Source organism: Mirounga leonina, unplaced genomic scaffold (assembly GCF_011800145.1).
Source record: "Mirounga leonina isolate KUSES-001 unplaced genomic scaffold, KU_Mleo_1.0 Mir_353, whole genome shotgun sequence".
Classification (NCBI taxonomy): domain Eukaryota; kingdom Metazoa; phylum Chordata; class Mammalia; order Carnivora; family Phocidae; genus Mirounga; species Mirounga leonina.
Window position 1 is genome coordinate 3,418,784 of NW_023270699.1, and position 103,572 is coordinate 3,522,355.

Below are 103,572 nucleotides of genomic sequence, written 5' to 3' on the forward strand. Positions count from 1 at the left end.
CCTGATGGAGACCAACAGGTGCCCCTTCCTGATGGAGACCAACAGGTCACCCTTCCTGATGGAGACCAATGGGTGCCCCTTCCTGATGGAGACCAGTGGGTGCCCCTTTGAAGATTTGGTGACAGTGCCATGAGATGAACTGGATTTCAGCCCCACTCGCCTGTATGGCTGGCACCTTTGTGTGAGGCACAACCCAGCTTGGTCTACACAGCAGGCTTGGTTGTGTTGCATGGAAGGGTGGGTGCATGGGAGGAGGGTGACATCTAGCAATGTATACTTGTATTAAATACAAGGTTGGGATGCCTGGGTGGTGCCCTCGGTTGTGTCTGACTCTTGGTTTTGGTTCAGGTCATGATCAGGGTCATGAGATAGGGCCCTGCATCAGGCTCTGTGCTCAGTGTGGGATCCCAGCTCTGCAGGAGAGAGAGAGAGAAAAGTTTCAGGTTCCTTGCTCTGCAGGTGTCGAAAATATCACTAGGCACCAAATGACTTGGTTAATCTTATGACTGGTATGGGTGTCTGTTTTACACAAAATTTCACCTTATATGTTTGTAGATATGAAAAACAGCCATTTTACTATGTTGTTTTAGAAAAGAAGTAATAGTTTCTCATGTGAAATAAGCTAAATTAGTTTGAGAATTTCAGAAGAAGTCAATATTTTAATTCAAGCAAAGATGGTTTGAGGCATGGCCTCCAGAGACCTGGGAACACGCTGAGTCCATGAGAAGAGAATTTGTTAGCGCTCAGGGTCCTCAGTCTAGGAAAGTTCTTTCAGCACAGTGGGGGCTCTCAACCCTGGATCCCCATGGGTGTCTACTGGGGAGTATTTTAAAATGCTGATGCCCGGGCCCCACTCAAGACCAAAAGAACCAGAATCTCTGAGGGTGGGGCTGAGAATCTGTATTTTAAAAAGAGCACCCTGGGGTGTGTGCTAAAAGCCACTGTGTAGAACTTTCTGATTGCTGCAAAGCCAGAGTCAACTGGGTGCAAGAGTTGGGGTTGAACTGGTGCAGGGTACTGGGTGGGCATTGCCTGTGAGGAGTGGGGGCCCCTCCGTGGCCAAGCTTAGTGGGGAACCCCCATGCTCTTTGCCCCTTGATCAGCATTATCCAGGCTGCTGACGACCACATGAAAGATTGGATGATTGCCCTGCAGGGAGCTTATAAAGTTGACAAACACTTACTGGGTCAATCCCTTCCCCACAGCATCTCAAAAGCAGACAAGCTCTCATTAGTTCCTCTTCAATATGAGTCATTATCCAGCTGCCCCTAAATTAGCCTGTGCATATCCACATGCATTTCAGGGAAGCAGTGACTGACAGCTCGTCCCAAAATGGAAATGCAGATGGCAGAAGCTTAATTAAAATAGAATAATCAGTATTTTTAAGACCGCACATTTTGAGGCTTGCACTGGAAATGAAGCCGATGTGGCCTTGAATCGGAGTGAGTTGAGGTGTAAATTCGTGACTCAGCAGTACCGAGGGAGAGGCGTCGTGGCCTCTGGCCTTGTCTCTGCCGGTGTCCCCGACTCCAATTTTACCCCCTTAGTGGGCTGTACACGCCTCCAGAGCTGGACTACATCTTACCCATCTCCGTAATCTCCATGGCCTCCAGCGTGATGTCAAACTCCTAATAGGAATTCAGTCAGTAATGTCTGGGACGAAGAAGATGGGACCAGCCTCTGTGGGCTAACGGGAGGTACATCTCACTGGATGCTGAAAGTCTCCTGCTGCCCCAGGATGACCAGAGAGAGGGCAAATGCCAGTTGGCATTTTCAACATGGTGGTGATCCATCCTGCACTAAGTTCAGTCACCGGAAAGTAGGACCAAGGGAGTGGAGGGAAGCCACGTCTTCAACTTTGATGGGAGTGAGCGTGTTGCGGTGGCTGAGTCCTGGGTCTAACACCTCTGTGCAATGCCCTTGTGAAGGAGGAGAGCAGGCAGGTGAAGGCTCCATAAGTTCACTCATTCATTCGTTCAGCAGTGTCGTTGGGAAGGCCAGTATGTACTGGGCACTGAGCTGTAACCATAGCCTGCCCTTGTCAAGGTCGTTGTGCAATGTGGGCACAGACTCTGACACAAAAATTCCAACTCCATTCGAGGGATAGAGGTGACACATGAGGGGCATAGGGACTCTGACGAGAAGCACAGACCGAGCCTGGGAAAACGGTGGCCCACAGAGGGCGGACATTACTAATCTGGAGGAATTAGGGCGAGGATGGGAGAGATCTTTCTTCCCTCCAGCATTGTGACCACTTAACATTCTGGCTAAATGGTGTGTTGATTTTAGAAGGCCAGCGGGAGGAAGGCCTGGCGAGGGGTGAGGTGTATGTCTCCAGAGCGTCTAAGTAGAGCTGATATCATAGAACTGTCAAACAAGAATATTGGATTCCTAGTTTATGATGAAGTAGAATAAAATGTCTACTTTCTACTAAACAACTTGGAAATACAGCTAAATCTCTAGTCCTGGGCTTGTCTTGGTTCCCGGCAATCAAGAAGAGTGTAAGCTGGTTGAGGATGGTGAGCGGGTCTCTCGTGACCAATTCAGTCGTGTTTGCTACCTAACCCATGCTTTGTTTACAGTAGGTTCCCAATAAATTCCTGCTGAGCCACAGCTGACTTGTCCAAGCACGCGCGGGCCCTGCACTGGGAGAGTTGCTGTCTCCTTGTTAAATGTCTTTGTGTTTTCATGGTCAATATTTCTTTATTTATAGCTTTTAATTGCAATTCACTGGAGTACTAATACAAAGGAAGATGGTTTAAATTTTTGGATGTGCTCTAACGCATCCATATGGGAGATGGTGTGCCTAGGAACAAATGCTTACATTTATTCCTGAGATCTGTTATTTCTACCAGATTTCTGCTGCCAGACCAGTGTCTCGTAATCTTTTGGAAGTAGGGATGCAGATCAGATTTTTCACCAGCATTATATACACCATGAAAATTAACTAGAAAGAAGACAGGCGATCTGACCCAAAGGGCACAGCTATGTACCCTGGCAACATTTTCAGGGAGGCTTTGGGTTAATTCCTGTCAACTCAAGTGGGCAATTATTCCAATGGGCAATGGCTTATCTTTGCCTTTACACTCCGTTGGACAAAGATAGGGGCTTTCTAGAATATCTGCTTTGAATGAATCACATTCCTGTTGGGCATCTCAAGGCAGGCTGTCCGCTGTGACAACAGGTCAGGTCTGAGCACTGTCCCTATGAGAACAACATTGTCCCCTGCTGGCTACGGGGCCATGCACACATTTTCCCCATTTGAGCAGTCTGAGTCAGTAAATGAGCCCGTTTGAGACTTCTGCTCACGTGCACTCCTAATTCTCCATGGGGTCTTGTCTGCATATGAGACCCTGCCATTTTGAAGACAACCACATAAGATAACTTAAAATGTATGTTTTGCCCAGATCCTCCACAACAAAAAGTGGACAAAGGGGAGAGAAGGCTGCTGTCTGTGGGTTTGGAGGACACCGCACTCCCATGGGAGGGATTCTGCATTCCCTGGAGCCCTTGACAAGTGGTCTCACGGTGGTGGAAAAAACACTGTGATTTGTGTCTCCTTCACAAACATTTTCCAAGAGGTAATGTCTAGTGGCAAAGATGCGAGCCTCTGTACCAGGACACACTCTGAAGGTAATGAGGGGCGAGGGCCGTGGAGGTGGAATATCACGTCATGGCACAGGCAGTGACCTGTGTGGAGGGTAGCTGGGAGCACAGTCTTTCCCCTTTGACAATGGCCGTGTCCTTCTTTCCGATGAGAAAAGTAACCGTAAGAAAACTCCTGTGTGACAAAAATCTCTTTAATAAATCCACTGAAGAATAAAAGATGTGGACCATCGTCTTCCAGTTGGTCTGCAACCCAGAAATAAAGTTAATTACTTCTGCACGTTGGCAGGACTGTATGTCTGTAAAGAATGGTTCAATCAGGATGCCGAAGCAAGGAGGTGTGATAAAGACCACTATTTTTATACTACTATATAAAAATCCCATGACAGGTAGTCAATTAAATGTTAATTGAAAGAATGAATTATAATATTGGGCCATGAACAATTATTTTATTTTATTTTATTTTTATTTTTATTTTTTTAAATTTATTTGCGAGAGAGAGAGTGAGAAACAGAGAGCATGAGAGGGAGGAGGGTCAGAGGGAGAAGCAGACTCCCTGCTGAGCAGGGAGCCCGATGTGGGACTTGATCCCGGAACTCCAGGATCATGACCCGAGCCGAAGGCAGTTGCTTAACCAACTGAGCCACCCAGGTGCCCCGAACAATTATTTTAGATATAAAAATAATCTCCTTTAAACCTGGTCCATGAGATCAGCCCTGTCAAGGTGCTCCCACCACCTGGTGACGCTCTACTCCAGTATTAGTTTAATTCTTTAACAGGCAGACACTGTAGGCTTCTATCTCCTTTTTTCCTGGCTAACAAACCTCAATTTTTAAAAAAGATTTTATTTATTTATTTGAGAGAGAGAGAGCACAAGCAGGAGGAGCGGCAGAGGGAGAAGCAGGCTCCCCGTTGAGCAGGGAGCCCGAGGCGGGGCTCGATCCCAGGACCCCGGGATCATGACCTGAGCCAAAGGCAGATGCTTAACTGACTCAGCCATCTAGACGGCCCTAACAAACCTCAGTTTTATTTTAGTGCAATTTTCCCTAGCCCCGGGATTAAGTATTTTCTGGTCCAAGCCAACCACATCTGTCCTATCCATGTGTCCCAGTGACTATCTCTATAAGGTTGGATGTGACCGACTTCTGGCCAATGAGATGTACAGGGAGTCGGCGGGAGCATTTCTGGGGAATTATTCTCTCCCTGCTAATAAATAAAAGAGAGCTTTGTGAAGATGCAATTGCTTCCCTCCCTTCGCGCCGTGGATGCTGTGTGTGAGAACGTGACGTTGGCTGTTGGTGCGGTGGAAGGCATTTTGTAACGGTGGGCAGGACACACGCTGACCCTCTGGGCATAGCAGGCGGGAGATGCAGGCGGAGCCCGGGCTCTGTGATTCTGGGAGTCCTGACGGCTCGTGTGTGTGTGTGTGTGTGTGTGTGTGTGTGTTCGACGTCAGTGTTAGCTGCTTCCCTGGGAGCTTACAGGTCACAGATTGGCAAGGCCGCCCTGTGTTAGGCTCACTATCTCGAATGAGCGCAGGACGTGGAGACCCCATTAACCACATTTTACAAATCTTTGCACGTTAGGGGAATGTTTTAGTTCCAGCTTTGAAAACAAAATGCCACAGACCGGGCCCGTAAACAAGGCACATGTATGCCTCGCGACTCTGCAGGCCAGACGTCTTTGATCGAGGTGCCGGGAGTTTCGGTTCTCGGCGAGGCCCTGTCCCCGCCTGCTGGGGGCCACCTTCTCGCTGTGCACACGTGACCTCTTCTTTCGTGCGGGGAGGTGAGAATTCTGGTGTCTCTTCCTCTTCTTATAAAAACACGAATCTCATTGTGCGGCTCTGCTTCCAAATGTCATCCACATCGAAGGTTAGAGCTTCACCGATGGATTTGGGGGGCACGCAAACGTTCAGCCAATAACAAGGAGGTGGAAGGAAAGTGTGGCCAGATCCATATACATCCATCCCAATTTCCGGAAAAATAACTCTGTGAGCACTCTGTGTGGTGTCTCAGGCTGCATTTTCGAGAAGCAGCAGAGCCCGAGGTGGGGATTTTTGGGCAGGTGATCTGTTGAGGGCTTGTGCTCAGAAGAAAAGAGAGGGAAGCAGGATGGGCCGGGAGAGCCAGGGGGTCTCAGCTGAGGACTGGCTCCGGCCTGACACCACAGAGGAGCCCAGGAGTGAAAACTGCTCCACAGCCCTCATCCCTCGTTGAGACGGGCCAGCTTTGGAACTGTGGGTCAGCCATGGTCTGTGGCTGCAGGGGCTGGGGAGGGCCTGACACAGGGGTGACGTGGCCCCCTTTCGACTGGCCGTAGTTCTTTGGAGAAGGTCGTACCCTTTGCTGTGCCCCTCGCCCCTCGCCAGCCGCCTTCCCCGCAGCTGTGGGATGTGCACCCTGTCACCCTCTTTCCTACTGTTGCTCGGGAGCCCAGGGCAGAAACAGCAGTGCCCACCGTCAGCCCCATCCTACGGAGGACGTCACCCCTGACTGGTGGGGGGCTCGTGGGTGCATTTCTGCGACACCTAGAAACTGTCACCAACAGCTCCAACAAAAACTTGTCAATATTTGCCGTGTGTGCAACGTAAAGAGCTTTCTCAAGTCAGCACACAAAGTGCAGAGATGGGGCCACGCTGAGGAATAAGAATCTGCCAAGGAGTAAATTCATTAATGAACCTGTGAAAACATTTTCCACCTCACCAGTAATCCCATGCATGAAAATTAAAAGAACAATCCAACACCAGCCTTTATGTTTCAAATTGGCAAAGATTAAAGACAAGTGTATTTTATTTTTTTAAAGATTTTGTTTATTTATTTGACAGAAGAGAGCAAGAGAGCATGAGCAGGGGGAGCAGCAGAGGGAGAGGGAGAAGAAGACTCCGCTGAGCAGGGAGTCCGATGTGGGGCTCGATCCCAGGACCCTGAGATCATGACCTGAGCCGAAGGCAGAGGCTTAACCATCTGAGCCACCCAGGCGCACCTAAAGACAAGTTTAAACGTACTAAATTTGCAGGTTGCTTAAAAGCCTTCGAGAAGATTCCCCAACATCACCCTTCCATGCCCGGTGTCCCTGTTCTGGATCTCCTGACGTCACCCTTCCATGCTGGGTGTCTGTTTCATGGAGCGCTTACTTTTTGCTTCATCTCCATCATTCTGTTCCTTTCATGGCTGCCCTCTTCTGAGCTTTGCCAAGTTGTGTTCAGAAACCAAATTGTCAGGGAGTAAACTCTGCCCAGACCCACAGTGGATTATAAATGTCAGATATCCCCTCATCCCTGTAAAGCCCAGAGAAGTCCCTTTTGGAAAAAATATTACAAAGTTTGTTTGCCCCAAAATAGCCCCTTAGTAAATGTGGTTTTCTACTACAGACACTTTGACCAGACAAACCCTGTAAAACACGAGCACAGAGTTTGAGAGAGAAATGCAGACAATGCCATGGAGCTTAAGGGAAGTGCTGAACTTGGATCAGTAGCTCTGGGCTGGCCAGCTGTGACCTGGAGGGGCTTCTGGCTTCTGCAAGCCTCACTTTCTTTGTCTGTAACGTGGGAAGAGCCACCTGATGGTTCAGGGGGTGGCGAGGGTCGCCCTTGGCTAATAGTAAGGAACTGAGCAGCTCCAAGGGGCTGCAATGATCCTCCACCTCCTTATAACATGCACTCCTGTTGTGGACACAGCCAAACGCGGAAGGTGTTCTGTTCTATGGACAAATTGAGTGCAACGGAATTGTCTACGCATGTAAAGCATAAGCAAGACAATCCTGCCAGGAACGAAAACTTGACTTTGATTTGTTTTTAAAGTGATAGCCAAGAAGGAAAAAGGAAAGCAACAGCACTGTGGCACACAGACATACTTGATTCATCGGAAGCAAGAAACTGAAAAGCACGACTCCAGAGAATTCCAGGGTGCAGATGCACGAGGGAGCCCTGACCTCTGCTCTCTCCCATCTCCTGTCACTGGCCCCCTTTGATACAACACCAACACACTCCACCCTGGAGCCAATGGAAAGATATCCAGGCTCGGAACTTTGAGAGATTCCTAGGAATCAGAATTGAAGGGAGGGAAGGAGCTAGAAAAGCAGAACCCGAAGGAGGGAACCGAATAGTTAATGTGACTCCTCAACGGCCTTCTCCTGTTTTCTCTCTCCCCCAAGTAATTTCACCAAGTCTCCTGCAAGTTTTCTCTCTTTACCTGGCCTGGGATGATAGGTCACTTGTTACAACGGTTGCATCTTTAAAACTTCAAAAACAACAGGCAGGGTGTTAATGTGCACCAAGCAAAGAGGCTTCCTCTGGCCCTCAGCTCTGAACTGACAAGGCCTGCAAAGGACTTTGAAGTTTTGTGATCGGGGAGAACAATGAGGTTAATTGGGAGCATGGAGCACTTAGTGGGGGACAGCATGGATGAGACTCTCTGGTGAGTACTGGGGACCCCAGGAAGGCACAGGGTGCCTGGAGCCTGGGTACTACAACACAAGGTGGGAATGCTTAAGGCAGAACCTATTTAACAGTTTCTCCTTGAGCCTTCCTCCTGCTGGGTAATGCAGGGACATGACGCATCTCTTCCCCTGGTGCTTCTCCTCCTGTCTGCACCCCAGTTTCCACAGTATAGCATTCAGGGCGTAGCTGGGGACTCAGTGGCTCAGCCCTGCCATGGGGCTCTTGAAGGTTGGCCTGTCCCATATGGGAACATCCATTCTGAACTCTAGATAACCTACTTACGAATGAACTTCGGAATGCAACCTATTCAGAGTTTTAGGTCAGCCTGTACTCAAGCTTCTCAACTTTTTAGAGAGTTTGACAGAGTTTTCCCCCATTTGTATTCAGAGTGTAGAACAATACTGTCAGGCTGCCAAAGTGAGCATATTTGAAGCTCTGATCTCCTGGTGTCAGAAGAATGTGTTATTATTGAATTTATGCTGAGAATAACGCATACAGATTTCTGCTTCCGTTAATGGTGAGCTAAGCAATTTGGACCAAAACCCTCCCTCTGAGGACAACTAGACATATTTGAACAAACTATCTGAAAAAGTACTCTTGAATACTGATGAACAAATCAGACAGTGAAAGCCATGGGGACAACTTTAGGGAGAAGGCAGAAATTTGAAAAGATGAGCCCAGCATCTGGGGCATTTGCTACATTGGGAGCATTTGCCAATTATGGAAGAGAGAGCTGAGAGGTGGGGCAGCACCTTGTACCATTCCATGGTGATAGAGGACAAAATTTAGAGTCTAAGTTCCTCCAAGTTTGGGCATCTTAGCAACCCTTCTTCTTTGGTGGGGACCCCAAAGTGTTGTACCTGAAGAAAAAGGTGAACTGGAAATAAACAAGCCCTCACAAAAACTTCAGCCCAGTTTTAAGACACCTGGATGTCCCAGGAAGATCTCTGTCCATAAAATTAGATTAAGAGGATTCCAGATTGCTAATATGCCAGATGCCTGGCAGCCACAAAAATCCCCAGTGAAGATTTTTCTACAATTTTTCCCAAATGCAATGTCCAGCACACAATCTAGAATAAGTAAACACATGAAGAGAAAAGAATGTTGACAAGAACCAGCAGAAAAAAAGGACAATAAAATTAAACCCTCAGGGGCTCTCTCTAGATATTGTAATTAACCAGGTAAAACATTAAAATAGGTGAGAATTGGAAGATATAAAAATGACACAATATATATGAAATATCTGAGTACAAATTTGAGAACTGCAATATATGATCATTGAAATTAAAAACTCAATGGATGGGTAGAAATGATATCAGTTAACAAGAAAATTAATGAATCTGAAAGTGGGCTAAAAGAAAATATCCAGAATAAAGTATGGAAAGAGATATAAGGATGGAGCATACAAAATAGGGGGTAAAAGACATAGAGAATGTTGTGAGAGGTTTCATAAATATTTACTGGAGTCTGAAAAGGAGAGGAAAAAAAGAACTGGGAGAAGCAATATTACAAAGTATATTGGCTAAGAATTTTTTTAATTGAAGAAAAACACTTAAGACTCAACAGTTTTCCTTAAACATTATTTTCCTGCATCCTACAACATTTGACATGTAAGTTTAAAAATTGTTTAAAACAAAATATTGGAGGAACCCCCCCAAATAATAGGGAAAATGCCATGTACACACTCACAAAAAGAAAATTAGTGTAAATATACTAGTATCAGACAAAACTGACTTCAGACATAACATCATTAGAAACACAAACTAGAGACAAAGATGGACACTTTGATTCATCAGGAAGATAGAGCAATTCTAAATTTGTATGCCCTTAATAACATGATACCAAAATATATTTAAAAACATTTGATAGAATGAAAATAAGTAGAAAAATTCACAATTGCAATGATAGTGGGAGATGCTGACACACCTCCTTCATTGCTTGTAGATAACATGCACAAAAATCAGTAATGATACTGAATACTTTAATAAAATCAATAATTGACATAATAGATACATATGTGGAACACTGCACCAAAATCTGCTAGATACCCATTCTTTTCAAGCACCTGTGAAATATTTACCAAAATAGACCATAAAGACAGTCTCAACAAGTTTCACAAGCTAAATCATGCAGCATACGTTCTTTGGCCAGAATGCAACCAAGCCAGGAAGGAACAGCAAAAGAAAAATAGAAACCACCCTCCGTCATGCTTGGAATTTAATTCTTCTAAAAGCTTAAAGTTCAGGAGAGAAATACCAATGAAAACTTTTAAAATATTTTGAATCGAAAGATAACCTTTGGGAAGTAGCTAAATAGTTCTTAAAAACAAATTCATAGCTTGATTAGATACATTAGAAAAGAAGGAAGATGGAAAACTAATGACTAAGAATTTTCTCAAGAAGTTAGAACAAAAAGAAACACAAAGTAGAAAGAAGGAAATAAAAAAGAGAAGGACAAAATAGTTGAATAGACAGCAAATGTAAAACAGAAAAGGCCAACAAAGACAGAAAACATCATTGAAAGATTAATAACATTAACAAAAGTCTGAGACTGATCAAAAGGAAAAGTAATGGCATAACAACCAATGTCAGAAATAAAGAGGACATTGCCACAGACACAGATGTGAAAGAAAAAGAGAAAAGGAAAAAAGAGAAAAGAAATATGGGGCACCTGGGTGGCTCAGTTGGTTAAGTATCTGCCTTTGGCTCAAGGCATGATCTCGGGGGTCCTGGATCGAGCCCCGTGTCAGGCTCCCTGCTCAGCAGAGAGTCTGCTTCTCCCTCTCACTCTCCCTCTGTGTACTCTCTCTCTCTCTCTGTCAAATAAATATTTTTTTTTAAAAAAAGAGAAAAGAAATAAGAGGATTTTATGAACAACGTTATGCCAGTAAACTTGAAAATTTAGATGAAATAGAAACATTTCCAGGAAAATAACTTACCAAAAGTAGCACAATAAGAAATATAAAATGTGAAGTCTTACAACCATTAAAGAAATGGTTAAATCGTCTCAGTAGATGGGGGGGGAGTATGAAAAAATTTCAACATTCACTTGTGATTAGAAAGAAGTAAGTCTGCACAAACCAGACTATGAGGGAACTTCCCAAATCTGATAAAATATATGCCAGAAAACCTCGAGCAAGCATCATAATTACACGCAGCATGTTAAAAGCTCTTCCTTGGAGACTGGAAACAAGACAATGATGGAGGCTCTCATCACTTCTGTGTAGTATTGTACCCCGGAAGTCCTGCCCTGGGCCGGCTCTTTCTGAGAAGCTGGACTCCCTGGGTATTTCCAAGTAACTCCGTTGAATGACTGACCCTGTGGAAGCTGGCTTTGCCCCTCAGACAGGTGCAGCTTCCAGGCCTCTTTGTGGTGGGTGTGGTCACGCAACTGGCCGTGACCCATGAGCTGTGAATCCAGGTGTATCAGAGCTCTTGGTCCCTGTGGTACGGTTCTGCCAGGCTTCAAAGTGCTGCCTATCCCATTAGCTTGGCCCCCAGAGTTGGGAGTTTGGAGAAAGGCCCCCAGAGTGCTGCAAAGGGCATGTAGTGTGAATGAGAAGTAGATCGGTTACTGTAAGTTAGGGAGCACTGCCCTGGGACGGTGGGCTCAGGAGCATCTTGCATGAGCAATTAAATGGTCCAGCAAGATATGATGCATGGCACTTCCACTCGTGACTCTGGGCCATAACTGGTCACATGATCCCACTCAAACAGAAGGAGTTCTGGAAATGTTCTCTGCAGAAATAAACACAGAGATGCACCCTGAGGTCCCATTTAACAGCTTGTTGGCTCAGATGCTGGGAAGGCTGTCAGCAGGCAGTGACTGTCTCAGCCTTTGGGAACCACCAAGACCAAGGAAAAGCCCCCCAGACAGCCCACATTCCATGGTTGATCGTGGCAGGGGCTGCAAAAGCTGACTGTTTGGGCCCCAAATGGGACACAGAGCTTCCCTGGGAGCTGGCCAAGGCTGTCTTTAAGCTCACAGCTTCACAGCAGAAGGACAGAGAAAGCTGAGTCATACCCAGGACTCAGTCATCACAATAGTTGAGTTCCAAAGAAGGTTAGATCCCTGACCCAAGCAAGGTGGGTCTGCTCTGCCAAGGCCAGGGTCCTGGTTGGAAAGAAAGGGGACCCTGGCACATAGAATAGGGACTTTCAGGTTGACTCACCTGAAAATCCTAAATTTCCAACTTCCTTGGAACCCCGAGTCTGCGGAAGTGGGCCATCCCTCCTGTTATAGATGCTAACGCTCCCACTTGCGTGAAGAGAATGTAAGATGTCTCCCTTGCCTTCTCTACCTGGCAAGGACCTAGGAGGAGATGCCCCGACTTTCTACTAGGACGGTCCCCAGAAGCCTGGGAAAGCACAGTCCCCTGTTGAGTACGATGGGGACCCACAGTTGCCATGGCAGATGGTGGACAAAGTAATCCCTTCTCCAAAGCTCAGGAAGTGGGCTTGCTGGAATGAATATACTGCATAAGGCTGAAGGCCTACCAGATGGTTAGATTCCACGGGGAGTCCTGGAGGTGACACACTGACCACAAGCACATGAAGCGCATTGCTGGGGAGAGCACCAGCGTCACTCAGAAGTTAGTGGTGGCCTCCCCTGTAGACCAGGCTCACTGCAGACAGGCCACTGAAACCAGGCCCACCATAGGAAGGGTCCGTGGAACCAGGCTCACTGAGAGCAATGGGAATAAAGAGATCAAAACCACAGGGGCTGGCGTCAGTGCCCAACTGTCAGAAGACAGGGGGTATAATTACTACAGTGAGCAGAGAGGTTGGTGTGGCAGCCTGATCTGAAGTGCTATGAAGATAGTTAAGAGAACACAGTATCCTTAGAGGCAAAACGTGTGCAGTCAACAAGGGTAGCCCTCAGCTCAGACCCCAGAAGCGAGGGTGGATGACCTGGAGGGGGAGACAGGTGCCCCATTAAAGAGTCATGATCCTTTGTCCTGTTTCCAGACCTGAGCCATATTCAGACCTGGGACCTCTTGGCTGAAGAGCAGGTTGGATCCCCAGGGAAAAGGATGACAAAAGAGCCTAGCCAGTGAGCTTGGTAACAATTGTCCTGTTCCTTCCCCAAATGAGACGTGTGGTCATTTACTTGGGTAACTGCACACTGGGGAGGGAGGAATACCCAAACATCTTAAAGCTGCTGGATAGAGGGCTAGAGTTTGCACTGATACCTAAAGACCCAAAGCTTCATCATGACCCCCCATGGAAGTGGGGGTGTATGGAGGCCAGGTAATAATTGTGGTCTTGCCCGAGCACTGATGTACAATGGGTCCACAGGTTCCGTGCCCCTGCCCAAGAGGCCATGTCTCCCATCCCCAAATTATAATTAGGACAGACAAATTTGACAGTGGGTAAAACTCTCTTTAGGTCCTTGGCAGTAAAATCAACTGCCATGGGGGATGACAAATGGCAACCTGAAAATACCCCTGCCCCTGGTCAAGGTAGGAAATACAAGACAATAGCATATGCCCTGGTGAAAAGTGGTGGTGGGAATTAAGTTCTACGCTTAAGGATCTGAAGGGTGCAGGGTGGTGGCCTCTGTCACATCCCTATTTAATGTGCCACTCTGGCCCCTGCAGAAAGAGAAGAATCCTGAGAAAGGACAGGAGGCTTCACAAGCTGCATCAAGAGGTGGCCCCCACTGCCCATTGCCAGAGCAGGTACACGGTTTGCCCCCACTGAGCTGGCCGGTGCCTTCTCTTCTATCTCCACGAGGAAACAGTCTGCATTCACGCAGAATGCATAACAGGGTCTGTGTTTGCTTTGCCTCATGTCCTCTACGTCCTCGTGGAGCCCAAAGAGAGACGGGTGACCCGGGCATCTCGAAGAACATCACATCGGTCTACTACATTGATGGCATCACGCTGGTAGGGTGACAAACAAGGAGCAGCGAACACATCGGAAGTCTTGGTAAGTTGCCTGAGCTCCAGCCGGTGGGAGATAAGCCCTCAGAAGACTGAGAGAGGTACCACATTAATAACGTTCTTGGGGGGTCCCTAACCAGGAGTATGTTGGGACCACCCATCCAGAGTGAAGGGCCAATCATTGCATTTTGCATCTCCCAAAATGCAGAGAGAGACAGACAATGCCTGGGATTGCCTACGGCTGCAGAGAGACAGCCTGAGCCCATATATTGCTGACGGGGAGAGTCACCAGCTTTGGGGAAGCCCAGAGCAGGAAGGGGTTCTGCAGTAGGTCCAGGCTGGTGCAAGCAGCCCTGAGATCCTGCCTGCAGAACCAGATAGACCCCATGTCATCACGGGTGTTGGGGGTGGGGAGAAATGCCGAGCGACGTTTATGGCAAGCCTAAGTCCGAGTCCCAGTGCAGGCCCCTGGGATTTTGGAACAAAGCCATACCATCTGCAGGAGAGAATTCTGTGCCTTTTGAAAAACAGCTGCTGACGTGCTGCTGGGCCCCAAAAGAGGCGGGCGTGTGACCTTGCATCTGGGCCCGCTCAGCGTGAGCTGGATCCTGTCACATCCTCACGTTGTAAGGTTGGGGGCTCAGAAATAACCCGTCTTGTGTGGGAGTGACACCTGAGCAGGGGCAGAGGGCCAGTAGGCTGCATGTCACCTGGCAGCCCCCTGGCTCACACGACGGCCCGATGCAGGAACCCTCCAGCGGCCGGCGGGGGAGGGAGAGCCCCACCTTGGCTGGAGGCGGGTCCCTTCAATCTGTGGGGCCAGCCAAAAGTGCACGGCCACTCCCCTCCAGCCCCACTCAGGTTGTCCATTAAAGAGCGAGAGGAAGGAAAAGTCTCCCAGTGGGCAGAGCTTGGGGTCCACCCGGGCATCCACGTTGTGTGGAAAGAGCAGTAGCCCCAGGGTTAGAAGACATCTGAATCATGAGCGACATGGCCAGGGCACAGAGGACGGGGAGAGGTGTGAAGAGCAGGGACCGCGGGGGGTCTGCGGCTGAGGCATGCAGGGGGGGCATCTAGGAGTGGACAGAAGGTGGGAAGATCTTTGTGAAGCAGGTTAGTGCTCCCAGAGAGCGCCCACCACAAAGAACACTCAACAACCCAGGAGGGAGCGTGGGCTTGGCTGTTTCGGCCAATGCCAGCCAACCCCGTGGGTCGCTTTTGCTCCCGCTCTCTGCGTGGGGGGCCTGAGGCCGCTGTGTGGCCTGCACTGCAGCTCCCCGTCTCCCTGTCCCCCCACTTCCTTTAGCCGTCGATTCCGTCAGCCTGCCTGTGGCAAACCTGCCCGTGACAACTGTTCCCAGAGCGGGAGAACGTGGAGTCCCCGAGAGCCGCCCAGATGCCTGCGCATCCGCCCCTCTGGTCGAGGCTCACGCTCCTCACACGGGACATATATTCTCTCCGTTGGCACCCGACGTTCCCGTTCAGCCCTGCACTGTACTCCCGGGCCCTTGGGGTGGTGTGGGGTGGTCCCTGCACTGGGGATGCCCAGTGGTCCCCATCAGGCCCAGATCGGCCACTTCTTGATTTGTAGATGGATGAGAGGAAAAGACAGGTTACCCCCCACCCGCACTTGCTGCAAAATGATGGAACGGGGGGTGGGGGGTGGGGGTGGGGGGTGTCTGTGACTGCACATTGACTTGGAAAAGGGCAGAATGACAACAGAAGAAGCCAGGGTTTTGAGGCCGTCCTGAAATCCCAGCGGGTGGGACGCGCTCCCCGGGTCGGCCCTGATTCTCCTCCCTGGGACGTGCCCCAGCCCATGTCTCTGGCCCAGAGCCCTGCCCTTTGGGGTTCTTCTCGCCTGGTCCGGGGCTGAGCGTTGTCAGAAGGCCTGCGCTCCTGCAGGAACGGGGCCCCGGAGTGATTTTCAGGTCCTCCCAAAGGGTCCCCAACATGGTCCATCCTCATTATTGTGGATTCTGTATTTTTGAATTCACCTACTTGGGAAGATTTTTTTGTAGCCCCTCATCAACATGGCAGAAACTTAGAGGTCGTTCTCAGACAGGAACGGGGCTGGCCCCAAACCCGTGAGTGGCCGGTCGCGCACCTTCCCAGCTGAGGTGGGAGAGATGCCGCCCCGCCTCCTTGTTTCAGGCCTCGCTGTAAACAAGTGTCCCTTCCGTGGCCTCTGCAGTGTCAGGGAGCGTTTCTCACATTTTTGTGCTTTTTAAAACGGCCCCCGGCAGGGTGGGAAGAGCTGTCTGGCGTGCTAGGACGCGCCTCACGGAGAAAACGCGGGTGTAGATGAGCCTCCTTCAGGGGTGAGTGACGGTGCCGTCGGCCGGGAGGTCGGTGTTGACGCGTCAACGGGAAATGTGAAATACGTGTCTTTAAGCAGAAGCATGCATCCCACCCGGTCGTGTGTTGATTGATGACAGTGTTGTGAGCAGAGGCTTGAAAGAACAGCCTTGTGTTTCCCCCTGGCTGGGGGAGCGAGGGCTCGGCATTTGCTAGCTCAGTGTCCACGCAGACTTTCTAGAACAGAGCTACTGCACAGAATGAGGACTGTTTTCCCGGTTTGCAGTTTCTTGGGGGGCATCTGCCTCTTCAAAACGCAGGTGGCTTCTTGCTGCGGGTATGGGGAGAGATCACGGCTGGTCTCTGGAGCCGAACAAGCTCAGCGGGGAGCCGTACGCTTACTCTGGGTCCCTGTGTCCCTCCCGAAACGGAGCCCGGTCCGCCCACCTGCAGCGCACGGGGTGAGGCTGGGCCTCGCGCTCGAGCCGCTGACTTGGGCGGGCAGCCGCCGCGGGCACTTCCCGATTTTATCGTTTTGCTGTTGGTATGTGAGGAGTAGCTGCTGCCTAATCCCGCAGGTTTCCGGATTTGCTGACTCCCTACTCCCTCTCGTCCCTGCTTACACACCAGATCCGTGTTCTCCGAGCTCATCTTTCTCTTGCCGCACCTGTCCCACGGAATCCGACAGCCAACAGCACACACTCCTAAAATCCAGGTTTGGGCAGCTCCCCCGGAGTGCGGTGTGCTTAGGGGCAAGCTCCGTCCCCAGCTCCGCCGGCTGCCAGGCCCCACTTCCATGGAACGGGCCGCCCCTGCCCAGCCAGGGATTCCCATCTTCCTGCCTCCGGCGGCGGTCTCCTCGCGGCCCTCCCGCCAGCCCTCCGTACACGCTGGGGCCGTGGGCTCTGCTCCACGCCTGAGCCAGACCCAGGAGCCGCCAGCACCGCGGCAGAGGGCGGGAGCTCTGGAGGGACACGCGCGCGCGGGCCATCGCGCGCTCCAGCCTCGAAGGGCCGCGGGCCCCCACTCTCAGGGGACGTCGGCTGAACGAGGCAGGGTGCCGGCGAGACCACTGTTGTGTGCGCTTAGAGGGGGCACGAGTTGGAAATGCTTGGCAGAAAGCACGGAAGGCCGCCACGGAGGACCAAAGAGACCAAGGGAGCTCAAGGGGAGCAGGTCTCTGATATGGTGCCCAGGGCAGGGGCCGAGCCCCACAGCGGGGCGCCACGGCGGTCGGGAGAGAGAACACCGCGTGTTTCATGGTCTGTCCGCTGCTCTGGCTCGTGCCGGATGCACACGGCGGGGTCTGGGAGCCGTGCTCTCAGCTCTCCAGGCCTGCCCAACCCCGGCGCGCACCCCGTCCTTGCCCGAGAGCCCCGAGTGCTCCCTCCGCTGCCTACGCAGGGTCTCCATTCTGGGAACGGGTCCTGGATTTTTGTGCCAGCTGGATTTGGGAGCCCTCGAGGTGCTAAATCTTCCTGCTCCTCACGCTGCATTTGCAAATGCTCCGGGATGCTCTGGAGGAGAGTGGGATCTGCCCTGGAGGGTGTCATTAACACGATCAATGTGTCACTGAATTGAAAGCCCTCCAGTAGTTCCTGGACCTGCTCAGAGCCCACCCCCGGGCTCCTCTGAGTCATTGCCACTTGGATGGTTTTCTTGCATTTCATATAATTTGGAGGCATCGATTTATCATTTCCCCTACTTGGTATTCTAGAGACTTCATTATTCATTTCATACTGCTGTTTCTAAAAATAAAGTTAGCGGTAACTTGAGTTTCTTACTCATTTCTCTTCCCCTCGACAGCAGGCGATTAGATTTATAGAATCCTGCTGCTGAGGAGATGGGTGGGGGACCAAGCCCCCTGGGCTCCTTCCTGGCACGTGTGCCCACCCCTCTGCTTAGGTCCCACTGGCCCGGGCGTGGTCACCTGGGGAGGTGGGACGGCTGGGGGTGGAGGCCCACACCTTCCCCTCCTGGGTTGTGTCACCCGGGAGGACCAGTGCGCCCGAGTGCTCCCCAGACCTACTCCTGGGGGACCTGTCTTGTGAGGTCGCTCCACCTCTGGGGCTTCAGTGATCTCATCTGGACAGTGGGGAAGATCAGGGTGCCTGGTCTTCACTCCCACAGGACAGAGGGCTGAGAAAAATGGGGTTCGGGGCACAATGACATCAGTTCAGAATTTGCTTGAAAACAGACCACATCACAAACAAAACTGAGATGAAGTTACCGCTAACTTTATTTTTAGAAACAGCAGTATGGAATGAATAATGAAGTCTCTAGAATACCAAGTAGGGGAAATGATATTTAGATGAAGCCCATGTAGGTGTCATGGACCCACCACTCCCAAATGGGCCATTTTGGCGTATCGATCCTTTTAAATAGAAGCTCCTTGAGAGCCAGTCTGTGCAGGAGGGACCCTCCGACCCCGCTCTGTCCCCTGAAGGCAGGGGGTAAATCTCCCTTGTGGAAGGCGCCCTCCCTGTCCCAGGAGGAAGGGAAAACGTCCTTGTCACCAGAGGTGGGGCATCAAGAGCCCAGAAGCTGTATCAACAACCCTCGTTACCTTTTTGCTAATTCACTACCCAGCCCAAATTCTGTGTAGGATTCCTTACTACCCGAAGCTCCCCAAGTTACGTCTGCTTGGCGCGGCCAATCCCTTTCTGATGCATTGTCTGTGTCGAAGAAGGCATGAAAACGGCCTGCCTTGCTCGTTTCTTAGCCTCGATTTCATCACTGGGCCTCTGTGCGCATGTAATAAAATTTTGTTTTCTTTCTCCTGTTTGTCTGCCTCAGGTCAGCTTGGTTCTTAGTGCAGGCGAAGACCTGGGACGGAGGGAAGCCCCCACCCCTCCCCAGGGAGCTCAGCCTCTGCTCGTGGGTGAGGCCGGGCACCTGCAGCTCATTACGTGATCTTGTCTATTTTCCTGTGCTCAGGACAGTTCTGGGTGAGAAGTGGACGACCCCTTAAAAGAAAGTCACAGGGAGGCTGGGGCCCTGGAGGCTACCCCTGGCTTCTGCGTGGTAACCTCTCCAGACGGAGTTCCTTCATTCCTCATTAGGAGGAGGGGCGAGGAGCGGCCACACAGGTGCCTGGCTGAGCCTGGTCCGCTCCGCCCTTCCCGCCCGCCTGCAGGCCTTCTGAGCCTTTTGCACGCTGGAAGTGGGACAGGCAGACAGGTGGGCAAACAGCCCACAGCCCAGGGAGGCCCTGGGAGGGGTTTGCTGGGGAGTGGGGCACAGCGGGGACCCCGAACAGGGGCCCGGATACTCCCTGCAGAGGAGCGTCCCGGGGACGTCGGGCTGTCCTTCCCCAGGTCCTTCTGTGAAACAGCGCTGGGGGCCCTCTCGTGGCAGCAAAGGATCTGGGCTGTATTAGGACAAAAGGAAACAAAACCTGGGGCCCAGCCTTTGCGGCAGGAGCAGCCCCACGTGCCTGCCAGCCCCCCAGCGTGGGGCAGCCCCTGGTCCACCGTCAGTGGCCTCGCCCTGGTCATGCCACGTCTGTACCTGCACCAGGGTGCCTGGGCCCGGGTCCCGCTGGCTGCCACCTCCCGAGTGCCCGGCCCGGCCCCTGCACTGCCCTCCATCAGGGTTTCATGCCCAGGGGCCCCCCGCACCCTCTCTGAAGCCAGTGGGCTGTCTCGGCCCTCACACTACCCCCTCCCCTCCCTGCACCCCTCTGCCCCCTCCCCTGGCCCTGCGTGTCCAGAGAACCCCAATCCCAGTTACCTGCCACCTGCCCCGGGTCTGCTCATCACGTCACTGGGCTCTCTGCTCAACTCTCCCCGCTCAAGGAAGGCCATCTGATCTCAGGTAACGCCGTGCCCTCCGCCGTGCCCTCACCCCGGCGAGCTTCTGCTAGAGCCTGGCCTCCCTCAACCGGCGCTGCTGACTTGTTTGCCGGTCGGGGTGTGTTGCCCCCGCCGGGGTGCGGCCCCATGGGTGCACGGCTCAGGCCCCCCCCGCTTGTCGCCGTCCCCACGCTCACTCAGCACTGGGCAGTGGGTGTGTGCTGAGCGAGTGCACGAACGAATGGATGGCACTAGACCACCCGTCAGCTTGAGACCCCGCCGCCAGGCTCCTGGGAGCTGCCGTCAGGGGGCTTGGCTTCAAGGACAAGGCGCTCCCGAGGAGAGCTTGTGGAGCCGGGGCCATCCCGGGTCCCTGAGGGGTGGTGGGCGTGAGCTCCGCCGAGCTGCGGCTGCAGCGCATCTCGGACACACGGACTCCAAACACAGCCGCCCCGGGCAACGACGGCCTGCGGAGCGCGTCTCTCTACTTTCAGCTTCATTACTTCCTCGGGTTCTAAAGGTGAGACACGTCCACGGCCAGACGTGTGGATGATACAGGAAGACGTGTACGTCAGGGTTCCAACAGAGCGACGAGCAGGAGGGGACACGCACACGCCACACACGTACCACGCACTCACACTCTGCGGTCCACAGGCAGGAGCTCTTGTTCCTCAGGGAAACCTCCGTTTTGCTCGGACGGCCTTCGGGCTGATTGCGGCGGCCCCCAGCTCATCAGAGAGAATCTCCGGACTTGGCATCAGCTGCGTGCAGATGCTCACACATCCGCCAGGGGCCTCCCGGCAGCGCCTGCGTTAGCATCTGGCCACCCAGAGAGGCCGCCCGCGCGAGTCTGGACGGCGGTATGCACGTCGGGCAGAGGCCGGAGCACGGGCACAGCTGTGGGGAGCCCGATGGCGCGGGGGGCAGCCCACGTGGCCCACAGACACGCAGAGAGACACTCAACCTTGCTCGCTGAGCTCAATGCAAACCAGGTGCTCAGAATAGGGCTGACTTGTAAGGGCGGGGGGCCCGGGGCTATTTCTGGGGCGCTGGTGACACTCTGTTTCTTGCCCTGGATACTGGCTCCATGGCCAAACAATTTATAATTTGTGACCTGTCCGTGGAGGCTGCGGGGCTCCCAGGGCCGGGCTCTGGCTCTCAGGGCGGGGAGGATGCACTTGTCTGTGGGGTCCAACAAGTTTATGGAGGAAACACCGGCTCCCTCGCCCTTTCAAACAGGCCACCTGCTTCTCGGGCGTCCACCCAAGCCCCGCTGTCTGGTGCAGAGGGCACAAACCCACGCAAGGGTCTCAGTCACAACTGTTGGAGGCATCAGGACGTGTTTTGGCCAGAATGATCTGCCTGTCTCAGGCCATTTGTAGTCTGACTCAGAGTAATAAATCAGGAGTCTAGACCGACCCTCGCTCAATCCTGGTGGCGGTGGGCACGGTGACACACTCACGGCATGTCCCAGCTCTGACTGCGAGCCGTCGGGCGCTACCGGGAGATCACCAATAAATAAAACCCAGTGAGAAGAGGCAGGCAGGGGTGCTTAGGACCACTGTGTCGGGGCCTCGGCCTGGAAGGGGAAGGGGGGCACGTACACACGCACACACCGAGAGGCTGCGTGTGGGCGCCCGCAGCGCTGTTCCTGCGCACTGGCTCTTCCTCGCGGTTCAGCCCGCGGAGCCCACGAGGACCCTTCGGATGGGCCGGAAATCGCCTTCCCGTTGGGCCCCGGAAAGAAGTGAGGTTTGCCGGCTGTGGGTATGGGTGCAGGAAGGATCCGAGGACTTCCGAGTTCACTGAGCTGGTCTAGACGGAGCCGCCTTCCCTTGCTCAGCCCGCGCCTCCACCCGCGACATCCGGGTTCCTACTGAGCCCGGTGGCTCTCCGTGCAGGCCAGGTGCATGCCGAGGTCTGAGTCCTTGCAAGTCCCTGTGCACGGCTCTGGAACGTGCCGGGAAACAGTGCGCTGTGGCCCGGAAACAGAGCATCCCGCTCCCGGGAAGTCAGGGGAAAGTGCGGCCTCCGTGCACGTGTCCCTGCCCCCCGTGTGGGCAGCAGCCCGATGGACGCTTTGCTGCCAGGGGCCGTGGGGCTGTGGGGGAACGAAGCCACGGTGGAGGCTGGTGGGTGTGGAAGGGAGAAGCCAGAGCTGACCCCGTTCGTGGCCCACGCGGGACTCAGTGATGGCTCCGGGGCAGCGACAGCTCGGGGAGGTCTTCCGGGGTCCCCCGCGAGGCTTCTCAGAGGAGCCGGGATAATGTGAGGTGACAGCATGCTTTCATGGATTTCTTCACAATTTTGTTTAACAAGTGAATGAATTAGCACGTAAACAGAGGAAGTGCTAGTTTGCACATTCAGGTGCAAAAGGTGCCCTGGAGCCCATCTACTCGAAAACCCGCATTTTAAATGTGAAGGGCTTGGGGGAGGGGGCCCCGGGTGATGACAAGCTGTGAGACTAGAGAGGTGTGGTCGCACAGCATTAGGCACCCACCGAAAGCCGCCGAGGGACACACGGTTCGCTGTTACGTGAATCTCACCTCAATCTGAAAATATAAAAGTGAAGCGTTTGAGGCAGGTGCGCACGGCGCTCCTTCTGACGGACTCGAAGACGATCAGCGAGTGGCGTGGGCACCACAGCCCGAGCCCCTGGACCTCCTCAGGCCGTGGGCACCTTCAGGGTCTCTGGGCCTCTACTTGAGGCCCCTTTACCCAAAATGCCTTCAGGTACAGGTCAGAGAGCACCTGACTCAGGCCTCAGGTTAGAGCCTCCGACAGGGGCAGGGCCACCTGGGGCGTTAACCAGTCAAGGTGCCGCCCGGCCCCCCCACCCCCGCAGGGACGACTGTGCCCGCCGGCCCTCGCCCCTGCCCGCCCCCTCAGCTGCAGGACGCGGCCCCTCTGCCCGCGGCCTGGCCCGCAGCTGGCTCGGCAGGGACAGGACCCTGCGACGGGGACTCCTGCGGTCCCGAGTGGTGAGTTTGAAGGGGATGCTTCTGCCCTGTCATGGGGCTGTGGCGGTTGGGACTGGGACCAGGACTCACCCGTTTCGTTCGGTCGGGATTCATATGTGACACGCGCGTCAGCTCCCCCGTGTCGTCTGGGGCCTGAGGAGCCCGGCTCTCTCGTCGGGACTGTGTCCCCGGGGAAGGCTTCCGCTGGTCTCAGACCTTTGTTCCCGCAAGGACTCCGTAGTGTCTCTGCGTTAGCTAGCAGCTCTGTACAGTGGCTGTGAAGGGACAGGCCTGGGGACGGGGACGGGGCCAGCGGCAGAGTACGAGCCTCCGAGGGCAGTGACCCCGCACCGGCTGGTGAAAGGGCCATGGAAGGGGACTGACTGGCTGGAGCCTGACAGCCGGGCTTCGGAGGACGAGCTCAGAGCCTGGAGACTAATCTTCAATGGGAGGAGTATTTGGAACATTCTGGAAAAGGAAGCTCACGTGATGGCACAGAACCTGAACTGGCTGCACAGTATGAAGGCGGGACCGCCAGGGGAAGGGGAGACCAAGCGAGCACATCCCCGCCTTCCTGATCCATCGCCGCCCTCGGACACCGGCCCCGGGCGGTCAGAGACCAGGCTAGGACCCACCCACCCCCGTCAGTCTTGCTCTAGGTCGGGGTGGAGTCAGTGGGACCCTGCAGCACACGGGCCCTGCGCTCGGAAGGCCCATGCTCGGGGTTTAACACTCCGCAATCGCGGTGCTGACAGCCTGAATAATGTGATCTCTGCGTTGTGGGTTTAAATTTTTTTTTAGTTTTAATTAATTAATTATTCTTTTGATGTAGTGATCCACGATTCATTGCTTGCGTATAACACCCAGTGCTCCATGCAGAACGTGCCCTCCTCAATACCCACCAATAGGCTAACCCATCCTCCCACCCCCCTCCCCTCTAGAACCCTCAGTTTGTTTCTCAGAGTCCATCGTCTCTCACGGTCCGTCTCCCCCTCCGATGCCTTGCGGTTTCTAACTGAAGTCGGGTGGGACAGTGGCAGGTGCTGGGGGGCTGGAGCTCAGCTGCTCCCCACCCGTCCCCATGATCCCGCCTCCTACTGCCTCCCACCACCTCCGAGAGCAGAAGAAAGGACATTTTCTATTTCAGTACCTTGAACAGCACCTTTTCCTGCGTTTTGAACAAAAGGCCCAGGTTTTCATTCGGCCTTGGGCCCGGGTTGGACAGACCCGCCTGCCGGCTCCGCTGCCCGCAGTCCCCAGCCCGGCAGGCCCAGGGGTGCCCTGGGAGTCGGGCTGCTGCGGCTTCTTGGGGACCCTCTGCGTGACACTCTGTGAGCAATTCACAGCAGCCCTGCACACTGCGCCCGCAGCCCGCTGGACCCCAGCACCCCGGTCAGCACCCGGCAGGGCACCCTGTTGGCTGGGCTCTCCCTGCTCACGCCCGCCCACCAACCGTGAACGTCCGGTACACGGAGACCCGAGCAAGCATTTACAAGTCCCTACAGCAATTGGCACAATGTCTGGCATTAGGACTTGGGTTTTTCCAGTTCATTTTTTCTAGTGATTTGTTTTTATTGGGTCTCATGGGCAGTTGGAGAGATGGTTCTGATTTCTGACTCGGAGGGTGAGCTTCCAGGCGCATTACCTCGGAAGGGCTCTGCTCCTGAGCTCTGCCCTTCACTGCCCCTGTCACAAGCTTGTATTTCAGCTGTCCTGGGCATTCTTTTGGTTTTTTTTCGTATTTGAATAGGAAAACTCATGGAGGGCAGAGTCACATTTCCATGAGAATTCAAGCTTGCATGCATCACAACCAGCTATTAGCAGAAGGAGATCATCTCGGCTTATTGCTCAGGGTGAAATGAAGATCAATTCTTCTATTGAAATCAGATAACTTTTCCTTTAAAAGTGATGACGAGATCTTCCATCCATGGATCTGACATGTGTTTCAGCTAAACTGCTTTACACAGTAGCTGCGTGGACTCCTCCATGCATTCAGATGTCGACTCTGCATCTCAACAGGCATGACTGGGGTTATCCTAGCAGGCTCAGGGGTGCAGAGTGACCTTTCCTCTGTGGGTTGTGGAAGACTGTCTACTACCTCAACCCCCAGAGTCGGGAAGAATAATCACTCCACAGCTTCCTATGGCTGAACCACACCCGATGGTGGGCTGTGCTTTGGGGCAGGGGCAGAAGTGAAGCGGGTCGACTGAAGGCCTTGCCCGGGGAATAGACCGAGTTCAGGCCTCAGGGAGAACCTTCTGGGGGGGCAGGGAGCAGTGGGCTCCAGCATGTCATTAGGAAGGATTCTCTGTGCATCAGAGAACGCACGTTTGTGTTCGCCTCCGCCCTCTCCATGTTGAGTCGATGCTGAAACTGGGTACATGGGGTGAGCGGGAGGCTGCAGGGGGCACAGCGAGCACCTGCCCTGGGGCCAGGTGGGGCCTGGTGCTTAAGCCCAGGACAGGGAGGGAAGGCAAAGAGGAGCGGCCAGAGGCCGGTGGGCTCAAAGCGAAGAGCAAATACAAGATGGAAGGAACCAGAGGGAAAGAGACCCCTGTGAGCAGAGGGAACCTCGTGTAAGGAACGGTACAATCTACTCAGTGCTGCCAGGAATTTTATTCCAGTTACTACTGGGAACTTTTAAATGTCTAAGAGACTTTTTTTGTTACACAAAGCAAGCCTATCTGGTGAGGATGATGGTCACCAGAAGAGCCCTCATCTCTGGCCCTTCTCTGGAGAGCCCAGAGCAGGAGCCTCCATGGGCACGACAGGGAACCGGGCTGGATTCCCGGCCGTGGCCCAGGCACACAGACGGAGAAGGAACCCACTACCTGTGTCTGGGGAGAAGCTCTGAGAGCCTGCCCCACTCCGTGCAATTTCAGGTGCAGCCCTGCTCCTCTCGTGCGTCGAGGACAAATCTCAGGATGTCCCTTAAATCGCATGATTTACAAAATACCCTGACTCTGTTTGCCGGGGCCTGGGCTCAACCTGCCCCTGAGCAGGATGACCCCTGCTTTGCTGAAAACGGCCTCAGCTTCCAGCAGCAGAACTACAGGCTGTGTCCGACCCCGGAAAACCAAGAACATGTAGTGTTCGAAGTTCTCTTTCGTTAACATAATGGAAATGCAAGGAGACGTAATCAACATTCTGCTTGAGCGTTGTTTTAAAAAACCACTTTATTTCAAAGAACAGATGAGTATTTTGCTGGCGACAAGTGGGAAAACAAATGGCCAGAGAACAGTTTGTCTTAATAAATAACAAAATGCCATTTATGTTTCTGAAACGTCTAGAACACATACCACATCTTCAATAAATAAACCCACGCTGGTGCTACCTTGCTAGAGACAGTTCCGGGTGTCTGGCGTGTGGAGGGGTGAAGCACATCAGGGCACCGGGCCCGCCCGCCCCCGCCACGTCCTCCCCGAGACCCGCAGGATGGCAGCGGCGGCCACCTTGGAGCTCGGACCCCAGATGTGTCCAGGGGCTCCCAGGGCCTCTGCCAGGCAGGCCTGGACGGCTTCTCGGCGGCTCACTTCCCGCCGGCGGGTGCTCAGGCCCGTGCAGAGCAGGACGAGGTGCCGGGAAAGTCTTCTGGGTGATGGGACGGCTCTGAGTTCCGTCTTGGTTCTGATCCAGGCGTCAGTTTCCTCCCAGAGGCTGGGCCCTGCGCCGGCTGCATTCTGGCGCCCACCGTGGCATCGGCGCTCACCTGCTCTCCCATTCTAGACTGAGACACCTGAGAGACCCCGGCTCCCCTGAGCGCCACCCGCCTGGCCCCGAGCAGCTGCCGGGGCGCCTGCCTGTCCCGCCGTGTGTCCCAGGCTCCATCGTGGAGACTTCTGGCACCTCCTTGCTGCTGTTGTGAGCGTCACGGCTCGCCTAAAGTAGGACCCGGACTTCTCAGGGTGGCTTTTGTGTCTTTTCCGGGTGTGTGTGCAAAAGGCAAGGGTACATCATTCTTTCCAACACAGGATCCTTTATTTGAACGTTGCCTTGACAGTTTGTGAGGGACGGGCCCAGCCTCCCTCCAGGGGACTCGAGGGGGTCAGTGTTCCTTGAACCTGGAAGAGGATAAAAGAGCCGCTGGCGACATGGCCGGCAATGGTCACAGGCCAGACGCTGCGTGCGGGCGAACGTGCAAACCCTGCCCAGCCAGCTTCTCACCCTTCTGCGGAGGGTCTCCGGAGCCACGTGGAGGGGGCAGCCCCCCACCCACCCCGCAGGCCTGGGGGAGAGAGGATGGAAGGCAGGACGCCAGGCTGGCTCTGGGGCTATTTGTCACAAAGCTGCCGCTCAAAGACAACAAAGAAGGCAATTTCCCTGACATTTTTCTCGGATTTTGAGGAGAGATTATGGCCATCGCAGCCCCACTGAGGCATTTATCAGGAAAAGTGAGCGTGAACGAGCCATGCAATGGCAGGGACAGTGGGTGGGTTCATTAGAGCTGCCCTCTGACCCGGGGGGCGGGGGGCACTTACAGAACTTGGTCCGTGGTCGCAGACCCCGGGCAGCTCAGCTCCTTGTGAATGAGGCGGGTCAGGAACTGTACCCAGAACGAAGAGGAGAGGCGATTACTGATGGCGGCGAGCCTGTCAGGAGAGGCGGCCCCCACGCCGCCCGCTGGGCTGCCCTGGGGGAGCTCCGAGGCTCCTTCAGGACATGAAGGACTCAGAGGCCCACAGGGGAGCGGGAGCCTGAGGCCCGGGCCCCATGGCGGGGCTGTGGGCCTGTGAGTCCCACTGAGGCCACGCTCCTGCAGGTAAGGCTGTTGGGACAAATTTCAGCCTACAATTTCCGGGTCAAGTAACGTTTAAAATGAAATGAGTCCAGTCATAAAATATCCAGATCAGAAAGAGAGAATAAGGACAAGGTGACCCACGACCAGGGAGACACTGGCTGGGGGGCACTGGAGAGCTGCCAGGCGCTGTGAAGGCCAGATGCGCATCTCCTGGGCCCCGGCACCGGGAGGCTGACCAGGCCATCTTTAGAACAGCTGCACTTTACCGGGAAGCTTCTGGGAGAGAAGCTGGCTCCGCCGGGACCCTCGCCCGCAGCCTCTGCAGAGGCTGTGGGACTAAACCCGGGACAGCTCTGCCTCACCTACCACCGTTCCCTCGAGCTCCTTTACCTGCTCACAGGGCTGAGTCGGTTTATAGAGCCAGACTAATGGTGGAACACTGCACCAGTGAGCTGGTTTTGCTCGTCTGTGGCTGTGGACCTGGTCTGCCCGCATGCTGACATCAGCCCCACAGGAGGGCCCCGTGCGCAGGGCAACAGGCTCTGGTTCTGGCGGCCCCCTTACAAGGGCAGCAGGTGTCCCTGGGCTCAGGACGGACCAGTGGGCTGAGAGAGGCCCAGCACGGGTTAAAAACCCACACAGCTCCACAGGACCCAGCTCAGGTCAGAGCTCTAGGAGGCAGGGACACTTATTGTCTTCGACGCTCGAGTTTCAAGCAGGAGCTTGAAGTCCCTCATACGACATGAGTTCAGGCTGAAGCGAACAGGTGTGTCTCCCACAGAGAAAGCGGAGCTGCTTTGCTTGACCCTCAAGCAGCGCGCATGCGGTTAGAGTGGGAAAGCAGGGGGCACGTCAGGTGCTCAGTCCGGGGCTGGCGGCGACGGCAGCGACAGTGACATTTCTGTTGCGCAAGCTGACCCTGGGAATCTGAGCCTCCAGCCCACTAGCATCCGTCTGCTCAGCTGGAGCTGGTACCGATCCATACACATCCCCCCGCCATGTGCAACGTGTGAATGCAAGCAGGAGGAGCCTCTGGTTCCACGGGGCAGATCACGGGAGGGGAAGAGGGAGGAAAATGACAAGAGATTCATGTGGCCTGAAATACAGCGCAGACGGTAGCAACGAATCTGAAGGTCAAAGGTGACTCAGTGCTGTCTGCAGGCGAGACCAGACACCTGGAGCCCCCGTGACGCGTGTCTGCGGGGGTAAGCCTATGCATTTGACAGCATGGCCACCAGGCTTTGGTCACACTCCACAGACAGTCCTGCAGGGCGCCCGGATCTGACCCCTCTGGGTGACCTGCCCGGGGACGCCGAGGTCCCCAGCATCAGACTGGGGAGGTCCCAGAAGAGGTATGGCAGGTGTTTACACCGCCCACTGCGGGGCGGCTCCTCTCCTGACCTCGCATCTCACCCAGCCAGTCCAGCTTCCTTTTGGTTATTATCTGCCTGCGGGTATGTTCACGTTCTCATCTCTGTCCTTCCTGAACCGTGACACGTCAGTCTGCAAACTCTGTGGCTGACCGGCCGGCGCAGGCCGTTCCCAGTCCCGTTCGGACGCGTGTGCTCACCCCGGCTTCTCCGTCAGCTGTTTTGTCTTCCCCTGTGCTCCATCCGGGTCTGAGATCCCTCCCCGGGGCTCGGAGCAGACCACCCGTGTGCGCTCCGTCCTGTACTTGGTCTGCCTCTAGCGCTGGCCCCCGCCTCCCTGTCCGAGCTGCCCCTGGGCTTCCTCTGTCTGCTCCACAAACTCGCGTTCGGTGCTCATGGACGCCGTTCCTTCCCGGACATCTCCCGTAGTGTCTCGTGGGCTTATTGTACGTCCATCTGGTCCTCGTCTTCTTGGACCCACCTGCCAGTGTTGCCGGTAAGCCCCCCACTGGAGCCCAGCCCAACCCCTCATCTCCTCTCCCCGGGGGCAGAACCACCGGCGCCCCCATTCCCGAGTGGACGACTCGCCCTGAGGCTCCAGCCGGGGCCTCAGTACTTGTTTATGCTGCCTTGACGCCGTGGGTCCTGTGGATACCCTGCCTCTCCTCGGGGTTGCTGTGCATCTAGAAGGAAGCGTAAGGTGCATCCCCGACATTGGCGAAGGAGAGCGTTCAGTCTTCAAACAGCCCTCCTGGTGGGAGTCTCACTGCCACTTAGCTGAAATGAGCTGGGGACTTAACCAAAACCCTCAGGCATTGACAAAAACAAATATTCTTAGGAACAGCCTCTTCAAACCTAACAGGCTCCTGAGCTGAAAGCTGACGTTGAATTCTATCTGAAACAGCCCTGGAGTGAAAATACAGAACTTTCATGTGATTGACAGAGCTGAGATTTCCAAATCCTCAGCTCGCTCTTACTGGGATCAACGTCAGGCGTCTTCTGGGGAAGCGAGGGGAGGCACGTGGCTTCAGGTCAGGGACTCCGTGCCCACTAGCCACTCCCAGGGCCGCGCTGCACGCCTCTGACTTGTGCCGGGTCCCGTCTGCCCTGCAGCACACCCAAATCTCAGGGCAGCCACCAGAGAGCAGGGTCGCCAACAGAAGCGCCGGGCGCCTGTCCCCATAGCCTCTGCTCCTTCTTTCCCATCCCTTTGGGTGCTGGGAGTCGGGCTGCTTCCCCAGGGCGCTGCCGGATGCAGGAGGAGCAGGGGGGCAACGGGGATCGCCATGTAGGAGTGGGTTTCGGCTTGCCATCTCCTCCAGTCCCCTCGATAGTCCTGTCTTGGGGTGCTATTATTATGCCCATTTAACCACCGTGGAAGCTGCAGGACAGAGGCTGAGTCATCTGCTCCAGGCGCACACCCGCCGACGGATGACAGGGCTGGGGTCCCACGCCAGGGTACCCCTGCTCTCTGCCTCCCTACCATCCTGCCCAAAGCTGCAGAGCAGGATGGGCTTGCTTCTGCTCTGACGTTTGCTCAGACCAGAAAGAGGAAGGCCTCGGATCATGAGCACTCAGGGAAGTCGGGCTCTGTCACAGGCCAAGCCTCCCTGAGACCCACAGTTCCCCTGGAAGAAGTGTCCCCAGCGTTCGATCAACAATCAGAGAGACTTACCAGTAAGGCACAGGCATCTGCGAACATCAGCATGTAGAACACATTGTTCCATCCAGATGGGGACAGGAGCCCAGCCAGCAAAGGGCCCAGGGCTGCTCCTGGGAGGGGGCAAAGGGACATAGGTGAGCCGTGTGAGGAAGACTCCGGAAGGTGGCTCTGGAATACCCAGGCCCCAGGAGTACACAGCACGGTGCCCAACACCACCTTCATGGTTAACAAAAAACATGTTAAAACAACAAAAACTCATTCTCGCCGCTCAGGCTGGTGGGGATGGAAAGCTCACGAGTACCCAGCACCGTGAGGGTGCGGCCAGCACAACCTCTCTCTGGAAGCAAATCTAAAAACACATATTGACCTTAAAACGTTCATTCTTCGGACCCAACAATCCCAGTGAAAAACTTTATTAAAGAAATCTGAATCTAAAGCACAATCTTAGATATGTTTATGTTATGAGACGTATAATTGGTAAAATACGAGTAAGGTTTGTAGGCACTAAATACTGTATCAGTGCTAACGTCCTCATTCTGATAATTAGGTGCCGTGGTTACATCCTGGGCTTCTCTGTCTTTAGGGAATGCCCACGGAATACATAGCTCCTGGTAAAGGAGCAGCGTGTCTGTAATTTGCCCCTAAGCAGTTCGGGAAAAAATACACATGTGTATATTCTTACGTGTGCGTGTGCATACATGTGTGGGTACAAATGTGTGTGTGCACACGGAGCAGATGAAGCAGATGTAGGATATGTGAATTCTCTGTACTATTTCTGCAACTTTTCTTTAAGTCTAAAATTATGTCAAAACGATTTTTGAGAGACTATGAAAATGAAAGAAAGCAAACATTCCTCAAAATGCCCAAAGATATCCAAGAATGTTGCAGCAGTTTGGGCATTTATTGTCCTAAAAGAGACAGGAATAGATTATGATCTGTGATAGGGTGGGTCATCGTTTCAACACAGTCAAAAGTACGAAGAATCTACATCGAGTTTTCCTGACACTTCGCCCCGAGAGGTAGAGTATGGGGGTCTTTCGCACTTCGTACGTACTAATGTTGTTCCAAGTGTTTACAGGTAGCCTTTACTACCTGTATACCTGAGAAGTGATTACATGTGTGTTAAGTCTCAGGGGAGCTTCCAGGTAAACACGGTAGATTGCTCACGTGTGCTTATGTCTACACCTCCCAACACCACAAAATGCGCCACACGTGAATTTAACAAATTGTAAGCCCACAAAGAGAAGGGCAGATGAGAGAAGGCACCATTCTTAGAGGATGGACTTTCAAGGGCACGACAAGGACATGGGCTCCAGTCTCCTTGCTCGGAGAGTGACGGGTGACGGCCTGAGGACTCCTTGTTCAGAGCCAGGCCCGTCCACGCACACGAGGCAGGGGAGGGTGGAAGGTGAGGGAAGGTAGGCCGTGGGTGAGAATCTTTTATGAAGAATTATTGGATACGTCCCTTCACACTCCTGATGCTCCTTCAGCATCACTCCAGGGACCACCCCCCACCCTCACAAGAGAGCAGCCCCTCAGCCTTTGGAGACTGTGAACCAGAGGCGCTGGGCTTGGGGATTCGCGTGGGGATGGGGCAGTGACTGAGTCAGGGAATGCAGGTAAATCCACCACTTCCACCAAGGAGGCGCCTCCCCACCCCCACGACGGAATGCTGTCTCAAGGCCCACACCCCAGCGGGCACTGGCGGTCTCCTCCAGATTCCAGTCTGATCCGATCACTGTGAAGATCAGCGGTTGATATGCCATCTCATGCAGAAAGGGCTTCCAGTAAGTGCTCAGTGGCTCATTCTTAAATACGAATATATGAAGGGCCGGCCAGATTCATCAGTCTGAGGAAAGTCCCAAACAAGCAGGGAGGAGGGGAACTCGGAGGAAATCAACAAACTGGGGAGGATAAAATGCCCAGAAAGCTGTAATACCCTCAAAGAACTGATAGAAACTTAAGTTGAACCAGACGATATTCTCACATTGATACCTGAAAACCAGGATCAGCAATTTCACGATTCAATCTAACACATGCTGCACCCAAGAAATAAGAACAGGATGCACTAGGCTTCCCCTCCCCCACAGCAGCTCACGCCCTTCCTTTCCAACAGGGCGCCGCACGAGGCTCCCGCAGAGGAGGGTGGTGGGAAGGGCCGTCTGCCATCAACAGCGTAGCGGTCAGAGAACACACCATCAACGTTCACAAGCATGTCCACGGAGTGGGTTGCAAGAGGCATGCCCCTCGGGCACGCAAAAAGATCCGGAAATTCGCGTGAAGGAGCTGGAACTCGGCATGTGCACATTGACACCTGGCTCAACAATGCCGTCTGGGCCAAAGGAAGAAGGGAATGTTCCATACGGTATCTGTGTGCGGTTGTCCAGAAAATGTAACGAGGATGAAGATTCTCAAGCAAGCGCTCTATGTCATTTACCTATGTACTGTCACCACTTCCAAAAATCTACAGTCAATGCGGATGAAAACGAATTGCTGATTGTCAAATAAAGGTACAGAACTGCAAAAAAAAAAAAAAAACAACCCAAAACACCCCCAAAACAAAAAAAAAAAACACAAAAAATGAGATGCACTCAAGGGGCAGAAAAATGTTAATGAATTAGACAACCAAAGTGAAGGTCGGAAAGTAAAGTCAAGAACATCTCTGAGAAAGCAGAGAAAAAAGAAAAAGGAAAGAAGGAAAAAAGAAAGAAGAAAATTGAAGGATTAACCCAGAAAGGTTAACCTCTGACTAATCAGTTTTCCAGGAATTAAAAACAGACAGCAGTAGGGGAAACATGTCAAAGAAAACACAGAGCAGGATTTCGCGGAGAGGAAGGGCATGTGTCTCCAGGCGAGGTGGGCCCCTGGGTGGGGGCCCCGGGCACGGGGGATGAAGAAAGGTGCCCAGAAGTCTTTGGGGGAAGCAGGCAGAGGCAGAAATGAGGGCTGGGACGAAGATAACAATGGACTTCACAACGGAGACCAGGGAAGCTAAAAGACGCTGGAATCCTGAAGAAAACGACTTTTAGCCCGGGACTGGGATTCATACCTACAAGCTAGAGCAGAATCCAGACCGTGCAGACTCCCAACCCTCAAGCTACTACTCAGGAAGCCACTGGAAGTCTCCTCCATCAAAGAGGAGCGGAATTGGCGGCTAGAAGATGGGTGGGCACGTGATGGAAGGGGTCGCAGGAGGCGGGGGAAGAGGCTCTGGGGCGAGGCGCGGGAGCAGCGGGGCCAGGCGGCCCCTCACTGCTGATGGTCGGAAGCAAGGAAGCGAGCACGAGCGATGCTAACATGATGAGGGGTGCTGAGGAGGATGGGGAAGGGGGCTCGGGGGCACAAGAGCCGAGCCCCAGCCTCCTTCCTAGGAGGACAGCAGACAGTGTCAGCCTGAGGAATGGAGGAGCATGTAGACTCGTATGCAAGTCAGGCCAGGGGGACCAGCTGAAATGGCTGCTTCTAGGAGGAGGGAGCTGGGGGCGGGGGGCGCACAAGGACCAACATTTTCCATCGTAATTAGCTTGTAAGGCTATCTGGCCTCGAAAGTGACATCATGTTTTACTTTGACAAGATAAAAATTAGCTGGAAAAAACTCAGGGCTCTACGTAGTTGCTCTGTGTACGACACACAGACACAATGAGCCTCGTGTCCCACGGGAAGGCCACCCCAAGAGCGCTGGGAACACACCAAACGGGTAAACTGCATCACTGGACCCACATGGCCCCAGTGAGCTGCAAGAAGACACGGGCTTATTTACCATGAGCTGAGCTCAGCCTCCGTCGAAACCAGGACTGGCAATATCGAACAAAGGCGTCAAGGTGAACGCTCTGAACGGCGTGCATTTCCACTCGAGCTGTTCTTTCTCCTGTGCGGAGGGGGCAGCACTTACGGCGAGAAACGACAGGCGCCGCTTGCTGCATGGTGGCTGTGGCCCGGCCTGCGGGCTGGGGGCTGGCAGGGCTGCAGGTCAGGGGCCAGGTGGGAGACGGTTACCCTCTGCTGTCCTTCGTGGGGGGGAGGCGCTCCGAGCTGAGCCTTGGTTTCTACTGGCGGCTCACAGACGCGCTCTCCATCCTCAGCCAGGCCCTTCTGCTCCCTCTTGTTTTGAGAAGACTATCAGGAAAGACCTGTTTTTCCACCTGATTCACAATTTCCCTCCTTGTAAACTGCCATCCTCTGCTCGAAAACAGCTATGGGGGCCGCCGGCAGGGTGCAAGTCTGCTTGAAGAAACGGCTTCACGGTGGCAGCTGGGCTGACTCGCCATCTGTCCTCTGGGGACAGAAGGTGGTTCAAAGTCACGAGGCTCATTAGAACCGAGCTCAGCCCAGAAGCGTCCCGACTTCTGACCGATGTGTGTCTCTCCCCAGCAGAGCTACGTGACTGAGCAGAGCCGTGGACCCTGCACGCAGACAGAGCCGTGCTGCCCCCCACACGCCCGCCGCTACCCTCTCTCTGGACGCATCCCCAGGCCCCGAGGGGTGCCTCGAAACGTCAGAGGGTGGCTGCTAACACTGCCCAGCAAATTCAGTCACCTCCCCCCCCGGATCCAAAAATGGGGCAGGTATGACTTTGGAGGAAAATAGGCGCTCAAGCCTGGCCCCCTCGCAACGGCGACTTTACTTAGTGCATCTTGGAACACGCGGGACCTGCCACATGAAGCCAGCTGCCGGAGCCCCCGGGAATGGCAGTCGGAGCACGGACAGGGCTCCTGTGACCCAGAGGTGGGCGGCCCTGTCCCGATGAGTCGTGCGGGCTGCGGCGAGCCCAGGGCCTCGCTGGCCCGGCCCCTCCCCTGTGAACTCAGCGGCCTGGACAGAAGTGGCCTGGGTGTCTCAGAGCACCCAGGCCATTCATTTCACCCTCGTTTACTCAGTGACTACTATGTCCAGGTGCTGTCTCTGTGCTGAGAATTCAGCAGAGATCGGAGCACATAGACTCCACCCAGGTCCACAGAGCTGACAGGCAGAATGTGCTGCGGACAAGAGACTCCAGGGAAGAGGCCCCCTGAGTGCGGGTGACGGGGGTCCGCCTTCCAGACAGGCCGAGAGGTCCCAGAGAGGACCTGTGTGCTCTGTGCCGTACCCAGAGCAACTGCGGAGAGGCTCATTGTGTCTGTATGTCATACACAGAGCAAGTACGTAGAGCCTTGAGTTTTTTCCAGCTGTGATAGCTGAGCCAAGACTCCAAGGGCCCGAGGGCACAGGCACGAGGTCCCCGAAGGGAGCTCCTCGGGCGCAGCACACAGTCCGTGCAAAGGCCCTGCACGGGGACACACTGGTGTTTGCGAGCATCAACAGGGAGGCCACGTGGCTTGGGAGAGCGGTGGGAAGGACTTCAGATTCTCCATTAGTAAGACAGCAGTGGGTGTCCAGGAGTGGATGGTGGCTGTCTCTATCCAGCTAGCACAAAGGGCCTTGGGGACCGCCAAGAGAAAATCTCAGCTTCCCACAGTGGTGCGGAAGGACAGCCCTAGGAGCCAGGCTCAGGTGGAACTGTGCTCTTCCTGAGCCGCCTTTGTCTGGAAAGAGCTTGGTTTTACCGCTGTGAGATCGTCCTAGATGCCCAGGTGTCCCTCCCCATCTAGCTTGCCCTCTCTCTCACGGTCCCCTTCCTGTGGGAGCCTGGGGCAGCAGGTGACACCGGGATGCCACCCAAGGTCTTCCTGGGTAGCCGTGGGCGCCACACCAGCCAACCTCCCGAGCTTCAGCTTCCCACGTCTGGAGAGGGGCAGGTGTAGGACGGCAGGTACCCTGTGCAGGGCAGGGCCCCTGGTAGGGGGTGGTCACAGCACATGTGCTCCTGGCAGGAAGGCTCGAGAAAGGTCAAGAACGTTGCCGTCAGCCTGCTGACTTGTCGGTAAGAACACGCTTGTCATTATATTGGTTCCCACCTGACCATCTCTGAGTGAAGGACTTGCTTATTTTGCCACCTTTCTTTCCTCCAGAATATGCTACTGAATGCTCTTCGAGAACCGTAATGAGGGGCGCCTGGGGGGCTCAGTTGGTTAATGTCTGACTCTTGGTTTCGGCTCAGGTCGTGATCTCATGGGTCGTGGGATCGAGCCCTGTGTTGGGCTCTGGGCTCAGTGGCGAGTCTGCTTCGCCCTCCGCCCACCCCTGCTACTCATGCTCTCTCGCTCTCAAATAAATAAATAAATCTTTAGAAAAATAAAATGAGCCTCTTTAAAAATAAAAAAAGAACCATAACGAGGCTGGTAACACCTGCATCCTGTATGCCTGGGGACCTATTAGTGTTCCTGCTGTTTGTATTGGGTTAAGGGAATGGTTAATTCCCGTCTTGAGTGGGAGTGATAAACAGGGGACCAGTGACCGCAGTCGCAGTTTGCCAACAGCTGGCTTCGTTGAAAACCTGAGCGTGCGTTTTTTCCCACGGAGGGAAAGTACTTGCAACCAGTCCCGTGCCCGTCCTTCCTGTGGAGCCACCCGACCAGGGGACAGACGCCTGCATGCCCATGTACCCCAGATCAGCACATGCTTTTGATCTGATCAATTCTGTAAAAGGCCAAGCTGCCCCTTATTATTTGTCTGTTTGTAAAGTTTATGTGTCTTTTTTTTTTTTTTTTTAAGATTTTATTGATTTATTTGACAGAGAGAGAGAGAGAACACAAGTAGGCAGAGCGGCAGGCAGAGGGAGAGGGAGAAGCACGCTCCCCGCTGAGCAGGGAGCCCGATGCAAGAGTTGATCCCAAGACCCTGGGATCTTGACCTGAGCCAAAGGCAGATGCTTAACCGACTGAGCCACCCAGGCGCCCAGGTTTATGTGTCTTAACTCATTTAATAAGTACACTGTTTATCTGTTTCTGAATGGGGACTGAGCTTTTTGAATACTGAAATTGATCTGAACATCCTAACTTGGAATTACGTTTTCTACTTGAAATTCTAAAAATCTGATTGATGAAAATTCTGTAACATACTGGAAACGCTATGGATGTGTTTGGGTGAGCTGGTGTTCTGCTACACAGGGTCTTGCCCCTAGACTTAACGTGGGGACCCAGTCCTCACCCTTTGCTGCACGCTCCTTGAGTCTGCGTGCGTGCCATGGTTTGGTCTTAGAAAACATCAGTTTTTCACAGTAACAACTGTTAGAGCTTTTTTTTTCATTAAATGATCTAAACTTGTCAATAACAATTATCTGAACTCTGTGGCAACTACACTAATCAAATTGCCCTTAGCTGGTTTTTGTAATAGATGATTAACATACATTAGCAACTCTGCCGAAATACGAATTGAACTTTAAGTGATTATGAATACCATACTTTTTCATCAGTAAAAATTATAATTAAATTATTGAGTGCATGTAAGTACCATATTTATAACATGAGAGATGTTTTCCATTTTGTCAAGTTAGGTTTTATATGTGATTATGTATTAAGATTAAATTTTTAATTAAGTTCCTTTTGTAAAATTACTAAGAAAGGGGAGTTTCTGTCTTTGCTTATTGACATTTTCCTTCCCTGTGTCTGTAAAGAACTGTCGTGTTGCAGGGACTCTTTCTTCTGAACTCTGCCATTTTTAAGGCTCTGGTGCCCAAATCCCATATCAACCTTTATATTTAAATTACAGTGTTGCACTCATTTGTAGACAAAAAAGATACTTTTACTAGCATGATGATACCATCTAACTAAAAAGAATCTTTGATTCTTGAAAAATAATCTTTTTTTTTGGATTTTATTTATTTTTATTTATTTATTTTTAAAGCTTTACGCCCAACGTGGGGCTTGAACTCACAACCCTTGAGATCAAGAGTGGCATGCTCTACTGATGGAGCCAGCCAGGTACCCCAATAATAAGCATTGCAATAATAGTGTAAAGAGTGTTTCATGCAGTTAAAAAAAAAAAAAGTAAAAAAAAAAAAAAAAGGCCAGCCAATCCTAATATTACCAAAGCACCTGGAATCCTTGGCAATTGTTAATTAGGATGTGACAATCCGGTTTCCCCTATGACCACAATTAACCTCTTAGAGTTAAAAATATCCACGCACCTACAGACCCAGTCCCGTCGATGATGGCGGTCACAGTGGCGAGGGCATGGGAGTTTCCCTTGAGACTTTTGTGCGTGCCCTAGAAGAGAGGGGACAGCAAACGTGATGCACATCTGGGCAGCCTCAGTGAGAAACAAGCCTGCCCCTCCTTCAGCAATTTGCCCAAACAACTTTGCAAAGCAATTCAAAACATGGGGTGTTTTCCATCAGAAAATGTAAACTCTACTCCAATCCAAACTCACTTTGGAAAGACATACAAAGTTTAAGGGTTTTCAACAGTAAGAAATCATCAGAAATAACTGTCCAAACATATTCTGGTTTAAAGAACTCTCAGAATTTTTCCTTAAGCAAATATTTACTCAGCACACCCCACCAGCCCATGTGGAAGATAAAGACACGGATGACACTCGTCCCTGTCCCTGAGCTGTGCCAGGATTGATGCCCACTTCCGTGACCCGCGAGGGCCTTTCTGTGACACGTGCCAGATGGCTCTGTAGTACCTAAAAACCCACCCAGTTCTCAGCAAATGCCACGGAGGATGGGGAATGGGGTAGGACCCAAGAAGCCAATGTGGGGGTCACCAAGTCCTAAATGACAAACCCACAGGAGCTCTGGTTTTCAGAAAGCACGACATAGAAGGTTGGGAGAAAGAAACAAACGGAGGACAATAAAAGAAAAAAAAACATTAGGAGAACAGTGCCTGGAAGCCTAAAGCTACACAAATAAACCCAAGATGGCAACAACAGATGCTTGTGTGTGGGTCCACATAAGTATACAAAATAAAGCACACACACGAAGTGATATCCACGTTTTCTGGAGTCTGGAGTCCCTCTTCTGTCCTCTGATCCCATGGGGCAGACGACTGTTAGTGGTCCAGTGTGGACCCTTCCAGAATTTTCTGTGCCCCGTGCAGACAGGAGCACAAAGGTGGGCCTGTTACCGGACTCCCCAGTGCCCCTCCGTCCGCTTCTCTTTGCTGACCTGGCAGGGCAGGGCCTCTGGTTGTCTCGGATGTGGAAGGGCCTGAGGTGCTGAGGACAGCACAGATGTCGCTGGGCAAGGCGCAGTGTCAGGGAGATGCCCGGCCCGGAGAGGAGGATAGGGGGCAGGCGTGGGGTCCGCAGTCGCCCGGGCTTGCCACGGTTTCCAAGCAGGAGAATGAGCGAGGGGCTGGTGAGTTCGGGGTCTGATTCTGGGAGGACTTGAGGGAGGTGCAGAAGAGAAGCAGGGTCCCTGGAGGGGCCGCAAAGTTCCGGGGGCCTCGGGGGCCCGTCGGGGAGGGGAGGCCAGCCATCCGGCCCACAAGACGACGAACCAGCTCTGGGCGACTGCTTAGGAATTTGAATGAGCTTCTAATTTTCGAACAGTCTTAGGTGCCCGGAAATTCTGCACGATCGTACACAGGGCTGTGTGCCCTGCACCCACTTTGTGTCACAGCTGTCACTGTGAGGGGCCCAGCACTGATGGTCAGCATCGCCTAACACGCTGGGTGCTAGCTTCTGTCTACTTTGATCTCCTCTGTCCAGGGCCCCACGTGACGGTCAGCCCGCACGCCTCCTGACGGTTCCTCACGCTTGCTCTGTCCCCCGCCGCCGACAGCCTCGAGTGGATCCCCCCCCAGCTGGGCCGTGTGCGAGGCCTTCCTCGTGAGGAGCCCGGGTGGTGGGTCTGGGGAGGGAGGCCACAGAGGTGCAGTGCCATCCTCGGGTACGTGCCCAGGGTGCAGGCTGTCACACGCCCTGTCACTGTCGGGCTGGCCGCGGCCCCCTGGTGGGCGTGTCTGACCGGTCCCCCCGTAGCCACCCTGTTCCCCCCCTTGGGAGGAATTCGCTGTGTGCAGCCCACACCTAAGAGAGTGAGGCTCCCTGAGGACAGAGCATCCACGGAAAGTCTGTACGGGGCATCTGTCTCCTTTCTCCCCTTTGTGTAGGGCAACGACTTTTTGAAGAGGACTTTGTATCTTGGTGCACTGTTCCCTACAGGTGGGGGCATCTGACGACCGTGTGAAATGTCTCTCATGTCTGGTGGATGAGGGTGGCCCTGCCTCCATGGGGTCCTAGGGGCATGGAGCTCGGGCTCTCCTGATCAGAAGTCCAAGGTCACCTTGTCAGCACCCTCTTCCTGTGGGAAGCGTGGGGCAGCTATTCCTGCGGATCCCAAGGCAGACCCGCAGAGGGCCAGGCACAGAGGGGGCTGGATGAAGGGAGGAGCCGACCCCACTGGGTCTCCGATCTGGGCCCCGAGGCCGGGCTCCGGGGTGCACGGCCACCAGCCCCCGGGGTTAAGCAAGGGCAGCACGGAGGAGTGAGCCAGTGAGCTGGATTCTGACCCCGGGCCTCACACGAGCCCCTTCACCTCGACTCGGCGCCCTTGTGTATGGAACAGGGACAGTATCTCCCCGCATTTGCTTCAGAAGACTCTTAAAAGCATAGGTATCATTCATAGGGAAAAAGCTGCTTCCACAAAGACACGGTTTTACTAAAAGCGACCACCTCTGTCAAGAACGGCCGAGAGGACCGTCCCCTGCCTCTGCTCCGAGCTCAGACGCGTGGCCACTCACCAGGTCGGCGGAGACGGCGGTCGTGATCAGGGCGTACGGCCCGCTGACCAGGGCCCCGCTGAGGAGCAGCATGGCTGTGGGTACCAGAAGCGAGAAGGAGGGATTTAGTGGCAAAACAGTGCCCTCTGGGAGAGCCTCCAGGCCTCAGCCGCCCCGGGGTGAGCAGCCTGGTGTCAGGCACGGGCCTGGCCTGAGCGGAACGCACGCAGGCGGGTGCTGGGAAGGCGGCCCGCACGTCTGGGGCGCGGTGACTGCCGGGCCCAGTGTGGGGAGCATCTTCCTTTAAACCTGCCCGGATGTGTTTGTAAGTCCTCTCACACTCCCCCGAAGGCTCCGGCTGTGTCCAGAGGGCCCGACACTCCCGTTTCCTCGACCCTCAATGGGGGCAGCTGGGGACACCCCAGGAGCGAGCAGAACCCTGGTGCTCCAAGTGTGACCGTGCCCTGGGCGTGCCAGTGTCCCTGTCATCGGTGCTGGCCGGGTGCTAACACCTGCCACGGACTTCTCTGCAGCGGAAAGGGCTCTCTCTCTCTCAGCGCCCACGGCTGCTGCTTCCCTGAGGGGAACCCGGAGACCCAGCGTAGCCGAGCACCCGAGGGCAGCATAACACGCTTATTGCTGAACACACGCTTTCCACACGGTCCTCCAGGCTCACTTTCTCAAGCTAGCCTCTGGTTCACACTCTGTGCAGAAGCTTCTGGACCACCAGGTCACGGGAAACCCCACGGTCCCTCACGTCAGCAACCTGCCTTTTGGATAACTTCTGATGGGATCACACACAGCCTGCTTCCTTCCCGATCCCCACGGCCAGCTTGTTACGACAGAAAGAGTATTTACCAACTGTTAGAGCCATCATCAGATAGCGCTGCCTGCAGGAAGTTAAAAATAGTCCCCCAGTGTCATGCAACTGCTCTCAGGATGGCAGGTGATCGAAGCCAGCTGGAAGCCTGTCCCCTGCCCCGCTCCCGCCCGCCAGGGCTGCAGGCCTCGGGCTTCTCTGGGGACCTCCTCGCGGCCCCGGAGCCGGCGGCCTGCGCTCTCCCACGCCTGCGCTCAGAGCTGCGGACGGGCAGGCCTCCCTCGGGGAGCAGGCGTCCCGCCCAGAGAGGGACACGGGCCTACTGTAGCCACACCAATGCTCCAGCCGTACCAGCCAAATCCGTGCCGATTTTCTACTTTGTCTCAGCAAGCTGTGTGGACAGAACCCGTGCGTGCAAGAAGAAAAGCCTCACGGACTCACCGATCGTGGCTTCGAGGCCCATTTTGCTGATGGTGGAGAATATGTAGAGCTGCCGAGGGTGTAAACACAGGGGAACCGTGGGTTAGCACAGGCAGCCGAACACCGCCCAGGAGCCTGTCTTTCTGAAACGCCAGGCAGGGGCTTCTCAGGCAGCCAGCGGGAGAGGAAGACAGGCGCTCGGGAGTCCCCAACCTCGGCCCCAGCATGCGGGGCCTCACGGTGCCCCCCACTCTGAGCTCCCAGGGCTGCCGGACGCGGCTTGGGGCAGCTCTCCCTGGGCTCCGTGTGACTGTCTCCTCCTCAGCCTGTCCCCCCGAACAGCTGCAGCGGCTGAAGGGGGTCCTGCGGCAGGGGCCACACTGACGCTTGCTCAGTAAAGGTTTTTGGAGGGTCTGTGTTGGCCAGTGTCCCAGGCCCCCAGGTGACCGGCAGCTAGGCCTTGTTCTGGGGACACGGCCTGGCGGACTAGCAGACGGGCAGGTGTGTACAATGCAAGTTGATGAGTAATGGCATTATTCCCCAAACTACCATGAACTGATTTAGAAACCCTCACGTTCCCTCTGGGAGGGGTGCTTCCAGCACCCTCAGTTTTCAGATGAGGAAACAGGCCCGGAGAGGGAGGGTCACCTGCCCGAGGTCATGTGCCACCAAATGCATGAAAAGCAGAATCCAGCACGATGGTGGGCAGGGTCAGCGCTGCCTGGGGAGGTGGGGGACCCTAGAGGCTGAGCAGGAGCCTGTGGGGGAGGGGAGAGGGGCCGGGGAGGGAGCACCCCACAGGGAGCCAGGGATGAAGGAAGAGGTGGGCCGGCAATGTGCAGGGGAGCACGGGAGGCGTCTAGGGGAGTGGGCCTGGCAGGCTGAGGGGCACACTGAGGGGTCCGGAGGTTATAGCCGGCATCCAGAAACCATGAGCCATGAATGGGGCTGAGCCTGGGCGGGACGTGACAGTGTTTACAGGCGGGGAGGGAGCCTGCTTCTGGAGGCTTGGGGCCCGGACAGGGCAGGGGTGCAGTGGGGGGCCGGACTCACCGTCGGGGCCGCTAGCAGCAGCATCAGGCCACAGGTGGAGGCCCTTTTCTCCAGCCGGTCTGAGATCACACCTGCCAGGATCCCACCTGCAACACAGCGGGGTGAGGCCCAGGGTGCTTGGGTCCCCAGGGCAAGAGCCCATCGAGAGGAAGTAGAGTATACAAGAGAACCCGCTCCTTCCCCATGGCCCTGTCCATGTTCACCATCTCAGTGAACAGGCCTCGTGGGACCGTGGGCAGATGTGGGCGCCCCGGGGGCATCTCCCCGTGAGACAGAGGGCAAGTCTTGGGTCTAGTTCCAGGCTGGCCCTGAAGCCCCTTCGCTATTAGGGCACCTAAACCACCAGTCTGAAGCCTGCTACGAGGCGGGCCCCTGCTCCCTGCTTCCGAGGGATCGCCAGTTTGGGCTCGGAGTCAGATGCGGGACAGGAGACCGTCCCCCAGAGGGATGGCCATACGTCCACTCAGGTGATGTGATGTTTTGGGGGTCGTGTGTTCCTCTCAATAGGAAGTCAGCTCAGAGAGAACACAGGCCCAGGTGTTCACCTACTGCGGGCAAAGTTTCCATCCAAGTACAACAGGGAGGGAAGGACTCACCGAAGATCCCACCCACATCAAACAAGGTGGAGAGCTCCCCGGCTTGTCTGGCGTCCAGGTGATCTAACAAAACGACAAGCGTCCTTGTGAGCAAGTCACAGCAAAGGAAGACTACACGTGGCACTCATTTGTGTCCTAAGGGTGACTTACACCAATAGCAGCTAAGAGTTGACTCTGCAGTCCCCTATGCAGGAAATGCACAGAAAAGACCAAAGCCACTCTTTACCAAGAAATGAGGATTTGCCCGGCTCAGCCTAATTACCATCCCCTCTGGTTCAGTGTCCCCCAGGGGTGGCCGTAAGTTGGGCGCAGCGGAGAAGGTGGTAAGGACTGCCTGGCACAGAGAGGCTCTGGCACGGCAGGAGGGCCGTGGTCACTGGCCAGCTGACCCTGAGGCTTTAGGTCTGGAGGGACTGGAGCTCCTCATACAGCAGAGGAGGGAGCCACACTGGACTCCCCAGGGGACTCAGGTTGGCCCGTGCAGGAGAAGTGGGCTGGGGAAGCATTTGGGACCGTGGGTCAAGCCCAGCCTTTCCTGGTGACCTCAGTGCCACATACAAGGGACTTGGCTTTTTTAATCACTGGGACTGGGAAAGCCAGCAATTCGTGACTAGACTCCTGAAAATGTCACCCCTTCTGCAATCGCAGGGAACAAAGGAAGAAAGAAGGTAGGACACCTGTCTACGCTGCATGTGGCCTGCCTGCCCTAATGGAGTCACGTGACAGGGAGCAGCTCCTTACTGTCCCCCCAATGTGGACGGTCCCCTTACTGCCTCACTGCTGTCCCTGTGAAACCCAGCCCTCTTGCCTCGGGCTCACGGCCACCTCTGCTTGCCCTTAGTGACCACCGGGAATATGCGGTGTTGGGGCCCAGGGCAGGCTGCCCCAGGATGGGCCACATTGGCATAAAGATTATTTTGAGTTAAGGGGGCACCTGGGTGGCTCAGTCGGTTAAGCATCTGACTCTTGATTTCGGCTCAGGTCATGATCTCAGGGTCATGAGATCGAGCCCCATGTCAGGCTCTGAGCTTAGGGTGGAGTCTGCTTGAGATTCTCTCTCTCTCCCTCCCCCTGCTCATGCACTCTCTAAGTAAATAAATAAATAAATATCTAAAAAAGTTTATTTCGAGTTAAAGCAATTAAAACCCAGCAGATTCAGGAAAAGCTCTCTGCCTCCCCCACAACTGCCCAGGTTTACACTGGGAGGGCAAGCCTGTACCAGCGAGGGGGCTATTACCAAAGACTCCCCTTTATCTAAGGAACTGATCTGCATAAGGGGGCAGCCCTGTGTTTTCCAAACACCTCCTCTCACCTGCCTGCTAGTGCGCTTTCACCCCCCTGTACCCCCAGACCCATGCCCGCTCCTGAGTTCATGTAAGCTTCATGTTGCCTCGCTGTCTTTGAACTGTCCCCGTCTGTGTGGATTCCCTGTATGCATGCTCTTAACTGTGAGTTTCTCTGGGCATCTGTCACATGGCATTTTGATTCTTTTTTTTTAAAGATTTTATTTATTCATTTGAGACACAGAGATACAGAAAGAGAGAGAGCATGAGCAGGGGAAGAGGCAGAGGGAGAGGGAGAAGAGGGCTTCCTGCTGAGCCAGGAGCCCGATGTGGGGCTCGATCCCAGGACCCCGGGATCATGACTGGAGCCGAAGGCAGACGCTTAACCATCTGAGCCACCCAGGCACCCCTGGCATTTTGATTCTAAGTCCAGCTAGAAGCACCACGGGGCAGAGGAAGGTCTTCCTCCCCGACACTGGTCTGTGCTCTGTGAACCCCCACGTTCCAAATCTCCCCTCGTTGTCACATTCCCCAGAGCTCACATCTCTGCGGGGCCCTGGTTTCTTTCCTTTCTCCTTGCAATTCCTGGCTCCTGGGCCCAGAGGCTCCAGGGCCCTCCCTGACTGTCCCCCAGCCCCCTTCAGCCATGGTTGCAGCCCCTGCACTCCAGCATCTTTTAAGAATGGCCGGTGACCCTCTTGACCTTCCCTCTGTGGTCACACACAGCACAGGGGTGCACGGTGCCAGTGGGCCGGTGAATTCTGTCCTATCTACGGCTTCAGCCACGGCCGGACTTAGGAAACAGGCTGTTGGCTGTCCCTAAAACTAGAGCTCACCTCCAAGGAGCAATTTCCAGGTCAGATGACTCAGCATTTATTATCTCAGATCCCCGGGGCCTCCCCTCCTCACGGGAGGGTGTGACCTGAAGTTCGATGTAGCCTAGATTGAAATGCAGGCCGCCCCAGATAGGAAGAGCCCCATGGAGCTGGCAGCCACAGCTGGGAACACGGGTCCCCTTAAGCCCCACCAGCGTTATTATGGCAATACAACTTCCATATCCGAATTCTCCTTTTGCCTCTATTTTTCTACTAATCCCACTGTTTGATCCAAAAGTACGTCTCAACTCATCATGCATCATGAGGCTCTAGAAATCAGCACGTAAAAGGGGGTCCAGATCACAGCCCCTGCACGAACGTAACATCGGTGCTTCCAGCAAGATACTCACCCACGTTTGTGATGTACAGAGGGAGCCAGAAGAGGAAGGTATAGCTGACCAGCTTTGCAAACAGCAAACACAGGGAGAACTCGATCACACCCTGGAAAAGAGAGAGCCAGGCTTTATCCCAAGTGTGTACACAGCAGGTTTACTGAAATGAGCAACACAATTAGGAGTTACTTCATTCCCATAAAAACAGCCGGCATGTCTGTCTGGTGGGGCACCTGCAGAAGCCGCGGGGAGGGGGGGCGGCATCTGTGGGGCAGGGTGCCGCCCGAGGATGGGGGCGGCGGGGTGGTCAGAGGACCCACCCATGGCCACTCTTGCAGCACCTGCCTATCTTTGCAGATGGAGACCCAAGGTCTTGACGTCAGATCAGAGTCCATAAAAGTATGCGCTGATTTGATTCCCACACCACATCGCTCTGGAAACCTAGCTGTTAAAGGAGTTCTCAAAGAGCGTGCCTGGAGGGGCCACCTTGTCTCTGTGCATGCGGTGCTCTCTCTCCTTTTGCCAGAAACACTGCAAACCACGCAGCGGCCGACACACACAGGACAGGCCTTCCGACCAGTCACAGTGCTCACGCGTGCCCAGACCTGCACCCGACAAAGTGGGGGCACTGGGAAGACACCAGGAAGAGAAATGTGGGTCTCGACGAGGACCCCGGGGCCTGCGGTCTGACGGCTGCTGTCAGAGTCCTGTCTATGTTCTGCCTGAGCTCTGCTCTTAGAAAGACGTGGCATCACAAGACACGCATCCCAGACGTCTTGGGGAGGTCTGGGTGAGACACGGGGTCACACTAGGGTGTCACGCCATGTGCGCACAGGGACACCCACCAAACTAGGCAGAGGACACAAATCTGAATTTATGCGATTCTGGAATTACCCGAGCTAGCGTCTCACGGCGGCTAGCTCAGTCCGAGGATGCAGGAGGACCACACGCCCCGCGCGGCGCTCACCACTGTCCTGAGCGACCTCATTCAATCCTCGGAACAGTAAGTGTGGCACCAGGCCCCGAGCCCCGTTGCAGATGAGGAAACAGAGGCTCCGAGTGGCTGGCACACTTGCCTGGGACCCCCAGCGCGTCTGTGGCCGGGCCGGGCCGCGGCTCCACCTTCGCCCTATAACTGTGCGCGTCCTACCCTCAGCCGAGCAGACGCACTGGAAGGCACCACCGGGAAAGTTACTAGTTGTTATTAAGGGTGCCTTCTTATTTAGACGCAGCCAGCCCACATTCTCAGTGGCTCTGGGAGCCCCGCCTGGCCTTCCATGCTCGCCACTGGCCGGACGCCCAGCTTCTCTGGGTGCTGCCAGGACTTTCTGTTCTCTAGCACAAGTTCTCTGAAGTCCTTTCACTTCGGTGACGTGATTCTCAGCTCCCGGGTGTACGGTTTGTTTCCTGCCTCACCCAGTCGCTAAGGGCCTCTGGGCCTGTGCCCCCTCGGCCCTTTCTCACTGGGGGCCGCGCTGGTGAGGCGGACCCTGTCTGTGTGTGACATCTGCAGCAGCTCCAGTGACATCACACCCAAGGGCAGGAGTCCAGACGTTTCTAGGCGCGGCCCACGGCCCGGACTTCCTCCCCACGTGGGCAGTGTTGGCGATCTCCTCTCTCCACCTGCTTCTGCCCTGGGCTCTGCTTTCATTGCCCACCATGGCTGGCCATGTGAGAAGAACACATTTTCCACGTGTCCTCTGTGAGCCCCCCAGATTCTCTGCTGAGGGAGCCCATGAATTTCATACAAGAAAAACCTAAAGCAACAAGAAATCTCACCAGGGCACAGCTCCCTGCCCTGTGTGGAAAAACCTCTCCCTGGACCTCCTTCACGCCCTGACCACACACCAACGCGCCCGCCAGCAGGCGCTCCGTGTGCCCGTCAGCCTGGAGCCAGGCCCACCGCCCCCGCACGGCCCAGCACTCTGATTTTTAAACAATGAACAGAGTCTGCGGACCAGCAGCGTTGTGTGCCCAGGGGCTTGTCTCTTCCCTTGGCTCTGCGCACTCCCCCCACTACTCCTTCCGTTAGCACATGCAGCTCCAACACACCAGCTTTGTTCTCCTGAAAGCACGTTAAAGGGTAAAGCAAACCGAGTGGGCTCACCAACACCCCAGAGTGGGACTTGGGGACAGTGCCCCCCCCCAGGGGGGCTCACACTCAGGGTCTTCAGGACCAGGGCGGGGCTGGGCCACGGGGCAAGGGGCTTGCTGGAACCAGACGGTCTGGTTTCCCAAGTGGAGATGGGAAGCCCTATTTGTCAACGAAATGGGTGAACTTCTACATGCAGGCAACTAGTTTTGAAAAACTGAAAGCTTAATGTGAGGCAAACAGACATGGCAGCCTCACCCAGTCCCGAGATGGCCTGCCGGCAGCCTCTGATTTATGCAGCCAAGTATATGACCGCGGGTTTCTTTTGTTAAGCTTGCTCACCAACAGGAGGCACAAATGCCCCTTCCTGAAACTCCCCCCAGGCGCGTGTACTCACGGGGATCCTCAAGGCCCCGGTGAAGCTGATGGGGGCCGTGCTGCCCCCGCCATCAGCTGGGAGGACAAGGACGTGGTTCTGATGGACGGGGTGCTTTCCGCCTGACAGCAACAAGCACTGCATCTCGGGGTCCTGGAGGTGAACCCCATTGGGAAGGAAAGAGAGGAGAACAGGTGTTAGCAGGGAGTATGCATCTGGCTGAGTGGGGCCAGAACTCCTGAGCAGGATGCTGCTCCCCTAGGTCATGGGGTCATCCTGGGTAAGCTGCTCACAGGGTCCTCGCCTTAGAGGTCTGAACGCCCATGTCTCTCTAGGAAATGCTAACTAGAAACATGCAAAATCCTTTGACCCAGCAATCTAGGAATCTATTTGTGAAAGATAATTTGAAAGGCGGAAAAATACCATAAACTGAACGTTGCACCACCAGGGAGAACTGGTCAAGTGCATCCATATAAAGGACATATCTTGTTGCGGTCGTTAAAAAAAAAAAAAAAGCTGGTGAGATTTTAATGCTTATGTCCCATTAACTACATTTTCAATATGATCTTTAAAAACATTTTAGTATATACCTATTACATATCTAGGTAACTAGAGGGATCTAATTATAGGGGAAAAAGCAGATAAATTCTAAACTGACAATGGTTATCACTGAGTAATAGAATTACGTGTGATTTTTAGGGAAAGGTCAATAGGTCAATAAATTCTTTACATGGTCCTGTATTTTCTAAGGAGTTCAAATTGGACACCCATTACCAGAAATAACATTATTTTAAAATTCATAAAGCACTTCCAATATTCTGTAAATTCCAATTCTGGACATTCCTAAAGGACAGTTTGCCTTCATTAAAGCAAAGAACAATGCTCCCCAGTTAGGGGATGGGGGCCAACTCAGAGCCAGGATGATCTAAAGATGTTCTTCATGAGTGAACCATGAAGGTCCAAAACTTACAAAGAAATGTTTCTGTGCATCTCACACTTTCCACAAAGTTGAACAGTTTTACTGTGTTTATCTCACTACAACCTATATGCAAGTTTCAAAGTGCAGTTAAATTAGGAAAAAATAATGCGTTGCCATATTCCTCTCTCGATATTCAGAATTCTCTTCCAGGGAAGAACAGAAATTGGCATCCTGGAAGGAAGGCTCCAGCAGCCGGCCCCTGAGGTGACCCAAGGTCCCCATCACTGAGAAGCTGATGTCCAACAACGATGTGGCCTGGTGATGCGCCTACTCACACTTAAGCATATAATCTGATGTTTCCGAGGGAGGATGACAAACCCCCAGTGGAACCGCTCATCTTCCTAACGACAATTCCATAACAGCATACAGAAACAGAGAACTAGGGTCTGAGTCTGCAGTAAAGAACTTCTCTCTCTTGAATGACGCTGCTAGCGGTCCCATTCAGGAGACCAAATTGATAGTTGTCAATCACAGGTAAACACCGCAATCTCCAGGGCTGTGAGGGAGCCTGGTGCTCGGGCTGCACCCCGGACCAGTCACAGCAATCTCGGGGGACAGGCCCCGGGAGAGTCTGGCGTGCAGTCAAGGCTGAAAACTGCAGGACAGGTTCTGTTTAGTTTTTAAGAATTTTAAGGTATGAATTATGATATAACAGAAATCAGTCAACAATATGTGGTTTCATCACTTTCATGAATACTGTCACCAAACCCATGAAATTCTATATATCTTACTAAATTGCTTCACTGAATAAAAGATGTATTATAACAAACTTGCAAATGAATGGAATGAAGAGTCTAAACTAGGAAATGTATGAACTATAGGAAAAAATAGACTTTCAGACCACTTATGGGAAAAAATACTTTCCGATTCATTACTTTCAAATGAATTGATACCTATGTGTAGCTATCAATATACATAGTTACTATACTATTTTAATAAGGTATTTGTTTTTTTTAATTTTAATTCCCGTATAGTTAACATATAGTTTAGGGTGTACAATATAGTGATTCATCACATTACATACAACACCCGGTGCTCATCACAACAGGTGCGCTCCTCCTCAATTCCCATCGCCTATTTCCCCCATCACCCTGCCTACCTCCCCTCTGGTGACCATCAGTATCTGTTCCTTGGTTTGTCTCTTTTTCCCCTTTGCTCTTTTGTTTTAATTCCACATGAGTGAGATCATATGGTATTTGTCTTTCTCTATTTCGCTTAGCATAATACCCTCTAGTTCCATCCATGTTGCTGCAAACAGCAAAACTGCTTTCTTTTTTTTATGGCTGAGTAATATGCCCCCCCCACACACACACCTTCATTTCTCCTTTATCCATTCATCTATCAGTGGATACTTGGGCTGCTTCCATATCTTGGCTACTGTAAATAATGCTGCAATAAACATAGGAGTGCATGTATCCTTTGAATTAGTGTTTTTGTATATTTTGGGTAAATACCTAGTAGTGCGATTTCTGGATCATAGGGTAGTTCAATTTTTACTTTTTGAGGAACCTCCATACTGTTTTCCAGAGTGGCTGCACCAGGTTGCATTCCCACCAGCAGTGTAGGAGGGGTTCCCTTTCTCTGCATCCTCGCCAACATCTGTCGTTTCCTGTGTTGTTAATTTTAGCTATTCTGACTGGTGTGAGGTGATACCTCATTGTGGTTTTGATTTGCATTTCCCTGACGATGAGTGATGTTGAGCACCTTTGCACGTGTCTGTTGGCCATCTGGATGTCTTCTTTGGAGAAATGTCTGTTCGTGTCTTCTGCCCATTTTTAAATTGTATTGTTGTTGTTTGGTGTTGAGCTTTACAAGTTCTTCACAGATTTTGAATACTAACCCTTTATCAGATATGTCAATTGCAAATATCTTCTCCCATTCCGTAGGTTGCCTTTTAGTTTTGGTGTTTCCTTCACTGTGCAGAAGCTTTTTAAAATTGAGAGGTCCCAACAGTTAATTTTTGGTTTTATTTCCCTTGCCTCAGGAGACATATCTAGAAAGATGTTGTTAGGGCTGATATCAGAGACATTACTATCTGTGCTCTCCTCTGGGATTTCTATGGTTTCAGGTCTAGGACAGGTGTTTGTAAACACTAAAGCAGGCTCTCCAAGGGATGGCATGTAACCAGATAAAGAGAAAACACAGAGTGAACAGATCCTGCTCAAGTAAGAGAAGAGGGCTCTAGCCTGGAGCAGGAATTGCACATGGAAACCACCCTGGCCCTTCCCGGGTCTGTAAAGTGTTTCTGGGCCACTCGCTGGGCTGGTGGAAAGCCCCAGATCCAGCCCTTCAGCTCTTTATCTAAGCTTGGCCTTTGTTGGAAAGGGCCCCCTGCCCACAGTCACTCATCTTTATGCACAGCTCGGGGGCTCCCAGCTACCAAATTCCAGTCCTTTGCAGTGTCTGGAGGACACAGAGGGAAAGTGGGAAGTCACGGTGGGTTTTCCAAAACAAACCAGGAGAGCAAAGCTGCCTCCTTACAGAGCCAGACACCCCCTGGGTCGATCACGACATGGGAAGCTGTGCATCAAGGGCCCTACAGGGTCTGATGGCACCTGTGGAGCCCTCGGGGGGGGGGGGCCTTCTTCAGCCAGGGAACCCCACTCCTAGCCTTAGGAGTCAGAGAGCAACAGAGCTCCATGCGATTAAAACAGACACAGACACACACATGGCGGGGGAGGGGAAGCGTGTAATAATGCACTGATCTAAATGTGATAAGCCCCCGCCACGCCCTCCGCTGCCTACAGCTACACTGTGCCAGAAGGTCGCTCCCAGGGATTTGTGGATTCCCACTGGTGTGCCACGTGGTCACCTTTAGCATTAAAACACCCACTCAGTGCTCAGGAAGTGTTTGCTGAGCCACAGCCAATCAGAAAGATCCTCAGAGAAGCCAAGGATGGGCAATGACACGTGACTACAAGGTGACAAACTTCGACCATCCACGAGCCAATCATCCTAAAGACCCGAAGGAGGGAAGAGGGTCCTCCTGGCTCCGTGAGGCCAGAGCCCCTTCCTCTTTGCTCATCCTTGCTTCCTCACCCGCCCCTTTCCTTTCGCCCTTCCTCACGAAGTTGTTCAGCATCCTGCCTGGCACAGAAACGGTGGTGATGGGGGGGCTGGGTGACATTTAACTCCGAGCCCAAAGGATCTGAGCCGGGTCATTCTGGGAAAGGGGACACCAGGATGTCCGGCCGAGCTTGGGGGGCATCCTGTCCAGTGACCCGAGAGCCACCTCCAGTGCCTGAGCCCTTCCTGCCACGTAAGGGACAAGGGACCAAAACCTGCTTGGTCATGGGCACATCAGGGTCAGCCTGTGGTGTGGCCAGGCCCGAAGAGACAAGACCTGCCAAGGCCTCTCCGGTGACATGTTAGTCAACAGACTTTGGCAGAAGGAGCAGGAAAGGGAAGAGGGAAGTGACACTCAAGAAGACGGGGCCAGCTCGACTGGTCAGTACTGTGCCACGACACAGGGTCCAGGGTCTTGCCTCAAATGAAGAAGTCAGTCTTCAGTAACAATCAGGAGTTGCAGCTGTTTGGACATCGATTAACACCTGATGCTGCGGACCCACTATTTGTTCCTCCACAGTTCCTGAGTGGAAGCCCAAGCCTTACTGTGGTGCGTGGAGCCCTCAGGATGGGGTCCGTGCCTTGTAACGAGAAGCCCCAAGAGTCTGTGTCCCTCCCCATGCTTGCTTTGTGAAGCGGCCTGCTGCAAGCCCAGAAGTGGGCCTCTCCAGACCCCAGACTCCCCTGTGCCTTGATCTGGGACTTCCTGCCTCCAGAAGAAATGTGTGCTGTTTAAACCACACAATCTATGGTAATTTTGCTGAAGCAGCCCAAACTAAGGCACCCAACTTCTTAAATGCACCCTCAGCAATGAGTAGAGAGGTTAGAGCTTTCCAGTTGGATTTCCCTACATTCCAAGAACCACGATGTATGACATCATTTTTCCCTTTCCCATTATTTCAACCACCACAAATAAGTTTCCTTAGGCAGTAAAGAAAAAAAAAAGTAAGAAGCCCATTTGGTACATTTATCCTTCAAGGTATTTGATTTAAAAAGAAAAGAACTTACAATATCGGTGAGTAAAACCGAGTCTGAGATGCCCCCATGGCTCAGTGCTGTGAAGCAGAGCCCCACGAAGGACTGGTCGGAAGTACCCTGAAAGGGAAGGGGCCCACTGCACTGCCTCGAGGACTTCCTTCTGAGGAGGACCGGGCAGGTCCCTGAGCACTCTGCCTCAGTTTCCTCATATGGAACATGGGAGTGGCAGGGTGGAGGCTTGGGAGATGACTCTCTATGTTGCCTCTTGGGCCCACCTCCCATCCCCAGTCCTCCCTGTGCATCCCCCGAACCCCCCGGCCCAGGTGCGTGCAGATCCCCGCCCTTCACAGCTCTATCCACGCCCCCTGCGTAGGGACGGCTCCCAAGACCGGACCTGGACCAGTGTCTGCTCACCCCTCGCTGGGCTCTGTGCCTGGCATTTAGCTGCTGCAGGAAACTGCTGGTGCCCCGTCTGTACCCCACCCTGCCCCCCAGAATGGGAGTCCACAGGAGCAGGGTGGACACTCTGGCTGAGGCTCCGGGCGCCGCCTGACCTAGAGCGTGTCTGGGACACCGAATGCTGCCAACCGTCGTGGAATGAGTGCATCGCTTTCAGGTTGATTACAAACTTAAGGTTCGGCCTGCTACCTAAAAAAACCGCACAAGGCACACACGGGTCTTATGGAAGAAATACGAGACCCAAGTTTGTCACCGAGCCTGGGCTCTGATCTCTGCCGAGCAGCAGAGGCTGGTCCAACTCACCAGAGGCTTGTTCTTGTTGTCCGTGAAGACCTGCTTCTGCAGTCGGAATCTGTGTGTGCCGTTCTCACAGCCCTTCGGCTTCGGGGAGAGGAAAGCACGGTGAGCAATTACCGAACTGACAGCCAGCCACCACCTCTAGCTGCAGGGTGGCAAGGGCGCTTGGTGCGATCCCCACAAACACCTCCCAAGCGCCAGTAAGACCCATGATTCAAATAAAACACAGGCTCAGTCGGCCGAGCGACCAACTCTTGATTTCGGCTCAGGTCAGGATCTGGGGGGCACGGGGTCGAGTCCTGTGCTGGGCTCCGCGCTGGGGAGTCTGCTGGAGATTCTCCCTCCCTCTTCCTCTGGCCCTCCCCCTGCTCACGCTCTCTCTCTCTCTCTAATAAACAAATAAAATAAAACAAAGGGCTAACTGGGGGCTCTAGACCCTCAGATAAAAGCAGGTGAGAAGAAGATCCTTTCGGGAAGAATGATCCAAGACTGAGGTGCGGGGCATAAAAAGCTGCTGATTGTGGCAACTTCACTTCCTTCATGCTCTGACATTTTTAAACAACCTTGAAAGGAAAGGCCTGTAGAAACAATATTGGGCAATGTTCTTCTCTGACGAGTGAGGAACCGAGGCCCCTCCTAGGTCAGGAGACCGTTCAGAAGGCAGGGTGTGTGCCCAGAGGGGACGCGTGTGTCCCCTCCCTCGGCTGGGCACCTCGGAGTGGAGCTGCTGGGCCAGCTCTAAGGGTTAATTCACCGCACAACTAAACACTGATCCCTGTAAACTCTGAGACTGAAATTCATGCTCGTGGCAGGAAAAGGGCTTTTTAAAAAAATGTTATAAAATATCAACTATAGGTTTTTTTTAACGTGGCCTTTAACCTTCCTGAAGGAAGTGATTTTCAAAATTGAGTTTTGGCTTATTTTTGCTTAAGAATGTACCAGAACTCTTCTTTTCTAACTAACTGTGCTCAAAATCTCCACATATTGCCAATGGACGGCAGGCAGCAGGACGCTCTGGCCCCAGGGCCCTTGCACATGGCAGCCGCGGCCCCGGCGGAGAGCAAGAGGAGACCCTGCCCTGGGGTTGCCACCTTGAGTGACTGGCGGTGAGAGGTAAGCGGGATTTATGCCACGGAAAACGGGGAGCCGCGGGAGGCTATCAGTCAAGTCAGGGACCTGCTCTGACTCCTACTTCGAGAAAATCTTCCCAGGTGAAGTGTGAAGCATGGGTTTTGGAGGAGCAGAGGGGAATTGCTTGAGGAGCCTCAGAGGACAGACGCCGGTGCCATGGGCCCCAGTGGTGGAGGGGACATCCCGCATGTCTAGGAGGACTCCTGTGGATTTGGCCTGCCCGTGGCGAGGACAGGGGTTCCCGACTGAGACAGGGAATGTGGGGCCCAGCAAGTTTATGGGGCGGAGAGATGACCCTCGCTGTGGCACATCTGAGCCCCCTAGAGCCCCCCGCAGGGATGGCAGGGGGGCGGCGGCACGTGTGACCGCGGAGCTCAGCGGGAGGCCCTGGCGCACAGGGAGGCGCGGACGGCCAGGGCCTGTGCGGATCTCCGGCGGGGAGGGCGCGGACAGGTGCTTGCGCATCGGGGGTCCGGCAGAGGCACGGGGCCGGCAAAGCGCTCTGTGTGGGCACAACGGGGGTGTGAGAACCGGGACAGCATGGCGTCTGGAAGCCCGAGAAAGGGTGTCCCCCCGGGGGAGGGAAAACGCGTGTAAACGCCCGGCAGCAGGCCGTGGGGTGGGGCCAGGGGCTGAGCACACGCGGCCAGACGCTGCTGCTGGGACCGGGCCGGGCTATTTCAACGGGATGGTGCAGGCCTGAGGGAGGGAGAGGAGCCACGCAGCGGAGTGAGGGAGGGGCTGACTCGCGGGGTCCGCTCTAAGGTAAGCGGGGAACCAGGCCACAGAGCCTTCGTCCAAGGCGGGGACACCACCTGCGGGAGCAACGCAGGGAAGAGGGAGAACGACGCAGGGGGAAGGGGGACGGCAGGATGGGGCAGACCCGGCCTCATGTCAGCCTCTGCGGGGACAGCTGCCCAGGACGCACCACGCTCCTTGTCTGGGTTTCCGCCGCTGTGGTGACGACTGGCCCTTCTCTAGCACTGCCCCTATTTTGAGGGCGGGACCTAGGCCCACACTTGTTACCCCCTGACACTGCACAGACTGGACCAGGCTGATGACAGTCATCAGACACCTGGCCGACGGCACACCGTCCTAGGAGACACAGGTGGCGGGGGGCTGGGTGGCTCAGGTCAGGATCCCAGGGTCCTGGGATCGAGCCCTGCATCGGGCCCCCTACTCAGCGGGGAGCCTGCTTCTCCCTCTGCCTCTGCTGCTCCCCCTGCTTGTGCGCTCTTTCTCGCTCTCTCTCAAATAAATAAAATCTTAAAAAAAAAAAAAGGAGGGGAGGGGGGTCCTTACCGCCGCCAGGGAGGAGGAGCAGGCAATGTCCTTCGGATCTGAAACACCAAATGGGAACAGCGGTGAACCCAGGGCTGGGCATTTCCACCACCCACGAAATTACACCAGAACAAGACACCACCTGATACTTGACCAACGAGCAAGACTTGAAGACGACGACAAGGGGCACGGCAGCACCCCGCCACGCACGCCCCACGCCCCTGTCCGTCAGGCCCCGTGACACACGCAGGTGGAGGGGGGAGCCCCGGCAAAGGCAAGCCGTCGCACGTGTGAAAACGGCTCTGCACCTCGGGAAAGACTTCACACGGGACAAGTGCAAATGAGCAGAGCGTGTGCATACTATGGTGACGAGCCACGGAAGACACACAGATGGGCAAGGATCAGGAGGAACCGTGAAGACGTGAGTAGCGGGTGACCTGTAACATTTGTGGTGGGTTGTTCCACATTACGGAATTAATTACAAATACAAATTAGTGGGGACAAAACATCTACCTTGATAAAGAACAAGGGGCCTTTTTATCTAAACGCAAAGAAGGAAGGACACGTGCGAAGTCACAGACCGACAGCCAGACCTACGGCCACGAGGAGCCGGGGGGAGCAGACCCCCTTCTTCAGAATCCAGGCAGCGGCCTCAAACAGCTCTGCCCCACCCCCCGCCCCCGAATCCGGGTCTTTTTGTAACTTTGGGTAGAAGAGCTTCGCGGGCACACCAACAGCCCGGCTGGAGCCCGGCTGGAGCCCAGCTGCGGCCCAAGTGAGGAGGAGGAGCCGGGGGGTTCTCTCCGCTCACACACTGCTGCGCGGGGGCGCGGGGGCCCGGGGGCCCAGCATGAGGGGAAGTCAGCAGGCTACAGAAATGCCTATCATGAGGCCAGCTCGTGGCGCTGCCTCCGGAGCAAAGTCACCGCGGAGCAGAGGGGAGCCGTGTGCAGAGCCGCCCGTCCCGACCGCGGCTGCAGGGAGATGGGGGGTGCGTGGTGGGGTAAGGGCACTCCCCCAGACAAGCCACATCTGAGCAGACAGGCCTATATGTGGGGGTCAGGGGCTGTACTGCGGTGAGGAGGTCCCCCTGCTGAGAGGTACGGTCTGGTCTGCACGCCAGAGCGATGGGGGCCGCGAGCCCCGTTGACCTCCTCACGGCTCCTGCTGGGGGGGCCTCATCAGGGGCAGGAAAGAGAAGGGCCTGGAACACCGCAGTGCATCCACCTCTTCTCGCACAGATGCTCGGGCCTGCAGGGAAAGGAGGGTGGGAGGGCAGGCGAGGAGGAGTGGGGGCTGCGGACGCACAGCGAGGGAGTGAAGAGGGGCTGCGGTTAGGGCCAGCGCATGTCCCAGGAGCAGTGGCCAGTCGTGCATTTAGTCGGCAGGGAGAAGCTCACATAGTGGAATGATGGCAGCTGAGAAGACACGGAAATGTGGTATTTCTCAGATCCTTTTTAAGTGAAGAGTTCCCACTGTCCCAGAGAATAATGTTCAACCCCCTGGGTTCTAGGGAACCCAGGTTTGAGAAACAGACTTCAGAAGAACCTACACTCTCCACTGCAAGAAAATGTCTTTCAAACGCATATTGTCTCTATGAGAAAAGGCAGTGTTTATCATATACAAAGTTTGTTTTTTTTAATTATCATCTAAGTGAAAAAACATTTTTTTAATTGAATCCATAAGAACACATCCTAAGGACCTAAGGGTCCATGGCCAAAGTATGGGAACGTCTGAATGGGTGAGCAGGCACCTGGTTACACCCCAACTTCACCACTTACTGTGTGACCTTGGGCAGGTCACCTACGGCCCCTGAGCCTCAAGACCTTCCCCTGGAAATCCGTGAAATTATATCTGCACTGAGCCTGGCATCGTGCCTGGGACACAGGGAGCACCTGCTACACGGTGGCCGCCTCTCCCCTGAGAATGTTCTCCTGATGATGGGGAAGAAGGGCCACAGGGCACGTGTTCACAGATTACTGGGAGAGTCTGAAAGATGTCTTAACTCCAGTGCAAATAACAAAGTAAACCTCGGATTTTAATACAAGAGGGTAGATGCCAACACCAGTGGGAGCCCACAGTGAAGATGGGGCCCAGAAGGAGGACATCTGGTGGGAAGGCAGAGAAATGCCAGGGCCAGGTGTCCACGAGCCCCCACCCCCCACGCCAGTAGCAGCAAGCCTCCCGGGATGGCCTCGCAGGCACGGTCCCCTGGCCTCAAGGCTTGGTGGGCCTGGGGAAGCTGAGGGCTTGTGCTTCTGTCCCCCAGCAGGCCAGGGCGGAGAGAAGCAGCGCTCCAGGGGCTCTGCAGGCACAGGATGGGGCCACAGGCAACCCCTGGATGGAGCGGGAGGCCCCAACAAGTGGGGGGACGGTGGCTCCAGGAGAGCCCCATGGGGACCCCTTCCGCCCTGTCCCACCCCCTCGGAAGCCACAGGAGGGGAGGCTTGGTGGGAAGGAGGCTCTCATTTTATTACAAAAGACAAACCACAGCTTCCTTGTTCTTAGGAGCCCTGCCCTGAGCAGAGGACGAGGCCCCACCCGGGAGAACTGGGCTGAACAGGTACGAGTGCTAAGATCCGGGCCGGCCGGCAAACCCACTCACATCTCCTGCCACACACCCCATTCCTCATCGCCTTTCCTCTTTCCCCCAGAACCAACCCTTCATCGGTTGAGGAAGAGAAGAAAAGGGACCGTGGACTCTAGACCTCAGGCCGGACGCACCCGGGGGCCCCTGTTCACGAGCCAAGAGGACACACACTGTTCTCTGGGTGACTAATGCGTAAGGAACAGGCTGGAGCGCCCCGTGACAGAGCTCCGCGGGCTAGAGAGCCAGCCTGGAGAACAGGTGACACAGGGGACCTTTCCCGGAACTCTGACACTCACTCCACAGTTAAATGCCACAGTTAAATGCCACAGTTAAATGGTGATGTTGGTAAGCGGGCTCAAATACCCCCACCTGTCTCACAGTTCACCTGCTGCGGCCGCGGGGAGACGCTCGCCCCCCCAGGGCACGGTGGCCGCCCCTCCCTGCTTGCAGCGGCCATCCGCCTGAGGCCTCAGCGGACCACGGCCCCTGTCCTCCCCGACAGAGGCCGGCCTGGAGCCTCACACCTGTGCGGTTAGACAATAGTTCCTTTACAGTGGAAAGGTTAGCGTTAGCCATGAGAAAAGGGAGAGCAGAAGCTGAGCAAAACACGCCTTAACGTCCTGGACGAAGCCGGCAGCTCGGGATGCAAAGCTGAAGCTGCACTTGACACCCAGCCCGGATGGCGTAGCGGAGCTCCTGAGCTTCCCGGCCTGAAGTCAACGGCAGGCAGCTGTCGGCTACCGTATGGTTTTATTTTGCTTTAAGCCAAGTCGAAGAGGCAAATGCCCAATACAGCTCCTCAGAAGAGCTTGGGGGAGGGCGCCTGGGTGGCTCAGTTGGTTAAGCGACTGCCTTCGGCTCAGGTCATGATCCTGAAGTCCCGGGATCGAGTCCCGCATCGGGCTCCCTGCTCGGCAGGGAGTCTGCTTCTCCCTCTGACCCTCCCCCCTCTCATGTGCTCTCTCTTTCTCATTCTCTCTGTCTCAAATAAATAAAATCTTTAAAAAAAAAAAAAAAAAAAGAAGAGCTTGGGGGATCAGACGCCCTGCCCCACAACAGCTAAAGTGACGTTGGCTTTTCTAACACTGGACTAATTGCAAGGAATCCTTGTCCTGCCAGATCTCTGTTTCGAAAATTAATTTCAAACCCAATTAAATCAGAAGTTTGGTACTGAGTCTAGACGGGAACAAAGAATTTGATTTTCTGGTAGAACCCTCTTCACCTGATTAGGATATATGGTCTTAAGTCATGCAGTGATTTCATAATATTGTCTCAGATAGATCTTATCAGAAGGCAAGCAAGCTGGTGAGAGACCCGTTTGTGGCAGCAAGACGGATGAACAGGTGCAGCCACAGAGGTGAGTGATGTGGCGGGTCTCAGGTAGATATGACACTCCCAGCACAAGGCGAACCACGCACGCCCGACGCTGCGGGGGGGGGGGGGGGGGGCGGGCAGGGTGCGAGGAATTTCCACATCCATTACTCCAGAAATCAGGAGACAACAGAAAATCCTCCAAGAGCTGGAGAGACCGCTCACAGGAGAAGTCTACACCGAAGAGGGAAGTCTACCTGGCCAGGCGGAGAGCCAGGGCCACCATGGGCCTGCACTGGACTGACACAGCCCTTTCCCGTAACAGCTGGCCCTCCCAAGGCATCCCCTCCAAGGCCAAGTGTACTTACGCTCGATGAGGAAGAGAAAGCACACTATCCCCATGGCTGCCACGATGACCCCAGGAACGATGAAGGACAGGCCCCAGCACGTGGACACCCAGTAGCCAGCAATCAAGGAGCCCAGGATGTTGCCCACGGACGTGTGGGAATTCCAGACCCCCATAATCAAACCTCGCCTGCAGCACAACAGAACACAGGACGGCAAACGACGTTGAGGAGCTTCAGCGGGCCAGCAGGCGTGGGACGGACCCCAGGACGTGAGAGGTACCACGGAAATCAGCGGGAGTGTGGACGCCACTCCCGGGAGGTAGGGGCTGGAGACGTGCACGAGAGAACAGCGTTCTTATCTTACCTCAGAGGAATAACTGCACACCTCTCTCAGAGCTTAGTGAGTCTACGCTTAGAGAGAGGAAAAGAAGCCTTTCCCTGAACTTCTTGGATGGCCCCAGATTTAAATCTGTGCCTCCATAATCTAAACACATTCAGTTGAGGAAATATCCCACTCACAGAGCCCACCAGATGAACAAAGCGGAGAATCTAAACAAGGCTCGCGGAGCTGGGCTCTCGTTCTGCTTTCCCTGTCTTGCTGAGTGGCTTCAGGCACTTCTAACCTTGGGTCTGGCCACACTGTGTGTCACACGGACATCACAATGGGATCTGGACTATGGTCCCGTCACCAGAGGCTGAGTGGGGCTCTGCCGCTGGGCGCTGGGTGACCTACTCAGGACTTGCCACACTTCCATGTGCCTTCGAGTCTTGGGAAGATGTAGCTTCTGCTTCAGAAGATGTGGGGCAGGGCCCTAAGCTCCGTGTTTCCCCGGCTTGCAGGTGACCAGCTGCTGGTCAGCTGCGTGAAATGACAGGCTTGACCCGCCCACAACGTGGTGGGGGCAGCAGAGGGGGCGTCTCCCAGGAGGAAGGCCCACCTGAATTCAGCACCCCAAGTCCCAGAGGTTCCAATCACCTTCCCCCATAGAGTGGACTAGTAAAAGTGGCTTTTTCTGCAGTAAATGTAGAGAGTAACTAAAAAGAAGGTGGTGGTCTGGAGTTCATCAGGATCTGAAAAGGTAAATGCTGTTGGAAGTGGGGCCACCTTTGCTCACCTTCCTTTTCCAAACCAGTTGCCGAGGCAGGTGACGACGCTGGGCCAGCCGGTCGTCTGCACCAGTCCGTTGATGATCTGTGACAGACAGGATAGAGGGCTCACTGCCAGCCGGAAAGGGTGCGTGCGCCCCGCCTTCGGGCCAGGCTCACCAAAGCTCATTCCTCCCTCTTCTTTTGCAAGTTTGGGGACACAGTGGGGACTCCCACAAAAAGAAGGCAGCAAAACACTCTTTGATGTGAGCCTCAGCAGCCAAACATGTGTTTTAAACTACACACATGTAATGTGTGTAATCATAAGAGTGCGTAGAGTGAAACTCATAGTCCACACGTTTCACTCCTTGTATCCTGACCCTCTGAAAGGGGCAGAAGCTGGACCCCGCGCTCGGGGAAAGCAATTCTCCACTTTTCGAGAGTACTCTGAGCTTAGGCTCTAAGAAGGGGCTCAGGAAGGGCGAGCAGGTTTGCTTTAGTCTCAGGAGTGCTGAGGGCAAGTTCACGACGAGATGGGAGACCAGGTCCAGCTGCGCGCCCCCTCCCACCGCCGCAGGGCTAGCCAGCCCTCCGGGAGTCAGGGGGGCTGTGGGAATGGCCTCGGGGCCAGCCAGGCTTGCCCTCCCTCTAGGAATCCGTTGGGACTCTGGGAAACTGTTCATTGCTTCCCTCTAATTTCCCCTTTTACTATAAAGTGTGAATCACTGTTGTAATTAAAACACCCAAACTGTTTCAAGTCCTATGGCAACATTTTAAAAAGCAAACTGCATACAAGCTGCTTTGATATTACAGCACCCCCCAGGCTATGTGGAGAGCCTCAGAGGCTGAGCATCAGTACTGCAATCACTTTCCACCCGCAGTCAGTACCTCCCCACGGGGCCGGGGGAGCGGCGGAGCGAGGCTGCAGCAAGGACGCGGCCCCGCCGGACGGGCAGAGCCACACGGCCTGCCCTGGCCTCTACTCCCCTCGGAGCACCGTGAGGCTCTCTCCTTTCCTCCCCGCGGACCACCTGCAGCCCCGTCCTCCTGCCAGCAACTCCGGAGCCCTCCGCTCCTCCTACCCCTGCCACACCTCGCGTCCCTCCGACGTGAGGTCAAGGGCATCACAGGACACAACATCCCTAAGTCTTCCACACGAAGGTGGAAGGGCTCACAGGCTTCCTGCTTCCGTCCCCCTGCTGGGGTGCTGATGGGGGTGGGACTGGGGTTCTTTAAGAGACGACTCCTGGGACTGAGGAGGCCTCCCAGCGGCTGCAAGGACGGAGCAAAGAGGAGGGGGCTTCCCACACCAGCGCCGACCCCGCCGGCAGAAAGGACACAGAGCGGCCCCAGCTTGAAGCTTTCTGTTGCGGCAGGTGGGGACTCGAGGCACAAACGTCCAGTCCGATTCGTCACGGACACCCCGGCCGTGCGCAGCCACGGACCCAGCCCTTACCTGAGTTACCACGTAGAATCCAAAACTGTGGATATTGTAGAAATACCCGAACCCGAAGAGGGCGGTAAAAGCGCCGCTGGCTAGCATCCCAAATGTGAGGTAATACCGAATGGGCAGGCGCTCCCCTATGATGCCGCTGAGGACAGAGGAAAAAGAAGCAAACACGAGAATGAGAAGACAGACACACCCATGATGTGGAGGGCCCGTGATCTTTCCGGATGTTTCCATGCTGTTCTCGGAGATTTCAGAACTCGAATGCACTACGGTTTTCAGGAAGATTTCATCACAACTGTCTCCAGTGCAGCGCTTTAACCAGAAACTGGCCATCGGCAACGTCTTTTAAGACTTTATTTCTAGTAAGAACCACTGTCAAGTCCTAAACCTCAAACACTGTGACTGCATATGACGGCTGCCAATTAAAACCACCAAAATCTCAGAATGCCTGGGGACTCCGTCGGGTAAGCATCTGACTCTTGGTTTTGGCTCAGGTCATGATCTCAGGGTCCTAAGATGGAGGCCTGTATCAGGCTCCGGGCTCAGCAGGGAGTCTGCTTGATCCCCACCCCCCCACCCCTCCGGCGCTCTCTCTCTGGAATGGATAAATAAAATCTTAAAAACAAAACAAAACAGCAAAAACTTGTTTGGCTAGTTAATCCTGCTTTTATATAAACAACGTCCAGTAAATGTGCACAGTATTTAAAAATGCTGATGTTCAGACTGTAGACGTGTGTCATGAAAAGGGCTCACTTGCGGCCTCGGGAAGGCTCTCAGCCCGGAGCTGTGGGTCACCTGCGCTCACACACCAGGCCGGATGGGCTCTGCCATCAGCTGCCCTCCTCCCGCCACCACCGTGAACCAGTTTGAAGACAGATTTTCTTTACGTGGGGTCTGACACAGGGGGCTAGGGCTGCTATGCTCCTTTCCCAGCAACGTCACTCGATAATGAGCTGGCCTCATGGGACAATTCCTTCCCAGAGCTGACTGGGTGCTCAAATGAGATTGAAGCGGGTGAAGGGCCTGGTCCACGGCTGTCTGCTCAATAAAGCACCTCATGCCACGGGAAGTAGATGCCTGACGGCCCGGGGAGAAATGCCACTGTAGAGCCACTTGTCATTGTCACGTATTAAGTGAACAAACCCCAGAATAATTACAAGGGATTCAAAACTATGGATCTTCTTTCCTTCCACGTAACCATTCCGGGAGTAAAATAAGTAAGAAACGTAATGCCTGTGAGCAATACTTAGGGAACTATCTCCAAAATTCTGCCCTTCATCTCAAGAACCAATACATCAGGAAACTTTTCCTTTTCAAGACCCCAAAGAGGGATGATCTACCTAGCACCATGCAAATGACTAAAGCAGGGGAAGTAATTTAAAATTAGGAACAACATTCAGGTCAAATTTTAAGTTGGGTAGAAACTGATCACCAACAAACTCAAGAGCATTCTAGAGCTAAACAAGTGATCTATTTCAACTTGCTGGCTTCAGAGAAGAGAAAACGTGTCCCAGAGGGGCCGGCTGACCTGCCTGACATCACAGGACAGAGCTAGTGCCATCGGCCAGGGCTGGCAAATTTCTCAGTCTTGCTATACAATATTGGGACCAAATTTAGTCTCTACTCCAAAGTTTTTAAAGAAAAGGCCTAATGGAATGGACGCCATTCCATATTACATCCAACTGATACAGGGACTAGGACTAAGGGCCATGCCGCACCTGCTGGGAAGGGCCTATGCTAATGAAGGCGCCCACTGTAGACGATTTACCTAACATACAGTTCATTTCACCAGCCATGTGCCCTGATGTCACTAAAAGGCCACGCAGAGAAGCAGTGCATGCCCTCGTTACAATCACGAGTCTGCTCCAGATTCTACATTAGACAGAATTTTGTAATAACCCTCATTAGCGGGTTGCGTGACAAATTACCAATAAGCAACAATAAAACCACCCTATTTAAAGCCTTCTTAACCTCAACACTCTTGATATATTGCACGGGGTCATTCTCTGTGGTGAGGGGCTGTCCTGTGCTGGAGCAAGCTTAGCAGCCCTGCTCTCTGCCCACTAGACGCCGGAAGCACCCCTTTCTCCTGTTGTGACAACCAACCACGCTTCCAGATCCTGCTCAGTGTTGCCTAGGGGAACATTGATCACTCCCAGGTGAGAACCACACGTAAATACCATTTTCTAGTAACTGAGAAAAACACATTCCAACCTTTGGGTCTTTTTATACTATAGGTTATTGGTGTCCGGTAAGACTGCAGTCTTTGGAGTATAGATATTTGACCTCAGGATGGAATATGGCCAGCCGCCTGGTTGCAACTCCTGCCCTACGAAGGCTAATGCTTACATCGCCTTCGCCTCAGCTGGGCTGTATTCTGTTTTGCGTCACATGCAGCAGGCTCCCGTATCCGTCCTTATTCATTCGTTCACTCAAACAAGTTCAGCAGCGCCATGCCAACAACAATAAAGCGGAGGGACATCCACTGCATCAACAGAAACTGCCTGACTGGGCACCGACCAACCACCAACTGCCCTGAGCTGGGGATGGGGGGCAGGTCTAGATGATGCCGCACTCTGGGTGGATATCAGGGAAGCTAACTATTTACAGGGATCCCCAAGATTCTCAAAGCTCTGGAGGATCTTTCGGTCTCTGAACAAAAGCCTCGTGAGCTAAGGGCCTTAGTCCCTACCATTTTTTTAAAACCTGGCTGGACTGAACAATGCCAGCTTTTAATCAGCCAATCACATGTCCTATTACCCACATACCATTTCCACCTTCCTAGGTCAATTCAGAATGGGGTAATGACCACATGTAAAGATGCTGGGAACGCTCCGTGGGCCAGGCTCTGTTCTGAGCATTCTACATGTATTAGCTCATTCAGTCCTCACCATGATCCTAAGGGTTAACTACCGTTCTCCCCATTTCACAAAGGGGAAACTGAGGCCCACAGAGGGGCAGTAACTTGCCCAAAGTTGTGTCAGTCAGCGCTAGAGTCGGGATTCATTCCCAGCAGCATGCCTCTGGGGTCCATGCCCCAAGCACAAGGAGGGTGGTGAGGCGCTCTGTGGGGCCGAGCTGGGCAGCCAGCATAAACAGCTCTGACGCTGGTGATCTGGGATGTGTGAAGAGATGGCAGCCCCAGAGACCAGAGCGGAGGATGCACTCTGCAGAGCATCCCCGGGAGCCACCAGCACCCTGTCCCTGGTGACCACATCAAGGCAGGGTTCACGGTGCACCTGAAACCCCAGGGCCCTGAGCGCCAACCCTGGGCGGTCCGCCCTGATCAGCACAATACCTGGGACATCTAAAATGGGCAGCTTTGCGGTGCCTTGGCCAACAGAGCACCCCGTGCCTGCTGGCTTTCACTTTGCCCTCGCCTCTGAGAAGAGACGGGAAGGGAAGCAACCTGCAGACATGTTCTGCACCAAAGGGACAAGAACCAGCAAGGGACAGAGAACCCTAATGGACCTACCTCAGGTACATGCCAATGGCGTAGGCGCACAGAAACGAGTAATCCAGGGCCCCGAGCAGCTGCTGGTAGTTGTCCTGGTCTACACGGGATGAAAATCAACAGGAGACGGTGAGTACTGCTTACTTTTCACTCAACACCGTTTCTGTTCTGGGGCAGGACGATAAAACACACACACAAGCCCTGTACACTTGGGCGGTGCACTCGGACGGAGAATGGGGCCGTTTCCAGCGCAGAAGACCTGGCAGAACATCTGGCGGCTTCTTGACAAAGGCAAAGAAAGTCGCCACATTTTCAAATACTCACTAAACAAACATTTGGATTAGAGGAAATCCCCACTGCTCACTTGGCCCCAGGCCGGCCCCAGGCCAGCCCCAGGCCAGCCCCCGCCCCACGCCTCTGGGGGTCCCCCTGCCGTCCCCCACGGCTGATGCTCTGCAGATCCTCTTCCAGCTTCGACACAGACGAAATGCAAGGGATCTTCCGCAGATCCCCCAGGATGAGAATCTGCCAGGTGGCAGGGGCTCTGCACGCAGGTGTCCTACACGCAGTCGCGGAGGAGGGAGGACCAGCTGACGGGAGACCGCTGTCCCCGAGGGGCAGCCACACCCGAGACGGTGGTTCCTGCGGCTCAGACGGGCCAGGCCAGGGGTCCGGCAGCGCCCGTGCCCTCCATGCCCGCCGCCCAGCCACGGAGGAGCCGGAACCCCGGACCCGAGCGCACCCGTGGGGCGGGGGGGACGGGCGGACAACTCACCGAATGGGGCCCAGCTGCAGTCCGTCTCATTGTGTGCTGGCTGGCGGTGCGGGGAGCCACTGGCTTTCTGTCCCCAGCTGCTGAATCCGACCTGCCCCTCGTGCAGGATAGGGCAGTACCTGTGCAGCTCGCCCTAGGACGTCCGCGGGCGTCGGAGGCCAGAGGGAGAAAGTGCACTCAGGGAGGCTCCGCGGGCTCGCGGCCCAAAGCCCGCGCGGGCAACCTCGCCACGGGGGACTGAGGCCCCACGGGGGCGGCCTGTCTGCAGGACCCACGGCGTCCCCGCGGGGACCGAGGCTCATCAGGCCCCTGGCCGTGCCCAGCCCTGAACACACACAGCCAACACAGGCCTACGCGGGGCCCCCAAAGCAGCCATACGGCTGGACGCGCCTGCTGCCGTCCTGGCAGCCCCTGTCCGCAGTGGAAGAATGGACCCATCGTGCCAGACGTGTACAACCAAACACTGCCCTGCGAAACACGAGAACAAGCCGCAGGTCCACGCGACCATGAGCACAAATCTCACAACAGAGGAAGCCTGACGCGGTGCAAACGGCAGGACTCCACTTGCGACACTGGAGAACAGGCCCCGAACCCTCGGTGGCACTGGTGGGGATTTGGTTACCTGCGGGAGGGTAACCATGGGAGACAGGGCACACGGATCCCGGAGCTGGAGCTGGAAGGGGGCCAGACCTGAGCCTAAGTGATGATTCCCCAGGCGGGCATGTAAATATTTGCCAGGCTAGATAGTTAAGATCTGTGGATGTTACTGTGTGCAAAACATACGTCAATAAAACAACAAGACAGCTGGGGCAGAAGGCCACCAGCCCACCAAGTTGTCCACGGCGCCAGCAGGCAGGCCAGGGGCAGAGGCGCTCAGGTGGAAAGGAAGCGTAAGGCTCAGGAGCTCTCTGGCTGACGGGTGTGGGGGCCTGAGCAAGCCGCTCCCACCCTGCCTCAGTGTGCCCGCCTGCAGACGGGGCGGCCCCTCCTCACCCACAGAACACTTCCTGGGATTGGCGATGCTGAACACCACGAGTCAGCACCGTGCTCGGGACACGACGCCCCGTGAGGAAAGGTGGCCGTTGCAGTGGGGCTTGGAGGTGCCAGGAAGGGCTGGACGAGCGGTCACAGGGGACGTGTGCAGGGCACAGGGGATGCAGGGTGCTCCTGAGGAAGAGGGAACCCCACTTCCAGAAAAGTGCCACACGATGGCCAGGGCCCATCTTGTTATGGGGGAACCTCCATGCATCTGCCAGTCTGCCACTCAGCCCATGTCTACCCTCCCCTCCCCAGGCGCTCCCTGCCACCTGCTGTGCGTTTTCTGGGTTTTTCACTCCAAGTGACCCAGAGGAAGCAATCCTCCAATGGGAGGGCAGAAAGGAGGCAGCCTCAAGGTCAGGGAGGTGGCCCTTAGGGGGAGCAGGGGCCCTAAAGGGGCATACTTTACTGAGCTGCCACCTGAGAGAGGTAGGGGGTCTGGGGGGCACCAGGAAAGCTGGCCCCAGGAGGAGCATTCCCCCCAGGTCAGGACACAGGGCAGCGGGCAAGGAGCTGCACCTTGGTGCACCGGGTCGGGGGCAGCCAGAGTCCTGCCCACAACCTTCTTTTGCTGGCACCCATTTCTTCAGAAGGGAGTCACCAAAGGGGCCGATCACCTCCAAGCGGCCGCCCTCGCCAAGGCTGAGGTCAGCCTGGGCTGGCCACCTCCTGGTTTTGCATGGACACACGCCACTGAGACCTGGCATGGCACACAGGACTCGGCCACTCTGTGGTCCTGTGGCTTTGTCATCATCGTTGGCCATTCTGCTAGAATTCAAACATTGCCTAAAAATTAGCTAAAGGCTCCGCTTTACGAACTCAGTTAAGTCTTTGCTAAATAACTTTCCTCTCGTCCTCCTTGGATTACTCAGAGCCCCCTCTCCCCCTGCCTGTGCTCTGGGCTCACCCAGCAGGATGTGGCAGGGAACTGGGAGACTGAGGCCGAGCCCCTCCTTCCCGCATGCAGCGGGCAGTCTCACATTCCCCCATTCCCCTGATTCTATACTTGGTTCCTTCCCTTGGCCTGCAGAAGTCAGCCTTTCCCTGGGCCAGACCCTGCGCCTCACTGTCCTCCCCGTTCACCTCCCACGAAGAACGCTGTAGGCAGGCTGGGGCGGGGGGGCGGGGGTTGCTGCCTGCCGAGAGGGAGGGACCCCCATGTGCAGGGCCTTACATGGAAGCAAGTGGGGAGGAGGTTGCCGACCCCCGCTCCAAACGCGGTTTTCACATCCTCTCCCATCAGGTCAGATTCCCAGGGAGCAGCCGTTGTGAGAAATAGAAAAGATTGTTTCAGAAACAAGCAGAAAAGCGTTTCTGTTCTGGTTTGTCCCGCGGTGAGGGGACTCGGAGCTGGGACCCCGGTGACAAGCTGCTGGCGGACCGCTCCTCCCCGTGGTGACTGGCGGCCATGGGCAGGGGGTCCCCCACTCACAGCCCGCCCCCTCCCCCTGGAAGCGCAATCTCCACCGCTCCGGGCCGCTGAAAGCTGCACGGAAGCAAGGAAAGACTCCATACTGCTCTGGTACAGCGCCCTGGGGATGCTTGCGTCACCACACGCTGCAGTTCAGCAACACCGCTATAATGTCATATTTCAGCGAGTTTTACTCCCCAGTCTGGTGTTTGAGGTAAAATTAAGGATTAATTAGACCAAGATGAACCGATCAGAAAAACGCTCAGCAGGTGAATGGGCGCATACCTCGTGACAGCATGGCAGCGCTCGGGACCTGTCCTTCACTTTCACAAAAGCAGTCGCCTTTGGCAGTGTTTACAGAGTGCTCTAACAGACAACAAGCACTAATCACACGGGGCAGCAGGCCGTCATTAAAAGCTGAGCAATCGGGGCGCCTGGGTGGCTCAGATGGTTAAGCGTCTGCCTTCGGCTCAGGTCATGATCCCAGGGTTCTGGGATCGAGTCCCATATCGGGCTCCCGGCTCAGCGGGGGGCCTGCTTCTCCCTCTGACCCTCTCCCCTCTCATGCTGTTTCTCTCTCACTCGCTCTCTAAAAAAAATAATAATAAAAAAAAAAAATAAAAGCTGAGCAATCGGAAGACTACGTGGCGCGTGGTGTGCCGAGTACACGATCCTCGAGGTCGTCTACCACTGTCCGTGTGGCCCACGGAGGAAGAACAGCAAGAGTACACAGCAAAGGCCACGGGGACTGGAAGGCAGGGGCGGGGCTGGGAGAGGACTGCGTGCGGACGGGGGACACAGTGAGCAGCCACGGAGCCACAAGCAATGCAGGGCTGGGGGGAGCGGCGGGCAGGGGTGGCTCTGGGTGTTTGCGCCTGTCCCCCCCCGCCGGCAGATCCCTCTCCAGCCCTGCCCCCACCCCCCCAGTGGGCAGCGAAAGGGAACCTCACGGGACCAGCGGGCAGCAGGACCCTTCCAAGGCACGCACCTACACAGAGGGACATGCAGGAAGACAGCTGTGTAAGCTTGGAACCGGAGCGACTACTCGACCAGAACCCCAGCCCGCCGGCACCCGGGCCCGGGCCTTCCAGCCCCCAGAACTGTGGGCAGTAAATCTCCGCTGCCGAGAAGCCACGGGGGCCACGGGATTCTGTGAGAGCAGCCGGAGTGCCTGAGACCAGGCTGGCCGAGCCGCCCCCACAGCAGGACCTGCGCGGGGTCAGGTGCTCTGAGGGAACACAGGTGCCACGGGATAGTGGGCAAACACATCCCGCCGACAGGTGTACGCAGAGAGGGAGGGGAGCTTTCTGCTCATGGCTGATTTTTCAAAACTGGAATCCTTCTGTACAGACTTATGGACACCTTAACTCCTCTTACTCAACATATCCCTTTCTGAAATCTTTCTGTGTCAACGGGTGTGGCTCTAATTCATTTTTTAAAAATTGTTTCCTTATTTATTTCCTTATTGATTTATTTTTTAAAGGTTTTTTTTTTTTTTTTTTTTTTTAGGAATCTCTACACCCAACATGGGGCTCGAACTCACGACCCCAAGGATCGAGAGCGGCACCCTCTTCTGACTGAGCCAGCCAGGAGCCCCTCTTAATTCTAAGTGGTTGCACATGTCAGAATGTGGACTGACCATAATTTACTCAAACTTCCACCTGCTGATTAGGGTCACATAATATGCGGGGTTTTTTTTTTTCCCTTTTTCCTTTTTTTTTTGAATTGCAAATGTTCCAATGAAGGCCACTTATGGAGATTCTCCTAAGTGTGGACGCTTTCATTTTCACGGGCCAGGGTCGCAGGGCTGAAGGGTGCATACAGGTGTTCGCAGAATACTCCCCGGGAGCCTGCAGCCCTGCACTCCCATCTGCCCGGCTGTCTTCCCCTCCTTGCTGCCCTTGCCGCCCTCTGGCCGTGACCCGGGCTGGTGCGCTGTCAGGTGTTTGGACGGTGGGTGTAAGGCGATCTAGTGCTACTTTCACCAGCCTTCACCTCATCCAGTTTGGCAAGATTCCGGCTCCCTGTCTGTGAACTACCTCTCCACCCTCTCTGGCCGTCCTCCTTCAGGTTTGCCAACCTCACACCCACCCCTCAGATGGACATAATTTTGTTCTTGGATTTTTACTTATTCACCACACTTAAATCTTTAATCCATCCATCTATTTTTATAAAATAGGGATTCAACTTTATTCTTCTAGATGAATAGCCAGCTGTGCTCATGCCATTTGCTAAATAAGCTACACTTTTCCCACCATCCATTCTCTTCCACTGACCTCTTGGTCTGTTCTCATGCCATACCATAAAAATTTGATTACGGTGGCTTAAAAATGCTATCTTTTCCACACTTCCCTTGGACATTTTTCTGCACAAATTCTTGGATGAGTTTGTTCACTGCCGAGACATTCCATGGGAGCTGCCTTCTGTTGCAGCGTTCATCCCGGGACACTGGCCTTCCCGGAGAGCAAGCTTCCCACCCAAAGTCAGGGTGTGCCCCACCAGCTTTCCCAGCTGTCTTCCATCTGCCACTGAGCGCTTCACAGCTCCCTCCTTCCAGGCTGCGTGTGTGCAGAGAGGGCTGGGCACTCACACTCAGACCAGTCGGGGGTCACTGATCCCGTGGGGGCACATGGAAAGGAGGAGGTGCACCTGCGCCCCCCCCCCGGCTCCTGGACCGTGTCCATCGCTACCACCTTTGTTTCTTTTGGCCACACTGAAATGACATTTGTCATGCCACTCTTCAAATGTCATTAAAGAACGTGAACCATTTTATAATTCACAACCACTGTTGATCAATTCCAGGTAAGCACAAATATTTTCATTTTGTTTTGCTTATCTCATGTTAGGAAATACAGGCTACAGATAATTCAAACTACTCCTTGGGTCACCAGATCCACCCCTAGTTCTAGTTTTATAAATAAGATGCGCTAAAAGCATGTAAAAGCCTTGGAAGGCGTTACAAAGTTTAAGTTAGCGTGTGTAGTGGGACATCCTTATCTATCTCAGGAGACCCCACGTGAGGCCAATCCATGTCCAAGCACAACTAAGGTACTAAGTCTGAAGATCTGTGTGTGGAAGAAGATCGGCTGTGGGGCTGCGGATACACTCGGGTAATTCAATGCCCTGCAGACCCCGTGGCATAGAGCTTGAGAGCAGAGACCCTGCCCAGTTCACTGGAGCTCGCACTGCCCTGCAGGAGGGGACGGCACGCCTGAGTCCCCGGCCGCTGTGAGGACTCCGTTAAATGAGCAGGTGCACTGTGCCGCACCACGGGCTTCAGCAAGCCCTGTGACTGAGAGAATGCTTCCAGAAGAGCCGATGGGACCCTGCTTCATCGTGACACTGCCCCAGTAAGCCCCAAGCTCCCAACAGGAAAGCTGGGAGGGTGCCCTATAGCACTGCTACGTCCGTTCCTGGCTACACAAGGCCCTCGAGATATAGCATCCAATCCAAGTGTCCTGTCCTGCCTGCCGCAAAGATCCCGCCTTCCCCACACTGCCTGTGGCCCAGCAGAGCCTCTGCCCACGAGGCTGGGGCTTCATGGTGAGGGCCCATCCTCCATCTGCTACTCCAGGCGTCCACCTCTCCCATCCAAGCTTGATCCCAAGCTGAAACCCCAGCAGGTTCCCAACCACTCCTCCTTTAGCCCCATGGCGCTCACTGGGACCTCTCCAACAGTCTCCTCCATGAAGGGCATGGAAGGCTTAAGGTCAAGGAGGAATTGTAGGATCCTTTGCATAGATGGATGCTACTTAACGTCCACTGGGCATTACTGGAGAATGGGGAATACAAAACTGTCCATAGAAGCAACGGCCTTGCTTGGCATTGCCTCTCCCATTGGCTGGAAGACCGAGGCCAGCACTCAACCACTCAGTGGGAATGGAGGAAGCGTGGCCGCAGTGGTCAGAATTACAGTGCTGGATCCGTGTCCCTGCCCACGCCTAGGCGAGGGAGGAGGCAATTGGGCTTTAAGTAAGCACTCTTTGGCACCGGACAATTTCCTTGTTCCTTCTACAATCGAGAATCAAAAGCCTGTTAAGAGTTTATAGGCAAAATGATGTCATTCCTATGAGGGTAAGAAAATTATACTGCTTCTTCCCCAGTTATAACTGGCTATTAGGTAGGATTGTCTACTTTAATCTTCTTCTCTCCAAGTGTAGTTAAATGTCTGCTGAGCAACTTCCTGCTCACCCATCACTCAAACAGAAGCTCGGGGTTCTAAGAATAATAGAGAGCCACCACCACAGCCAGACTCAGAATCAGAGCACAATGATAAGAGAGGCACTTCCGGGAACAATTTAAAACTGGATATATTCAGAGGGAAAATTCACAGAATAAATACTTAATTAAGCTTTAGAATTCTGCAGCTGTCAATTAATATAACTGAAAGTATATCACCTCTAAAATGATAAACCTAAAAGCATGTCAAAGATTTTCGTTTCAGAAAAGAGAAACTAACAATCAAAGCACAATAACTTGCTTCTAAACCATCTTGTTTCTCCATTTATCTCACTGCCCTCCCCCCACCCCTTCCCCCACTCCCAAAATGGCTCCTAAAGTAACTACCAGTTCCTCATAGAAATTACAGGCAGGATATGAAATGGGGTGCTTTTTATGATTTCTTACCTTAACTATGCTGATAGGCTTTCGGGATAAGTGGAAACTTGCATACAGCAAAAATGTCAAAATAAAAATGAAGGCTCTGTACCTGAAACACAAAACAGAGGTAGGGGATGACATAAAATAATATAAGATGCAGTAAGAATACGTTACATTTCCCTTGCCTCTGGAGACATATCCAGAAAATGTTGCCAGGGCCAATGTCCAGAGAATTTACTGCTTGTGCCCTCTTCCAGGATTTTTATGGTGTCAGGTCTCACATTTAGGTCTTTCGTCCATTTTGAGTTTATTTTTGTGTATGGTGTAAGAAAGCGGTCCAGTTTTATTCTTTTGCATGTGGCTGTCCGGTTTTCCCAACACCATCTGTTGAAGAGACTGTCTTTTTCCTGTTGCATATTCTTGCCTCCTTTGTTGAAGATTAGATGACCATAGAGTTGTGGGTCCATTTCTGGGTTCTCTATTCTGTTCCATTGATCTATGTGTCTATTTTGTGCCGGCACCATACTGTTCTGATTACTGCAGCTTTTGTAGTGTATCTTGAAATCTTGGATTGTGATACCTCCAGTTTTGTTTTTCTTTTTCAAGACTGCTCTGGCTATTTGGGGGGTTTTGTGGTTCCACACACATTTTAGGATTGTTTGTTCTAGTTCTGTGAAAAACGTTGTTGGTATTTTGATAGGGACTGCATTGAATCTATAGATTGCTTTGGGTAGTGTGGCCATTTTAACAATATTTGTTCTTCCAATCCATGAGCATGGAATGTCTTTCCATTCTTTGTGTCATCTTCAATTTCTTTTACCAGGGTTTTATAGTTTTCAGAGTATAGGTCTTTCACCTCTTTGGTTAAGTTTATTCCTAGATATTTTATTGGTTTTGGTACAATTGTAAATGGGATTGTTTCCTTAATTTCACTTCCTGCTGCTTCATTATTATTGTATAGAAATGCAACAGATTTCTGACTGTTAATTTTGTACCCTGCGACTTTACTGAATTCATGTATCAATTCTAGCAGTTTTTTTGGTAGAGTCTTTTCAGGTTTTCTATACAGAGTATCATGTCATCTGCAAATAGAGAGAGCTTTACTTCTTCCTTACCAATTTGGATGCCTCTTATTTCTTTTTGTTATCTGATTGCTGAGGCTAAGAATTCCAGTACTATGTAGAGTAACAGTGGTAAGAATGGACATCCTTGTCTTGTTCCTGACCTTAGGGGAAAAGCTCTCAGTTTTTCCTCATTGAGTATGATGTTTGCTGTGGGTTTTTCATATAAGGCCTTTATTATGTTGAGGTATGTTCCCTCTAGACCTACTTTGTTGAGGGTTTTTATTATGAATGGGTGTTGTACTTTGTCATATGCTTTTTCTGCGTCTACTGAAATGATCATAAGGTTTGTATATTTTCTCTTATTGATATTACGTATCATGTTGATTGTTTTGAATATTGAGCCACCCTTACATCCCAGGAATAAATCCCACCTGATTGTGATACATGATTTTTCTGATATATTGTTGGACTTGGTTTGCTAATATTTTGTTGAGGACTTTCACATCTATATTCATGAGAAATATTGGTCTGAAGAGATAAAAATCCTTGAAGAGAGCACATGCAGTACTTTCTCTGACATCGACCATAGCAACATCCTTCTAGATATGTCTCCTGAGACAAGGGAAATAAAAGCAAAAATAAACTATTGGGACTTCATCAAGATAAAAAGCTTCTGCACAGCCATGGAAACAATCAATAAAACTAAAAGACAACCTACTGAATGGGAGAAGATATTTGCAAATGACATACCTGATAAAGGGTTAGTATCCAAAATACATGAAGAACTTATACAACTCAACACCAAACAATAAACAATCCAATTTAAAAATAGGCAGAAGACATGAACAGACATTTCTCCAAAGAAGACCTACAGATGGCCAACAGACACGCGGGAAGATGCTCAACATCACTCATCATCAGGGAAATGCAAATCAAAACTACAATGAGATACCACCTCATACCTGTCAGAATGTTTAAAATGAATAAGTCAGGAAATGATAGATGTTGGCGAGGATGCGGAGAAAGGGGAACCTTCCTACACTGTTGGTGGGAATGCAAACTGGGTGCAGCCACTCTGGAAAACAGTATGAAGGTTCCTCAAAAAGTTAAAAATAAAACTACCCTACCACCCAGCATTGGCACTACTGGGTATTTACACAAAAAATACAAAAACACAAATTCAAAGGGATACATGCATCCCTACATTTATAGCAGCATTATCTACAGTAGCCAAGATAATGGAAGCAGCCCAAGTATCCACAGAGAGATGAATGGATAAAGAAGTGGTGCGTGTGTGTGTGTGTGTGTGTAATGGAATATTACTTAGCCCTAAAAAAGAATGAAATCTTGCCATTTGCAATGACATGGATGGATCTACAGAGTACTATGCTAAGTGAAAAAAGTCAAAGAAAGACAAATACTATATGATCTCACTCATATGTGGAATTTAAGAAACAAAACAGATGAGCAAAGGGGAAAAAAGAGAAAAAGAGAGAGAGAGACACAAACCAAGAAACTGACTCATAACTCTAGAGAACACACTGATGGTTACCAGAGGGAAAGTAGGCAGGCGGATGGGTGAACTAGGTGATGGGGATTAAGGAGGAGTGCACTTATTATGATTAAAATAAATAAACAAACAAACAAACAAATAATACATTATAACTGTACTTTAAATTGTCTTAGGTTATGTATTATTCACTCAGTCCTATATCAATTATTTATCCTATTTTCAACATCACCATAATACTACATTTAAAAATTTTGCCACTTTTGCTTTGTGCAACTGAAACTGTTTAAATATTCTTAAAAAAAAAATAACCACAATCAAAGAGAAATTTGGGACACAGAAGTGAACAGAGTTCACAAAGTAAACAGAAAGAAACCATTAACTGGTTTGTAAGAGAATTAACTACAAATTTCTTGTAAGCCTGTATCCTGGGCATTTAAGGTCCTATCTATTTTTTACCTTTAGCTTCTGTGCAACTTTTTCAAAAGATAAATGCAAGGCAGGAATATAAATATCTCACTGACCTCCATGAGAAAGTCAGTGATGCAGACACGCTATGAACAAGGCTGATGACATAAGAAAGCCTGGCCTAAGGCCCTGCTGCTCTTCTTGGTTTATGCGAAAAGCAGCCCAAGAGTAAGACTGAAATGAATCAGAGACTAGAGAAAAGAAGATACTTGGGCAAGAAGAGAAAGGTTCATTCCAGCCTCAAAGTTTGAACCACTCTCTAGAAAAGTACTTCTTGGGGAAGAAAAGAGGTCATCGGGAAGAGTAGCAAGAGAGGAGAGCAGGGCCCCCCCACACCCAGGAAGGCAAGGCCGGCCCCTCGTTTCAGGAGGCACAGCCCTTAGCCCCAAAGAACCTGCCTGTTTCTGGCCTAAGAAGGCCAGTGACTTTCAGAGAGAGTGCCTGCCTGAGGGGACAGTCACCCACGGCGGAGGTATGGGTGGCAGAAGGGCACAAGGCAGGGCTCCAGCTCTGCGGGGACCCTGAGCTGACCCCACCTGGGCACAGGGTTCCCTTCTGCAATCTCCACAAGGAGCATGAACAACGTTCTGGGACTGAGTCAGCCCCAGCACCTCCCAGATCAGAGTCTCAGGGAAGAGTCTGGAGCCCTCGAGGATGCTACAGGACACCTCTTCACAGGTGTATTATCAACAGGAGAATGTGAATTTCATCGTCACCCAGCTAAGGATTTTGAGAGAGTGGCTCAACTTCAATGGGCCTTGGTTCATGCTCTCTAGTCTCAAACCAGACATAAATAGAATATTCTATGTACAAATAGTTCACCCTTATTGAATGCATTAATATATTTATTAAATAGAACAAATAAGCCCAGAAATAAAGAGCTCCTCTGTGTGTCCAGATCATGTCTGAAGAGCCCCAGGGGCCCTGATACATGTACATTCCTAGATGGTAAAGTCTGTCTAGGTTATCGGGACTTAGTGGCCCACCTGGACCTCCAGCCTCCACCTCTGGGCTGCCGTCCTCCTTCCCTGGGCCTCCACGTTCATTCCCCAGGCTGCTGCCTCCTTCCCTAACGGGCAGCTCTACATGTAGCTCTCACCAGTGCAGGGCCCGGTGGGATGAAGGAGGTTCCCCTGACTGTCCCTCGCTGGGGGACGCCTCATGAGTAAAGGGGCCACAGAGGGGGCAGTACATGGGTTCCAGACTAAACTGAACTTTCCTTGATGAATCAGCCTCTTTGGGGCGGGTAACTGCCTACAGGTTGGCAGGGCTCTCTGGGAGAAGCTATCCCGCAGTCAGGGCAATGGGTGAACCTACACAGCAAACTGGAATTTTCCTGGAGACAGAACCTACAGCTCCTAAACAGGAAAACCCTATCTATTTAGCCGGTATCAGGGCCAACTCTAGTTCCCCTATTTCCAAATCTGTCCTTCCTCCCTTCCTTTCCTCATCTTGCTTACATGGGATCTTGGGAGGGGGGGATGCGGTGAGAAGAGCCAGCAGCCCAGGCTGACTGTTCCCTCCCAGAAGGCTGACCACAGCAGCCGTGTCAATATATACCTGTCCTGGAGACTGAGCAGACATTTTACTTCTGTGGGATTACCTGGGGTCATGGGACCAAAGTCCTACACAACCTTCCTGACTCTTTTTCCCACTTTGTAATTAATTCTATCCTCATTTTCTGTCTTCCTATATCCTTTACGAAGCAGGATTGTGGATGATAATTGTTTTCTATTATCCATTTTGCGCTGGGTTGAACCCTGTGCCCCCCAAATTCAAGTCCATCCAAAAACCTCAGAACGTGACCTTATTTGGAAATTGAGTCCTGTGGATGTAATTAGTTAAGATGAGGCCATACTGAACCCATGTATGACCTCAGATCACATGAGATCCTAAATCCAATGACTGACGTCCCTATAAAGGCCGTATGAAGATGCAGGGACAGACAGGGAAGACGGCCAAGGGACTGCAGAGGCAGAGCCAAGATAAGGAAGGCCAAGGACCGCCAGCCACCCCAGAAGCTGGAAGAGGCAGGAGGGATCCTTCTCTGGAGCCTGCAGAGACACGCAGTCCCGCCGATGCCTGGGTCTCTAACTTCCATCTCTATCGTGTGGGCAGCTGTTACAGCAGCCTCAGGACACGAATGCAAGCCGACACTTGTATTTTTGTTCGGTGTCACATTTAGGCTTGGAAACATTAAACATGTACAATTACAGGTGAGCTACTGAACCCTTTCACTCCTCGGCACGCCGCTTACTCTGTGGTTATGTCTGGCGGTAGCCTTGGTCGCATCTACAAGCACGACAAGACCAGCGCTGGGCTTAGCGCGAAGTTCCTAGCAAGACAAAAGCGCGTCTGGGCAATGCCAGCCCAGGATAGGTGTGCACCCGCAGGGTCTCCTTAGACATGTTCTTCAACATCGCACGTGCCCCCAGATGAACAGCAACCTGCTTCAACCTGAGCGATGCAGGGCAGAGTATCTGTTTCCTCGCTGGGGTGTTATTTATTGGAGTCATATGCAAATGAGGAGAAACAAATGCTTTAGGTGAGAGTAACTGGGCACTAGGATCTGGCATAGACATTAGTCCAAAGACATCCTTAATTTGGGAACAAGGAAACCACACAACAGCTATGATGTGAGTCCTTTCCGGAGCATCCTAAAGCAGAGACAGGATGTCGGTGAGGTTGGCACTGACCACCTGTTTAAGGGGCTCTCTGCCCCTGTCCGCCCCTCAGGGAAGCGACACTTTTTCCCCTATGTAATTAATAGGCAGTCTGTGGGGACATACGTGGAGCCGACACGGCTATCCTGTCCTCCAGTCTCCCCCACAGTGTGTGTGCTCCTGATGGTCACGGGACGGAGGCGGGCCAGGCGGGCCCTGTGGCTCTACTCAGCAGCAGGGATCCATGGGGGGGGGGGAGGGCTTCCTTTCTCCCCCTTGTGCACACACTTATTTACAGCAGCGCGCGCTCACGAGGTATTTTATTCAACGGGCTAATCCATCACTACTATCATTTGCTTTAAATCCCAAGTCACTCCAGACCTAGCCAGCGAGAGCCCCTTCATTTTCAAGCACCTCCTCACTTTCTGGTACCAAATATTCCCGGCTCATCTTACTTTGCCTGCTGCCCCAGCCCTGACATCGGCCCAGTCTCCAAGGAAGCCCGGCTCCCTCCATGGGAGACGGCACATAGAGACCAAGATCCGGCAGCGTGGTGCTCACCGCCACTGAGTGTTGCTGTTCCCACGGCCTCTGAGCGGCAGGGGGTAGGGCACGTGACCCACATGCAACATACACAACCTACACACAGACAGCATATAACACACACATCAAACGCAACACACAGCACACACACACATCAAACTCACGAGCAGAACCATATGTATCTATTTCTCCAGCACTTCCAAGCTAACACACCTGACCCATTCAGGCCCCTCCTGCACCCACATTCGTAGCTCCTTCACCCAGCAGTGAGAAGTTACCTCCCTTCTGTGGTGTTCCTGACAAAAGAGCGTTAACTGAATCTAATCAAGAGGAAATACTAACTAGACACCCAAAACAAGGGGCAGTCTACAAAATAAATGGCTGGTACTCTTAAAAAATGTCAAGGTCATGAAGGACAAAGGAAGGCCAAGAGGCAGTTTTGGATTAAAGGAGATTAAAGTCACAGGACAACTGAAGGCAACATGTGATTCTGGATGGGGTCCTGGATCAGGGGGCACTGGACAAGACATTAGGTGACATCTGATATAACTTCTGGATATGGACTGTGGATTAGATCATGGTATTACATCAGGTTATATTTCTTGATTCTGACCTTCAGGCACAGTTACAGGAGAATGTCTTATTCATAGGAAATACACTAACCTATTTAAAAATAAAAGGGCCTAATGCCCATAACTGAGTCTCAAATGATTCAGAAAAAAAGTGTGTGTGTGTGTGTGTGTGTGTGTGTGTGCGTGCGTGCTGTGTATTCACACACAGCACGCACACACACAGAGGGTGGAGGGAGAAACAAATGAGGCAGAATGTGAAGGTGTGTCTGCTAGCTGAGCCCTGGCCCCCAGCTGGACTAGCTGCATTCAATAGTCCCTCTACCCTAGGTTTACTCTACTCAAGACTCAACATCCCAGGAGAGAGACCCGTAGCCCACCCAGGGTCCTAGTCTGCTTCCTGGGGGATGTGGGCTAAGGAGAAAGGTCATGGTAACAGGGCCTCCAGAGCCACTGATGGCCGCCATAATGAACCCCAAAGTCCTGAGACTTACCCGCCTATGAGATAGGGAAACTAAAGGAACCCCATAAAAAAACTGTTTTTCTCACTCTTTTTGCTGCATCTATTTTTGCGAGGACCTACATCCCCGCCTTACATGTCTATGTCCTCCTTGTAACTATGTCCTCCTTGTAAATGTCAAGGAGTTAATGATTTCTTTGGAGTCTTCCAGCACAACAGATAACATCTAAGGAGTGACTGGGCAGAGTCGTCACGAACTTTTTCAAGACCACAGACTCACCAAGACCCCTGGCTCCAGGGCATAAGTGACTTTTGAAGGACAGCTGAACACTCGTCTTTGTTCCTGGATCACTGAGGAAATGTGGGCGCCAGACCATCATCAATAAAAACCTCAGGCCCCAGGCAAATATGAGACTTACTCTTCTTTCCTTTCTGAGTCTCCCAAGCGCTCTGTCTGGATCCACACTCTCTCGGTATCTTTAACAGACTCTGTTCTTACTTCCTCTCAATTCATGTCTGATTTCTACCCTGCATGAAGCCGAGGGCCTTCTTGGCTGGTCCCGTGGGGCCCTCCTCTGGGTCACCTCCACCCAGCCAGCCTGCATCAGTCCCACAACTGCACAAAAAGGAGGGAAGTCAGGTCCCCAAAGGAAATCAAGATGTTGTTAGGAAGGGCAAGGCCTGCTAGGAAAAAGATATAAAGCCCTTCAAAGGAATGTTAAAGCCAACAGGGAAGGAAGCTGGGATCTAGAAAGTAAAGGTCAAAGAGCAAGTCTGAGACAGAGATGGAACATATACTCTATATCCTTGCTACCCAGAGTGTGGTCTGTGGATTCAGGGCACCACACGCCCTGGGAAATGCAGACTCTCAGGCCCCACCCCAGACCTCCTGAGTAAGCATTTGTATTTTAACAAGTTCTGGGCGGGGGATGCACATGTTTACTAAAGTGTGAGACACATGTTTACTAAAGTGTGAGACGCCCTGCCCCACCAGTGCCTCAACCAAAGAAAGAAAGAAAGAAAGAAAGGATTTGTGACATACAGGAATTCCAGGGAGTTCTTTGTGATATTCTTACAATTTTCTTCTGTGATTTTGAAAATTGTATCAAAATAAAGTTACAAAACAGACAAGGAAACTGAAGGTCAACACCCACTAGATGGAAAGATAAATGTCTAAAGCTTGTGGCCAGGTTACTGGTAGACCTGAAATGACAAGGGCACTGCTCTGGAAGGGAGGCAGAGGTCTGAGGTCACACCTGAGGCCCTGTGGGTGCCCACCAACCAGCAGGGGCCTGAGAAGCAAATAAGGGTGTGACAGCAACCTCCCCTACATACGTGATCACATCTGTTTTTTTGTAGTTTAATTTGCATGCCCCTAAGGGAAGAGTCTAAGAGGATAGAGGAAAACTTATTCCTTCCCAATAGAGATCAACAGGGAAGAGGAACTTTTAGGAGGGTGGGTTCGAGGATGGAGAAGCTGGTTCTAGACCCTGCCCTCGCCCTCTTCTTCCTCTAAGGAGGGTGGGAGTTCTGAACCCACGATGAGAAGGGCTGTCAGAGCATGCAAGGTGAGGCTGCTCTCAGAACAGGAAGCAGTGTTCTGGTCTGCATCTAACTTGTTTAGATTTCATTTTCTCTCAGCAAGTTCTGCCCCAGCTAAGCCACTCACTGGGCTCAGGGTTCATATACTTATCTCCCCCACAGACATTTTATAATCCTGCCAGTAGCCAGTGGTCGTTTTTCTGGGGACACTGTGATTATTATAGAAACTACTAAAGACCAAAGACAGAGGACAACTTAGCAACGTTCCCGGTCACAGCTGCCACTACTGATAAGCCATTCAACAGTCACACAGGGAGGCCAGGCATCCGCGTGCATGTTATATAATGACATCGGGCGCGCGAGGGCCCACACGTCCACGCAGCACCAGGCCACACGATGGACGAGCCAACACTCACCACTGATCCCGGGAGAATGAGATGATGAAGCGAATGCCGGGGGGGAGTGGAGCCATTTACACCGCACGGACCACGGAGCTCTGGTCACAAGAGGAGATGTTTCATGCATAGGTGATCAACCCTGGCTCCAAGTATTTCTCTCTGGCCCCTGCAGCTCCACAGACTGGAAGGTGCGTCGAGGTGTCCTGCTGGGTCTTGCGTGCCCTCTTCCTTCGGGCAGAGGCTCGGCTCTCTACAAGGAGAATGAGGAATGGAAAAGTCGGGTGTCCCAACAGGAACACTGTGGGAGTCCCTGGCAGAAGTAACATGCGGTATACATGTCAGCCAACCCAGATCAAAGCGGGGTTCCAGCTCAACAGGGAACTGCCCCCCATGAGAGCTACTGGGTGGAGGTAGAGTGTGTACCCTCGGGGATGGCTTGCTCAGCAATCACAGACATGAATTTCACATGGTGTTCTGGTGATGAATAGAGACCCAGAGTCCCTCTCCATCTGGGAGACATCTACAGATCATCCCATTCACTCTTAACCACAATACTCTCCGGAACTAATATTAATATTCATGTGAAACCAGTAATGTGCCCAGTGGTTACACCATGTGCTCAATTACCAGAGCATGCCAGGGAACGGGACACTCTCGACTCCACCTGCTGTGGACCAGGCCACGCTGAACCACACTAACAGAGAGGCACACAGGCCTGGGCAAGATGGCAGGTCAGCAAACCAATCATTTCACTGTGGCCTTGCAACTGAATTGAAATGCACCTCCCGCTGTGGGAAGGTACCTGACTGTGTTTCTGCCTCTTGATACCTCATCTCCTGTGGTCACTCAGAGGTCATGGAAAATGACCCCATTCCGAAGTCAGGGCAAGACAGGAAGGAATGGGCAGGGAGGCCTGGTCTCCTGTCCCAAAGCCAACCTCAAGTCTATCCTCTGTGCTTGGCAACATGGAATCTTTTGGACCAATGTATTAGATAACACGGGACCCGGTGCATGCAGGAGCATGGCTCGTGCTGTCTTAACACTTACTGAAAATTTACCGGTTATATGATGTTTTTTTAAAAAAAGCTACTTTTGAGTAAACATTCATCTCAATTTAAAGCTGCTGAAATTTATTTAATGTCTTCAAAGAACTTCTTTGGGGTTGCAGACAAGCAAAGCAAATAGCTCTGTTGGAAGACTCCAGCTAAATTCCTAAGAGCCTGGGCACACCCCCCCTTCATTCCAGCCCTCCCCCCTCCACACACTGCGCCCTCTTCAAGGATCTCCCTGCATGCTTTTAGCAAAAAAGTCAAAATCCTTGGGGCGTTTCATCCCAGGACCCCTGACCCTGACCCCTCCATCTCTCTCAGGGAGGCGTGTGCGCCCCAGCCAGAACTAGACCTTTGCTTCGGCCAGCCAGCCAGCCTGCTGCCCCCCGCTCCCCCGCAACTGCCGCAGCTGACCTCAGGCACCTACATTTTAGGGTTCTTAGGAAGAGGAAAGGAGATCATCCATGGAAAGCCCTTAGCACCAGGGCCTGTGGGTAGAAGCAGCTCTGTAAATAGCAGCTAGAGAGGGAGCCCGGGCTGCAGGTGGCTGCCCCATTCCCGTGACTTAGGTTCAAACTCAGCACAGAGCAAGGGCTCCAGAGATGTGTTAAACCAATCCCCGCAAATGTTTCAAAGATGTTTCTGCTCAAAATCTAGATTTAAAGAATATTTTACTAAAACTCCGCTCAAAATGAGTGGGGTCCTGTTTGGGTCTCCATATACTTGGAGAAACAATTCTGTGACGGTGACTTCAGAGTAAAGGATTTGATTTAAGTTTTTCGGTGTCTGAAAATGGGTGGTCGGAGTCCACTTTCTTCCTCTGTCCACTAGGTGTGGCTTGTCTAGGAATATTCTATTGCCATCTGAATCAATCAACCAACCAACCTCAATTCTGGTAAAACCTGTAATTTAACAAAAAAATCCAGAAGGCCCTGGAAATCAGCAGGGAAGACAATCTCAATTTCTTTTTTAAAACAATTGCAGGGGCTTCTCCTGTGAAATGGGTGAAAGCAAGTGCTATAATTCTCAGAGAAGTGCAGTTAAGCTGCGTAAAGGTAGTGATTTTACACGTGGGATGTTAAGAGCTCAATTTAATGAGGCTCCTTCCTCCAGAACCCGGGCAGTGACCCCCGAGAAGCACCGACTGAATCGCATGGAGAGCCCGCCAAGCCCTGTGAGGTCCGCCGTGAGGCACGGCACTCCCTCCCGACGAGAACAGGCAGCTTGCCCGGTGAGCCAGACACTGGGCAAATTCAGGTCAACATTCTCTCAGCCCCACCCTCCCTCTCTTCCTCCGGCTTGTCCCGTGTCCTCCGGAGAGCACAGGGGAACGAGGCGGGGCACCTGCTTGCCACCCTGTGTTGGGTGTACAGCCCAATTACATAAACAGCATACTTTTTTCCCTAGTCGCTCTTTATAGGGGCTTCTGGGACTCACCGATCCAGGAGAGAAGTCACACCATCCAGTGTCATTCTACCATCAGACAGGGACTTCGGCTCCCTCCCTCCTCCCAGAGCAGCTCAGTCAAAATCGTAACAGGCACGTTTTCATACCCATCTTCTGAAAGAGCCCCAGCCAGGCAACGAGAAGAGGAATGACCCGAGACAAACACACACTCCCAAGCCGCGCCCTCGGGCCGCCCGTGGGTGACCCGCCACCCAGAGCAGCTCCCTGCACTCTTCCAACAAGAGTAAGACTGAAAGAAAGTCTTGGCACGAGTAACACTGAAAGGGTCTTCCCAGAATGGAACGCTGCTGTAAATCATCTCAGCAGCCCTGTGCAGATTTTAAATGATCTACTTAAGGACAGAGTTTCTAAAGTGGATCTTATCTTAAGGCAAAGTTGGCTGGGAGGTGCATGTCCCAGAAAGTTATTTCTTTTTCCTGGAAAGACAGAGGAGAGAATGGGGTAGGGAGAGAATGAATACAACCTCCTTTTGAGAGAAAACACTTTCCAAGGTTTGTACTTTAAAGGCTCTATTCCATATTAAACATTACTGACAGTGGCCACTATCTCTTTCCTGTGGTTTAAACACAAAAAGGACTCCTCGATCTGCACCACTGTCCTCTCCCCCACCAACACACTGAACGCCAAAGGGGATGCACAAAATAGAACCTGCAGATGGGGGTCCAAGACTACATGGTGAGACACTTAAGGTCTGGAGTCTTGACCTACAGGGAGACCAAGGAAGGAGCCCGGGAGAAAATCTAACACAGGTACCAAGTCAAACAACTTCCCACAATTTCTGGTCCTAAGGCGGGAGGCACCTTCCCGGCAGCCAGCTGCCAGCTCCCAGCCCCAGGAGACGGAAGGAGAGGCAGGCTTTGGAATTCCACCTTTAGAAATGCAAACCTGGGGGCTGGGAAAAGGAGCTTTCCGGTGTCCTCCGTTCAAATGCAAATCCGGACGGTCCCGCGGGTCACCGGGTCACCAGGAGCGGCCGGGAGGCTGCTAGGGCGGGGAGCGCCGGAGGGTGGGGGAAAGAGGAAGAAAGAGCCCGATGGTTGGAGGTCGGCAGGTGGGGCGCTTTCCGATCGACCCACAAGGATGCTGTCACTCGTGTTGGCCCGGAGGCTCACGAGCTCCGGGGAGCCACCTGAGCAACAAACAGCCCAGAGGCCCAGAGCGCCGGCGCCCCGAGCCTCCCGGACGGCTTTCAGCGCCGGCTCCTCCCCGGCGGCCGGTCCCCGGGGAAGGCGGACTCGGCGGCACGCCCACGTCCCCGGCGCGCGGCGGCCAATGCGCGGGGCTCCTCCCGCGGGCTCCCCGGACCCCGCTGTCACCGCGGCCGGGCCGGGTGGGGAGGCGCGCTCGCAGGACCGCTCAGCTCGCCCCTGACTCCACTCGCCCGGGGTCCCCGCGCCCTCCGGCCCCTCCCGAGGCAAGGCAGGAGCCGAGCCTCCCCCGCCCAGGCCCAGGCCCGGCACAAAGGCCGGAGCGCAGGGACCCGCCCCGCCGCCGCAGGTGCTGCGCGGCCGCAAAGCTCGGGGCCGGCGGCCCGGCGGGTGCAGGCGGGGCGGAGCGTCCCCGCGTCGCTCTCCCCGCCCCGTCCCTGTCCCCGCGCCTCACCTGCGCCGAGGCCCGAGCCGGCCGCCGCGGGCGCTTCCTGCTCGCGACTTCCTGGGGCGGCGCGCGGTGGCCCCGCCGGCCCCGCCGCCCCTGTCACTTTCCTGCGGCCGGCGGGGCGCCGGGGCCGGGGCGGCGGCTGGCCGCTCGGCCCTCCCCCTCCGGCTCATCCCCCTCCTCCGCTCCTCCCCGCCCTCCCCCGAGCCTCCCCCGGCCCCGGGGCGCGCCCAGGGTCCCAAACAGCCCCGGGGTGGGGGGGGGCACGCGAGCGGCGTTGCCCGCCCGCCGGCTGCAGGGGCCCCCAGGCCGCCCCCCACCCCCCGGGCCCAGCTCGGGATTTTGGCGGCCGGCTCGTGTCCTTGCACCTGCGGCGGGCTCCCGGTCAATTACTGGCTTGTTCTCCACTGGCCAACGGAGCTCCCCCTGGGCCCTTAGTCCTCAAGGTGGGTCTGACCCACAAGCAGTAAAGCGACGCGCCCCCTGGAAGGCCCAGCGCTAAAGAGGGTGTGCCTTGGTCTACTTGCTTTTATTCGCACTGCCCCTTCTCAACGGTCAGAATCTTAAAACTAGCATTCTTCTGAGTCAAAAGGGGCCCACGGATAGGCTCTACTGAGCCTTCTTTAGTCACACCTGTATGTGCATGACACGAAGCTCAGACGCTTAGACTGGAGAAGCCCAGTCTGGCTCCAGCCACCTGCGTCCATGGCACCTCGCTGGTGCCCTCACAGACAGTTCCTGTTACATCCCAGAACAATTGTTCTCTGAATCCCACTCTCACTTAGGGCCCATTCTGACCTTGGGCAGCCCCCAGAAGGGCCCGATTATATTCCTACAGGCACCCACAGTAGACACAGAGCATCCTAACTGGGCCCAGGCGCCCAGGTCCCAGAACTGAACCTCCCAGGAAGAGCAAAGTGAAGCAGAAAACACATTTTGCAGATGAAATTCCAGGAAGGAGGCTGCCCCTGGTTATAAAAAACAAAACAAAACAACAAGAAAAACAATGCTTATGGCTAAAAGCAATCCAAGGCCTCATTGTAAATGCCCAGAGGTCTGTAGGGACAGTGGGTCTGGGCACACAGCCTGCCCGGCCCAACATCTCCCTCAGCCCAGTCTGGAGAAGGTTTCCTCCTCCCCTGCCAGGCCTCACGGTTTCCCCTGCAGCCTGTTCTGTTTCTAGAACACTCTGCTATCCTTTTCTGTTCACTGAGTTGTGTAGAATACACCACTTCTCTGCCTTTTTTTTTTTTTTTTTTTGGGAGTGTGTGCGGGGGTGGGGGGTGGGGAGGTAAGGGGGGTGGGGCAGAGGGAGAGAGAATTCTAAGCAGACTCCCCACTGAATGCCCAGCCAGATGCTATGTGGAGCTCTATCCCAGAACCCTGAGATCATGACCTGAGCCGAAATCAAGAGTCGGACACTTAACCGACTGAGCCATGCAAATGTCCCCTTTGGCTTTTGAGAAGCGTTCTCCATGCAGAAAGGAAACCTGCCAGCCTCCGGGGGGCCCCAGGGTTTCAGCCACAGGACACTTGCTGGGCCTCCTCCTCGGGCAAGTGAGATGGCCCCAGGCCTCTCAACTTCTTTTTCCCTTGGGCCAGTTCTTTCTCCCTTTCCTTACTATCTGTTCTTGGTGATCCCCAAATGAGCCCTGTCTGGCTCCCTTCTCTCCCCAAACCACCCATCCTCTGGCGCTCCCATGGGTTCTACTCAGGGCTCCTGCTCTCTCACTGAAAGTGTGTACTAGCCCCCCACTTCCCAGCTCTCCCTCAGACACCCACTCCCTGCCTCAAATTGCCCTCCTAAAGCAGCTGGGAGCCTGTCATTCCTGATGAAACCCCTCACGGTGCCCCTTGTCCCACAGGAACAAGACCTGGTCCCTTAGTAGCCGGATGAGGCCTGCCCCCACTCTTGCGGCTTCCTGCCCCAGCTTCGGGACAGTGCTGTCGCCTCCAGGAGGCGTGCTTTCTCACACAGTGGCGTCCGCCCCACCTCAGCCTTTCCTCCTGGGCTCAAGTATTTCTGTCCTCTCAGGCGGCCTGCTCTGCATTTCCTGGGGGCAGCTGAAACCAGTTTATCCTGACTTATCACAGTGACTTGGTACTAGCTATTTCTAAATGTAGTTGGGGAGATACTCAGGGGTCATGCCCTGACTCAGAAGGCTGCAGTCCCTGTACACAAGCTTTCTCAGAGGAAGAATTTGTATGGCACACTGTGGAAAACCAGAGGGGGCCAGCATGGTCTATAGCATATTTGCTGAAAATATTCAGTCTTTTAATTTCAAAAAGATTAAAATATTAATCTTTTATAAAATATTAATCTTTTATATGATTACAAGAAACACCAAAAAAATGTAGTAGGGGAGATAATAAATTTGTATAAAACTTCCAAATAAAACAGTTCGCACTTTGAAATGAGAACCTGCGACTGCTTCGATGAACATTCCAGGTTTTATGGTTAAGTTGGCTGCATGCAAGCTCAGGACAGAGGGGACAGCTGGGACATCACCACTGAGACACTTTCTCGGTGCAACTAGGTAACTTTTTAGAAATTAAAAAAAATATATTTTGTTAACCTCTCGTGCTCTCTGTCTCTCATTCTCTCTTTCTCAAATAAATAAATAAAATCTTTAAAAAATATATTTTGTTAATTTATTTGAGAGAGAGAGAGAGAGCGTGGGAGGGGCAGAGGGAGAAGGAGAGAGGAAATCTCAGGCGGACTCCCCTCTGAGCGCAGAGCCCAATGCAGGGGGCTCAATCTCATGACCCTGAGATCATGACCTGAGCCGAAATCAAGAGTCGTCACTTAACTGACTGAGCCACCCAGGTGCCGCAGGTAACTTTAAAGCTATTTTTTACAATCACAAGTTTTACAACAGTTGAAATGATAAAGAATCTAACAGCTCTTCCTTTTCTTTCATTGACATGTAATATGGAGATTTCTTGTGAGAACAGAGTGAATTCCAATCCAGCTGACCTTTCCCAATCCAGTGTTTCAAAGTCATGACAAGGTGTGCTAGGCCCTAGGTGGTGTGCCCTCGGGCTAACACCGATTGAGCCCAGGGCCGGGGTTCCAGATGGGTGAACCCAGTGGGGCCAGACATGGGGCTGTCAGCTGAACACCCTGCCCTGGGTGGGCCTCTGCTTTAACCCCAAACGTCCGTGCTTGCTTTAACTTTGTTTTGATATTATTTCAGTAAAAGAGGAACAGACCAAATGAGAGGCACGTTCATTCTCACCCAACAGGTGTTTACTGCCGACAGGGGCCAGCCCTGTGCCAGGCACTGAGGCCTCAGAGTCAACAAGGGGCCTTGGCTTTGAAAAGTGCATAGAGCAAAAGCCGTGCGGCAAGAATAGACCAGTCCCCTCAAAGGGAGACCCATGTGAGCGTGAGGAAGGGGCTTATATTCATGTCTCAGGGCTGCCGTGACACAGTGCCTCAAACTGGGCAGCTTCACGCCGCAATTCATGGCCTCACAGTTATGGAGGCCAGAGGTCTGGGATCAAGGTGTTGGCCGGGCTGTGCTCCCTCTGCAGTCGCCACGGAAGAATCCGTTTCAGGCCCTTCTTGGGTTCTGGCATTGCTGGCCATCCTTGGTGTTTTCTTAGCGTGTAGACGCATGGCTCTGATCTGCCATCACACTGCATCTCCCACGTGTCTGTGCTCACTTCCCTCCATGTGTCTGTGTCTCTGTGTCTCCCCTCTTACAAGGACACTGGTCATGTTGGATCTGGGGCACACCCTACTCCAATAGGACCTTGGCTTAACTACATCTGCAACCACCCTATTTCCAAATAAGGTCACATTCTGCGGTACCGGGAAGGACAAGAATTGGGGGGGAGGGGCACCAGACTGGCACAGGGCCACTACAGAGGTCAAGCAGGGCACAGGGGGTAGGGAGGTCAGTGTGGGAATGCACCCTCGGGCTAGCAACATCAGGAGGCTGCTAGCATGCTGTGCCAGGGAAGTGAGCAGCTCCTCGGACTCAGGGAGCTGAGGCTGAGGCCAGAGCTGGGGACAGGCCGGGGATTGGGAGGGGATGCAGCTGCTGTCAGGCGGTGGCCCCACGGGGAAGGAACAGGGAGTGAACAGTCCTACCTCCCAAGTCACACTCCCCCACTGACCCAAGCCAAGAGGGAGGAGAAGAGGCAAGGGAGTCCCACTGCCACAGAGCAGCTCCAGGAGGCAAAGACAGATGTGATTTCCATCCCCCTTCCCCCAGAGAGAGCATCCGGTGAGGGAATAGGTCACACAGGTAACCAGCGATCACAACACGGTTACACGTTACAGCAGCGAACACACAGGGTGCAAAGGAGGGTCACCTGATCTAGACTAGCCGGAGGTAACATCTCAGGAGCACACAAGGGGTTGGCCAAGAGCATGGGCAGAGAAGGGACACTGTCCATGCAGAGGGAACCCAGCATGCACAAAAGTCTGGGAAGCAAGGCAGCAGGCTGGTCGAGGAGTAGTGATGGCCCAAGATTATGGTTGCTGGGGAGCAGGGGTGGGAGAAAGGTCTAGGGGCCAAGGAGAGAAGAGAGCCAGGGCTGGCCCCCAGGTGTCAGGCTTGGGCAGCTAAGTGAATGGTGGAGTCTTCATGGAGAGAGGGACACAGAACACAGACTTGGGGGGCAGGTGGGAGAGAAATTTATTTGTACTTGTTGAGCATCTGGTTCCCAGGGGACCTCTCAGTGGAGATGCTGACCAGGGCTGGAGGTGTGGCTTTAGAGTCCCTGGAAGAATCCTAGGCTGGTGAGGGAGGTCGGGTATGGACAGCAATGGACAGCAGAGGAGTAGAACCTTGCCCAGGCAGGAGGCTGAGACAGAAGCCAGGGGTACCGACTTTTAAGGGCCAGGCAGAGAGGAGGGGCTGCAAGCCGTGGATGGGGTAGTGGGAAAGGCCAGGAGAGGGTGATGTCCAAGGGCCCAAGGAAGGCAGTTTCCAGAAGGGGATGGAGGGGGCCATAGAGTCAGATGCTGCACAGAAGTCAGGGTTTACAGGCTTCGCCCAGAAGAGGGGGAACTGAAGCTTCCATGGGGGCAGGCAGACTGCTGTGGGGCAGGACTGAGTGGGGAGTGAGGAAGAGGAGGCAGAATAAAACAGTCATTTCAGGAAGGCTGGCCGTGCCTGGGGAGGAGAGAAGGGTCCAAAGCTGGAGAGGTACCCGGGGAAGAAGAAGGATACGTTTTGAATGTCTGGACATTTTTGAGCATGTGCGGAAGTTGAGAGAACACTAGAGTGAAGCCCCAGGTGCCCATCACTCAGTTTCATCAACTACCAATACGCGGCCAATCGAGTTTCCTCCTTGTTCAACCCCTTCCTGCCCCAGGAGTATTTTGCAGCAAGTCCCAGACATTATAGTATTGGATCTGTACATTTTCAGTATGTATCTCTAAAAGATAGGGTTTCGAACATCACTACAACCCAATCATCGTGGCTCCCCCAAACAAGAATAATCCCATAACAGCATCAAATACCCGGTCTGTGCTCTCAGCCTCCCTGCTGGTCCTACAAATGTTCTCGCCCTCTATTTTGTTTGTTTTTAAATGGGCTCCAAGCAGACCGCGCGCGTATTGCCCTGATGCGTCCCCCAGGTCTCCCCATCTGGACATTCGCCCTGTGCCTCTCTCTCTCTCTCTCTCTGCCCCTGACACTTTGTCCCTGTGGTTGCAGGGGCTGGGCCATTTGTCCTGCAGTTTCCCACGCCCTGTGCGGTGCTGGCTCCGTCTTTGGGATGTGATCGAACATGTTCTTTTGCCCTCTGCCCTTCCTGCACTTGGCGGTGAGACCTTGAGGCGCAGTCAGGTTCGGGCAGTGAGGAGCAAGGCCTGGGTGACAGTCGATGTTCCCTGCCTGAGTCCATTCTTCCCTGGAAGTTAGAATCACAGAAGTTGTGAGGGGATATCACAGAAGTCCTGTCCTGATCCCACGAGTTCTCTTTATTTGTAGCTCACTTCCACAGAGACTTGCCCTCATCAGTTACTTAGCTAACTCTGAGGTGTGGTTCAGGTGGGAAAGGCAGGATAAGGTGGGATGCCCTCCTTTCTCTGCCACCTGTCAAAATAATGACTTAGTTTTCTAGCAGTCTTCAAAAGTTATCAAGCAGTTTCCTTTCGTGTTGTTTCGGCCTTTTTGTTACATGCACTCATCTCATTTGCCCATCTTGGCCAGTGGGAGCCTCTTCTTTTTTTTTAAGATTTTTAAAATTTATTTAGGGAGAGAGAGCAGGGAGCAGGGGCAGAGGGAGAGAGAGAATCCTAAGCAGACTCTGCGCTGAGCACAGAGCCTGATGCGGGGCTCGATCTCACGACGCTGAGATCCTGATCCGATATAGAGAATCAGATGCTCAACCAGTCTGCACCACCCAGGTGCCCCCGGTGAGAGGCTCCTCTCATTGGCTCCTGAGTCCTCCTGCCACGACCTTGTCCTTTGATAATATCCTTGCTTTCCAGTGTGACGCGATGCTCTGAGCTCATCTCACACAGGTGCCCCAGACCTGGAAGCAGCCATTTCTCTCAGAAGGCGCCCGTCCTACAGAAGCCAGAAGAGAGAACGGGAGTCGGTGTGCACAGGGGAGAGGGCTGTCAGCTTAAAGGACACATGTCCCTCCAGAGGCAGAAAGACAAGGAATCCAAAGCACGTGAGGAAAAATGAGCCCCGGGAAGGAGAAGGGACAACTGAAAAGAACAGATGTAGACACAGGTCATTTTAGGTGGGTAAGCATGAGCTGGGAGTTCTTATCTACATTCCCCTGTTGCGGAAGATAAAGTCAGTTGCGGAAAGTGAAGAGGGAGGAGGCAGCTTCTGGCGTTTGAGGAAAATCAGGAGGATTTAAGGGAACCTGCGGCAAACGCTGCCTGGAAGGCAGCAGGTGCTGCCGGCCAGGAGAAGGAGAGTAATGAGATCATGAATTTCTATCGGTGCCAATCTGTGTGCGATGGAGTGTGCCTGTGGCCTGAGGGACACCGAGAGGACAAAGGCGGGCAGCTCCCACCTGAAGGGTCAGCTGTTGCCATGACCCCCAGCCCCCCAGTTTCCAGGGAGGAGTCACTCCTTTCCCCTGGCGTTGAGAAAGGGGCGATTCTGACACCTTCTGGAAGGTTCGGTCTTTCATGAGAAAGAACCACGAAGTGTGAGACCCGACTGTGTGCAAAAGAAGCCGTGCGCTAGGAGCTGCAGTTGCAACGAGAAGTAAGGTTTAAAACAAGGACCTTCTGGGGGCGCCTGGGTGGCTCAGTCGTGAAGCGTCTGCCTTCGGCTCAGGTCATGATCCCGGGGTCCTGGGTTCGAGCCCCGCATCAGGCTCCCTGCTCAGCGGGAAGCCTGCTTCTCCTTCTCCCACTCCCCCTGCTTGTGTTCCCTCTCTCACTGTGTCTCTCTCTGTCAGATGAATAAATAAAATCTTTAAAAAAAACCCAAAAAAACCCAAAAAACAAGGACCTTCTGTCCAAGAGCTCCGTGTCTGCGAGGGACCCTGGAGGCGAGGCCAGGGCACATCAGGGAAAGGAGCAGACATTCCCCGGGGAGGGCCTCCCTGGAGGGCGCTTTGGCGAGTCCGGACTTCAGAGCTTGAGAGAATGCCCCAAGCTTAGAAAGCACAGAACCGCGGAACATTATTAGAGAGGGAGGGAAAGGTAAAATCAGAACCAGTTCGCTTAACGTGGAGAAGAGAAGCTTCATTTTTATCTCCACTCATCAAAAAGTCCAGCAGTATGGGGCGCTACCCGGCGAGCAAGGTGAGTATTGTTCAATTATTAATGTTGTTGGTAACGAACAGAATGGACAGCCTCCCACTATTAAGCACATCCTGCAGGCCCCCCCTTACTGTGAGTCCCGTGGGGGGGGGGGCAGGAATATCACTGTCCTCTCCCCGAGCGCCAGCCGTCCTACCAGGATTTCCTGGGCTGGCGTGAGGGTGAAGGAGGTCACGTGTTGGGATGTGGGCTCCACGAGGGCAGAGATTTTTTTACCCGTTTGTCCATCAGTGAATCCTTCCTTACCACCCAGAACCAAGCCTGGCCTACAGGAGACACTCGAGAAAGCCTTGCTGCTGAGTGACTGCTCCCAAGTGGTGGCTACTCTAAACACTGGAAGGCACAGCGGGTTGGTACGAATACGGAATGATTTGTGACATGCCCTGGGCACCGGTGTAAGAGGGAACGAGCTACAGAGCCCCTTTTAGCAGCGTGCGTGGTTGATCTGCCATTTTTCCTCTGAAAATGGAGTTTGATTTCCCGCCTATCTTTAACGTAAGTCCCCTTAAGGTTTGGTTATGTGGCATAAAGCTAACAGAGGTTTGAAACCCAGATGTGCCTAGAAAGTTCCCGTGGATTACGTGGCAGCCACCCTCCTGCTGGCAAACGCAGGAGCATCTGAGGGGACGCGCCCTGCCACGTCAGGGGAGAGGGAGCAGACTGGCCTGGCCACCTGCACCCACGGTCTCCCTGAAGGGGTGCTGTCTGCTGTCCTTGCTGCGCCCAGCAGCACGGACTAGATGTGTCACCTTGGAACATTCCTGACCCTCTTTATGCCTCAGTGTCTTCTCTAACGTACGGTCACTGAGCACTTGGCTCCGGAAGACACCGTCCCTGTTACGAAGAGGAAAAGGACAGATGCCATTCTCAGGGAGCTCGCCGTCTAGTCGGTATGAAACTACAGAGAACTTCAAGCCACAAAACCCCCAAGTCCCCCCATATCCTTAAACATGTTACAAAATTTCTGGTTACAACAATGTAAAAACTCTTTTAGGAAAAAAAAATCACATATTTTTTTGATATTGTAACTTCTGTGAGTCCAATACTATTTTGAACATACTAAGGAACTGATCAAAGGGATGCACTGGTGAGATGACGTTATCTTCACCTAACTGAACTTGCTTCATACATGAGGATTCATACATTTCCGTTCTTGTTCAGCGGGGAACTCTGAGGATCCCTACACAGAGGCTGTGCACCCAGTGCCGGAAATAAACAGCACTAAGCTCCTGAGCTGGCAGCCGGGGGCCCAGCGTGGCCCAAAGTGGATCCCAGCCCGGTTCTCAGGGCCAAGTTCTAGTGCTCATATGGCGTGGACGCCAGTCCTAGGAAACCTTAAACTACCAGCCCCCGTTTAAAATCTTCCTGGCTCTCCTCTTTGTGGAGGGGGAGGGAAAAGATTTCTGCAGCTCTCCTGACTACTGTATTTGGTCCACAACTGCTTGGAGGCTTGCCCTATCAGCTGGATCATTAAAAGCCAGGCCCCGGGCTGGAGAGAAAGACATACAAACAAGCAGGGGTACCAGAGCCGTAAGCAGAGGAGAGGCTCGTGCCCAGCGCTGAGGAAGTGCTTTTGGTGGTCATCCCAGAGGAGGTACTCAGAAAAGACCTTGACAGTATTTTCTTAATCATGTAAAAGAGTACAATCTCCTTCAGTAATGCTCCCTACCTCCTTCAAACCTGTAGTACACATTTCCATTCATTCTTTCATCAAACCTTGACTGAGTCAAGATAATGTCAACATATCCTCAAGGTGAAATACCATTCATTTATTTACAACACTTCTGAAGAAGTTCTGATGTGTTTACCATATAATAGCACGTGATAATGGCAGGTGATAAATGAAACCATTCCAATTAAGTACAAATATATATGCATTTTAAAAGCCTGGAAGGATTCACGCCAAAATGCCAGTAAGTGGCTGTCCCAGGGAGGTGAGGGTTACTGGTCATCTTTACACTTCAGTGCATTTCACCAATTTTGCCAAAAGCATTGAGTAATTTTTAATAATGTGAACCTTGACTGTGTGTCAGGCTCTGTGCTGGACTGCGGGGGCCAAGGCCCTGGGGCACGTAGGGAGGCTGACCTGGAAACACAAGTCACAAGCGTGCCAGGACTGCAATAGAAGCCGAGAGAAGGGGAGGTACCCAGGGGCTCGAAGCAGGTAGGAGAGCGTTCCCGAGGAGGTTACCTCTGGGTGAGGTGTTCAAGGAGAAGAACTGTTCACCAGGTAGAGAAACGCGAGAATCATGTTTCAGAAAGAGAGAACAGCATTCACTGATCTAGGAGGGTGTCCTGTAGAAAAATGATCTAAATAATTACCAACGGTTAACGCAGGTGAAGAATAAGCCTGTGGGGAAAAGTGCTTATCCTCACAGACAATCCAGGAAATACAAAGGGAAGGCACCATGAGATGCTGTTCCACCCACCAAAGTAGCCAAGAAGAAGAATGACTTACAGCAGGCGAGGGATCCTGGAGAATCAGTCACTCCGCTGGACAGCGGCACGGGACCCGCCATTCTAGGAGGCAACACGGGGTATTAAGCGTTTAGTCTCGCTGCTCCTCCTACTGGCCCAGGAACCCTCAACTCCTACAAGGCTGAATTCTGCACAGTTGGATTTGAGGTGTGGACAGAGATCTTTGCACTCAGATCCTCACAATGATTCTATTCGTTCACTTCTTCATTTCGGGGAGTGGGCTCACCGCATTACTATGTTACATCACTGACACGTGGGAACATGCATTTTTTGTACAGATCAAGCAGTATGTGATCAGTGATTTAAAAAACCCGAGTTAAGTGTACACATTCCATTTCTACAGTACGTGGCCTTTCCAGTGCATTTCATCCTCCTGATCTCATTCGATCCTCATCACCTTCCCCCAAGTTGGGCAGGGCAAGCCTTATTCTGGGAAAAGCCACTTGGCTTGCAGGCTCCTCCCCTGCACCTGCCTCCGAGAACCTGATGCATCCTTAGGCCCTGGAAGGTGCAGCCCCTAGGACCTTGGCATCTCCCTCCACCACCACTGGCCACCACAAGTTCGTCTGTAGCATCAGAGTAGAACCAGCCTTACACATCCACTAGCAGGGAAGAATGACATCCGTTTTAGAATAATGGATCAAGAGGAAGCCACAGAGGATCATAGTTTTGGTGATTTTTTTTTTTTAATATCATGCGTTAATGCTGAATTTGTCCCAAATGGGTCTGTAAATTTTTCTCATTTCCTCAGAGCCCCCTAATACAACCCAGGGGCTCAGCACACACTCAGCTACAATTACTTAACTGATGTATTGAGAGAGCCCCTGGAAAATCGAATCAGATTTAAGAATAAAAAAACAGGGGCGCCTGGGTGGCTCAGTTGGTTAAGCGACTGCCTTTGGTTCAGGTCAGGATCCCGGAGTCCCAGGATCGAGTCCCGCATCGGGCTCCCTGCTCGGCGGGGAGTCTGCTTCTCCCTCTGACCCTCCTCCCTCTCATGCTCTCTGTCTCTCATTCTCTCTCTCTCAAAAAAATAAAAAAAAATAAAAAAAAATAAAAAAACAGGATCACAAACCAGACGAAAAAAGGAATAAAAAATTGCTATGCTCTACTTTTTTCTCTTTTCCAAGTATTCCATAAATTAGTTATGTTGCAAAATGATGTCTAACATGCAATTTGATAAGCACGTGTTGACCTAACACTTGCTCTGTGCTGTGTGGTGAGAGAGGGGAGTGTGGATGAGCTGCAGGCTCTTCCCTCGAGTTGCTGTCCAACACGGAATGCTAGTCTGCCCAATTTCCAGACATCTCGTCTCTGCCCCAGCCGACTCCACTAAGCTCTCTGCCCCACAGGCTGTGCCGCATTACTGAATGGTTTCACTGCCTGGGTGGACTAGAATTTGTTTTTGTGTCTTGATGACAGCATCTTGACATCCTTCCATTAAACCACATAACGCAGGTAGGTGTGTGTAGCTGGTCGCCTCCTCTTTGCTGGCTGCCATGAGTTATGAGAGGCGTAACTTCAGACTGTTCACTTTGAACTGCAAGGGACTGCGGTCTCTTCCCGCTCTCATATACGTCTGCGCTAACGAATACAAGTCTTCATCACAGACTGACTTCTGATCCCCACGAGCAATTACCTGGCTGAACCACCTTTGGCACTTTGATCCTCTTCAGGAAGAAACAATGATTGAAAATCACGAAGATCAACCGAAGAGCTACTGGTAGAAGGTGCTCAGCGGACTACATGAGCGATAAACAGCGTATAACTGTGAATAGCTTACACCCACCTTCACTGTGTGCTTGGCGCTGTGCTAGGCTCACTGTGAACATTTTACGTAGACATCACAACAGCCCTCGGAGGGCAGTGACCGTATCTCCATTTTAAAGACGGGCAAAGGGACTTCAGAAAGTAGGAAACAGGGCTAGGATTCCAGCCTTGCGTCTGGCTTGTATCCACTAAATGCTGTTAAACTCTATTTTAAAAAAAGAAGTTGCGGGCGCCTGGGTGGCTCAGTCGTTAAGCGCCTGCCTTCAGCTCAGGTCACGATCCCAGGGTCCTGGGGTCCTGTCCCACTTCGGGCTCCCTGCTCGGCGGGAAGCCTGCTTCTCCCTCTCCCTCTGCCCCTGCTTGTGTTCCTGCTCTCGCTGTGTCTCTCTCTCTCTCAAATAAATAAGTAAAATCTTAAAAAAAAAATCAAAAAAAGAAGTTGCAGTTCCTGTTTCTAATATGTCTATTTATACGTCTACAGCTATGTACCTATTTATCTGTACCCACACGTGTATGTTCGTATAGATGGACACGTACAGTACGTCCTTACATTGCCAGGAACCGAGGCAATTTTAACCCACAGCCTGACATTTCCATAGTGAAGATGGGTCTGAATTCATTTTGTTGAGAGCCCCTGCTTATTGCCTGAGCAGTTGCCACAGCCTTAAACAAACAACGCAACACAGAACAGGCCTGGCTGCCTTCTTCTGACTCTGACTAGTTCTCAGGGCCTTTCCAAGCGGGTCCTGAGGAACTCCGAAGGGACAGGCTCAGGGACACGGCCAGTCGCCACGACAACTGCCAGGCCTACAGCCCTCAGCTCGCAGGTGGTCGGAAAGGCGTGGAGTCAGGTGGCAGACCCCCGGGCGGGGTGCTTCCAAGACCCTTTCCCCCCCTCTGGAGCAACCCCGTGGTGGAGGCTAAGGGCCCCCTCGCCGGCCTGGCCAGCCCGGACCGTGGTTCCTTTACTCATTCTTTTTTTGGAGGAGCGCGGGCAGGTGGAGAGAGGTGGGTCTCTGTCATTTCTACCTGCGAAAGGCAAGAAGATAATTTCTTGCTGGGGAAACAGAGCTGGGCAGAACGGGGGGCCCTGCCCCTCTCCACTCACCGGAGGCCCGCCCTCCTCCGCGGAGGGATGCATCTGCGCAAGCTCCCCGCTGGGGGTTGATGGGAAATCCCTCCTGGGGGATGATGGGAAGCTTCGAGGTGGGTGATGGGAGGAGCTCACCGGTAGATGATGGGAAACGCCTCCTGGTGGATGATGGGAAGGGCTGGCTGGGGGATGAGGGGAGACCGTGCAGGTGAATTATGGGAAGTGTCTCCCTGAAAAGGTTTTTAAGAGGCAGAAGAGGATTTCTTGCCTTTTTTCCAGTGAAGAAACCCGCTTCTGTTGCTGTTCTCACCCTTTTGCCCCTCATGCCCACGAAGAAAGGAAGAGGACGAGTTAAGGAAGCATTCTGAGGGCCTTCCTTTGGAGTTTGAAAGTGCTGCTTTTGTGACTTCCGGGCACTTCGGGGTCACCTGGGCGTCAGGGGTCAGGGAGTCCGGGCTGCCAGGAATCAGCCTGGCCTGATGAAGTCTTCCTGGTACTCCCCGGGTCTCTCAGAGCGGGGGAGCCTGATCTGAGCTCTTCTGGGCGGAGGGGTTTGGATCAGGTCCTGTGTTGCTGGGGGAGGCTAGGGACGCGGTCCTGTTGTTACGCCGTGTTACCTTATGTGGGCAATTGTTACACCTGCAGTGCAGTGAAATTACTGTAGGTTGAAAGATTTTTGGGGGGAGGGGTAACGCTGACTAATTTGCATGAGATGTAAATCAAGTTGTAAATTTTAGAATTCACTAGATTCACTATCTATGGCTAGGCACCCAGCTGCTTGCCAGTGGATGTGATTCTGAACAGGCTTTGCTTAAGCCACTTCTGGTTTTTGTTTGGTTGGTTTGTTTGTTTGTTCAATCTAAAGCTAATTGAGCCAGTGGTTCTCTGCTTGGTAGATGGTTTAAGGCCACTCCCAGAAAAACCACAGTTATTCCTTTAAATCAGAGATTTGGGAGGCAGTAGAGTGTAATGATGAAGAGTAATGGCTTTGAATCCCATTGGCTGTGTGAACTCGAGCAATGACTTTACCTCTCTATGGCTTCCTTTCCTTAGCCGAACAGTGGGGGAATGACAGCGAGGATTTAATAAGATAATTCATATAAAACTCTTAAAACACAGCCAGCACAGAGTCAGAACTTAGCAAAACTTGATTACTGTCATTGTTAGAGCAAATCTGAATGTTGAATTTCTGACATTCATTTTCACATGCAAAAAAGCTAAAATGTATTTTTTTTTAGATTTTATTTATTTATTTGAGACAGAGAGAATGAGAGACAGAGAGCATGAGAGGGAGGAGGGTCAGAGGGAGAAGCAGACTCCCCGCTGAGCAGGGAGCCCAATGCGGGACTCGATCCCGGGACTCCAGGATCATGACCTGAGCCGAAGGCAGTCGCTTAACCAACTGAGCCACCCAGGCGCCCGCTAAAATGTATTTGAATTACCAATTACCATTTCAGACTTCTAGCATTTAAAATATTTTTGACATTTTATGTCCACAATAGCCAAACTGTGGAAAGAGCCAAGATGTCCATCGACAGATGAATGGATAAAGAAATGTGGTATATATATACAATGGAATATTATGCAGCCATCAAAAGGAATGAGATCTTGCCATTTGCAACGACGTGGATGGAACTGGAGGGTGTTATGCTGAGCGAAATAAGTCAATCAGAGAAAGACGTATCATATGACCTCACTGATATGAGGAATTCTTAATCTCAGGAAACAAACTGAGGGTTGCTGGAGTGG

General features: G+C 53.2%; 1 protein-coding gene and 1 long non-coding RNA gene across 6 annotated transcripts; one reads left to right on the forward strand and one right to left on the reverse strand.

The window, feature by feature from the left end:
- Window positions 1-26,141: 26,141 nt before the first annotated feature.
- Window positions 26,142-88,847, reverse strand: SLC37A1 (solute carrier family 37 member 1). Of its 4 annotated transcripts, XM_035030114.1 has the most exons (21): window positions 88,733-88,847; window positions 88,016-88,111; window positions 84,633-84,864; window positions 75,425-75,506; window positions 68,350-68,482; window positions 67,596-67,674; window positions 64,127-64,262; window positions 62,700-62,776; window positions 61,606-61,772; window positions 57,358-57,395; window positions 54,931-55,008; window positions 49,167-49,298; window positions 46,696-46,786; window positions 44,188-44,250; window positions 43,592-43,677; window positions 42,560-42,608; window positions 41,320-41,393; window positions 38,760-38,838; window positions 30,767-30,864; window positions 27,462-27,526; window positions 26,142-27,044 (listed from the first exon to the last, which is right to left on the reverse strand). In XM_035030114.1, the coding sequence occupies exons 3-21, from the start codon at window positions 84,686-84,688 to the stop codon at window positions 27,029-27,031; spliced, it is 1,599 nt and encodes a 532-aa protein (XP_034886005.1). In that variant the 5' UTR covers window positions 84,689-84,864; window positions 88,016-88,111; window positions 88,733-88,847; the 3' UTR covers window positions 26,142-27,028. The 4 variants fall into 4 exon arrangements, with proteins under 4 accessions (XP_034886005.1, XP_034886006.1, XP_034886003.1 ...); XM_035030115.1 differs by lacking the exon at window positions 88,016-88,111; XM_035030112.1 differs by lacking the exons at window positions 75,425-75,506; window positions 84,633-84,864; window positions 88,016-88,111; window positions 88,733-88,847 and adding an exon at window positions 70,562-71,295.
- LOC118026977 lies at window positions 54,942-61,687 on the forward strand. 2 transcript variants are annotated; one of them, XR_004683727.1, is made up of 6 exons: window positions 54,942-55,029; window positions 55,926-56,037; window positions 59,845-59,899; window positions 59,991-60,668; window positions 61,207-61,283; window positions 61,563-61,687. It is a non-coding gene; the product is annotated as an uncharacterized LOC118026977 (long non-coding RNA). The 2 variants fall into 2 exon arrangements; XR_004683726.1 differs by lacking the exon at window positions 61,563-61,687 and adding an exon at window positions 61,414-61,462.
- Window positions 88,848-103,572: the final 14,725 nt, after the last annotated feature.

Coding starts and splice junctions, on each gene's coding strand:
- SLC37A1 (XM_035030112.1), bottom strand. CDS start 70,900: ATGGAGTCTTTCCTTGCTTCCGTGCAGCTTTCAGCGGCCCGGAGCGGT. Junction 67,675..68,349: donor CTGCAGCTGGGCCCCATTCG/GTGAGTTGTCCG, acceptor CATCCCGTGTAG/ACCAGGACAACTACCAGCAG. Junction 44,251..46,695: donor TCTGTACATCACAAACGTGG/GTGAGTATCTTG, acceptor TCGTTTTGTTAG/ATCACCTGGACGCCAGACAA.